Here is a 144,179-nt window from a genome sequence, read left to right as displayed (position 1 = left end):
TTGTGACATCCTCAAGGCCTAAACACTCATCCGAGCAAATATAAGGTAGATTTTGTTAACCTGCCCGGAGAAAAACATCAACGAAAATAATTTGTATTTGTTTTAACCAGTTGGTGGCGCTACCACTGCGATAAAAAATAAGTTGGCAGCCGTCTTCAGGGCCTGAATATCCTCAAATGTGAAAAATTTCGAGAAGATGGATCATCTGAATCATTTTGCAGGAACTTTTGTTGCCACGGAGAATAATCAGACTCTGCGGCACCGCAATAGCCACGCCCTTCGAAGGAAAGTCACAAAAATAGGGATAGAGTAAGATCAATGTCTTGAGTCTTTTCTAGCCAATTTTCAATCGGATTCGTTAAAAGGGCACCGTGCAGTACGTCAAAATGTAAAAAATGATATTGATTGGCGCAAGGTGTATAACAGAATATAAACATATAGATGTCTTCAGGTACCGACTCTTTATGTATATGTGAAGTTTTGGATTTTTAGCAGCATGTGCAGGAGAGTTATTAAGCATTTTGTCCATTGCGGCGAAGGAAATCTTAAGTGAAAACTTTGAAGCCCCGCCCCCGTCATATAGTATTTCGGAAACAAAAGATTTTAGCCCCAGTGTTTGTCCCAGGTCTTAAGATGCTACAGACAGAATTTTAAGGCAATCAGATGAAGCCTTTAGGATCAGGGTGCAAAAGAATGACCCCTGTAAACATGCAAAAAAGGGCAAAAGTCGGACTTTCAAAAATTCATAACTCACTTCCTGTTCATATTAGACGTTAAAATATCAAATTTCTCGCCATGCCCGATGAGACTGCCAAGTTTGGTGAGTTTTTGTGCATGTTTCGGGGGTCAAAAATGCGATCGTACAATCGGAAAAATAATAATAATAATAATTTCTACAAAAACAACAGGGACTTCGCAGCGGTCGCTGCTCAGGCCCTAATAATAATAATAATAATAATAATAAAAGTAATAATATTTTCTACAAAAACAATAGGGACCTCGCAGCCGTCGCAGCTCGGGCCCTAATAACAATTTCTAGAAAAACAATAGGGACCTCGCAGCGGTCACTGCTCGGGCCCTAATAATAATAATAATAATAATTTCCACAAAAACAATGGGGACCTCATAGCGGTCGCTGCTCGGGCCCTAATAATAATTTCTACATAAACAATAGGGACCTCGCCGCGGTCGCTGCTCGGGCCCCAATAATAATTTCTACACAAAGTCCATTGTGGTGACCCGCCCCTTTTAAGTAAATTCAAAATGGCCGACTTCCTGTAAAACCTGGCTCATTGCTCCAAGAGACTTTTTTGTAGGTCTTGGTCTTATACATACAGTGAACCCTCGCTACTTCGCGGTTCACCTTTCGCGGGTTCAGTGCTTCGCGGGTATAAAAAATATTCGGGGGCATTGTAGTTTCGCCGAGCGGCACGACGGGCGCTGGAGCGGTTAGACGGCCGGCGTGCGCCGAAGAAGAGCGTGGGCGAAGAGGAGAGTGGACGAAGAAGAGCACGTTCCCCCGGACACGATCGGTGGCGACGTTTCGCGCGGTTCGGACCGTACCAGGGCTCCGGCCGGCGTGCGTGGCAGTTAAGCCGTAGAGGAGCACCGTCCCCGGGCACGGGCGGTGCCAAGCGGCCCCTAAGTTTAACCGAATGGAAGCTCCGGAGGAGGAGGGCATGCTCGCGTCACAGTAAGCCGAAGAGGAGCACCTTCCCCAGGCACGGGCGGTTCCAAGCGGCCCCTAAGTTTAACCAAATGGAAGCTCCGGAGGAGGAGGGCATGCTCGCGTCACAGTAAGCCGAAGAGGAGCACCTTTGCCGGGCACGGGCGGTTCCAAGCGGCCCCTAAGTTTAACCGAATGGAAGCTCCGGAGGAGGCGGGCATGCTCGCGTCACAGTAAGCCGAAGAGGAGCACCTTCCCGGGGCACGGGCGGTGCCAAGCGGCCCCTAAGTTTAACCGAATGGAAGCTCCGGGGGAGGAGGGCGGGCGTGTGTCACAGTTAAGCCGAATTGGAACACCTCTTCCGCCCGGGCACGAACGGAGCGCGAAGCTGTCAGTTATGAATGAATAAATGAATAAATAAATAAATAATTAAAGAATGCCACCTTTCATTTCACAGGGAACACCGGACGGCGTACCAGCAGGTAAAAGTCGGAGTAATTAAATAAATACAAAAAGAATGGCTGGGGAATAAAAAAATAATACGTTTTAATAATAATTTGGTTTTTTTGTTATAACATGAATTTCACTCTCTCTCTCTCTCCCCGTATATATATATATATATATATATATATATATATATATATATATATATTTATTATATATATTGTATTTTCTTTTAAGCATTTTTGAAGGTGCGCCGCTACTTCGCGGATTTTCAGTTTCCGCGGGTGGTCTCGGTCCCCATTAACCGCGATAACCGAGGGTTCACTGTACTCCATAAAATTTACAAAAAGCGAGGTGAAACACTCAACCAGGGCTGCTTTTTTGAACATTTCTCGAGGGCCATGGCGAGCCATTTCAAAAAAGCTGCACAACTAACGTATAAAATATTGATAAATTTGCTCTGCCTGATGTGTGTGTCAAGTTTCACGAGTTGTCGTTCATATTTAGAACCTCATAATCAGCGTTGTTTTATTGCCAAACAGTGCAATGCCACTCCCACAACTTTTCACGAAAAAGGATGAATTTCGTATTGTGACATCCTCATGGCCGAAACAGTCCTCCGAGCATATATGAGGGCGACCTTGTTGAGTTGCACGGAGAAAAACATCCAAGAAAATAACTTGTATTAGCTTTTACCAGTTGGTGGCGCTACTACTACGATGAAAAATAAGTTGGTAGATGTCTTCAGGGCTGAAGTATCCTCAAATGTGTACAACTTCGAGAAGATAGGATCATCTGAGTCATGTTGCCGGAGCTTTTGTTGCCACAAAGTACAATCGGACTTTTCAGCACCGTAATAGCCACGCCTTTTGCCAAAACGTCACAAAATTCGGCAGAGAGTAAGATCATTGTCTTGAGTCTTTTCTGACTAATTTTCAGTCGGATTCGTCAAAAGGGCACCGTGCAGTACGTGAAAATTAAAATAAAAACACATTTTTGATTCCACTTGGCGGCGCTGTGTGTATAACAAAATAATAACATTAAGATGTCTTCAGGTCGGGACGTTTTATTTACAGGTGAAGGTTTGGATTTTTAGGAGCATGTGCAGGGGCGTTATTAAGCATTCATTTATTTGTATTAGGTTCATTTTGTCTTCTTATTATTGATATTTGACTGATTCATTAAAAGCAGACAATTATGTTTTAGGTTAATTTTTTACCTGACATGTTTCGGCGAGTCTTTCGCCTTCTTCAGAGTGTCGCATGATGGTGTCTTGAGACCCGTCTTTATCAGCTGATGTTCCATGTGGGTGTGACTTACCTGTCAAAAAAATGAAAAATCAGAGCAGTAAAAGAACAAGCACAACATGAACATTACAAATCAGCAATCACTGACCACTGCAAAAGGGAAAACCACATCATGGACCGGGAGAAGGGCAGGGTCATCCGCACAGAAGAGAACAAACAACAGCGCTGGATCAGAGAGGCCATTGAGATCTGCAAGCGAGGCATAAAAACCATGAACAGAGACAAGGGAGCCTTCATCCTCTCTACCACCTGGACCAGCATCTTGGCGGAGTTAACGGACAGCGGGGGGCGTGACTTGCCTTCATTCTTGTGACAGGTAAGTCACGCCCTCATGGAACATCAGCTGATAAAGACGGGCCACAAGACACCATCATGTGACACTCTGAAGAAGGCGAAAGACTTTCGTATTGTGACATCCTCAAGGCCTAAACACTCATCCGAGCAAATATAAGGTAGATTTTGTTAACCTGCCCGGAGAAAAACATCAACGAAAATAATTTGTATTTGTTTTAACCAGTTGGTGGCGCTACCACTGCGATCAAAAATAAGTTGGCAGCCGTCTTCAGGGCCTGAATATCCTCAAATGTGAAAAATTTCGAGAAGATGGATCATCTGAATCATTTTGCAGGAACTTTTGTTGCCACGGAGAATAATCAGACTCTGCGGCACCGTAATAGCCACGCCCTTCGAAGGAAAGTCACAAAAATAGGGATAGAGTAAGATCAATGTCTTGAGTCTTTTCTAGCCAATTTTCAATCGGATTCGTTAAAAGGGCACCGTGCAGTACGTCAAAATGTAAAAAATTATATTGATTGGCGCAAGGTGTATAACTGAATATAAACATATAGATGTCTTCAGGTACCGACTCTTTATGTACATGTGAAGTTTTGGATTTTTAGCAGCATGTGCAAGAGAGTTATTAAGCATTTTGTCCATTGCGGCGAAGGAAATCTTAAGTGAAAACTTCGAAGCCCCGCCCCCGTCATATAGTATTTCGGAAACAAAAAGTTTTAGCCCCAGTGTTTGTCCCAGGTCTTAAGATGCTACAGACAGAATTTTAAGGCAATCAGATGAAGCCTTTAGGATCAGGGTGCAAAAGAATGACCCCTGTAAACATGCAAAAAAGGGCAAAAGTCGGACTTTCAAAAATTCATAACTCACTTCCTGTTCATATTAGACGTTAAAATATCAAATTTTTCGCCATGCCCGATGAGACTGCCAAGTTTGGTGAATTTTTGTGCATGTTTCGGGGGTCAAAAATGCAATCGAACAATCGGAAAAATAATAATAATAATAATTTCTACAAAAACAATAGGGACTTCGCAGCGGTCGCTGCTCAGGCCCTAATATTAATAATAATAATAATAATAATAAAAGTAATAATATTTTCTACAAAAACAATAGGGACCTCGCAGCCGTCGCAGCTTGGGCCCTAATAACAATTTCTAGAAAAACAATAGGGACCTCGCAGCGGTCACTGCTCGGGCCCTAATAATAATAATAATAATAATTTCCACAAAAACAATGGGGACCTCGTAGCGGTCGCTGCTCGGGCCCTAATAATAATTTCTACATAAACAAAAGGGACCTCGCCGCGGTCGCTGCTTGGGCCCCAATAATAATTTCTACACAAAGTCCATTGTGGTGACCCGCCCCCTTTTAAGTAAATTCAAAATGGCCGACTTCCTGTAAAACCTAGCTTATTGCTCCAAGAGACTTTTTTGTAGGTCTTGGTCTTATACATACAGTGAACCCTCGCTACTTCGCGGTTCACCTTTCGCGGGTTCAGTGCTTCGCGGGTATAAAAAATATTCGGGGGCATTGTAGTTTCGCCGAGCGGCACGACGGGGCGCTGGAGCGGTTAGACGGCCGGCGTGCGCCGAAGAAGAGCGTGGGCCAAGAGGAGAGTGGACGAAGAAGAGCACGTTCCCCCGGACACGATCGGTGACGACGTTTCGCGCGGTTCGGACCGTACCAGAGCTCCGGCCGGCGTGTGTGGCAGTTAAGCCGTAGAGGAGCACCTTCCCCGGGCACGGGCGGTGCCAAGCGGCCCCTAAGTTTAACCGAATGGAAGCTCCGGAGGAGGAGGGCATGCTCGCGTCACAGTAAGCCGAAGAGGAGCACCTTCCCCGGGCACGGGCGGTTCCAAGCGGCCCCTAAGTTTAACCGAATGGAAGCTCCGGAGGAGGAGGGCATGCTCGCGACACAGTAAGCCGAAGAGGAGCACCTTCCCCGGGCACGGGCGGTGCCAAGCGGCCCCTAAGTTTAACCGAATGGAAGCTCCGGGGGAGGAGGGTGGGCGTGTGTCACAGTTAAGCCGAATTGGAGCACCTCTTCCGCCCGGGCACGAGCGGAGCGCGAAGCTGTCAGTTATGAATGAATAAATGAATAAATAAATAAAGAATGCCACATTTCATTTCACAGGGCACACCGGACGGCGTACCAGCAGGTAAAAGTCGGAGTAATTAAATAAATACAAAAAGAATGGCTGGGGAATAAAAAAATAATACGTTTTAATAATAATTTGTTTTTTTTGTTATAACATGAATTTCACTCTCTCTCTCCCCGTATATATATATATATATATATATATTGTATTTTTTTTTAAGCATTTTTGAAGGTGCGCCGCTACTTCGCAGATTTTCAGTTTTCGCGGGTGGTCTCGGTCCCCATTAACCGCGATAACCGAGGGTTCACTGTACTCCATAAAATTTACAAAAAGCGAGGTGAAACACTCAACCAGGGCTGCTCTGCATGTTGTGCTGGGCCACCTGGAACAACAGCGGAGCTATGCAAGGATGCTCTTTGTGGACTACAGCTCGGCATTCAACACGATCATCCCAGACATCCTCGTCGCCAAACTGGACACTCTCGGCCTCCCTGCCCTCACACACATCTGGATTAAGGACTTTCTGACCAACAGACCCCAGACTGTGTTGCTCGGCCCCTACACGTCCTCCACCCTCATGGTGAGCACCGGTTCCCCCCAAGGATGCGTGCTGAGCCCTCTCCTGTACGCCCTCTACACCTACGACTGCAGCCCGGCCCACGGCAACAACACCATCGTCAAGTTTGCTGACGACACGACAGTGGTCGGTCTGATCTCGGAAGGTGACGAGACAGCCTACAGAGAGGAGGTAGGGAGACTGACAACTTGGTGCAAGGACAACAGACTGCACCTTAACTCTGCTAAAACAAAGGAGATTGTCGTCGACTTCAGGAGGAACAAGACGCTGCCGCCCCCCCTCTGCATCGAAGGCGTGTGTGTGGAGAGGGTCCACACGTTCAAGTTCCTGGGAGTACAGATCTCCGATGACCTTTCTTGGAGTCACAACACCACAGCAGTGGTAAAGAAGGTCCGCCAACGTCTGCACTTCCTGAGAGTCCTCAGGAAATTCAACCTGGACAGGAAGCTGCTGCTGGCCTTCTACCACTCGTCCATCGAGAGCCTGCTGACGTACTGTGTCTCCACCTGGTACAGCGGCTGCACTGAGGCGGACAGAGTGAGGCTCCAGAGGACAGTCAAAACAGCGCAAAGGATTATTGGCTGCCCTCTCCCCTCGCTGTCGGACATCTACACCGCCCGGTGCCTCAGAAGGGCTCTCAACATCGTCAAAGACAATACCCACCCAAACTCACACCTGTTCGACCGGTTGCCCTCTGGCAGGCGCGACAGATGCATCAAATCAAGGACCAATAGACTGAGAAACAGTTTCTTTCCGAGAGCCATCTCCATACTGAACTCTCACACACACACGAGACCACCCTAACCTTGCAAAACAGCATTGTGATGTGTTTCTATATGCCCTATTCAGTACTGAATTCCATTGCACTGTCTTATTTATTTATCTAATTTATATATTGTCTGTATTATTGTTGTATTGCACTGGAGAGGGGAGCCCTCTAATCTCGTTGCACACTTGAGTACAATAACAATAAAGGGATTTCTATTTCTATTCTATTCTTTTTTTAACTTTTCTCGAGGGCCATGGCGAGCCATTTCAAAAAAGCTGCACAACTAACGTATAAAATATTGATAAATTTGCTCTGCCTGATGTGTGTGTCAAGTTTCACGAGTTGTCGTTCATATTTAGAACCTCATAATCAGCGTTGTTTTATTGCCAAACAGTGCAATGCCACTCCCACAACTTTTCACGAAAAAGGATGAATTTCGTATTGTGACATCCTCATGGCCGAAACAGTCCTCCGAGCATATATGAGGGCGACCTTGTTGAGTTGCACGGAGAAAAACATCCAAGAAAATAACTTGTATTAGCTTTTACCAGTTGGTGGCGCTACTACTACGATGAAAAATAAGTTGGTAGATGTCTTCAGGGCTGAAGTATCCTCAAATGTGTACAACTTCGAGAAGATAGGATCATCTGAGTCATGTTGCCGGAGCTTTTGTTGCCACAAAGTACAATCGGACTTTTCAGCACCGTAATAGCCACGCCTTTTGCCAAAACGTCACAAAACTCGGCAGAGAGTAAGATCATTGTCTTGAGTCTTTTCTGACTAATTTTCAGTCGGATTCGTCAAAAGGGCACGGTGCAGTACGTGAAAATTAAAATAAAAACAAATTTTTGATTCCACTTGGCGGCGCTGTGTGTATAACAAAATAATAACATTAAGATGTCTTCAGGTCGGGACATTTTATTTACAGGTGAAGGTTTGGATTTTTAGGAGCATGTGCAGGGGAGTTATTAAGCATTCATTTATTTGTATTAGGTTCATTTTGTCTTCTTATTATTGATATTTGACAGATTCATTAAAAGCAGACAATTATGTTTTCGGTAAATTTTTTACCTGACATGTTTCGGCGAGTCTTTCGCCTTCTTCAGAGTGTCGCATGATGGTGTCTTGAGACCCGTCTTTATCAGCTGATGTTCCATGAGGGTGTGACTTACCTGTCAAAAAAATGAAAAATCAGAGCAGTAAAAGAACAAGCACAACATGAACATTACAAATCAGCAATCACTGACCACTGCAAAAGGGAAAACCACATCATGGACCGGGAGAAGGGCAGGGTCATCCGCACAGAAGAGAACAAATAACAGCGCTGGATCAGAGAGGCCATTGAGATCTGCAAGCGAGGCATAAAAACCATGAACAGAGACAAGGGAGCCTTCATCCTCTCTACCACCTGGACCAGCATCTTGGCGGAGTTAACGGACAGCGGGGGGCGTGACTTGCCTTCATTCTTGTGACAGGTAAGTCACGCCCTCATGGAACATCAGCTGATAAAGACGGGCCACAAGACACCATCATGTGACACTCTGAAGAAGGCGAAAGACTTTCGTATTGTGACATCCTCAAGGCCTAAACACTCATCCGAGCAAATATAAGGTAGATTTTGTTAACCTGCCCGGAGAAAAACATCAACGAAAATAATTTGTATTTGTTTTAACCAGTTGGTGGCGCTACCACTGCGATCAAAAATAAGTTGGCAGCCGTCTTCAGGGCCTGAATATCCTCAAATGTGAAAAATTTCGAGAAGATGGATCATCTGAATCATTTTGCAGGAACTTTTGTTGCCACGGAGAATAATCAGACTCTGCGGCACCGTAATAGCCACGCCCTTCGAAGGAAAGTCACAAAAATAGGGATAGAGTAAGATCAATGTCTTGAGTCTTTTCTAGCCAATTTTCAATCGGATTCGTTAAAAGGGCACCGTGCAGTACGTCAAAATGTAAAAAATTATATTGATTGGCGCAAGGTGTATAACTGAATATAAACATATAGATGTCTTCAGGTACCGACTCTTTATGTACATGTGAAGTTTTGGATTTTTAGCAGCATGTGCAAGAGAGTTATTAAGCATTTTGTCCATTGCGGCGAAGGAAATCTTAAGTGAAAACTTCGAAGCCCCGCCCCCGTCATATAGTATTTCGGAAACAAAAAGTTTTAGCCCCAGTGTTTGTCCCAGGTCTTAAGATGCTACAGACAGAATTTTAAGGCAATCAGATGAAGCCTTTAGGATCAGGGTGCAAAAGAATGACCCCTGTAAACATGCAAAAAAGGGCAAAAGTCGGACTTTCAAAAATTCATAACTCACTTCCTGTTCATATTAGACGTTTAAAATATCAAATTTCTCGCCATGCCCGATGAGACTGCCAAGTTTGGTGAGTTTTTGTGCATGTTTCGGGGGTCAAAAATGCAATCGAACAATCGGAAAAATAATAATAATAATAATTTCTACAAAAACAACAGGGACTTCGCAGCGGTCGCTGCTCAGGCCCTAATAATAATAATAATAATAAAAGTAATAATATGTTCTACAAAAACAATAGGGACCTCGCAGCCGTCGCAGCTCGGGCCCGAATAACAATTTCTAGAAAAACAATAGGGACCTCGCAGCGGTCACTGCTCGGGCCCTAATAATAATAATAATAATAATTTCCACAAAAACAATGGGGACCTCGAAGCGGTCGCTGCTCGGGCCCTAATAATAATTTCTACAAAAACAATAGGGACCTCGCCGCGGTCGCTGCTCGGGCCCCAATAATAATTTCTACACAAAGTCCATTGTGGTGACCCGCCCCCTTTTAAGTAAATTCAAAATGGCCGACTTCCTGTAAAACCTAGCTCATTGCTCCAAGAGACTTTTTTGTAGGTCTTGGTCTTATACATACAGTGAACCCTCGCTACTTGGCGGTTCACCTTTCGCGGGTTCAGTGCTTCGCGGGTCTAAAAAATATTCGGGGGCATTGTAGTTTCGCCGAGCGGCACGACGGGGCGCTGGAGCGGTTAGACGGCCGGTGTGCGCCGAAGAAGAGCGTGGGCGAAGAGGAGAGTGGACGAAGAAGAGCACGTTCCCCCGGACACGATCGGTGGCGACGTTTCGCGCGGTTCGGACAGTACCAGAGCTCCGGCCGGCGTGCGTAGCAGTTAAGCCGTAGAGGAGAACCTTCCCCGGGCACGGGCGGTGCCAAGCGGCCCCTAAGTTTAATCGAATGGAAGCTCCGGAGGAGGAGGGCATGCTCGCGTCACAGTAAGCCGAAGAGGAGCACCTTCCCCGGGCACGGGCGATTCCAAGCGGCCCCTAAGTTTAACCGAATGGAAGCTCCGGAGGAGGAGGGCATGCTCGCGTCACAGTAAGCCGAAGAGGAGCACCTTCCCCGGGCACGGGCGGTGCCAAGCGGCCCCCAAGTTTAACCGAATGGAAGCTCCGGGGGAGGAGGGCGGGTGTGTGTCACAGTTAAGCCGAATTGGAGCACCTCTTCCGCCCGGGCACGAGCGGAGCGCGAAGCTGTCAGTTATGAATGTATAAAAGAATAAATAAATAAATGAATAAAGAATGCCACCTTTCATTTCACAGGGCACACCGGACGGCGTACCAGCAGGTAAAAGTCGGAGTAATTAAATAAATACAAAAAGAATGGCTGGGGAATAAAAAAATAATACGTTTTAATAATAATTTGGTTTTTTTGTTATAACATGAATTTCACTCTCTCTCTCCCCGTATATATATATATATATATATATATATATATATATATATATATATATATATATATATAAGCATTTTTGAAGGTTCGCCGCTACTTCGCGGATTTTCAGTTTTCGCGGGTGGTCTCTGTCCCCATTAACCGCGATTACCGAGGGTTCACTGTACTCCATAAAATTTACAAAAAGCGAGGTGAAACACTCAACCAGGGCTGCTTTTTTTAACATTTCTCGAGGGCCATGCCGAGCCATTTCAAAAAAGCTGCACAACTAACGTATAAAATATTGATAAATTTGCTCGGCCTGATGTGTGTGTAAAGTTTCACGAGTTGTCGTTCATATTTAGAACCTCATAATCAGCGTTGTTTTATTGCCGAACAGTGCAATGCCACTCCCACAACTTTTCACGAAAAAGGATGAATTTCGTATTGTGACATCCTCATGGCCGAAACAGTCCTCCGAGCATATATGAGGGCGAACTTGTTGAGTTGCACGGAGAAAAACATCCAAGAAAATAACTTGTATTAGCTTTTACCAGTTGGTGGCGCTACTACTACGATGAAAAATAAGTTGGTAGATGTCTTCAGGGCTGAAGTATCCTCAAATGTGTACAACTTCGAGAAGATAGGATCATCTGAGTCATGTTGCCGGAGCTTTTGTTGCCACAAAGTACAATCGGACTTTTCAGCACCGTAATAGCCACGCCTTTTGCCAAAACGTCACAAAACTCGGCAGAGAGTAAGATCATTGTCTTGAGTCTTTTCTGACTAATTTTCAGTCGGATTCGTCAAAAGGGCACGTTGCAGTACGTGAAAATTAAAATAAAAACAAATTTTTGATTCCACTTGGCGGCGCTGTGTGTATAACAAAATAATAACATTAAGATGTCTTCAGGTCGGGACATTTTATTTACAGGTGAAGGTTTGGATTTTTAGGAGCATGTGCAGGGGAGTTATTAAGCATTCATTTATTTGTATTAGGTTCATTTTGTCTTCTTATTATTGATATTTGACAGATTCATTAAAAGCAGACAATTATGTTTTCGGTAAATTTTTTACCTGACATGTTTCGGCGAGTCTTTCGCCTTCTTCAGAGTGTCGCATGATGGTGTCTTGAGACCCGTCTTTATCAGCTGATGTTCCATGAGGGTGTGACTTACCTGTCAAAAAAATGAAAAATCAGAGCAGTAAAAGAACAAGCACAACATGAACATTACAAATCAGCAATCACTGACCACTGCAAAAGGGAAAACCACATCATGGACCGGGAGAAGGGCAGGGTCATCCGCACCGAAGAGAACAAACAACAGCGCTGGATCAGAGAGGCCATTGAGATCTGCAAGCGAGGCATAAAAACCATGAACAGAGACAAGGTTGCCTTCATCCTCTCTACCACCTGGACCAGCATCTTGGCGGAGTTAACGGACAGCGGGGGGCGTGACTTGCCTTCATTCTTGTGACAGGTAAGTCACGCCCTCATGGAACATCAGCTGATAAAGACGGGCCACAAGACACCATCATGTGACACTCTGAAGAAGGCGAAAGACTTTCGTATTGTGACATCCTCAAGGCCTAAACACTCATCCGAGCAAATATAAGGTAGATTTTGTGAACCTGCCCGGAGAAAAACATCAACGAAAATAATTTGTATTTGTTTTAACCAGTTGGTGGCGCTACCACTGCGATCAAAAATAAGTTGGCAGCCGTCTTCAGGGCCTGAATATCCTCAAATGTGAAAAATTTCGAGAAGATGGATCATCTGAATCATTTTGCAGGAACTTTTGTTGCCACGGAGAATAATCAGACTCTGCGGCACCGCAATAGCCACGCCCTTCGAAGGAAAGTCACAAAAATAGGGATAGAGTAAGATCAATGTCTTGAGTCTTTTCTAGCCAATTTTCAATCGGATTCGTTAAAAGGCACCGTGCAGTACGTCAAAATGTAAAAAATGATATTGATTGGCGCAAGGTGTATAACAGAATATAAACATATAGATGTCTTCAGGTACCGACTCTTTATGTACATGTGAAGTTTTGGATTTTTAGCAGCATGTGCAGGAGAGTTATTAAGCATTTTGTCCATTGCGGCGAAGGAAATCTTAAGTGAAAACTTTGAAGCCCCGCCCCGTCATATAGTATTTCGGAAACAAAAGATTTTAGCCCCAGTGTTTGTCCCAGGTCTTAAGATGCTACAGACAGAATTTTAAGGCAATCAGATGAAGCCTTTAGGATCAGGGTGCAAAAGAATGACCCCTGTAAACATGCAAAAAAGGGCAAAAATCGGACTTTCAAAAATTCATAACTCACTTCCTGTTCATATTAGACGTTAAAATATCAAATTTCTCGCCATGCCCGATGAGACTGCCAAGTTTGGTGAGTTTTTGTGCATGTTTCGGGGTCAAAAATGCGATCGTACAATCGGAAAAATAATAATAATAATAATTTCTACAAAAACAACAGGGACTTCGCAGCGGTCGCTGCTCAGGCCCTAATAATAATAATAATAATAATAATAAAAGTAATAATATTTTCTACAAAAACAATAGGGACCTCGCAGCCGTCGCAGCTCGGGCCCTAATAACAATTTCTAGAAAAACAATAGGGACCTCGCAGCGGTCACTGCTCGGGCCCTAATAATAATAATAATAATAATTTCCACAAAAACAATGGGGACCTCGTAGCGGTCGCTGCTCGGGCCCTAATAATAATTTCTACATAAACAATAGGGACCTCGCCGCGGTCGCTGCTCGGGCCCCAATAATAATTTCTACACAAAGTCCATTGTGGTGACCCGCCCCTTTTAAGTAAATTCAAAATGGCCGACTTCCTGTAAAACCTAGCTCATTGCTCCAAGAGACTTTTTTGTAGGTCTTGGTCTTATACATACAGTGAACCCTCGCTACTTCGCGGTTCACCTTTCGCGGGTTCAGTGCTTCGCGGGTATAAAAAATATTCGGGGGCATTGTAGTTTCGCCGAGCGGCACGACGGGCGCTGGAGCGGTTAGACGGCCGGCGTGCGCCGAAGAAGAGCGTGGGCGAAGAGGAGAGTGGACGAAGAAGAGCACGTTCCCCCGGACACGATCGGTGGCGACGTTTCGCGCGGTTCGGAACGTACCAGGGCTCCGGCCGGCGTGCGTGGCAGTTAAGCCGTAGAGGAGCACCGTCCCCGGGCACGGGCGGTGCCAAGCGGCCCCTAAGTTTAACCGAATGGAAGCTCCGGAGGAGGAGGGCATGCTCGCGTCACAGTAAGCCGAAGAGGAGCACCTTCCCCAGGCACGGGCGGTTGCAAGCGGCCCCTAAGTTTAACCAAATGGAAGCTCCGGAGGATGAGGGCATGCTCGCGTCACAGTAAGCCGAAGAGGAGCACCTTTGCCGGGCACGGGCGGTTCCAAGCGGCCCCTAAGTTTAACCGAATGGAAGCTCCGGAGGAGGCGGGCATGCTCGCGTCACAGTAAGCCGAAGAGGAGCACCTTCCCCGGGCACGGGCGGTGCCAAGCGGCCCCTAAGTTTAACCGAATGGAAGCTCCGGGGGAGGAGGGCGGGCGTGTGTCACAGTTAAGCCGAATTGGAACACCTCTTCCGCCCGGACACGAACGGAGCGCGAAGCTGTCAGTTATGAATGAATAAATGAATAAATAAATAAATAATTAAAGAATGCCACCTTTCATTTCACAGGGAACACCGGACGGCGTACCAGCAGGTAAAAGTCGGAGTAATTAAATAAATACAAAAAGAATGGCTGGGGAATAAAAAAATAATAAGTTTTAATAATAATTTGGTTTTTTTGTTATAACATGAATTTCACTCTGTCTCTCTCTCTCTCTCTCTCTCTCTCTCTCCCCGTATATATATATATATATATATATATATATATTATATATATTGTATTTTCTTTTAAGCATTTTTGAAGGTGCGCCGCTACTTCGCGGATTTTCAGTTTCCGCGGGTGGTCTCGGTCCCCATTAACCGCGATAACCGAGGGTTCACTGTACTCCATAAAATTTACAAAAAGCGAGGTGAAACACTCAACCAGGGCTGCTTTTTTGAACATTTCTCGAGGGCCATGGCGAGCCATTTCAAAAAAGCTGCACAACTAACGTATAAAATATTGATAAATTTGCTCTGCCTGATGTGTGTGTCAAGTTTCACGAGTTGTCGTTCATATTTAGAACCTCATAATCAGCGTTGTTTTATTGCCAAACAGTGCAATGCCACTCCCACAACTTTTCACGAAAAAGGATGAATTTCGTATTGTGACATCCTCATGGCCGAAACAGTCCTCCGAGCATATATGAGGGTGACCTTGATGAGTTGCACGGAGAAAAACATCCAAGAAAATAACTTGTATTAGCTTTTACCAGTTGGTGGCGCTACTACTACGATGAAAAATAAGTTGGTAGATGTCTTCAGGGCTGAAGTATCCTCAAATGTGTACAACTTCGAGAAGATAGGATCATCTGAGTCATGTTGCCGGAGCTTTTGTTGCCACATGGTACAATCGGACTTTTCAGCACCGTAATAGCCACGCCTTTTGCCAAAACGTCACAAAACTCTGAAAAAGCTGAGTGAGCCTCAAACCAGACATACACATTCACTGACAAATATCCTGTGACACCAGATATATTAGAAGTCTTGTCTAATCAGCACACGTCTATCTAACTGCAATTTTAACATCTCGAGACACGACAGGATGAGTACACGATACGCATACCTCCATTTCTGAGTCTGTAAAGCCTGGAGGAGGCTGCTTCGATGTTTTAGTAGCATCATAAATTTATTGAATTAATTATACTTGAGGTTGGATTAGATTTTTACACATTTTAAGCCTTAGCCACCCAAAACAAAACATAAGCTCATGAATGAAATAAAACTAATTAATTTCGCCCATGCCAATTAATCTTCTGTAGACACGTGTTGTGACCAGTGTTGTTTTTGGCAGGCATTTTAGATTTTGTCCAAGTCATTTGGACAAAGTGCTGATTTGTTTACATCACATTTAGTCATCCCAATTCGTTATAGTTTTAGTCCAGTTTTAGTCAATGAAAACTAAAAAAAGGGTTTTAGTCCAGTTTTAATCGACGGAAACGCAAAAAAAGTTTTACCCTAGTTTTCGTCAATTTATTCACAAAGGTTTTAGTCCAAGCGGCACGGTGGCCCAACTGGTTAGCAGGATGGCCTCACAATATTGAGGTCGTAGGTACGATTCTGGCTCCGGCCTTCCTGCGTGGGTTTCCTCTGGGTAATTCGGTTTCCTCCCATATTCTTAAAACATGCATGGCAAGTTGCTTGGACACTCTAATTGCCCCTAGGCATGAGTGTGAGCGTGGATGGTTGTTCGTCTATGTATGCCCTGCGATTGGCTGGACACCAATTCAAGGGTGTACCTCGCCTACTGCCGAAGACAGCTGGGATCGGCTCCAACACCCCCCGCGACCCTAGTGAGGAGAAGCGGTACAGATAACGGATGGATGGATGGATGGGTTTAAGTCCATTTGAGTTAAAACAAGGCATTCAAGGTTTCCACCCAATAACAAAGACTTTTGGATGGACTACAAAGGATTCTTCATTACAAACAGAAAAAAGTGGCAACAGTGGAATCAATGCTCACTGCTCCAAAATAAGCAGAGAAGCAAAACATTTTGTTGGGCAACTGTTGTGGCTTTATTTCACTAAAAGCAACATAAAATAATTTATGAACCACATGCTAACAATTTTGTCTCGTCAACGAAAAAAATTCATGTACATCACGTCATGTTTTCGTCATAAAAGAACCTCGTTTAGCTTGTCATCGTCATTAAAAAAGGGGCGTTAACGAAGTATTTTCGTCATAGTCATCAGTGACGAAAACAACACTGGTTGTGACTGATATTTCAGTCCCAGGTTGTCTCCTGAACACCACCAATTGGGCAAGGGAGCGCAGGAAAGCCTGGGGTCTTCTATTTTTACAGTATAGAAAGGCTAAATATCAAATTGAAACAGTGTTTTATATCATGAATATACAGGGTTGGTGCTGGTTCTGGTAGGGAAACCACAACATAAAGATGTCCTTAATTAGTCCCACAATGGGGATATTTGCAATATGGCATATGATGGCCTAACAGGGCCACCGCCCAGAAAAGAGTAACGCAGAACTTTGTAATACTGTCACTCCCTGACCAGTTCGTTGTTCCTGAAGAGCCAAACTTTGACTCAGACCCACAAATTTGAATTACAGATAGTGGACAATGGAGAACTCCCCCAGTCAGTCAGCATGTTCAACTTCCATAGAAACCTCAACATACATTTATTAGATTGCCAAACTAATTGGAAACTACATCACCAGAACACCACAAGTGGGCTCTGTTATTGTACTTAAAGATGCATCTTACAAACCTGTGTTCTCCAAGGCCAGCTGGTCCATAGTCTTAAGTTATTTCTTCGCCAACATCAATGTCTCGGAGCGCAAACAGACAGAGGTGTGGTCTGTCCTCTGTTGTCTTCTTCTTCATTTTACAGTTGGGGTGCATGTGGTCATCATTAACCAGTCTTCCCAGACTGCCATCTTCTTGAGCGGCATCAACACTTAAAATAGATTTAAAAAAAAAAAAAAACAATTATTCAATCAATGTCAGAAATTAATCTTTGAGACAATCTTGTGTACACAAAACATAAAAATAGGAAATCCACAATTTTTAAATCTTCTAAATCAAATCATACAAGAAATTTCTATTGGAATCAGACCCTATTAACAGCTTGTCTTTGAGACTTCATGGTCTATATTTTCATTTGTACAGATTCAACGCATGAATAAAAGTAATCACCGTATTTTCGCAGTCATAAGCAAACAAAGCGCCCTGTCAGTCGATGCGTCCATTAAATGGACAAAGTACCACTCACGTCCATCAGCCCTTGTCATCAACGAGCTGTTGGAAGTGCATGTTAGCACACCCTGCTGGGCAAAGAGTGAGTTGTCCATGCTTACAATCGACCGTGACAAATACACCATCTGACTATAATGTTTGGGTGATGGTGTTGGAAAAAGCTGGACAAAGGGCAGCTGTCCACAATGTTTTAGTCTGTCTTATCATTTATGTTATTGCAAGCAAGAAACGTCCCAGGTTTAGACAACAGACAAAAAGTCCAAAGCATAACAGCACATCTCTTTAAACAGCCATGCAAATCTCTCTAAACAGCTATGGGATTGTGGGTCTCTGCTCCCAGAATGCATTGCTTGAATTAGCTAAGGCTGAGTGGCTTTTGTATTATTTTCATTTTTTTTGGGTATATTGATGGCATGAGAGATACATGTTTGTGTTAATCTTATTTCTATGTTTCATTGTTTGCTTGTATGATGAGTTTTTTATTTTTTGTGTGTGGTGAGCAGCCAAGTCCCTCCCCTGACGTTGCTTTGTAGGCTATTGCCAATGCACCTAATATTGGCCTGAGCCATTGTCAGCTATTGTCAATAGAGACTTGGCGTCTGCTGCAACAATGGGGTGATTGCTCATGTTATTGGGGCATAGTAGGCTGCTATCGGCTGTGTCAGTGTGGGCAGCTCTGCCAAGTTCATGCTATGCTAACAGCAGCTGTGCTATCATCTTGTCAGGCGGTGCGTCCAGTATATGTTACAAAGACAGAAATAGCGGCCTCAACAGGTGTTGCGCCCTTTGACACGGCGCGTCTTTTGGGTGCGAAAATACGGTATACATTTTTGCTGAGAGAATGATTTTTCCCCTAACACTTATGGGATGAGTATGTGTTTATTTTTTTAAATAAAAACAAAAATAAGATAACATCTCAATCTTTGCCTCACCTCCAAGTTTTTTCTTGCCGGCGGAAGTCAAACAAAAAGACAGTGCCTCTTCCATCCATCTTCCTGCGTTGAGATTTATCAGAATCTATCAATTTTCCTCTGTACTCCATAATAAAGAATAAAGTCGTCTTTCCTGAAAGGGGCCTTGGTAAATACTCCTCGACCTAGTTAACAGGGAAATCAAGATAGCTTCGTCATATTTTTAAGCACACAAATAAGGAGTCATCATATTCATTTGGGCCACTATACTAATGTAGGGTGGTTTGAAACATTGCTTCTTGTGAGGGATAGAGCAGAGCCCTTCTTTATGATTTTAAAGGAACAGACCAGCCAAAATTCATTTTCCAGCATTGCATTAGCCAGTATGTATTAGGACTGAAAGTACAAATGTCAATGGCACCTGGTTACGTAAAAAAAAAACTTTAAGATTATTTAGTTTCATAACAATGACATACACTGTATACACAGTCATATTGGATCGCGTCACGTGATCTCTGTGACGTATAACGTGCTTTACACTAGACTATCAATATCGGACTTGTTCACCGGTCTATTGTGGTATAAAAATGCCGGAGGGCGTCATCAAGTACAGCCTTAATTTAGATAGAACTCCTACCATCAGGTTTCACGCTCACTGAAATAACTTGAAACTGACAAAAGAAAAGGTCAAGACACTCTTAATGTAAAATAACCACTTAAAAAACGATGTCAGCTTGGTTATCAGAAAACAATAATATATCTTAGCAAAAGCGTTAACATCATACCTTTAAATGAGTTTATATACTTCGCTTCTAACTCTGCAGTCTTGTCCAGACCCTTGACTGCATGTTCAATAGTATCCTGCTTTGGGGACTTCCTGCATCTCAGGGAAGGCATTGTTTATTCTATAAAGAAAAAAGACAGTTTTGTGTTGAGAATTATTAATACTATAGGCTAAATGGAGTTTTAACAATATCAGTGTAAGAAAAATAAATTATAAATTAAAAAAATATCAATCCCTCCATCCCAATTAACGATTTCAACCATAATAGTTTATATTGAAGTTTATATCCAAGATGGCGGCGCGCATGGACGCAGCGGCTAACAGCTCCCCCTCTCTAATCTCGTTGCACACTTGAGTACAATGACAATAAAGGGATTTCTATTTCTATTTCTAAACAACAGACAGACAGATTTATGCAGTGTGACTACAAAAATCTTACCAAAATTGCATTCACAGTAACCTTTGCTTTAAGAATCATGTAATTAACCAGTGAACATCGTGTCTTACACAAAAATTAATGGCAGAAATTATCATGGTACTTGCATTCTGTTGTTCTATAACAAAAGTGCAAGCTGTTAGCTCCGCAAAGCTAACGCAACAAGCTAGCGTCCCTCGTGCTCACATTCAATGCAAACCTGACCACCGGATGAAAATACGCGTCGGTTTAGTTCTTTAAATGAGTAAAAGCACCATGACGTTTTATAATTATTCAATGCTTAACTGGAGCTCGTCAATTATGTCGATGTAGGAGCACATGTTTGCTAGGCCAGTGTTGTAGGCCCACATCCATGGTGCTACTTTGTATAGTGTTTTCCACACAACTATCTCTAACCATGAACAAATGCACTCGAGGCATGTTTTGAATAAAAACAAACGAAAAACACTTACCTCTCCGTTTCAACAGCAGTTCGAACTTCGAAGTGGTGATATTCTCCAGCGTTAAGCACCTGCTCGAACTGCGAATAGGTCAAATTCAACAGCGTCTTTTTTCTGTCTTAATAAGGACGCGATGAGAGGAGGAGCGCTTGCCTTTTCGTCAGCACGCCCCGCGCGGGTGGTGCTGCTTTATCACTCTCTATCTGTGCCCGCCCGCCGGCATGTCGATAGAAAAATAATATTCCTTCAAACATTACTTTCATCTTCTTAACGTTTTGTAGTGAATTTAACAGGTTCACCACTTTTTTCAAATACACCAATGGAAAACAGGTCTTAATTGAGGAAACATACAAAGAGCGTCTCACAAACACCTTATGATGAGCAATGTAATTTGATCACGTTTTTTGTCACTGCCTGGACGTCCTGGTGGCAGTGGCTTGTAGACACTGTCACTGAGTGGGAACGGATCTCAAGGTGGGTCAAACTAACCCAAGCAGTGGATCGGTCCGTTTTTTAAATTTATTAATTTTTTTATTTTATGTATTTATTTATTATTTAATACAAGGGCTTCGGCTCACTACCAGTGGGCGGGACCAAAGAATTTGGGTTTCCTTTGAGCTAGGAGGCAGTCAAAGGCAGTCCAATCCCCGGCAACATAAAGCGCCTAGCTCTGGGGACATGGAATGTCATTTCTCTGGTAGGGAATGAACCCGAGCTGGTGTGTGACTAGACCAGTGGTTCTCAATTATTTCCTGTCATGCCCCCCCTACCAAGAAGAAAACAATTCGCACCCCCCCCCACCACAATTTTTTTTTACATTTCGTACTAATGTACATGTTCTTTGCATATTAATGTTAGATTGTCAATAAAATATCTTACCTTAACAAAGCTAAATTGATAAAAAAATATATCATTTTGAGAACGACTATTGTGAGGATCTCGAAACTCAGTACTCTGTGGTGCTAATATTGATGAGATGATAAATATGTTGAAGCCACAGAACAAAAAGATTAGATATTGTTTGGAAATTAATGACGTACATAACAAAGGAATATCAGCCTTGATTGGAGTACATTACTGCATTTAAATTTTTAATAAAAATGAAACAATTGATGTTATGACCACTATGAAGAATTTAAAAAAACAATATATAGGGATAATTATAGTTTTCATTTTGTTATGTTTAGTCTGTTCATGTTGCATTATTTTTATGACAAAGATGATGGTTAATCGTAGGTTTGTTGCCCAAATGTACCGTTACAACCTGATTAATGTTGAGAATGACGAACTCAAACTGGACACTAAAACGTAAAAACACATGGACTTCTTGCCCCTGTCCACACACGTGCACACACACACACACACCATACACGAAGATCCGGGAGGTAAGGACGGCTGTCCTCTCCTACAACGAGGCAAGGGCCTCCACCAAGTCACCCCAGGGACAAGTTTTATTCCCTGATGGTCATCAAATTATGAGGATCTCATTCTACGCCGGAAGGGAGGAGGGGAATTTTTCCCTAATGTGAGGTTTTCGCTCCTCCACTGATGATCACACTGTTGTATGATTTCATTATGATGATCTGTCTTAAAGCCGTAAGGACATGATTTTTAAATCCACAACAGGGGGGAAATGTAAGATGGGCTGAGGATAGGTAATCAGTTTGTGTATTCATAATCATGTTTTTATACACTCATTAATGTTGAACACACACAGAGACACTTACTTGTTATTTTAACACACACACACACAGACACCGTATCCTGAAGATGTGTTTAGTTAAACTGACCTTGGGTTATGATTTTCTGCCTGCTGGAGTCCCTGGTGATTAGTTATTGATGCTTTAGTTAAACTGACCTTTATACCGTGAGTTATTGATGTTTTCTGTCTCTTGGTGATTAGTTGTTGATGCTTTTCTGTCTTCTGGTGATTAGTTATTGATGAGTTAGTTTCAATAAAAAGGCAGAACGGAGGGTGAGAGTCAGAGGGTGTGCGGGATTGAACTGGCAAGACGGCTGTTTCGCCTCCTGGCTCCCTCTCCCATTCTGAATGGCACAAAACGAAAACTTTAGTAAGTTATTTCAGTCTAAAAAAGGCGTCAGGGCATTTTTAAACCGGACAGTAAGTCGTCACTGTCTTGGTTCCTTTTTGTGCCTTGACCCATCCCGGAATTATTGAAAGGATGCAGTCCTATTTACAGGCCCCAGTGACACCCCAGGTTTCTGTTGTTTGTACGAGGGCGCTTAATAGGTACTGCTATTCACAATCGTCTTAGGCTGTTTCTTTGCAGAAGTTTATGGACAATGTGTAGTGCTGTAGGATGCAGTCTAGAGCATTCTTGACATTTAAGCTTTTGTTTCCAGCAACTGCTAATGCGACCGTGCATCAAACATGCAAAACACAGACCCTTGCTCCTCAAGAAGTCAATCTTATCCTTGTGATGCTTTCTCCTAAATTCCTTACAAATTGTGAGACTGTTGCTCTCCATTACAATTAGCACATGGTTTGGCAATAGCATCCACTGAAACAGGTTCTGCCTTTGGCGTGGTGGTTTTGTTGTTTTCCATCTTGGCGGGCACAATGACTGTTGTGAAGACTTTCTTTGATTTTGGTGTTTCTGTGATTTTGTTTTCTGTTTTATAGAATCTTTCGTGCTTGTCAACAAAGTCAACAAAATCCTTCAACTTCACTCTTCTATTTGTTCTTTCTTGGAGATTGCAGGCAAATTTTCTCCAAGATTCTATAAGTCTGTATGGAAGTTTGTTTGCCAATGCCTTTATATTAGCCATGTTGTCCGAGTCCTCCATGTAATTAACATCTGCCATTATGTTCAAACAGCCCATAAGGAATAATGTGAAAGACTGAAGTGCAACACCATCTTCAGACTTGATTGTTGGCCAATCCATGGCTTCCTTTAAATATGCTTCTGCTATCATGAAGTCATCACCATAAAACTCCTTCAAGATTTGTTTTGCTTTGGTATATCCTGTCAGAGGTTCCATATGGATGCAGCTCTTCACCAACTCATGTGGTTGTTCACTAGTATACTGCAGCTAAAATTGAAGATGATCACGGTTATCACTTGTACGGCCTTCAATCCCATGTTCAATGGCACCTATACAGGTTTTATAATGCAGAGGGTCGCCTTTAAACGTAGGAATGGAAAGTTCGGGAAGTAGCGATGCTTTTTGACTCTTTGCTAAGTATTCTGCGACACTGGCTTGCTGTGAGATTGCTTGGCAAAGGCCATCAAGCACATGTCCCTGTTGTTCTCTACTTTCTGTCTGATGTGGAAATCTAGCCATTGGAATAGTCGAAGTGGGAGCATTTCAGGTCAACACTGCTTGTTGCTCTAATAGGCTGTGATGGTAATTGAATGTTTTTCCTTGTTTAAATTGTAACACACTCATCAGGAATGTGGATACCATCCTCCTGGGTATTTTCATATCTTCTCAAGACATCCAATTTAGCATCAGACTCAGGGAGTGCCGTTTGCATTGCATGCATTTCCTTCTTTGCCTTAATTGCAGCTTCTTCTTGCTCAAGTGCCAACCTTTGTTGTAAATCAGCAGCCTTTGCCTTTAAACATGCTCGTTCCATTTGAGCCTTTAATTTAATTGAAGACGTTGACAGAAGTGAGCTTCTGTCTGTTAGATTCTTTACTTCTACTTCTATGGGTGTAGTTAGTTGATGCAGATCTACTATCATCAGGTGATATTTGTTTATTGCATCCTTCCTCTGCACGTTTCAAAACGTCCTTCTTCCATTGCTCACATTTCCATTAATTACATTTTTTGGATCAAACCAGTTATTTTGGTCATCGGCAAAATCCTCTTCAGTCTTTAAATTTTGCACACCGGAATTGAGGTCCACAAATTCTTGCTCCATGCCGCTAAAGCAAACACGAAGCTCAGTTTTTTACAGCGTCAACATTTGCATCATCCTCCATCAATTGTTCAATTTGACGTTGCATGGAGGTCAATTGAGCAAATTTGCACCTGCGTGCCTGCATCCGTTTAGGCTTGTGATCTTCTACAGCTTTTCTCCGTCATTTTTAATGTCCGCTTTCCACTGTCTTGTTCCTCCATGTCAATCCACAATCAAGCAAACAAAAACGTCAAACTGACTGTAGCGTCTCAATTTGTAGGTCAGCTGAATGACGATCAAAGTTTTAAGCAGTTTACTCACGCACCTGTTACGTGCACGTCCTTGTTAACTCGCGATGCTTGTCAAGTATGGACGCATGCTAACAGCTAGCAGCTCATTGTCCCGACTGGAAAGTTGCTCCTTAGCTGTGATGTGCCTAGGGTTACACTATCTATCATTAACAAACACAGCCAGCCCTCCTCTTTCCTCTTACCGCTTTCCAGTGTCCTGTCCGCAAGTAGTATTTGGAAGCCGTCAAATTCCACGACGGTGTCCGGCGTTAGGTCTGTTAGCCATGAATCCGTGAACATCAGCAAGCTAGCTCATTGGAAGTTCCTCTTGTGCCGCGTTAGCGCTGTTAGCTCGTCCATTTTCTTGGGAAGGTATCTAACATTTCCCATAAAAACGGACAGGAGGACGGGGTGGTCACGCCTCCTCTTTGCCTGGCGTTTCGCCCCCGCGCGACATCCCCCGTCTCTTCCTCCTCAACTCGTGGGGGATATCGGGTCTCGCTCCGGGAGTCGGCACGGGGTTAGCACGAAGTGCTAACAGCTGATCTCTTGTGTAAACGATTGATCCGTAGCTCCCAGTGACATCTCCGGACACGATCACGCAAAAAACAGCCCCCAGCAGCAATAAAACCACCGCAATTTGGATGTCCATTGCTGCGATGAGGTAAAATAAATAAAACTGGGTAAAGGGAAAAACACGCGAAAAAGGCTCAAATAGTGAGCCGTGCTGCTTTCGCAGGTAGCCACTCGCGTGGTGACGGAACCGTAAAAACAAATGTGGTCCCATCAAAATCTGATGGGATATTTAAAAATAAAAGCGTGAAAATTTGCTTATTTGTCTGTCGTCACCAATGATTAAAAAAATTAAAATCATTACAAAATCCTCAAGCTATCGTGATACCAGACAAGTTCTGCGGGACACCAGACCACCCCAGTTGTCCACAAAAAGTGGTCACTTCAAAATTTGATGTGGCATTTAAAAATAAAAAAATCACCTGAAATATGCACTGTGATCAACACTGATTTAAAAGAAAAATCTTTAAAAAATATCCTCAAACTATCGTGATACCAAACCAGGATTGGGGATACTAGACCACACCAGCTGTCCACCAAAAGTGGTCACATCAAAATGTGATGTGGCACTTCAAAATAAAAGTAGCCTGAAATTAGCTTATTTCACGGTCATCACCACTGAGTTAAAAAAAAAATAGCTCGAGCTATCGTGATACCAGACCAGTTTTGTGGGACACGAGACTACCCCAGCTGTCCATAAAAAGTGGTCCCATCGAAATCTAATTTGTAATTTCAAACTAAAAGTTGCCTGAAATCTGCACATTTCACTGTCATCATGCCTGACTTTAAAATTTCATTAAAAAATATCCTCTAGCTATGGTAATACCAAACCAGGTTTGGAGGACACAAGACAACACAGCTTTCCACCAAAAGTAGTCCCATCAAAATGTAAGGAGGCATTTTAAAATAAAAGAGCTGGAGCTGTCGTAATACCAGACTAGTTTTGTTGGACACTAGACGACCCCAGCTGTTCATCAAAAATGGTCCCATCAAAATCTGATGTGTAATTTCACAATAAAAAAAAACCCACCTGAAATATGCACATTTCATTGTCATCAACACTGATTTTAAAATAATCATTTCAAAATACCCTCGAGCTATCGTGATATCAGACCCATTTTGGGGGACACTAGACAACCCCAGTTGTCCATCAAATGCGGTCCCACCAAAATGTGATACGGCATTTCAAAATAAAAGTAGCCTTAAATCAGCATACATCACTGTTATCAGGCCTGACTAAAATATCATGACAAAATATCCTCCAGCTATCATGATACCAGACAAGACATATTTCACTGTCATCACCATTGATTTAAAAAAATTAATTAAAAACTAGAGCTGCGAGCAGCTATAAAGGGCCCTCGCCACCCGGACAACGTTGGGGTACTGGCACGTTGGAAATGTGAAATATTTCCGAGAAATAACGTGAGGAATCTTCAAGAGGAATTTGCTTGTAGTTAAAGTTAGAGCAGCTTTTGTTTTCAAAGCCTCGTCAATGTTTGAAGTAAATTTGTTGGCAGGCACTACAGGTGCATCAAATCAAAGACTAATAGACTGAAAAACATTTTCTTTCCGAGAGCCATCACCATTCTGAACTCTCACACACATGCACACACACACGACCACCCTTACCTTGCTGAACAGCGACGTATTGTGTTGTATTTCTCCAATTTCATACTATTTTCCATCACAATATTTATTCTCTTATTTATCTAATTTATATATTTGATTAAATTATTGTTGTATTGCACTGGAGAGGGGAGCTCCCTAATCTTGTTGCACACTGTACAATGACAATAAAAGGATTTCGGATTCTGATAAATTTAGAATGGCCGACTTCCTGTTCAATTTAGCATACGGCTCCATGAGACTTTTTATTAGGTCTTGGCTTTGTACACACTTCATCAAATTTTCAGTTTGGTGAAACAGAGATATGGGGCTGTTTTTTTTTGTTGTTTTTTTTTTCTAGGGGGCGATAGCGAGCCATTTTTAAACAACTGTACGACAAAATAATAAAATATTGTGAATATTGAATCAACTCCCGGTTGAGTGGACGCTGGCACGTTTGGCTGCCACTGCTCACCGGTAACTCTCAGAAATTTTTTGGATCCGCTTGTTGTACCTGCTTTAGCAGTTTACAATCCCTCCAGTTACAGTGATTTTATTTATTATTATCTGTATGTTGAGCGATCCCGATTCTCATGAATGCCACCCACCGATTGCATAGTCGCTGACGCGTCTACTGTGGCTAAAGTTTAGCTTACCTATCAAAGTTAGCACCTGTCTGCCATGTGGACCCGCAGGCCAGTCTGCTTCTCGCACTTCTGCCTGTTCCTGTCATGTCATCAACCTGTGTCAGGACAACTTCAATCCACTGCCGCTGAACTCCGCTGGATTTACCGACACATGCCCGAGGGAAACGCACCACCACCACTGCTCCTCCTCCCGAACATCGCTCGTCGACCCTTGAAGGATTGTATGGCAATTACCGGCATTTTAAACATTTATGGGACAGAATGTCAATTATTTAATTTAGCAGGTTTATATTTACTGAATATGCTATGATCGCAAAATTCCGGACGAACTGGCGAGGCTGCCCGGCTCACCGTGGCTTGTCATCGGGACCGGGAGGCAGCGCAGGCGACGCAGAGAGAGGAAGCAGAAGCGGGGCTGCAGGTCCGGTGTCTTGCAACGGCTGCGACGGCAGCCCCATAGGCAACCACTGCCGAGTCTGTACCTCACCAACGCCAGATCCGTGGTCCACAAAATCGACGACCTGGGATTACAAATCCTGGGAAACCGCTATGTGCGAGACAGCAGTGTGATCGTCGTCACGGAATCCTGGCTGCACGCAGACGTCCCCGATGCTAGCATCCAGCTGGCCGGGCGCTCGCTACATCGCGCGGATCGGACAAGGGACACCGGTAAGAGAAGGGGCGGGGTGGCTCTGTGTTTACGTGCATGAGAACTGGTGCGGCGATAGCACGATCGTCGAGAAGCACTCTTCCCCCGACATCGAGTTCATGTCTGTTAAATGCCGGCCTTATTTTCTCCCGAGGGAGCTAACGGTCGTGATTGTCACAGCTGTTTACATCCCTCCCGACGCTAGCACTAGCACGGCGCTCTCGCTACTCGCGTGCGTCATCAATAAACATCAGCGGGCCCACCCTGATGGCGTTCACGTAGTAGCGGGAGACTTTAATAAGGCCAATTTAAAGACTGTACTCCCAGAGTTTCACCAGCATGTCAAGTGCCCAACGAGGGGAGACAACACTCTCGACCATGTGTACTCGAACATCAAGCACGCATACAGGGCCCTCCCACTCGCCCCCCTCGGCCAGTCAGACCACCTGTCCTTGCAGCTCGCACCTGCATACACCCCTCTCAGGCGCAGATTCAGGCCCACCACAAAGACTGTGAAAACCTGGCGTGACGGCGCCATGAGTGAATTACAGGACTGCTTTCAAGACACAAACTGGGGCCTCTTTGATCATCAGGACCTTGATGTCTACACACATTGTGTAGTGGACTACATCAAGTTCTGCATGGAAACTGTGTCCCTACACAGGACTATACGGACCTTCCCAAATGCGAAGCCCTGGATGTCCAGCAGGGTTCGCTCTCTCCTCAAGGCCCGTGACGCTGCCTTCAGGTCAGGCGACAAAGCCCAGTACAGGGTGGCTCGTGCTGACCTGAGCAAAGGCATCAAGCTAGCCTAGGCAACCTACAAGGGGAGGCTGGAGGCCCACCTTGCCAGTAACAGACCACGGGAGGTGTGGCAGGGTCTACGGAGCATCACCAACTTCCGTGGCAGCAGCACGACCTCTGCAGACCCGAGTGCATCGCTGGCAGAGGAGCTTAACTGCTTCTTTGCTCGCTTTGACTCGCCCCAACCGTCACACCCCCGCACTTCATGCTCCAACTCCCCCCCACTCACCGTAGAGGAACACGATGTGAGGCGCGCGCTCCTGGCTGTTAACCCCAGGAAAGCTACTGGACCCGACGGAATACCAGGCAAGGTCCTCAAAACATGTGCCCACCAACTGTCACATGTATTCTGCAGGATCTTCAACCGCTCCCTGGCTCAAGCAGTCATCCCCTCCTGCTTGAAAACTTCCACCATTATTCCTGTCCCCAAAAAGTCACCAGCCGTCCACCTGAATGACTACCGTCCTGTTGCTCTCACACCAGTCATCATGAAGTGCTTCGAGAGGCTGGTTCTCCAGCACATCAGGGACTGCCTTCCTCCCACTCTGGACCCCTACCAGTTTGCATACTGGGCTAACAGATCCACTGAGGACGCCATCAACACTGCTCTGCATGTTGTGCTGGGCCACCTGGAACAACAGCAGAGCTATGCAAGGATGCTCTTTGTGGACTACAGCTTGGCATTCAACACAATCATCCCAGACATCCTCGTCGCCAAACTTGACATTCTCGGCCTCCCTGCCCTCACACGCATCTGGATTAAGGACTTTCTGACCAACAGACCCCAGACTGTGTTGCTCGGCCCCTACACGTCCTCCACCTGCATGCTGAGCACCGGTTCCCCTCAAGGATGCGTGCTGAGCCCTCTCCTATACGCCCTCTACACCTACGACTGCAGCCCGGCCCACGGCAACAACACCATCGTCAAGTTTGCTGACGACGCGACAGTGGTCGGTCTGATCTCGGAAGGTGACGAGACAGCCTACAGAGAGGAGGTAAAGAGACTGACAGCTTGGTGCAAGGACAACAGACTGCACCTTAACACTGCAAAAACAAAGGAGATTGTCGTCGACTTCAGGAGGAACAAGACGGTGCCGCCCCCCCTCTGCATCGAAGGCGTGTGTGTGGAGAGGGTCCACACGTTCAAGTTCCTGGGAGTACAGATCTCCGACGACCTTTCTTGGACTCACAACACCACAGCAGTGGTAAAGAAGGTCCACCAGCGTCTGCACTTCCTGAGAGTCCTCAGGAAATTCAACCTGGACAGGAAGCTGCTGCTAGCCTTCTACCACTCGTCCATTGAGAGCCTGTTGACGTACTGTGTCTCCACCTGGTACAGCGGCTGCACTGAGGCGGACAGAGTGAGGCTCCAGAGGACAGTCAAAACAGCTCAAAGGATTATTGGCTGCCCTCTCCCCTCACTGTCGGACATCTACACCGCCCGGTGCCTCAGAAGGGCTCTCAACATCGTCAAAGACAATACCCACCCAAACTCACACCTGTTCGACCTGTTGCCCTCTGGCAGGCGCTACAGATGCATCAAATCGAGGACCAATAGACTGAGAAACAGTTGCTTTCCGAGAGCCATCTCCATTCTGAACTCTCACACACACACGAGAACACCCTTACCTTGCAGAACAGCATCGTGATGTGTTTTTATATACCCTATTCTGTACTAAATTCCATTGCACTCTCTTATTTATTAATCTAATTTATATATTTGTCTGTCTTATTGTTGTATTGCACTGGAGAGGGGAGCCTTCTAATCTCGTTGCACACTTGAGTACAATGACAATAAAGGGATTTCTAATTCTAATTCTAATTCTACTACGCATAGGAATGACTGATTGTAGTCATGGTCTTTACTGATTTATGATATTATTTTCACATGCTAAAGTTATATTACTTAGTTTATAAATGTGTGAACATAGTATTTTCATGACCTACACTCACATTCACATCATACATATTCAGTCTGCACATTACAAACTGATGACAAGCCAGACAGCACTTCATGGACAAATATGACAAAGCACATTCTCCACATAGGACATAGAGATGCAAACATACCAAATTGGGCACTGGATTTAGTTTTAAAATCGCTGCATTGGCTCCCCGTGTGTTTCAGGATTGATTTTAAGGTTCTTCAATTAGTTTTTAAATGCCTTAACGGTCTTGGGCCATCCTCGCGGACCCTGAGGTCCTCTGGCACCGGCCTGTTAATTATTCCTCGGGTGAGGACTGGAACACATGGCGAGGCTGCATTCAGCCATTCTGGTCCTCGTCTATGGAATAGCCTGCCGGAGGACATCAGGTCCGCAGAGACTGTTGATATTTTTAAAAGGAGGCTCAAGACCAGACCTGGGCATTGCACGGCCCGCGGGCCACATCCGGCCCGCCGGGTGGCACTGACTGGCCCGTATGACAGACCTGGGCATTGTATGGCCCGGGCCACATACCTTTGGTTGACTCTGACCGCGAGTGTAAGGTTAATTGGAAATTTCAAAATAAACATACTTTTTAATTTCACCTCATTCATGGGCGAAAGCTGCACTGCTTTTATTCTGAAATTGTTTTTTTTTTTTATTCCCGCACAATGTGCGTCGCACATAATGACGTAATGCGTTTATCAAGACATGCGCGCGATTGAATCACAACAAGACAACGTTCGCCCTCAAAAATGTCCGCTCAGGCTACAAAAAGAAAGGTAGATGCCGAATGTAGAATTTTCAACAAAAATTGGACAGCGAAGTATTTATTTACTGAAGTTAGAGGTAAAGCTGTGTGTTTAGTTTGCGGGGAGCAGATCGCCGTGTTGAAGGACTACAATTTGAGTCGGCACTACCAGACGAAACATGCAGAGAAATATAAAAACGGCACCAGATAACAATGAACTGGGACACTTTTTCTCAAAATCACAGTTCAGTGACAGTCAATATGTTGTATCTTGCTTAATGTTTGGTGCAAAAAGACAATATTGTGATGTCTTTAAAATGCTCAGAACCTTTACACAACTATCCAACAGTATATGGAACTCAAAATGTGTTTTGAAGTGAATGTGACAGAATATGTTTACTAATATGAGTCACAAATAGTAAAAAATGTTAATATTTTGTCTACCATTGTGTTGAGAAATTTGAATGAATACATTTTTGTAAGGCAACCTCATTTTTTCAGTTTATTTGGTATTTAGTTTCATTGCTTAACTTTAATGCCAGCTTGTCAAAACAGTGCTATTTACTGCTTTTTAAAAAAGAAATACAATTAATATTATACAGAATTGAGTTCAGCCTTTTGGCCCGGCCCTCCACAATATTTTATGTTTCTTATGTGGCCCCATGGAAAAAATAATTGCCCACCCCTGCTCAAGACTCACCTTTTTTGTTTGGCTTTTAAATAATTTATCTTAGTCTTTTAATTCAGGATTGTCATTTTATATATTATCATTGTCTTTAATTTTTTTTAGCTTCTTTGTCTTTTAGTATCATCATTTTTCTTATATATTTTAGCTCCGTCGTTTTATATTATTGTCTTTTAATTTTTAGCTTCTTCTCTGTCTTTTAGTATCATAATTTTTCTTATATATTTTAGCTTCGTCTTTTTATATTATTGTCCTTTAATTTTTAGCTTCTTTTTTGTTTAGCATTATCATTTTCTTTTATATATTTTAGCTCCAGTGTTTCCTCAAGGGGGGCCTCCGCGCTGGGAGGTGTGGCTGGCCTTCTCACAGGGGGCTTCATCCCGGAGGCTCCTTAGGCCCGGCGGACCGGGGCCCTCTGCACTATGTGTAGGGTCTACCCCGGTCAGTCTGGGCTAGGGGTCTGTGTGTTGGCGCAGCTCCCTGTGGGCGTGAGCCGTCATCCCTCTCAGCGCGGATGACCTACCCTGGGTACATTTTCTCATATGGTTTCTCTGTGCCTTACCCTGTCTTTCTACTAAGATGGTTTATTAAGTTGTGTGAATGCGAGTGTTCTGTGTGTGTGCGAGTTCAGGCGTGTATGTGGATGTGTCTTGTGTTTATGTTGAGTGGGTGGAATGGGTTTTAGTTTTTCGTTGTAATTTGGATGTTTTTATTGTACAGCACTTTGAGCCGCATTTTATGTATGAAAAGTGCTCTTATAAATAAAATTTGATTGATTGATTGGAGGGTTCAAGGGGACGCCATTGCAAAAACACATTCTGAAAGACATAATTTGATTTTGGAGCACACATACATGCACACTGACAAGATTACAGGGGAATACCAGCAGGAGAGACGGAGAGACTGCCCGCCGGAGAAGGCCAGCCGTGGAATACCAGTCTTGGGGACCAGAATCAACCATCCAGACAATGATTAATCTGGAGAGGACCTTCCCTTGGACGTAGACCCGTGCCGGGGGAAGAATGTGAGGCTGGGCTGAGATAACGCACGACTCTTTTCGACTGTGCTTGCCCGAGTACATTTTCTCATGAGATTAAGAAAAAGCCGCTCAGTACTATTTCCTGAACCTCCGCCCTATTTCCTACCTACCATTCATTTCAAAAGTCCTAGATAATGTAGTCGCCACTCAACTCCACTCTCATCTCACCTGCAATAACCCTTTCAGTCCGGTTTCCGTGCACTTCACAGCACTGAATCAACTCTACTCAAGGTCACCTCTGCTCTCCTCATTGCAGCTGACTCAGATTCATTCTCCATTGTCATCCTTCTTAACCTGACTGCGGCCTTTGACACCATCTCACACACCATCCTTCTCAAAAGACTTTCTTCCATCGGCATCACCCACACCGCCCTCAACTGGTTCCATTCATACTTCAAAGACCGCACTCAGTTCATCCAGCTTAAATATTTCTCATCAAAGTCCCTCCCAGTCACCTCAGGTTTGCCCCAAGGCTCGGTCCTGGCCCCCCTATTATTTATCATATACCTCCTTCCCCTTGGCAGAATTTTCCGAAAATTCAATATCGCTTTCCATTGCTTCGCGGATGACACCCAGCTCTAGTTCTCCTGCAAACCCAGCATATCACTCCCTCCCACCTCCGTCACCTCCTGTCTATCTGAAATCAATGACTGGTTTTCTAATAATTTCATGAGGCTTAACAGCGACAAAACAGAAGTTATTCTTTTCAGTACAAAATCAATACAATCCAAAGTTGGCAGTTTTCCCATTCCTGTTGGCCCCTCCATTGTTTTCCCATCCCCTCAGGTCAAGAGTCTGGGTGTCATCCTTGACAGCACTCTATCTTTCCATAAGCATAATAACACAACCCGGTCAGCCTACTTCCATCTGCACAATATCAGTCAACACCGCCCCTCCCTTTTTCCCTCATCCACTTCTATTCTGGTCCAAGTCGAGTCAAGTCAATTTTATGTGTATAGCCCTTAATCACAGACAGTCTCAAAGGGCTTTACATAACCACAATCAACATCCACTGATCTTAACCCCCAGGAGGGCAAGGAAAAACTCAAAACCCCATTGGGGGAAAAGTGAGAAAACTTGAGAAGGGACCACAGATGGGGGGGAAACCCCCTTCCAGGATGACCAGGCTGCTTTGGATGCCAAGTGGGCAACATTTGACACATACAATGATGCTATACAATGTTAGATGAGATAATGTGAGAGTCAATTAAATGAAGTGCTGCAGGAAGATGACTTTAGTGGAGTGGGTCCTCATCCAGGACCGTAATCGCCATGGCAGCATATCCGAGGTTGAGCCTTTGATCTTGAAATAGTCAGTTTGGGGTAAATTCAGAACAGCCACTTCCAAGTGAATCACCATCACCTAATTCCCAAGCTGTGGAATTGGGAACAGAAAAAAAAGAACAGAAATAGTAAACAGGCCAACAAGTAGTTCAACGAAGTGCTGAAATATAGGGAAATCAGAAGAGGTGCTGCATGAAGACGACTTTGGCAGAGCAGGTCCCTCCCCGGTTGGTCAGTGCCGTAATCTTCATAGCAGGTCACCATCACCTAATTCCCAAGCAGGGGAAGAGGGGGCAGAAAAGAGGAGAAGCGGCAGTAAACAGGCCAACAAATAATTAAATTAGATGCTAAAGTATATAAATAAATGTCGCGCTGCAGGAAGACGACATCACTGGAACAGGTGCATGCCCAGTTTGTCAATGCCTTAAACTTCCTAGTGGGTCACCGTCACCTAATCCCCCAGCCGGGGAAAAGGGGGCAGAAAAGAGAAGATAAGAGAAAAAGCGGCAGTAAACAGGCCAACAAATAGTTCAACTAAATGCACAAGAGTATAAATGCGTCTTTAATAGTGTTTTGAACATTTCTACTGAGGTGGCGCCTCTAATACCTGAGGGTAGTACATTCCAAAGCATTGGTGCCCGAATAGAGAACGCTCTAGAACCTGTGGACTTCTTTTTGGCTCGCGGGATCACTAAAAGACCAGCATTTTGTGAGCGAAGGTTTCGGGACGGAACATATGGTACCACGAGGTCAACGAGATAGGAAGGTGCTAAGCCATGCAATATTTTATAGGCAAGTAGCAGAACTTTAAAATCACATCTCAAGTGGACCGGAAGCCAATTCAAATTGGCAAGTATCGGGGTAATATGATCAAACTTTCTCGTTCTAGTCAAGAGTCTAGCTGCTGCATTTTGAACTAACTTTTAATACTAGACATGGGGAGACCCGAGAGCAAAACGTTACAATAGTCGAGGCGAGACGTAACAAACGCATGGATTAAGATTTTTGCATCACAAGTTGATAGAATTGGGCGAATTTTAGCAATGTTACGCAGATGAACAAATGCAGTTCTAGTAATATTTTTAATGTGCATTTGAAACGACATAGTTGTGTCAAATATAAGACCGAGATTTTTTGTTGAATCCTTTTGGGCAATTTATCGATACTCATAGTGGTGTCTTTGAAAAAGGTACAGATGACGCGCTGGTCCAATGATCAGCATCTCGGTTTTATCTGAGTTAAGACGCAAAAAATTGAAAGACATTCATAGTTTAATTTCGGCAAGGCATGCCTCTAATTTATAGCAATCACACGGATTCGTTATATCCAACGGCATGTATAATTGCGTATCATCAGCATAACAATGAAAACTAATGTGATATTTCCGTATAATATCACCAAGCGGTAGCATCTAGTACCAATCCCTGCGGAACTCCGCGTGTGATCTTACAAAGATCAGAAGACGCATTGCCATGAATTACACGGTGCGTCGTCTCCGACAGATACGAATTAATCCAAGAAAGCGCTGAACCTGAAATGCCAACACAAGTTTCAAGGCGTTTTAATAATATGTTATGATCAAGTGTCAAAAGCGGCGCCAAGATCGAGTAAGAGTAATACAGTGAACCCTCGGTTATCGCGGTTAATGGCGACCTCGTAGCGGTCGCTGCTCGGGCCCTAGTAATAATTTCTACAAAAACAATAGGGACCTCGCCGCCGTCGCAGCTCGGGCCCTAATAACAATTTCTAGAAAAACAATAGGGACATCGCAGCGGCCACTGCTCGGGCCCTAATAATAATAATAAAAATAATAATGATTTCGACAAAAACAATGGGGACCTCGTAGCGGTCGCTGCTCGGGCCCTAATAATAATTTCTACAAAAACAATAGGGACCTTGCCGCGGTCGCTGCTCGGGCCCCAATAATAATTTCTACACAAAGTCCATTGTGGTGACCCGCCCCCTTTTAAGTAAATTCAAAGTGGCCGACTTCCTGTAAAACCTAGCTCATTGCTCCAAGAGACTTTTTTGTAGGTCTTGGTCTTATACATACAGTGAACCCTCGCTACTTCGCGGTTCACCTTTCGTGGGTTCAGTGCTTCGCGGGTCTAAAAAATATTCGGGGGCATTGTAGTTTCGCCGAGCGGCACGACAGGGCGCTGGAGCGGTTAATAATAATAATAATAATGCCTTTATTAGTCCCACAATGGGGAAATTCGAGATTCGAACCCAGGCCTCCTGGGGAGACTGGGTCCGGAACGCGGCGCCTTAGACCACTCGGCCATCCTGCGCCGAAGAAGAGCGTGGGCGAAGAGGAGAGTGGACGAAGAAGAGCACGTTCCCCCGGACACGATCGGTGGCGACGTTTCGCGCGGTTCGGACCGTACCAGAGCTCCGGCCGGCGTGCGTGGCAGTTAAGCCGTAGAGGAGCACCTTCCTGTTAAGGATGTTTCTATCAAAACAAGCCTGAACAAATGAATCAACCAGCCAAGATTGTCTGTCATTTACGCGCGGGGCAGCCCTCGAACTCCGAGGCGAAGCCAGCGTGTTCGACTGCACACATGGTTTTTATTTGCATCAGCATAAGCAATTTGAATATGCAATACATACAGAATGGAAAACTTGACATTTGACTCCATCCCACTTGCCCACCCTCTTCCTGCCTATTCTAACGGTTTCAGCTTACAAGACACCTTTTGTTCATACTTCTGCTTATTCTAACAGCAAAAGTTCACTCTGAACTTCATTTGACCTGTCTAGTGTATTTTCACAAGGCTTAACGTGTTGAACTTATTTTATGGCCATGACGATATTGTTGCTTTAGAAATACCAAGCCTTGTGTTGGACCTCCCTAAATGCAGAAGTTACAGCCTTAAGAGGCCTCGGGCCCCAACATTATCTACGAAGGGTTAAAGAGGTCATCAACACCCCAAGGGAGGTGTTTACAGAAAAGGGTTCTGGCGTTGGGGAGTCACATTCGCGAGGAGGCCGTACCTGGCACCCGTAGCTGTCGAAAGTTTAATTAGAGGCCAGAAAGATACGAATGCATGTGCAACAAAGGGGGCCTGTAAGATTAGTTATAGTTTGAAACTTGCTAAGATGACAAACTAAACAACAAAACTAACAGATGAACATACAAACTTAAATTTCTTTAACATATCCCTCCTGTTTATCAAGTTTCAAATCTCATCATCAAAGGCTGTCGCTTGAGGGGGGAGAAAAACTACCCAAAAACTCAAAAATTCTTGGAGAAAAGGGTAGAAACCCATGCCCCGAACGAGAAGCCCAAAAAAATAATAACAATTAAAAGATAATAAAGCAAAGCTAATGCAGTTTTTGGTCCAATACATGTATGTACAAAATAAACCCGGAACATCAAACATTCACAACTGCAACTCTTTTCTGTGATGCAAGTTACATGAATCAGTGACCTTGAGCGTTTTTTCAGAGGCTGCAGGTTTTATTTGATGTGCGTGTAGTCAGCAGTCTGCGCCTGTGCAACTCGTCTGCGTTTGACGTTGTCCTGGTCTCGAGGTTGTGCGCTGACCAGGCACAGCCCTGCAAGGAAGTAGATGATGCATCTGGTCGACAGGGCAGTGCCCAGTTGCTGTTCGGCGGCTTGCTCCATCCTTCCGAGAGGGGTGTGTTTGCCACGGAAAACCCTCTTTCCAACTGTGGTCTTTTGTTGGTACATTGGAGTGTACGTGGTGGAGATCCTCTCCAAGGGACTTGCGTCGCTCAGCCTTCAGCAGGGACCGGAGAAGCTTGCACTGCGACTGATGGTTCCAGCCGCCACGCCCCTCGACCTTTGCTGCCGTCGGGGTCACTGCAATCACCTGATGAGGGCCGTCCCAGCGTTCACTGTCCCAACGAGGTCGTTTCAGCACCTTGAGGAAGAGTTGGTCTCCCACATGGACGTGGTTTATCTGTGGATCAAAACACACTGGCCAGTAATTGTGGTCAAACATGTCTTTCATGTGGACTGGGACAGATGTGCCAGTCGCTAGTGGTTCTGATGAACCTGAGAGTCTATGTGTGAGGCCATATAGGATAAAAAGGGGATAGTGTCCTTCCTTCGGCTGGCACTATCCTCATTGCTGTGATTGAAACACAGTCTGGCCATTGTCTCTTTTTTTTTTCTTTGTCTTGATAAGTCAGTTCCATTCGTGCGTTCCACAAGTCCTGCAGACTGTATGCAAAATGACGCTTTGAGTCAATTTTGCAACAACTGTCCCACTTGTTACAAACATTATTCACAAAATGCATCATTTTCACTTTAAATCACTCTTGAAATTCCAAATGTCAGGATAATTCGATTACACAACACTTTTTCCAACTGTTTTAACATCATCATGTGTTGTTGGAAACAACGTAATCCATTTTGAAAACACATTAATTATAACCAAACAATATTGCAACCCAAACAACTAACACTTTGTCTAAAAAAAAGTTTTTTGTTGAAAAGTCTATATGTGGGAACAATTTCATATCATACTTCCCCCTGTTGACACACATGTGTCACTCATGTTACTCCTCTACTCCTCAGCAATGTTTGCACCTTTTTTCTCCCAATGTGTGCATTCAATTAGTGGTGTATTTTTCCCTGGCGTGAGATCAAATTGTCAAGTTGATTTGCTGCGTGTGTGTGTGTGTGTGTGCATTACCCCTTGCTGCATTGTCAGCGAGGCAGTATTCAATTGTAATCGTTTCATTTTCTGTTCAGAAAATTTTGCATTTACAAATACTTATTTAGACGTGCTTTATGCACAACTTTTCTTTCATCTTTTGTGATTTTTTAAAACGCCGTTTGCCCAATGTCGACAGAACACATAAACATATATCTTGGCAGTCAGTCCAAATTGTAAAATGTTTTTTAGAAAACATCTTACAATTCTGGATCAGCACAGAAGTTTCTGCTGCTTGTCCTGCACATACAGATTTTAATATCCCTTGAAACAAAATGCTTTGTTAAAAAAAAAATTCCCACCCCTTTGCGGCCGTCAAAAAACTGTCTCTCCAGTCGGGAGAAAGGTGTCCAAGAGGTCAGGTCGCTGTTTGGTGGTAATTTGGACTCGGCTTCCACAGTCGTGTGGTGTGCCTTCTACTGGTGCGGGAAAAAGTGACGCTGGGCTGAGCGCACCTTATCAGTGTAATGTGACAATTAGGTCGCCGTGCAATGTGAATGTGGTGGGTGAAGGCTGCTTGATCCAATTGTTGTGACTAATATGCAAGTGATTTCATGAGCCCTGCGCGTCTGCAGCCACACAAGGTCATGAAACCATTTTTTGCAGTCACTGTTTGCTCAAATGGCTCATAGTAATTTGGTAGTGCTAATACATCTTAATCAATGAGTTCACACTTGACAAGTTCAAAAGCTTGTCAACCTCAAGTGTTCAAACATTTTTTTTTTCCTCAAATGTCATTGGCTTGTCATAAATGATGTCCAGCAATAGTCGTGTGATTTCTAAGTACTTTGCAATCCATGCCTGGCAATAATTGCGTACACCTATAAGGGACATCATTTACTTCTTTGTTATTGGTTTTAGGGCTCGGGCAACGCCTTCTTTTTGCTTGTCACCAAAAATGCGCCCCTTTTCAGTCAAAATGCGGCCTAAATATGTGACTTCCTTTTTTAACAGCTGCATCTCATCGGTTCAGTTTGATGACGCATTAAGTAATTCTCGAGGTCAAACATATGTTTAATATCTTCCTCAATGTCCTCACTGTTGTCACTGTCAGAGGGGGAATCCAGAGGTTTGGACATCAACTCGCAGTCCGAAGCCCCACTGGGGTCCCGGCCTAGTCATTCATTTTCCCAATCGTACACTTCCTTAAAACAAGTTCTCAAACCCTTCATTCATTATGTAAATTACTCGTCTTCTCCTTGGCCGCCCTCGTGTGCAAGCCTATCCTAGACGCTCACAGCAGAAAAAGAAGGGAGGGGGGGGGCCTCACTGTTCATACGCCAATCACGCGGTCCCCAGGCAACCAAGCTGCCAGGGGTTACGCCCCCTACCAAAGGCTCCAGTTTACTGGCCACTCCTCCCTGCCAATTTACGAGCAATCTCAAGCCAATGGCAACAGCTCCTTCCCCCTAAACTTTCCGCTCGTTCCAATTCACTTACGCTTTCCTTCTGGCATCTGCCCAACCTACTTTACCTCTCAGTCATCTCCAACCCCCTCTTAACTTTCCGCTCATCCTATTTCACTTACGCTTTTCCTTCTCAACCTACCTTGCCTCTCAGTTAGAGAACCAAATTCTGCCCCCGCACCTCAGGTTTGACACCACTTAAAATTCAAAATCAGGAAACACCTATGCTTTTGCAAAGATTCCTCATGTTCACTTTCAAAACCTTCATTCCATCTTTCATAACACCTACTTCTCTCTTTCAATTCATGCAACCAACTCAGTGTCTTACATCCCTCAACCACATAGGTTCTAATTCTGTTACTCTATACAGTTTTCCACTTGCAAATCTGCCTATGACACCTTTCTCACTTGCCCTATCATTTGGACTTCATCAATCCTTTCTATGGAACATTAATTGTTCCTTTCCCTTTTCTACACATTCTTTTTCTTTCTTTACACATTCCTTTTCTTTTCTTATTAACTTCCAATCTCTACACTGCAAAGTTTCCCTGGACTTTACTATACTACCCAATACCCCAATTTTAGAAAATTGGACCAGTTTGTCAACACCTAGGGTGTTCTAAAAACTGGTTTCTCATCAGTAGGACAGCAACTCAATTTTCCTGTTGTGGCAATTCTCACTTCAACTTTTTCAGGTGGAGATTTCTTGTCTATTACATCCACAACAGTCTGCTGTTTATAATCCTACTGTATTACATGGGATAAAATACCAAGTGGTATTAGTAATCCCCAATCGCACACACTCCAGCTCACTGACTCAACCCCCACCCTTTCTCTTCTTTGTTCTCACACACACACATAGTCAGACTCAGACATATACACGGGCCCACAAAACAACACACACAGTTCTCAACATTGAACAGCTACAAACGAGAAGCTAATCAATATTTTTCAATTTCAACTAACCTACATTTTTCCTTTATTTCAAATTCGGAAAGTTAACAGTTAACTTCCTTCATCAATTCTGCCGCCATTTCTGACAGTCTTAATTGTTATGGTGTCTAGTTATGGTTCCTCAGTGTTGAGAAAAATTCAAATTGCCTGACTTTGGGTTGAATACCAAGCTTCTACTCCCAATTTGGAGCGGGTATTCCTGGGTGTTTTTACTCACAACCCTCGGTCAGTTTTAGATTTCTCAAACGTTGGACATTCATACAATACACATACACACTCACAGATTGATCAGTTCTGTGTCTGTGAAAATAGATAAACTATTTTCGTCTTCTATAAATAACAAACGTTGTACTATCACTTCCAAATATAGTAATAATTACATCTGTACTCTACCAGAAATAAGGACCCCTAAATCTGTCTTCCAGAAAAAACAACAGTTAATTCTGTACTATCCGAGCAGATATAATCAACTACACTTGTACTCTCTACCAGACAAGGAATGCCTTAATCTGCCTTCCAGAATAAACAACAGTTAATTCTGTACTGTCCGAGTCTTCCAACAAGTCTTCCAAAATAGCAAAGTTAAATCTGTATTTCTTCCAGAAAATAGCTAAGCTAAGATGTACTATCTCTTCGGGTAAAGGAACTCCCTGAAACCCTACTATCCTTCAAAAACCCCAAAAAGTTTTTTACTATCTGTTGTATACAACCACTGACCTGTGACAATCTCTCCGCTGGTCGAGACACTCGCGGTTCATGGATGAAGTCTGTGTTCTCTCCGGTGGAGGATGGCCGAGGACCGGCCTCCTGGAAGAGAGGACTTTTCACGATGGCGCCGTTTTCAGTCGTCGTCAATCGTCCACCGCAGATCACACGTTTTCATCCGGCATTCGAAGGACCAAGTAATGTTAAGGATGTTTCTATCAAAACAAGCCTGAACAAATGAATCAACCAGCCAAGATTGTCTGTCATTTCCGCGCTGGGCAGCCCTCGAACTCCGAGGCGAAGCCAGCGTGTTCGACTGCACACATGGTTTTTATTTGCATCAGCATAAGCAATTTGAATATGCAATACATACAGAATGGAAAACTTGACATTTGACTCCATCCCACTTGCCCACCCTCTTCCTGCCTATTCTAACGGTTTCAGCTTACAAGACACCTTTTGTTCATACTTCTGCTTATTCTAACAGCAAAAGGGAGCATGTTCACTCTGAACTTCATTTGACCTGTGTAGTGTATTTTCACAAGGCTTAACATGTTGAACTTATTTTATGGCCATGACGATATTGTTGCTTTAGAAATACCAAGCCTTGTGTTGGACCTCCCTAAATGCATAAGTTACAGCCTTAAGAGGCCTCGGGCCCCAACATTATCTACGAAGGGTTAAAGGGGTCATCAACACCCCAAGGGAGGTGTTTACAGAAAAGGGTTCTGGCGTTGGGGAGTCACATTCGCGATGAGGCCGTACCTGGCACCCGTAGCTGTCGAAAGTTTAATTAGAGGCCAGAAAGATACGAATGCATGTGCAACAAAGGGGGCCTGTAAGATTAGTTATAGTTTGAAACTTGCTAAGATGACAAACTAAACAACAAAACTAACAGATGAACATACAAACTTAAATTTCTTTAACACTTCCCCGTGCCCCTAAGTTTAACCAAATGGAAGCTCCGGAGGAGGAGGGCATGCTCGCGTCACAGTAAGCCGAAGAGGAGCACCTTCCCCGGGCACGGGCGGTTCCAAGCGGCCCCTAAGTTTAACCGAATGGAAGCTCCGGAGGAGGAGGGCATGCTCGCGTCACAGTAAACCGAAGAGGAGCACCTTCCCCGGGCACGGGCGGTTCCAAGCGGCCCCTACGTTTAACTGAATGGAAGCTCCGGAGGAGGAGGGCATGCTCGCGTCACAGTAAGCCGAAGAGGAGCACCTTCCCCGGGCACGGGCGGTGCCAAGCGGCCCCTAAGTTTAACCGAATGGAAGTTCCGGGGGAGGAGGTCGGGCGTGTGTCACAGTTAAGCCGAATTGGAGCACCTCTTCCGCCCGGGCACGAGCGGAGCGCGAGGCTGTCCGTTATGAAAGAATAAATAAATAAAGAATGCCACCTTTTTTTCACAGGGCACACCGGACGGCGTACCATCAGGTTAAAGTCGGAGTAATTAAATAAATACAAAAAGAATGGCTGGGGAATAAAAAAATAATACGTTTTAATAATAATTTGGTTTTTTTGTTATAACATGAATTTCACTCTCTCTCTCTCTCTCTCTCCCCGTATATATATATATATATATATAAATATAAATATTTATATATTTATTATATATATTGTATATTTTTTTAAGCATTTTTGAAGGTGCGCCGCTACTTCGCGGATTTTCAGTTTTCGCGGGTGGTCTCGGTCCCCATTAACCGCGATAACCGAGGGTTCACTGTACTCCATAAAATTTACAAAAAGCGAGGTGAAACACTCAACCAGGGCTGCTTTTTTGAACATTTCTCGAGGGCCATGGCGAGCCATTTCAAAAAAGCTGCACAACTAACGTATAAAATATTGATAAATTTGCTCTGCCTGATGTGTGTGTCAAGTTTCACGAGTTGTCGTTCATATTTAGAACCTCATAATCAGCGTTGTTTTATTGCCGAACCGTGCAATGCCACTCCCACAACTTTTCACGAAAAAGGATGAATTTCGTATTGTGACATCCTCATGGCCGAAACAGTCCTCCGAGCATATATGAGGGCGACCTTGTTGAGTTGCACGGAGAAAAACATCCAAGAAAATAACTTGTATTAGCTTTTACCAGTTGGTGGCGCTACTACTACGATGAAAAATAAGTTGGTAGATGTCTTCAGGGCTGAAGTATCCTCAAATGTGTACAACTTCGAGAAGATAGGATCATCTGAGTCATGTTGCCGGAGCTTTTGTTGCCACAAAGTACAATCGGACTTTTCAGCACCGTAATAGCCACGCCTTTTGCCAAAACGTCACAAACTCGGCAGAGAGTAAGATCATTGTCTTGAGTCTTTTCTGACTAATTTTCAGTCGGATTCGTCAAAAGGGCACCGTGCAGTTCGTGAAAATTAAAATAAAAACAAATTTTTGATTCCACTTGGCGGCGCTGTGTGTATAACAAAATAATAACATTAAGATGTCTTCAGGTCGGGACATTTTATTTACAGGTGAAGGTTTGGATTTTTAGGAGCATGTGCAGGGGAGTTATTAAGCATTCATTTATTTGTATTAGGTTCATTTTGTCTTCTTATTATTGATATTTGACTGATTCATTAAAAGCAGACAATTATGTTTTAGGTAAATTTTTTACCTGACATGTTTCGGCGAGTCTTTCGCCTTCTTCAGAGTGTCGCATGATGGTGTCTTGAGACCCGTCTTTATCAGCTGATGTTCCATGAGGGTGTGACTTACCTGTCAAAAAAATTAAAAATCAGAGCAGTAAAAGAATAAGCACAACATGAACATTACAAATCAGCAATCACTGACCACTGCAAAAGGGAAAACCACATCATGGACCGGGAGAAGGGCAGGGTCATCCGCACCGAAGAGAACAAACAACAGCGCTGGATCAGAGAGGCCATTGAGATCTGCAAGCGAGGCATAAAAACCATGAACAGAGACAAGGGAGCCTTTATCCTCTCGACCACCTGGAGCAGCATCTTGGCGGAGTGAACGGACAGCGGGGGGTGTGACTTGCCTTCATTCTTGTGACAGGTAAGTCACGCCCTCATTGAACATCAGCTGATAAAGACGGGTCACAATACACCATCATGTGACACTCTGAAGAAGGCGAAAGACTTTCGTATTGTGACATCCTCAAGGCCTAAACACTCATCCGAGCAAATATAAGGTAGATTTTGTGAACCTGCCCGGAGAAAAACATCAACGAAAATAATTTGTATTTGTTTTAACCAGTTGGTGGCGCTACCACTGCGATCAAAAATAAGTTGGCAGCCGTCTTCAGGGCCTGAATATCCTCAAATGTGAAAAATTTCGAGAAGATGGATCATCTGAATCATTTTGCAGGAACTTTTGTTGCCACGGAGAATAATCAGACTCTGCGGCACCGCAATAGCCACGCCCTTCGAAGGAAAGTCACAAAAATAGGGATAGCGTAAGATCAATGTCTTGAGTCTTTTCTAGCCAATTTTCAATCGGATTCGTTAAAAGGGCACCGTGCAGTACGTCAAAATGTAAAAAATGATATTGATTGGCGCAAGGTGTATAACAGAATATAAACATATAGATGTCTTCAGGTACCGACTCTTTATGTACATGTGAAGTTTTGGATTTTTAGCAGCATGTGCATGAGAGTTATTAAGCATTTTGTCCATTGCGGCGAAGGAAATCTTAAGTGAAAACTTTGAAGCCCCGCCCCCGTCATATAGTATTTCGGAAACAAAAGATTTTAGCCCCAGTGTTTGTCCCAGGTCTTAAGATGCTACAGACAGAATTTTAAGGCAATCAGATGAAGCCTTTAGGATCAGGGTGCAAAAGAATGACCCCTGTAAACATGCAAAAAAGGGCAAAAGTCGGACTTTCAAAAATTCATAACTCACTTCCTGTTCATATTAGACGTTAAAATATCAAATTTTTCGCCATGCCCGATGAGACTGCCAAGTTTGGTGAGTTTTTGTGCATGTTTCGGGGGTCAAAAATGCGATCGAACAATCGGAAAAATAATAATAATAATAATTTCAACAAAAACAATAGCGACTTCGCAGCGGTCGCTGCTCAGGCCCTAATAATAATAATAATAATAATAATAAAAGTAATAATATTTTCTACAAAAACATTAGGGACCTCGCAGCCGTCGCAGCTCGGGCCCTAATAACAATTTCTAGAAAAACGATAGGGACCTCGCAGCGGTCACTGCTCGGGCCCTAATAATAATAATAATAATAATTTCCACAAAAACAATGGGGACCTCGTAGCGGTTGCTGCTCGGGCCCTAATAATAATTTCTACATAAACAATAGGGACCTCGCCGCGGTCGCTGCTCGGGCCCCAATAATAATTTCTACACAAAGTCCATTGTGGTGACCCGCCCCTTTTAAGTAAATTCAAAATGGCCGACTTCCTGTAAAACCTAGCTCATTGCTCCAAGAGACTTTTTTGTAGGTCTTGGTCTTATACATACAGTGAACCCTCGCTACTTCGCGGTTCACCTTTCGCGGGTTCAGTGCTTCGCGGGTATAAAAAATATTCGGGGGCATTGTAGTTTCGCCGAGCGGCACGACGGGCGCTGGAGCGGTTAGACGGCCGGCGTGCGCCGAAGAAGAGCGTGGGCGAAGAGGAGAGTGGACGAAGAAGAGCACGTTCCCCCGGACACGATCGGTGGCGACGTTTCACGCGGTTCGGACCGTACCAGGGCTCCGGCCGGCGTGCGTGGCAGTTAAGCCGTAGAGGAGCACCGTCCCCGGGCACGGGCGGTGCCAAGCGGCCCCTAAGTTTAACCGAATGGAAGCTCTGGAGGAGGAGGGCATGCTCGCGTCACAGTAAGCCGAAGAGGAGCACCTTCCCCGGGCACGGGCGGTTCCAAGCGGCCCCTAAGTTTAACCAAATGGAAGCTCCGGAGGAGGAGGGCATGCTCGCGTCACAGTAAGCCGAAGAGGAGCACCTTCGCCGGGCACGGGCGGTTCCAAGCGGCCCCTAAGTTTAACCGAATGGAAGCTCCGGAGGAGGCGGGCATGCTCGCGTCACAGTAAGCCGAAGAGGAGCACCTTCCCCGGGCACGGGCGGTGCCAAGCGGCCCCTAAGTTTAACCGAATGGAAGCTCCGGGGGAGGAGGGCGGGCGTGTGTCACAGTTAAGCCGAATTGGAACACCTCTTCCGCCCGGGCACGAACGGAGCGCGAAGCTGTCAGTTATGAATGAATAAATGAATAAATAAATAAATAAATAAAGAATGCCACCTTTCATTTCACAGGGAACACCGGACGGCGTACCAGCAGGTAAAAGTCGGAGTAATTGTCACGATCGTGCCTTTGTGTTGCAGCCGAGTGGGCGTGGTCGACGGCGCGTTGCTCGGCAACGCGGCCACGAGCGGACGCGTTCGCGAGACGGCCCAGCTGCAACCCATCATGCCTTGATTACGGACTATTTAAGCCTCCGACACGCAAACCTGCGTGTCGGATTATTGACCTACTTGCTCTCGCCTTGTGCCTTGCTACAGTCTTTGCCAACTTTGCTCCGTGTATTTGTCGTGTATGTTGTTACCTTGTTTATTTCTACAGCTACGTTTCGGCTCGCTTTGTGTTTTTTCGATGATTGGATTTAACCTTACCCTTTGGAGGAAGGACATTCTTGTTTTCGGTTTTCTTGCATTGCAAGCTCCTTTTGTTACTCGTTTTGCTTTTCCTGGGGGAAGATTGTTCCCCCAGCGTTTCCCGTTCACGTCTCCCGACGTCTGTAAGTATAGACCCTCTATTATTATTGATAGCAACCCTCCTTGCCTATCGCCTGCCAATTGTTTTTTGCCGGCCACAATAAATATTGTTCCTACCAAATTTTCCCTTGTCTGCGCTTTAAGGATCCACCCACACCGCTTCCCAGCCCCGGCTGGGGAGCGATCCTCACAGAATAATCCGACCATGGATTCTGCAGACAAGGAGAAAATTTTTCATGCCTTGACCAGCCAAGGACGCCTAGTGGGCCAACAGGCGACCGAGCTCGCGACCCTGCGCGTCGCGGTCGGCCAACTGGTCCAGCAACTCATGAGCCTAGGGGCCCGACTGAGTACCCCAGTTCACCCTGCCTCGCCGGTTCCCAACCCGGTCGATCCCCCTTCCGGGGCTCCGCCCCCAGGTTACCCGGTTAAGGAGCCTAACCTGGCTCATCCCGACCGCTACGGCGGAGAGCCTGGCCTTTGCGGCCCATTTATTCATCATTGTAGGCTGATTTTTGACCAGCAGCCCCGAACCTATGCGCTAGACAGCTCAAAAGTAGCATTTATGATGAGCCTCCTGACTGGTCAAGCGAGTGCATGGGCCATGGCCGTGAGCAACACGCGTCCCGAGATCAGCTCCTCGTTCCCCGCCTTTCTGAACGAGTTCCAGCGAGTGTTCCACCACCCGATCCGCGGGAAGGAGGCCGGAGCGGAATTACTGGACTGTATCCAGGGGGCACGGTCAGTTGCCGAGTACTCGATCACCTTCCGCACCCGAGCAGCGGAGAGTGGATTCGACGACTGCGCCCTGAGGTCCGTTTTCCGGAGGGGTCTGAACCCGGCCCTCAAGGACGAGCTGGCAGCCCGCGACGACGCCGAGACGCTGGAGGAGCTGATCACCCTGGCGATTCGTCTGGACAACCGCCTTCGAGAGCGTCGTCGAGAGCGAGGGGTGGAGCAGCGCCACGCCGAGCCGCCACGATTCCGGTTACCCGAACCTGCGCCCGCCGACGAGCCCATGCAGATGGGGGCCAGCCGCCTGGCGTCGCGGGAGCACCCTCGAGAGCAGGCGAGGGAGCAGCGCCGCTCGACCCATCCTCACACTCGGTCTCCCGGGTGGCCGCCCGTCGACGAGCCCAGGGGGGCGCCTCCGCGCCGTCCGGACCTACGAGAGAGGCAGCGCCGGCGCAGCACAGGGGCGTGCTTCTACTGCGGTCAACAGGGACACAGAGTAGCAGAGTGCGCGGAGATGGCCGACCGCCTAGAGTCATCCCCTCGTCGCCCCGCTCACTGCGAGTCCGCGGGGCGCACCTCCGCGGCTCCAGGTCCCCGGCAAGAACAGCCCGCCAGCGCGGCGGAGGGACAGGACAGTGCCGGGACCACCCAGAGACTTGAGATGGACGGAGAAATCACAGGGCTTAACGGGAGTGTTAAAGTTTGCGCGCTGATTGACTCCGGGGCCGATGACTGCTTTATAGACGCGGGTTTAGTGGCCCAACTCGGTTGTGAGGTCACCGAGCTCCACAAATCGGAGAAACTTTATGACCTCGATGGTCGCGTGCTGGCCGACATCCGACGGCTAACCGAACCTCTTACGCTGAAGTTGTCAGGCAACCACATCGAAAGGCGTTCGTTTTTTGTCATGCCCGCCAGGTCCGCCCCAGTCGTATTGGGAATCCCATGGCTAACCGCACACAACCCGGTCATCGACTGGAGCCGGCTCTCCCTCCAGAATTGGAGCCCTTTTTGCTACGCGCACTGCCTACGGTCAGCCGGAGAGGGCGTGCGGCCCCGGGCGGCCCCCGAGGTAGAAATCGAGCTTGAAAACGTGCCTAGCGTTTACCACGACCTCCGCGCCGTTTTTAGCAAAGAAAAAGCCAAATCACTTCCGCCGCACCGCCCATACGACTGCGCGATCGACCTAGTGCCCGACCCCGTCCTGCCGTCGGTACGGTTGTACAAGGTCTCGCAACCCGAGCAGGCGGCGATGAAGGATTACATAACGGAATCCCTCGCGGCGGGATTGATACGACCATCCACGTCTCCGGTAGGAGCCGGGCTCTTCTTTGTAGAAAAGAAAGATAAATCCCTCCGCCCCTGCGTCGATTACAAGGAACTAAACGCGATCACTGTTAAAAATCGCTACCCACTGCCCCTCCTGGACTCGGCCTTCGCTCCTCTGCAATCCGCGACAGTCTTTTCAAAATTAGACCTCCGCAGCGCGTACCACCTGGTCCGCATTAGAGAAGGGGATGAGTGGAAGACCGCGTTTAAAACCCCACTGGGACATTTTGAGTACCTTTGTCATGCCCTTTGGGTTATCAAATGCACCCGCGGTGTTCCAAGCTCTCATTAATGACGTCCTCAGGGATATGCTCAATGTTTGTTGTTTTGTCTACCTGGACGATATCCTTATTTTCTCTCGGTCCCTAAAAGAACACCACCTCCACGTGCGATCCATTTTACAACGACTCCTAGAAAACAAATTATACGTTAAGGCAGAAAAATGTGAATTCCACAAAACCTCGGTTTCGTTCCTAGGATTCATAGTAGAAAACGGGCAATTAAAGGCCGACCCGGCCAAGACGCGCGCCGTCGTGGAGTGGCCGGTGCCCACTACACGCAAACAGCTGCAGAGATTCCTAGGGTTCGCGAATTTCTATCGCCGCTTCATCAAAGACTATAGCCGCCGGGCGCTGCCGCTCACTCGCCTCACCTCGACGAAGATTCGTTTCGCCTGGGACAGGGAAGCCGAGGGGGCGTTCGCGGATTTAAAAAAGGCATTCACAAACCCTCCCGTATTGCACCACCCTAACACCGATCTTCCTTTTGTTGTAGAGGTGGACGCCTCTGATTCGGGAGTGGGGGCCGTCCTGTCGCAGCGGTCCCCGGTCGACCAACGTCTGCACCCCTGCGCCTTTTTCTCTCGCCGCCTCTCCCCAGCGGAGGCCAACTACGATGTGGGCAACCGAGAACTCCTGGCCGTGATCCTGGCCCTGCAGGAATGGCGGCACTGGCTGGAGGGCACCCAGGAGCCATTCATCATTTTTACGGACCACAAGAACCTGTCATACATCCGCCACATGAAAAGACTGAACCCCCGGCTGGCGCGGTGGGCCTTGATCCTCAGCCGCTTCAATTATACCATGACTTACCGGCCGGGGGCACGCAACACCAAACCCGACGCACTGTCACGCATCCACGACGCCTGGGAAGACGAAGAGGGGCCGGCGAGCGTGGTGCCCAGTCATCGCTTGGTGGGGGGCCTGCAATGGGAGATCGAGCGGCGAATCCGAGAAGCCCAGGAGGAAAGTGGGGCGCCAACGGAGTGTCCTCCCGGGCGCCTGTTCGTGCCGACTCGAGACCGGGCGGAGGTAATCCAGTGGGGCCATGCCTCCAAGTTGGCCTGCCACCCGGGCATACGCCGCACCCTGGGCCTGATCGCCCAACGCTTTTGGTGGCCGTCGCTCAAAAGAGATGTGACGGCGTACATACAAGCCTGTCCACAATGCGCTGCCAGCAAGGCATCGCACCAGCCCCCGGCGGGCCTACTGCACCCGCTTCCCGTTCCGGCGCGCCCCTGGTCCAACATTTCACTGGACTTTGTCACTGGCCTGCCCGTTTCCCGCGGGCAAACGGTCGTCTTGACCATAGTGGACCGCTTCTCCAAGGCCGCCCATTTCGTTGCGCTACCCAAGCTCCCGACAGCCCTCGAAACAGCCAACCTGCTGGTCCAACACGTGGTTCGACTCCATGGCATCCCGGACGACTTGGTGTCCGACCGAGGCCCGCAGTTCGTCTCCCAGGTATGGAAGAAATTCTGCCAGTGCCTCGGGGCTACATCCAGTCTCTCCTCAGGCTACCACCCGCAGACCAACGGGCAATCGGAGCGCGCCAATCAGGACCTTGAGTCCGCGCTCCGCTGCGTCTGCATGGACCAGCCGGCCACCTGGGTCGATCATCTGCCATGGATCGAGTACGCTCACAATACTCTGATCTCCTCAGCCACAGGTCGATCACCATTCCAGACCGCCTACGGGTACCAACCTCCGCTGTTTCCGTCCCAACCCGGTTCTGAAGAGGTACCCTCGGTCCAGCAGCACCTAAAGCGAGCCCACCGGGCATGGAAAGAGGCTCGGGCCGCCCTGTCACGCACCACGCAGCGGAACCGGCGCATCGCTGACCGTCGCCGCCGTCCAGCCCCGGGCTACAAGATCGGCGACAAGGTATGGCTGTCCACACGAGACCTTAATCTGGCTGGATCATCCCGCAAGCTAGGGCCACGTTACGTGGGCCCGTTCGAAGTCGCAGCCATCATCAACCCGGTCTCGGTCCGCCTCAAATTACCCCCCACCGTGAAGATACACCCCGTGTTCCACGTGTCTTTCATCAAGCCGGCCCCTACCTGCCCGCTGGTGCCGCCCGCCGCCCCGCCACCGCCTCCTAGGATCATTGACGGCGACCCAGTCTACACGGTAAAGGAGATCTTGGACTCCAGGCGCAGGGGAAGGGGGACTCAGTACCTGGTCGACTGGGAGGGCTATGGCCCAGAAGAACGGCAATGGATCCCTCGCTCCTGGATCATGTGTCCATCTCTACTACGAGATTACCACAACGCCCACCCAACGAAACCAGGTAGTACGCCAAGGGGCGTCCGTTAAGGGGGGGGTACTGTCACGATCGTGCCTTTGTGTTGCAGCCGAGTGGGCGTGGTCGACGGCGCGTTGCTCGGCAACGCGGCCACGAGCGGACGCGTTCGCGAGACGGCCCAGCTGCAACCCATCATGCCTTGATTACGGACTATTTAAGCCTCCGACACGCAAACCTGCGTGTCGGATTATTGACCTACTTGCTCTCGCCTTGTGCCTTGCTACAGTCTTTGCCAACTTTGCTCCGTGTATTTGTCGTGTATGTTGTTACCTTGTTTATTTCTACAGCTACGTTTCGGCTCGCTTTGTGTTTTTTCGATGATTGGATTTAACCTTACCCTTTGGAGGAAGGACATTCTTGTTTTCGGTTTTCTTGCATTGCAAGCTCCTTTTGTTACTCGTTTTGCTTTTCCTGGGGGAAGATTGTTCCCCCAGCGTTTTCCGTTCACGTCTCCCGACGTCTGTAAGTATAGACCCTCTATTATTATTGATAGCAACCCTCCTTGCCTATCGCCTGCCAATTGTTTTTTGCCGGCCACAATAAATATTGTTCCTACCAAATTTTCCCTTGTCTGCGCTTTAAGGATCCACCCACACCGCTTCCCAGCCCCGGCTGGGGAGCGATCCTCACAGTAATTAAATAAATACAAAAAGAATGGCTGGGGAATAAAAAAATAATACGTTTTAATAATAATTTGGTTTTTTTGTTATAAAATGAATTTCACTCTCTCTCTCCCCGTATATATATATATATATATATATATATATATATATATATATATTTATTATATATATTGTATATTTTTTTTAAGCATTTTTGAAGGTGCGCCGCTACTTCGCGGATTTTCAGTTTTCGCGGGTGGTCTCGGTCCCCATTAACCGCGATAACCGAGGGTTCACTGTACTCCATAAAATTTACAAAAAGCGAGGTGAAACACTCAACCAGAGCTGCTTTTTTTTAACATTTCTCGAGGGCCATGGCGAGCCATTTCAAAAAAGCTGCACAACTAACGTATAAAATATTGATAAATTTGCTCGGCCTGATGTGTGTGTAAAGTTTCACGAGTTGTCGTTCATATTTAGAACCTCATAATCAGCGTTGTTTTATTGCCGAACAGTGCAATGCCACTCCCACAACTTTTCACGAAAAAGGATGAATTTCGTATTGTGACATCCTCATGGCCGAAACAGTCCTCCGAGCATATATGAGGGCGACCTTGTTGAGTTGCACGGAGAAAAACATCCAAGAAAATAACTTGTATTAGCTTTTACCAGTTGGTGGCGCTACTACTACGATGAAAAATAAGTTGGTAGATGTCTTCAGGGCTGAAGTATCCTCAAATGTGTACAACTTCGAGAAGATAGGATCATCTGAGTCATGTTGCCGGAGCTTTTGTTGCCACAGAGTACAATCTGACTTTTCAGCACCGTAATAGCCACGCCTTTTGCCAAAACGTCACAAAATTCGGCAGAGAGTAAGATCATTGTCTTGAGTCTTTTCTGACTAATTTTCAGTCGGATTCGTCAAAAGGGCACCGTGCAGTATGTGAAAATTAAAATAAAAACACATTTTTGATTCCACTTGGCGGCGCTGTGTGTATAACAAAATAATAACATTAAGATGTCTTCAGGTCGGGACGTTTTATTTACAGGTGAAGGTTTGGATTTTTAGGAGCATGTGCAGGGGAGTTATTAAGCATTCATTTATTTGTATTAGGTTCATTTTGTCTTCTTATTATTGATATTTGACTGATTCATTAAAAGCAGACAATTATGTTTTAGGTTAATTTTTTACCTGACATGTTTCGGCGAGTCTTTCGCCTTCTTCAGAGTGTCGCATGATGGTGTCTTGAGACCCGTCTTTATCAGCTGATGTTCCATGAGGGTGTGACTTACCTGTCAAAAAAATTAAAAATCAGAGCAGTAAAAGAACAAGCACAACATGAACATTACAAATCAGCAATCACTGACCACTGCAAAAGGGAAAACCACATCATGGACCGGGAGAAGGGCAGGGTCATCCGCACCGAAGAGAACAAACAACAGCGCTGGATCAGAGAGGCCATTGAGATCTGCAAGCGAGGCATAAAAACCATGAACAGAGACAAGGGAGCCTTCATCCTCTCTACCACCTGGAGCAGCATCTTGGCAGAGTGAACGGACAGCGGGGGGCGTGACTTGCCTTCATTCTTGTGACAGGTAAGTCACGCCCTCATGGAACATCAGCTGATAAAGACGGGTCACAAGACACCATCATGTGACACTCTGAAGAAGGCGAAAGACTTTCGTATTGTGACATCCTCAAGGCCTAAACACTCATCCGAGCAAATATAAGGTAGATTTTGTTAACCTGCCCGGAGAAAAACATAAACGAAAATAATTTGTATTTGTTTTAACCAGTTGGTGGCGCTACCACTGCGATCAAAAATAAGTTGGCAGCCGTCTTCAGGGCCTGAATATCCTCAAATGTGAAAAATTTCGAGAAGATGGATCATCTGAATCATTTTGCAGGAACTTTTGTTGCCACGGAGATTAATCAGACTCTGCGGCACCGTAATAGCCACGCCCTTCGAAGGAAAGTCACAAAAATAGGGATAGAGTAAGATCAATGTCTTGAGTCTTTTCTAGCCAATTTTCAATCGGATTCGTTAAAAGGGCACCGTGCAGTACGTCAAAATGTAAAAAATGATATTGATTGGCGCAAGGTGTATAACTGAATATAAACATATAGATGTCTTCAGGTACCGACTCTTTATGTACATGTGAAGTTTTGGATTTTTAGCTGCATGTGCAGGAGAGTTATTAAGCATTTTGTCCATTGCGGCGAAGGAAATCTTAAGTGAAAACTTCGAAGCCCCGCCCCCGTTCATATAGTATTTCGGAAACAAAAAATTTTAGCCCCAGTGTTTGTCCCAGGTCTTAAGATGCTACAGACAGAATTTTAAGGCAATCAGATGAAGCCTTTAGGATCAGGGTGCAAAAGAATGACCCCTGTAAACATGCAAAAAAGGGCAAAAGTCGGACTTTCAAAAATTCATAACTCACTTCCTGTTCATATTAGACGTTAAAATATCAAATTTTTCGCCATGCCCGATGAGACTGCCAAGTTTGGTGAATTTTTGTGCATGTTTCGGGGGTCAAAAATGCGATCGAACAATCGGAAAAATAATAATAAGAATAATTTCTACAAAAACAATAGGGACTTCGCAGCGGTCGCTGCTCAGGCCCTAATAATAATAATAATAATAATAATAAAAGTAATAATATTTTCTACAAAAACAATAGGGACCTCGCAGCCGTCGCAGCTCGGGCCCTAATAACAATAGGGACCTCGCAGCGGTCACTGCTCGGGCCCTAATAATAATTATAATAATAATTTCCACAAAAACAATGGGGACCTCGTAGCGGTCGCTGCTCGGGCCCTAATAATAATTTCTACATAAACAATAGGGACCTCGCCGCGGTCGCTGCTCGGGCCCCAATAATAATTTCTACACAAAGTCCATTGTGGTGACCCACCCCTTTTTAAGTAAATTCAAAATGGCCGACTTCCTGTAAAACCTATCTCATTGCTCCAAGAGACTTTTTTGTAGGTCTTGGTCTTATACATACAGTGAACCCTCGCTACTTCGCGGTTCACCTTTCGCGGGTTCAGTGCTTCGCGGGTATAAAAAATATTCGGGGGCATTGTAGTTTCGCCGAGCGGCACGACGGGGCGCTGGAGCGGTTAGACGGCCGGCGTGCGCCGAAGAAGAGCGTGGGCGAAGAGGAGAGTGGACGAAGAAGAGCACGTTCCCCCGGACACGATCGGTGGCGACGTTTCGCGCGGTTCGGACCGTACCAGAGCTCCGGCCGGCGTGCGTGGCAGTTAAGCCGTAGAGGAGCACCTTCCCCGGGCACGGGCGGTTCCAAGCGGCCCCTAAGTTTAACCGAATGGAAGCTCCGGAGGAGGAGGGCATGCTCGCGTCACAGTAAGCCGAAGAGGAGCACCTTCCCCGGGCACGGGCGGTGCCAAGCGGCCCCTAAGTTTAACCGAATGGAAGCTCCGGGGGAGGAGGGCGGGTGTGTGTCACAGTTAAGCCGAATTGGAGCACCTCTTCCGCCCGGGCACGAGCGGAGCGCGAAGCTGTCAGTTATGAATGTATAAAAGAATAAATGAATAAATAAATAAAGAATGCCACCTTTCATTTCACAGGGCACACCGGACGGCGTACCAGCAGGTAAAAGTCGGAGTAATTAAATAAATACAAAAAGAATGGCTGGGGAATAAAAAAATAATACGTTTTAATAATAATTTGTTTTTTTTGTTGTAACATGAATTTCACTCTCTCTCTCCCCGTATATATATATATATATATATATATATATATATATATATTTATTATATATATTGTATATTTTTTTAAGCATTTTTGAAGGTGCGCCGCTACTTCGCGGATTTTCAGTTTTCGCGGGTGGTCTCTGTCCGCCATTAACCGCGATAACCGAGGATTCACTGTACTCCATAAAATTTACAAAAAGCGAGGTGAAACACTCAACCAGGGCTGCTTTTTTTAACATTTCTCGAGGGCCATGGCGAGCCATTTCAAAAAAGCTGCACAACTAACGTATAAAATATTGATAAATTTGCTCTGCCTGATGTGTGTGTAAAGTTTCACGAGTTGTCGTTCATATTTAGAACCTCATAATCAGCGTTGTTTTATTGCCGAACAGTGCAATGCCACTCCCACAACTTTACACGAAAAAGGACGAATTTCGTATTGTGACATCCTCATGGCCGAAACAGTCATCCGAGCATATATGAGGGCGACCTTGTTGAGTTGCACGGAGAAAAACATCCAAGAAAATAACTTGTATTAGCTTTTACCAGTTGGTGGCGCTACTACTACGATGAAAAATAAGTTGGTAGATGTCTTCAGGGCTGAAGTATCCTCAAATGTGTACAACTTCGAGAAGATAGGATCATCTGAGTCATGTTGTCGGAGCTTTTGTTGCCACAGAGTACAATCTGACTTTTCAGCACCGTAATAGCCACGCCTTTTGCCAAAACGTCACAAAATTCGGCAGAGAGTAAGATCATTGTCTTGAGTCTTTTCTGACTAATTTTCAGTCGGATTCGTCAAAAGGGCACCGTGCAGTATGTGAAAATTAAAATAAAAACACATTTTTGATTCCACTTGGCGGCGCTGTGTGTATAACAAAATAATAACATTAAGATGTCTTCAGGTCGGGACGTTTTATTTACAGGTGAAGGTTTGGATTTTTAGGAGCATGTGCAGGGGAGTTATTAAGCATTCGTTTATTTGTATTAGGTTCATTTTGTCTTCTTATTATTGATATTTGACTGATTCATTAAAAGCAGACAATTATGTTTTAGGTTAATTTTTTACCTGACATGTTTCGGCGAGTCTTTCGCCTTCTTCAGAGTGTCGCATGATGGTGTCTTGAGACCCGTCTTTACCAGCTGATGTTCCATGAGGGTGTGACTTACCTGTCAAAAAAATTAAAAATCAGAGCAGTAAAAGAACAAGCACAACATGAACATTACAAATCAGCAATCACTGACCACTGCAAAAGGGAAAACCACATCATGGACTGGGAGAAGGGCAGGGTCATCCGCACCGAAGAGAACAAACAACAGCGCTGGATCAGAGAGGCCATTGAGATCTGCAAGCGAGGCATAAAAACCATGAACAGAGACAAGGGAGCCTTCATCCTCTCTACCACCTGGAGCAGCATCTTGGCAGAGTGAACGGACAGCGGGGGGCGTGACTTGCCTTCATTCTTGTGACAGGTAAGTCACGCCCTCATGGAACATCAGCTGATAAAGACGGGTCACAAGACACCATCATGTGACACTCTGAAGAAGGCGAAAGACTTTCGTATTGTGACATCCTCAAGGCCTAAACACTCATCCGAGCAAATAAAAGGTAGATTTTGTTAACCTGCCCGGAGAAAAACATCAACGAAAATAATTTGTATTTGTTTTAACCAGTTGGTGGCGCTACCACTGCGATCAAAAATAAGTTGGCAGCCGTCTTCAGGGCCTGAATATCCTCAAATGTGAAAAATTTCGAGAAGATGGATCATCTGAATCATTTTGCAGGAACTTTTGTTGCCACGGAGATTAATCAGACTCTGCGGCACCGTAATAGCCACGCCCTTCGAAGGAATGTCACAAAAATAGGGATAGAGTAAGATCAATGTCTTGAGTCTTTTCTAGCCAATTTTCAATCGGATTCGTTAAAAGGGCACCGTGCAGTACGTCAAAATGTAAAAAATGATATTGATTGGCGCAAGGTGTATAACTGAATATAAACATATAGATGTCTTCAGGTACCGACTCTTTATGTACATGTGAAGTTTTGGATTTTTAGCTGCATGTGCAGGAGAGTTATTAAGCATTTTGTCCATTGCGGCGAAGGAAATCTTAAGTGAAAACTTCGAAGCCCCGCCCCCGTTCATATAGTATTTCGGAAACAAAAAATTTTAGCCCCAGTGTTTGTCCCAGGTCTTAAGATGCTAGAGACAGAATTTTAAGGCAATCAGATGAAGCCTTTAGGATCAGGGTGCAAAAGAATGACCCCTGTAAACATGCAAAAAAGGGCAAAAGTCGGACTTTCAAAAATTCATAACTCACTTCCTGTTCATATTAGACGTTAAAATATCAAATTTTTCGCCATGCCCGATGAGACTGCCAAGTTTGGTGAATTTTTGTGCATGTTTCGGGGGTCAAAAATGCGATCGAACAATCGGAAAAATAATAATAAGAATATTTTCTACAAAAACAATAGGGACCTCGCAGCCGTCGCAGCTCGGGCCCTAATAACAATTTCTAGAAAAACAATAGGGACCTCGCAGCGGTCACTGCTCGGGCCCTAATAATAATAATAATAATAATTTCCACAAAAACAATGGGGACCTCGTAGCGGTCGCTGCTCGGGCCCTAATAATAATTTCTACATAAACAATAGGGACCTCGCCGCGGTCGCTGCTCGGGCCCCAATAATAATTTCTACACAAAGTCCATTGTGGTGACCCGCCCCCTTTTAATAAATTCAAAATGACCGACTTCCTGTAAAACCTAGCTCATTGCTCCAAGAGACTTTTTTGTAGGTCTTGGTCTTATACATACAGTGAACCCTCGCTACTTCGCGGTTCACCTTTCGCGGGTTCAGTGCTTCGCGGGTATAAAAAATATTCGGGGGCATTGTAGTTTCGCCGAGCGGCACGACGGGGCGCTGGAGCGGTTAGACGGCCGGCGTGCGCCGAAGAAGAGCGTGGGCGAAGAGGAGAGTGGACGAAGAAGAGCACGTTCCCCCGGACACGATCGGTGGCGACGTTTCGCGCGGTTCGGACCGTACCAGAGCTCCGGCCGGCGTGCGTGGCAGTTAAGCCGTAGAGGAGCACCTTCCCCGGGCACGGGCGGTGCCAAGCGGCCCCTAAGTTTAACCGAATGGAAGCTCCGGAGGAGGAGGGCATGCTCGCGTCACAGTAAGCCGAAGAGGAGCACCTTCCCCGGGCACGGGCGGTGCCAAGCGGCCCCTAAGTTTAACCGAATGGAAGCTCCGGGGGAGGAGGGTGGGCGTGTTTCACAGTTAAGCCGAATTGGAGCACCTCTTCCGCCCGGGCACGAGCGGAGCGCGAAGCTGTCAGTTATGAATGAATAAATGAATAAATAAATAAATAAATAAAGAATGGCACCTTTCATTTCACAGGGCACACCAGACGGCGTACCAGCAGGTAAAAGTCTGAGTAATTAAATAAATACAAAAAGAATGGCTGGGGAATAAAAAAATAATACGTTTTAATAATAATTTGTTTTTTTTGTTATAACATGAATTTCACTCTCTCTCTCCCCGTATATATATATATATATATATATATATATATATATATTGTATTTTTTTTTAAAGCATTTTTGAAGGTGCGCCGCTACTTCGCGGATTTTCAGTTTTCGCGGGTGGTCTCGGTCCCCATTAACCGCGATAACCGAGGGTTCACTGTACTCCATAAAATTTACAAAAAGCGAGGTGAAACACTCAACCAGGGCTGCTCTGCATGTTGTGCTGGGCCACCTGGAACAACAGCGGAGCTATGCAAGGATGCTCTTTGTGGACTACAGCTCGGCATTCAACACGATCATCCCAGACATCCTCGTCGCCAAACTGGACACTCTCGGCCTCCCTGCCCTCACACGCATCTGGATTAAGGACTTTCTGACCAACAGACCCCAGACTGTGTTGCTCGGCCCCTACACGTCCTCCACCCTCATGCTGAGCACCGGTTCCCCCCAAGGATGCGTGCTGAGCCCTCTCCTGTACGCCCTCTACACCTACGACTGCAGCCCGGCCCACGGCAACAACACCATCGTCAAGTTTGCTGACGACACGACAGTGGTCGGTCTGATCTCGGAAGGTGACGAGTCAGCCTACAGAGAGGAGGTAGGGAGACTGACAACTTGGTGCAAGGACAACAGACTGCACCTTAACTCTGCTAAAACAAAGGAGATTGTCGTCGACTTCAGGAGGAACAAGACGCTGCCGCCCCCCCTCTGCATCGAAGGCGTGTGTGTGGAGAGGGTCCACACGTTCAAGTTCCTGGGAGTACAGATCTCCGATGACCTTTCTTGGAGTCACAACACCACAGCAGTGGTAAAGAAGGTCCGCCAACGTCTGCACTTCCTGAGAGTCCTCAGGAAATTCAACCTGGACAGGAAGCTGCTGCTGGCCTTCTACCACTCGTCCATCGAGAGCCTGCTGACGTACTGTGTCTCCACCTGGTACAGCGGCTGCACTGAGGCGGACAGAGTGAGGCTCCAGAGGACAGTCAAAACAGCGCAAAGGATTATTGGCTGCCCTCTCCCCTCGCTGTCGGACATCTACACCGCCCGGTGCCTCAGAAGGGCTCTCAACATCGTCAAAGACAATACCCACCCAAACTCACACCTGTTCGACCTGTTGCCCTCTGGCAGGCGCTACAGATGCATCAAATCAAGGACCAATAGACTGAGAAACAGTTTCTTTCCGAGAGCCATCTCCATACTGAACTCTCACACACACACACGAGACCACCCTAACCTTGCAAAACAGCATTGTGATGTGTTTCTATATGCCCTATTCAGTACTGAATTCCATTGCACTGTCTTATTTATTTATCTAATTTATATATTGTCTGTATTATTGTTGTATTGCACTGGAGAGGGGAGCCCTCTAATCTCGTTGCACACTTGAGTACAATGACAATAAAGGGATTTCTATTTCTATTCTATTCTTTTTTTAACTTTTCTCGAGGGCCATGGCGAGCCATTTCAAAAAAGCTGCACAACTAACGTATAAAATATTGATAAATTTGCTCTGCCTGATGTGTGTGTAAAGTTTCACGAGTTGTCGTTCATATTTAGAACCTCATAATCAGCGTTGTTTTATTGCCGAACAGTGCAATGCCACTCCCACAACTTTTCACGAAAAAGGATGAATTTCGTATTGTGACATCCTCATGGCCGAAACAGTCATCCGAGCATATATGAGGGCGACCTTGTTGAGTTGCACGGAGAAAAACATCCAAGAAAATAACTTGTATTAGCTTTTACCAGTTGGTGGCGCTACTACTACGATGAAAAATAAGTTGGTAGATGTCTTCAGGGCTGAAGTATCCTCAAATGTGTACAACTTCGAGAAGATAGGATCATCTGAGTCATGTTGCCGGAGCTTTTGTTGCCACAAAGTACAATCGGATTTTTCAGCACCGTAATAGCCACGCCTTTTGCCAAAACGTCACAAAATTCGGCAGAGAGTAAGATCATTGTCTTGAGTCTTTTCTGACTAATTTTCAGTCGGATTCGTCAAAAGGGCACCGTGCAGTACGTGAAAATTAAAATAAAAACAAATTTTTGATTCCACTTGGCGGCACTGTGTGTATAACAAAATAATAACATTAAGATGTCTTCAGGTCGGGACGTTTTATTTACAGGTGAAGGTTTGGATTTTTAGGAGCATGTGCAGGGGCGTTATTAAGCATTCATTTATTTGTATTAGGTTCATTTTGTCTTCTTATTATTGATATTTGACTGATTCATTAAAAGCAGACAATTATGTTTTAGGTTAATTTTTTACCTGACATGTTTCGGCGAGTCTTTCGCCTTCTTCAGAGTGCCGCATGATGGTGTCTTGAGACCCGTCTTTATCAGCTGATGTTCCATGAGGGTGTGACTTACCTGTCAAAAAAATGAAAAATCAGAGCAGTAAAAGAACAAGCACAACATGAACATTACAAATCAGCAATCACTGACCACTGCAAAAGGGAAAACCACATCATGGACCGGGAGAAGGGCAGGGTCATCCGCACCGAAGAGAACAAACAACAGCGCTGGATCAGAGAGGCCATTGAGATCTGCAAGCGAGGCATAAAAACCATGAACAGAGACAAGGGAGCCTTCATCCTCTCTACCACCTGGAGCAGCATCTTGGCGGAGTGAACGGACAGCGGTGGGCGTGACTTGCCTTCATTTTTGTGACAGGTAAGTCACGCCCTCATGGAACATCAGCTGATAAAGACGGGCCACAAGACACCATCATGTGACACTCTGAAGAAGGCGAAAGACTTTCGTAATGTGACATCCTCAAGGCCTAAACACTCATCCGATCAAAAATAAGTTGGCAGCCGTCTTCAGGGCCTGAATATCCTCAAATGTGAAAAATTTCGAGAAGATGGATCATCTGAATCATTTTGCAGGAACTTTTGTTGCCACGGAGATTAATCAGACTCTGCGGCACCGTAATAGCCACGCCCTTCGAAGGAAAGTCACAAAAATAGGGATAGAGTAAGATCAATGTCTTGAGTCTTTTCTAGCCAATTTTCAATCGGATTCGTGAAAAGGGCACCGTGCAGTACGTCAAAATGTAAAAAATGATATTGATTGGCGCAAGGTGTATAACTGAATATAAACATATAGATGTCTTCAGGTACCGACTCTTTATGTACATGTGAAGTTTTGGATTTTTAGCAGCATGTGCAGGAGAGTTATTAAGCATTTTGTCCATTGCGGCGAAGGAAATCTTAAGTGAAAACTTCGAAGCCCCGCCCCCGTTCATATAGTATTTCGGAAACAAAAAATTTTAGCCCCAGTGTTTGTCCCAGGTCTTAAGATGCTACAGACAGAATTTTAAGGCAATCAGATGAAGCCTTTAGGATCAGGGTGCAAAAGAATGACCCCTGTAAACATGCAAAAAAGGGCAAAAGTCGGACTTTCAAAAATTCATAACTCACTTCCTGTTCATATTAGACGTTAAAATATCAAATTTTTCGCCATGCCCGATGAGACTGCCAAGTTTGGTGAATTTTTGTGCATGTTTCGGGGGTCAAAAATGCGATCGAACAATCGGAAAAATAATGATAATAATAATTTCTACAAAAACAATAGGGACTTCGCAGCGGTCGCTGCTCAGGCCCTAATAATAATAATAATAATAAAAGTAATAATATTTTCTACAAAAACAATAGGGACCTCGCAGCCGTCGCAGCTCGGGCCCTAATAACAATTTCTAGAAAAACAATAGGGACCTCGCAGCGGTCACTGCTCGGGCCCTAATAATAATAATAATAATAATTTCCACAAAAACAATGGGGACCTCGTAGCGGTCGCTGCTCGGGCCCTAATAATAATTTCTACAAAAACAATAGGGACCTCGCCGCGGTCGCTGCTCGGGCCCCAATAATAATTTCTACACAAAGTCCATTGTGGTGACCCGCCCCCTTTTAAGTAAATTCAAAATGGCCGACTTCCTGTAAAACCTAGCTCATTGCTCCAAGAGACTTTTTTGTAGGTCTTGGTCTTATACATACAGTGAACCCTCGCTACTTGGCGGTTCACCTTTCGCGGGTTCAGTGCTTCGCGGGTCTAAAAAATATTCGGGGGCATTGTAGTTTCGCCGAGCGGCACGACGGGGCGCTGGAGCGGTTAGACGGCCGGTGTGCGCCGAAGAAGAGCGTGGGCGAAGAGGAGAGTGGACGAAGAAGAGCACGTTCCCCCGGACACGATCGGTGGCGACGTTTCGCGCGGTTCGGACAGTACCAGAGCTCCGGCCGGCGTGCGTGGCAGTTAAGCCGTAGAGGAGAACCTTCCCCGGGCACGGGCGGTGCCAAGCGGCCCCTAAGTTTAACCGAATGGAAGCTCCGGGGGAGGAGGGCGGGTGTGTGTCACAGTTAAGCCGAATTGGAGCACCTCTTCCGCCCGGGCACGAGCGGAGCGCGAAGCTGTCAGTTATGAATGTATAAAAGAATAAATAAATAAATAAATAAAGAATGCCACCTTTCATTTCACAGGGCACACCGGACGGCGTACCAGCAGGTAAAAGTCGGAGTAATTAAATAAATACAAAAAGAATGGCTGGGGAATAAAAAAATAATACGTTTTAATAATAATTTGTTTTTTTTGTTATAACATGAATTTCACTCTCTCTCTCCCCGTATATATGTATATATATATATATATATATATATATATACATATATTTCTATATTTATTATATATATTGTATATTTTTTTAAGGATTTTTGAAGGTGCGCCGCTACTTCGCGGATTTTCAGTTTCCGCGGGTGGTCTCTGTCCCCATTAACCGCGATAACCGAGGATTCACTGTACTCCATAAAATTTACAAAAAGCGAGGTGAAACACTCAACCAGGGCTGCTTTTTTTAACATTTCTCGAGGGCCATGGCGAGCCATTTCAAAAAAGCTGCACAACTAACGTATAAAATATTGATAAATTTGCTCGGCCTGATGTGTGTGTAAAGTTTCACGAGTTGTCGTTCATATTTAGAACCTCATAATCAGCGTTGTTTTATTGCCGAACAGTGCAATGCCACTCCCACAACTTTACACGAAAAAGGACGAATTTCGTATTGTGACATCCTCATGGCCGAAACAGTCATCCGAGCATATATGAGGGCGACCTTGTTGAGTTGCACGGAGAAAAACATCCAAGAAAATAACTTGTATTAGCTTTTACCAGTTGGTGGCGGTACTACTACGATGAAAAATAAGTTGGTAGATGTCTTCAGGGCTGAAGTATCCTCAAATGTGTACGACTTCGAGAAGATAGGATCATCTGAGTCATGTTGCCGGAGCTTTTGTTGCCACAGAGTACAATCTGACTTTTCAGCACCGTAATAGCCACGCCTTTTGCCAAAACGTCACAAAATTCGGCAGAGAGTAAGATCATTGTCTTGAGTCTTTTCTGACTAATTTTCAGTCGGATTTGTCAAAAGGGCACCGTGCAGGATGTGAAAATTAAAATAAAAACACATTTTTGATTCCACTTGGCGGCGGTGTGTGTATAACAAAATAATAAAATTAAGATGTCTTCAGGTCGGGACGTTTTATTTACAGGTGAAGGTTTGGATTTTTAGGAGCATGTGCAGGGGAGTTATTAAGCATTCATTTATTTGTATTAGGTTCATTTTGTCTTCTTATTATTGATATTTGACTGATTCATTAAAAGCAGACAATTATGTTTTAGGTAAATTTTTTACCTGACATGTTTCGGCGAGTCTTTCGCCTTCTTCAGAGTGTCGCATGATGGTGTCTTGAGACCCGTCTTTATCAGCTGATGTTCCATGAGGGTGTGACTTACCTGTCAAAAAAATGAAAAATCAGAGCAGTAAAAGAACAAGCACAACATGAACATTACAAATCAGCAATCACTGACCACTGCAAAAGGGAAAACCACATCATGGACCGGGAGAAGGGCAGGGTCATCCGCACCGAAGAGAACAAACAACAGCGCTGGATCAGAGAGGCCATTGAGATCTGCAAGCGAGGCATAAAAACCATGAACAGAGACAAGGGAGCCTTCATCCTCTCTACCACCTAGAGCAGCATCTTGGCGGAGTGAACGGACAGCGGGGGGTGTGACTTGCCTTCATTCTTGTGACAGGTAAGTCACGCCCTCATGGAACATCAGCTGATAAAGACGGGTCACAAGACACCATCATGTGACACTCTGAAGAAGGCGAAAGACTTTCGTATTGTGACATCCTCAAGGCCTAAACACTCATCCGAGCAAATATAAGGTAGATTTTGTTAACCTGCCCGGAGAAAAACATCAACGAAAATAATTTGTATTTGTTTTAACCAGTTGGTGGCGCTACCACTGCGATCAAAAATAAGTTGGCAGCCGTCTTCAGGGCCTGAATATCCTCAAATGTGAAAAATTTCGAGAAGATGGATCATCTGAATCATTTTGCAGGAACTTTTGTTGCCACGGAGAATAATCAGACTCTGCGGCACCGCAATAGCCACGCCCTTCGAAGGAAAGTCACAAAAATAGGGATAGAGTAAGATCAACGTCTTGAGTCTTTTCTAGCCAATTTTCAATCGGATTCGTTAAAAGGGCACCGTGCAGTACGTCAAAATGTAAAAAATGATATTGATTGGCGCAAGGTGTATAACAGAATATAAACATATGGATGTCTTCAGGTACCGACTCTTTATGTATATGTGAAGTTTTGGATTTTTAGCAGCATGTGCAGGAGAGTTATTAAGCATTTTGTCCATTGCGGCGAAGGAAATCTTAAGTGAAAACTTCGAAGCCCCGCCCCCGTTCATATAGTATTTCGGAAACAAAAAATTTTAGCCCCAGTGTTTGTCCCAGGTCTTAAGATGCTACAGACAGAATTTTAAGGCAATCAGATGAAGCCTTTAGGATCAGGGTGCAAAAGAATGACCCCTGTAAACATGCAAAAAAGGGCAAAAGTCGGACTTTCAAAAATTCATAACTCACTTCCTGTTCATATTAGACGTTAAAATATCACATTTTTCGCCATGCCCGATGAGACTGCCAAGTTTGGTGAATTTTTGTGCATGTTTCGGGGGTCAAAAATGCGATCGAACAATCGGAAAAATAATGATAATAATAATTTCTACAAAAACAATAGGGACTTAGCAGCGGTCGCTGCTCAGGCCCTAATAATAATAATAATAATAAAAGTAATAATATTTTCTACAAAAACAATAGGGACCTCGCAGCCGTCGCAGCTCGGGCCCTAATAACAATTTCTAGAAAAACAATAGGGACCTCGCAGCGGTCACTGCTCGGGCCCTAATAATAATAATAATAATAATTTCCACAAAAACAATGGGGACCTCGTAGCGGTCGCTGCTCGGGCCCTAATAATAATTTCTACAAAAACAATAGGGACCTCGCCGCGGTCGCTGCTCGGGCCCCAATAATAATTTCTACACAAAGTCCATTGTGGTGACCCGCCCCCTTTTAAGTAAATTCAAAATGGCCGACTTCCTGTAAAACCTAGCTCATTGCTCCAAGAGACTTTTTTGTAGGTCTTGGTCTTATACATACAGTGAACCCTCGCTACTTGGCGGTTCACCTTTCGCGGGTTCAGTGCTTCGCGGGTCTAAAAAATATTCGGGGGCATTGTAGTTTCGCCGAGCGGCACGACGGGGCGCTGGAGCGGTTAGACGGCCGGTGTGCGCCGAAGAAGAGCGTGGGCGAAGAGGAGAGTGGACGAAGAAGAGCACGTTCCCCCGGACACGATCGGTGGCGACGTTTCGCGCGGTTCGGACAGTACCAGAGCTCCGGCCGGCGTGCGTGGCAGTTAAGCCGTAGAGGAGAACCTTCCCCGGGCACGGGCGGTGCCAAGCGGCCCCTAAGTTTAACCGAATGGAAGCTCCGGGGGAGGAGGGCGGGTGTGTGTCACAGTTAAGCCGAATTGGAGCACCTCTTCCGCCCGGGCACGAGCGGAGCGCGAAGCTGTCAGTTATGAATGTATAAAAGAATAAATAAATAAATAAATAAAGAATGCCACCTTTCATTTCACAGGGCACACCGGACGGCGTACCAGCAGGTAAAAGTCGGAGTAATTAAATAAATACAAAAAGAATGGCTGGGGAATAAAAAAATAATACGTTTTAATAATAATTTGGTTTTTTTGTTATAACATGAATTTCACTCTCTCTCTCCCCGTATATATGTATATATATATATATATATATATATATATATACATATATTTCTATATTTATTATATATATTGTATATTTTTTTAAGCATTTTTGAAGGTGCGCCGCTACTTCGCGGATTTTCAGTTTCCGCGGGTGGTCTCTGTCCCCATTAACCGCGATAACCGAGGATTCACTGTACTCCATAAAATTTACAAAAAGCGAGGTGAAACACTCAACCAGGGCTGCTTTTTTTAACATTTCTCGAGGGCCATGGCGAGCCATTTCAAAAAAGCTGCACAACTAACGTATAAAATATTGATAAATTTGCTCGGCCTGATGTGTGTGTAAAGTTTCACGAGTTGTCGTTCATATTTAGAACCTCATAATCAGCGTTGTTTTATTGCCGAACAGTGCAATGCCACTCCCACAACTTTACACGAAAAAGGACGAATTTCGTATTGTGACATCCTCATGGCCGAAACAGTCATCCGAGCATATATGAGGGCGACCTTGTTGAGTTGCACGGAGAAAAACATCCAAGAAAATAACTTGTATTAGCTTTTACCAGTTGGTGGCGGTACTACTACGATGAAAAATAAGTTGGTAGATGTCTTCAGGGCTGAAGTATCCTCAAATGTGTACGACTTCGAGAAGATAGGATCATCTGAGTCATGTTGCCGGAGCTTTTGTTGCCACAGAGTACAATCTGACTTTTCAGCACCGTAATAGCCACGCCTTTTGCCAAAACGTCACAAAATTCGGCAGAGAGTAAGATCATTGTCTTGAGTCTTTTCTGACTAATTTTCAGTCGGATTTGTCAAAAGGGCACCGTGCAGGATGTGAAAATTAAAATAAAAACACATTTTTGATTCCACTTGGCGGCGGTGTGTGTATAACAAAATAATAAAATTAAGATGTCTTCAGGTCGGGACGTTTTATTTACAGGTGAAGGTTTGGATTTTTAGGAGCATGTGCAGGGGAGTTATTAAGCATTCATTTATTTGTATTAGGTTCATTTTGTCTTCTTATTATTGATATTTGACTGATTCATTAAAAGCAGACAATTATGTTTTAGGTAAATTTTTTACCTGACATGTTTCGGCGAGTCTTTCGCCTTCTTCAGAGTGTCGCATGATGGTGTCTTGAGACCCGTCTTTATCAGCTGATGTTCCATGAGGGTGTGACTTACCTGTCAAAAAAATGAAAAATCAGAGCAGTAAAAGAACAAGCACAACATGAACATTACAAATCAGCAATCACTGACCACTGCAAAAGGGAAAACCACATCATGGACCGGGAGAAGGGCAGGGTCATCCGCACCGAAGAGAACAAACAACAGCGCTGGATCAGAGAGGCCATTGAGATCTGCAAGCGAGGCATAAAAACCATGAACAGAGACAAGGGAGCCTTCATCCTCTCTACCACCTAGAGCAGCATCTTGGCGGAGTGAACGGACAGCGGGGGGTGTGACTTGCCTTCATTCTTGTGACAGGTAAGTCACGCCCTCATGGAACATCAGCTGATAAAGACGGGTCACAAGACACCATCATGTGACACTCTGAAGAAGGCGAAAGACTTTCGTATTGTGACATCCTCAAGGCCTAAACACTCATCCGAGCAAATATAAGGTAGATTTTGTTAACCTGCCCGGAGAAAAACATCAACGAAAATAATTTGTATTTGTTTTAACCAGTTGGTGGCGCTACCACTGCGATCAAAAATAAGTTGGCAGCCGTCTTCAGGGCCTGAATATCCTCAAATGTGAAAAATTTCGAGAAGATGGATCATCTGAATCATTTTGCAGGAACTTTTGTTGCCACGGAGAATAATCAGACTCTGCGGCACCGCAATAGCCACGCCCTTCGAAGGAAAGTCACAAAAATAGGGATAGAGTAAGATCAACGTCTTGAGTCTTTTCTAGCCAATTTTCAATCGGATTCGTTAAAAGGGCACCGTGCAGTACGTCAAAATGTAAAAAATTATATTGATTGGCGCAAGGTGTATAACAGAATATAAACATATAGATGTCTTCAGGTACCGACTCTTTATGTACATGTGAAGTTTTGGATTTTTAGCAGCATGTGCAGGAGAGTTATTAAGCATTTTGTCCACTGCGGCGAAGGAAATCTTAAGTGAAAACTTTGAAGCCCCGCCCCCGTCATATAGTATTTCGGAAACAAAAGATTTTAGCCCCAGTGTTTGTCCCAGGTCTTAAGATGCTACAGACAGAATTTTAAGGCAATCAGATGAAGCCTTTAGGATCAGGGTGCAAAAGAATGACCCCTGTAAACATGCAAAAAAGGGCAAAAGTCGGACTTTCAAAAATTCATAACTCACTTCCTGTTCATATTAGACGTTTAAAATATCAAATTTCTCGCTATGCCCGATGAGACTGCCAAGTTTGGTGAGTTTTTGTGCATGTTTCGGGGGTCAAAAATGCGATCGTACAATCAGAAAAATAATAATAATAATAATTTCTACAAAAACAACAGGGACTTCGCAGCGGTCGCTGCTCAGGCCCTAATAATAATAATAATAATAATAATAAAAGTAATAATATTTTCTACAAAAACAATAGGGACCTCGCAGCCGTCGCAGCTCGGGCCCTAATAACAATTTCTAGAAAAACAATAGGGACCTCGCAGCGGTCACTGCTCGGGCCCTAATAATAATAATAATAATAATTTCCACAAAAACAATGGGGACCTCGTAGCGGTCGCTTCTCGGGCCCTAATAATAATTTCTACATAAACAATAGGAACCTCGCCGCGGTCGCTGCTCGGGCCCCAATAATAATTTCTACACAAAGTCCATTGTGGTGACCCGCCCCTTTTAAGTAAATTCAAAATGGCCGACTTCCTGTAAAACCTAGCTCATTGCTCCAAGAGACTTTTTTGTAGGTCTTGGTCTTATACATACAGTGAACCCTCGCTACTTCGCGGTTCACCTTTCGCGGGTTCAGTGCTTCGCGGGTATAAAAAATATTCGGGGGCATTGTAGTTTCGCCGAGCGGCACAACGGGGCGCTGGAGCGGTTAGACGGCCGGCGTGCGCCGAAGAAGAGCGTGGGCGAAGAGGAGAGTGGACGAAGAAGAGCACGTTCCCCCGGACACGATCGGTGGCGACGTTTCGCGCGGTTCGGACCGTACCAGGGCTCCGGCCGGCGTGCGTGGCAGTTAAGCCGTAGAGGAGCACCGTCCCCGGGCACGGGCGGTGCCAAGCGGCCCCTAAGTTTAACCGAATGGAAGCTCCGGAGGAGGAGGGCATGCTCGCGTCACAGTAAGCCGAAGAGGAGCACCTTCCCCGGGCACGGGCGGTTCCAAGCGGCCCCTAAGTTTAACCAAATGGAAGCTCCGGAGGAGGAGGGCATGCTCGCGTCACAGTAAGCCGAAGAGGAGCACCTTTGCCGGGCACGGGCGGTTCCAAGCGGCCCCTAAGTTTAACCGAATGGAAGCTCCGGAGGAGGCGGGCATGCTCGCGTCACAGTAAGCCGAAGAGGAGCACCTTCCCCGGGCACGGGCGGTGCCAAGCGGCCCCTAAGTTTAACCGAATGGAAGCTCCGGGGGAGGAGGGCGGGCGTGTGTCACAGTTAAGCCGAATTGGAACACCTCTTCCGCCCGGGCACGAACGGAGCGCAAAGCTGTCAGTTATGAATGAATAAATGAATAAATAAATAAATAATTAAAGAATGCCACCTTTCATTTCACAGGGAACACCGGACGGCGTACCAGCAGGTAAAAGTCGGAGTAATTAAATAAATACAAAAAGAATGGCTGGGGAATAAAAAAATAATACGTTTTAATAATAATTTGTTTTTTTTGTTATAACATGAATTTCACTCTCTCTCTCTCTCTCTCCCCGTATATAAATATATATATATATATATATATATATATATATATATATTTATTATATATATTGTATTTTCTTTTAAGCATTTTTGAAGGTGCGCCGCTACTTCGCGGATTTTCAGTTTCCGCGGATGGTCTCGGTCCCCATTAACCGCGATAACCGAGGGTTCACTGTACTCCATAAAATTTACAAAAAGCGAGGTGAAACACTCAACCAGGGCTGCTTTTTTGAACATTTCTCGAGGGCCATGGCGAGCCATTTCAAAAAAGCTGCACAACTAACGTATAAAATATTGATAAATTTGCTCGGCCTGATGTGTGTGTAAAGTTTCACGAGTTGTCGTTCATATTTAGAACCTCATAATCAGCGTTGTTTTATTGCCGAACAGTGCAATGCCACTCCCACAACTTTACACGAAAAAGGACGAATTTCGTATTGTGACATCCTCATGGCCGAAACAGTCATCCGAGCATATATGAGGGCGACCTTGTTGAGTTGCACGGAGAAAAACATCCAAGAAAATAACTTGTATTAGCTTTTACCAGTTGGTGGCGGTACTACTACGATGAAAAATAAGTTGGTAGATGTCTTCAGGGCTGAAGTATCCTCAAATGTGTACGACTTCGAGAAGATAGGATCATCTGAGTCATGTTGCCGGAGCTTTTGTTGCCACAGAGTACAATCTGACTTTTCAGCACCGTAATAGCCACGCCTTTTGCCAAAACGTCACAAAATTCGGCAGAGAGTAAGATCATTGTCTTGAGTCTTTTCTGACTAATTTTCAGTCGGATTTGTCAAAAGGGCACCGTGCAGGATGTGAAAATTAAAATAAAAACACATTTTTGATTCCACTTGGCGGCGGTGTGTGTATAACAAAATAATAAAATTAAGATGTCTTCAGGTCGGGACGTTTTATTTACAGGTGAAGGTTTGGATTTTTAGGAGCATGTGCAGGGGAGTTATTAAGCATTCATTTATTTGTATTAGGTTCATTTTGTCTTCTTATTATTGATATTTGACTGATTCATTAAAAGCAGACAATTATGTTTTAGGTAAATTTTTTACCTGACATGTTTCGGCGAGTCTTTCGCCTTCTTCAGAGTGTCGCATGATGGTGTCTTGAGACCCGTCTTTATCAGCTGATGTTCCATGAGGGTGTGACTTACCTGTCAAAAAAATGAAAAATCAGAGCAGTAAAAGAACAAGCACAACATGAACATTACAAATCAGCAATCACTGACCACTGCAAAAGGGAAAACCACATCATGGACCGGGAGAAGGGCAGGGTCATCCGCACCGAAGAGAACAAACAACAGCGCTGGATCAGAGAGGCCATTGAGATCTGCAAGCGAGGCATAAAAACCATGAACAGAGACAAGGGAGCCTTCATCCTCTCTACCACCTAGAGCAGCATCTTGGCGGAGTGAACGGACAGCGGGGGGTGTGACTTGCCTTCATTCTTGTGACAGGTAAGTCACGCCCTCATGGAACATCAGCTGATAAAGACGGGTCACAAGACACCATCATGTGACACTCTGAAGAAGGCGAAAGACTTTCGTATTGTGACATCCTCAAGGCCTAAACACTCATCCGAGCAAATATAAGGTAGATTTTGTTAACCTGCCCGGAGAAAAACATCAACGAAAATAATTTGTATTTGTTTTAACCAGTTGGTGGCGCTACCACTGCGATCAAAAATAAGTTGGCAGCCGTCTTCAGGGCCTGAATATCCTCAAATGTGAAAAATTTCGAGAAGATGGATCATCTGAATCATTTTGCAGGAACTTTTGTTGCCACGGAGAATAATCAGACTCTGCGGCACCGCAATAGCCACGCCCTTCGAAGGAAAGTCACAAAAATAGGGATAGAGTAAGATCAACGTCTTGAGTCTTTTCTAGCCAATTTTCAATCGGATTCGTTAAAAGGGCACCGTGCAGTACGTCAAAATGTAAAAAATTATATTGATTGGCGCAAGGTGTATAACAGAATATAAACATATAGATGTCTTCAGGTACCGACTCTTTATGTACATGTGAAGTTTTGGATTTTTAGCAGCATGTGCAGGAGAGTTATTAAGCATTTTGTCCACTGCGGCGAAGGAAATCTTAAGTGAAAACTTTGAAGCCCCGCCCCCGTCATATAGTATTTCGGAAACAAAAGATTTTAGCCCCAGTGTTTGTCCCAGGTCTTAAGATGCTACAGACAGAATTTTAAGGCAATCAGATGAAGCCTTTAGGATCAGGGTGCAAAAGAATGACCCCTGTAAACATGCAAAAAAGGGCAAAAGTCGGACTTTCAAAAATTCATAACTCACTTCCTGTTCATATTAGACGTTTAAAATATCAAATTTCTCGCTATGCCCGATGAGACTGCCAAGTTTGGTGAGTTTTTGTGCATGTTTCGGGGGTCAAAAATGCGATCGTACAATCAGAAAAATAATAATAATAATAATTTCTACAAAAACAACAGGGACTTCGCAGCGGTCGCTGCTCAGGCCCTAATAATAATAATAATAATAATAATAAAAGTAATAATATTTTCTACAAAAACAATAGGGACCTCGCAGCCGTCGCAGCTCGGGCCCTAATAACAATTTCTAGAAAAACAATAGGGACCTCGCAGCGGTCACTGCTCGGGCCCTAATAATAATAATAATAATAATTTCCACAAAAACAATGGGGACCTCGTAGCGGTCGCTTCTCGGGCCCTAATAATAATTTCTACATAAACAATAGGAACCTCGCCGCGGTCGCTGCTCGGGCCCCAATAATAATTTCTACACAAAGTCCATTGTGGTGACCCGCCCCTTTTAAGTAAATTCAAAATGGCCGACTTCCTGTAAAACCTAGCTCATTGCTCCAAGAGACTTTTTTGTAGGTCTTGGTCTTATACATACAGTGAACCCTCGCTACTTCGCGGTTCACCTTTCGCGGGTTCAGTGCTTCGCGGGTATAAAAAATATTCGGGGGCATTGTAGTTTCGCCGAGCGGCACAACGGGGCGCTGGAGCGGTTAGACGGCCGGCGTGCGCCGAAGAAGAGCGTGGGCGAAGAGGAGAGTGGACGAAGAAGAGCACGTTCCCCCGGACACGATCGGTGGCGACGTTTCGCGCGGTTCGGACCGTACCAGGGCTCCGGCCGGCGTGCGTGGCAGTTAAGCCGTAGAGGAGCACCGTCCCCGGGCACGGGCGGTGCCAAGCGGCCCCTAAGTTTAACCGAATGGAAGCTCCGGAGGAGGAGGGCATGCTCGCGTCACAGTAAGCCGAAGAGGAGCACCTTCCCCGGGCACGGGCGGTTCCAAGCGGCCCCTAAGTTTAACCAAATGGAAGCTCCGGAGGAGGAGGGCATGCTCGCGTCACAGTAAGCCGAAGAGGAGCACCTTTGCCGGGCACGGGCGGTTCCAAGCGGCCCCTAAGTTTAACCGAATGGAAGCTCCGGAGGAGGCGGGCATGCTCGCGTCACAGTAAGCCGAAGAGGAGCACCTTCCCCGGGCACGGGCGGTGCCAAGCGGCCCCTAAGTTTAACCGAATGGAAGCTCCGGGGGAGGAGGGCGGGCGTGTGTCACAGTTAAGCCGAATTGGAACACCTCTTCCGCCCGGGCACGAACGGAGCGCAAAGCTGTCAGTTATGAATGAATAAATGAATAAATAAATAAATAATTAAAGAATGCCACCTTTCATTTCACAGGGAACACCGGACGGCGTACCAGCAGGTAAAAGTCGGAGTAATTAAATAAATACAAAAAGAATGGCTGGGGAATAAAAAAATAATACGTTTTAATAATAATTTGTTTTTTTTGTTATAACATGAATTTCACTCTCTCTCTCTCTCTCTCCCCGTATATAAATATATATATATATATATATATATATATATATTTATTATATATATTGTATTTTCTTTTAAGCATTTTTGAAGGTGCGCCGCTACTTCGCGGATTTTCAGTTTCCGCGGATGGTCTCGGTCCCCATTAACCGCGATAACCGAGGGTTCACTGTACTCCATAAAATTTACAAAAAGCGAGGTGAAACACTCAACCAGGGCTGCTTTTTTGAACATTTCTCGAGGGCCATGGCGAGCCATTTCAAAAAAGCTGCACAACTAACGTATAAAATATTGATAAATTTGCTCTGCCTGATGTGTGTGTCAAGTTTCACGAGTTGTCGTTCATATTTAGAACCTCATAATCAGCGTTGTTTTATTGCCAAACAGTGCAATGCCACTCCCACAACTTTTCACGAAAAAGGATGAATTTCGTATTGTGACATCCTCATGGCCGAAACAGTCCTCCGAGCATATATGAGGGCGACCTTGTTGAGTTGCACGGAGAAAAACATCCAAGAAAATAACTTGTATTAGCTTTTACCAGTTGGTGGCGCTACTACTACGATGAAAAATAAGTTGGTAGATGTCTTCAGGGCTGAAGTATCCTCAAATGTGTACAACTTCGAGAAGATAGGATCATCTGAGTCATGTTGGCGGAGCTTTTGTTGCCACAAAGTACAATCGGACTTTTCAGCACCGTAATAGCCACGCCTTTTGCCAAAACGTCACAAAACTCGGCAGAGAGTAAGATCATTGTCTTGAGTCTTTTCTGACTAATTTTCAGTCGGATTCGTCAAAAGGGCACGGTGCAGTACGTGAAAATTAAAATAAAAACAAATTTTTGATTCCACTTGGCGGCGCTGTGTGTATAACAAAATAATAACATTAAGATGTCTTCAGGTCGGGACATTTTATTTACAGGTGAAGGTTTGGATTTTTAGGAGCATGTGCAGGGGAGTTATTAAGCATTCATTTATTTGTATTAGGTTCATTTTGTCTTCTTATTATTGATATTTGACAGATTCATTAAAAGCAGACAATTATGTTTTCGGTAAATTTTTTACCTGACATGTTTCGGCGAGTCTTTCGCCTTCTTCAGAGTGTCGCATGATGGTGTCTTGAGACCCGTCTTTATCAGCTGATGTTCCATGAGGGTGTGACTTACCTGTCAAAAAAATGAAAAATCAGAGCAGTAAAAGAACAAGCACAACATGAACATTACAAATCAGCAATCACTGACCACTGCAAAAGGGAAAACCACATCATGGACCGGGAGAAGGGCAGGGTCATCCGCACCGAAGAGAACAAACAACAGCGCTGGATCAGAGAGGCCATTGAGATCTGCAAGCGAGGCATAAAAACCATGAACAGAGACAAGGGAGCCTTCATCCTCTCTACCACCTAGAGCAGCATCTTGGCGGAGTGAACGGACAGCGGGGGGTGTGACTTGCCTTCATTCTTGTGACAGGTAAGTCACGCCCTCATGGAACATCAGCTGATAAAGACGGGTCACAAGACACCATCATGTGACACTCTGAAGAAGGCGAAAGACTTTCGTATTGTGACATCCTCAAGGCCTAAACACTCATCCGAGCAAATATAAGGTAGATTTTGTGAACCTGCCCGGAGAAAAACATCAACGAAAATAATTTGTATTTGTTTTAACCAGTTGGTGGCGCTACCACTGCGATCAAAAATATGTTGGCAGCCGTCTTCAGGGCCTGAATATCCTCAAATGTGAAAAATTTCGAGAAGATGGATCATCTGAATCATTTTGCAGGAACTTTTGTTGCCACGGAGAATAATCAGACTCTGCGGCACCGTAATAGCCACGCCCTTCGAAGGAAAGTCACAAAAATAGGGATAGAGTAAGATCAATGTCTTGAGTCTTTTCTAGCCAATTTTCAATCGGATTCGTTAAAAGGGCACCGTGCAGGACGTCAAAATGTAAAAAAATATATTGATTGGCGCAAGGTGTATAACAGAATATAAACATATAGATGTCTTCAGGTACCGAGTCTTGATGTACATGTGAAGTTTTGGATTTTTAGCAGCATGTGCAAGAGAGTTATTAAGCATTTTGTCCATTGCGGCGAAGGAAATCTTAAGTGAAAACTTCGAAGCCCCGCCCCCGTCATATAGTATTTCGGAAACAAAAAATTTTAGCCCCAGTGTTTGTCCCAGGTCTTAAGATGCTACAGACAGAATTTTAAGGCAATCAGATGAAGCCTTTAGGATCAGGGTGCAAAAGAATGACCCCTGTAAACATGCAAAAAAGGGCAAAAGTCGGACTTTCAAAAATTCATAACTCACTTCCTGTTCATATTAGACGTTAAAATATCAAATTTTTCGCCATGCCCGATGAGACTGCCAAGTTTGGTGAATTTTTGTGCATGTTTCGGGGGTCAAAAATGCAATCGAACAATCGGAAAAATAATAATAATAATAATTTCTACAAAAACAACAGGGACTTCGCAGCGGTCGCTGCTCAGGCCCTAATAATAATAATAATAATAATAATAAAAGTATTAATATTTTCTACAAAAACAATAGGGACCTCGCAGCCGTCGCAGCTCGGGCCCTAATAACAATTTCTAGAAAAACAATAGGGACCTCGCAGCGGTCACTGCTCGGGCCCTAATAATAATAATAATAATAATTTCCACAAAAACAATGGGGACCTCGTAGCGGTCGCTGCTCGGGCCCTAATAATAATTTCTACATAAACAATAGGGACCTCGCCGCGGTCGCTGCTCGGGCCCCAATAATAATTTCTACACAAAGTCCATTGTGGTGACCCGCCCCTTTTAAGTAAATTCAAAATGGCCGACTTCCTGTAAAACCTAGCTCATTGCTCCAAGAGACTTTTTTGTAGGTCTTGGTCTTATACATACAGTGAACCCTCGCTACTTCGCGGTTCACCTTTCGCGGGTTCAGTGCTTCGCGGGTATAAAAAATATTCGGGGGCATTGTAGTTTCGCCGAGCGGCACGACGGGCGCTGGAGCGGTTAGACGGCCGGCGTGCGCCGAAGAAGAGCGTGGGCGAAGAGGAGAGTGGACGAAGAAGAGCACGTTCCCCCGGACACGATCGGTGGCGACGTTTCGCGCGGTTCGGACCGTACCAGAGCTCCGGCCGGCGTGCGTGGCAGTTAAGCCGTAGAGGAGCACCTTCCCCGGGCACGGGCGGTGCCAAGCGGCCCCGAAGTTTAACCGAATGGAAGCTCCGGAGGAGGAGGGCATGCTCGCGTCACAGTAAGCCGAAGAGGAGCACCTTCCCCGGGCACGGGCGGTTCCAAGCGGCCCCTAAGTTTAACCAAATGGAAGCTCCGGAGGAGGAGGGCATGCTCGCGTCACAGTAAGCCGAAGAGGAGCACCTTCGCCGGGCACGGGCGGTTCCAAGCGGCCCCTAAGTTTAACCGAATGGAAGCTCCGGAGGAGGCGGGCATGCTCGCGTCACAGTAAGCCGAAGAGGAACACCTTCCCCGGGCACGGGCGGTGCCAAGCGGCCCCTAAGTTTAACCGAATGGAAGCTCCGGGGGAGGAGGGCGGGCGTGTGTCACAGTTAAGCCGAATTGGAACACCTCTTCCGCCCGGGCACGAACGGAGCGCGAAGCTGTCAGTTATGAATGAATAAATGAATAAATAAATAAATAAATAAAGAATGCCACCTTTCATTTCACAGGGCACACCGGACGGCGTACCAGCAGGTAATAGTCGGAGTAATTAAATAAATACAAAAAGAATGGCTGGGGAATAAAAAAATAATACGTTTTAATAATAATTTGGTTTTTTTGTTATAACATGAATTTCACTCTCTCTCTCTCTCTGTATATATATATATATATATCTATATATATATATATAGATATATATATTTATTATATATATTGTATTTTTTTTTAAGCATTTTTGAAGGTGCGCCGCTACTTCGCGGATTTTCAGTTTCCGCGGGTGGTCTCGGTCCCCATTAACCGCGACAACCGAGGGTTCACTGTACTCCATAAAATTTACAAAAAGCGAGGTGAAACACTCAACCAGGGCTGCTTTTTTGAACATTTCTCGAGGGCCATGGCGAGCCATTTAAAAAAAGCTGCACAACTAACGTATAAAATATTGATAAATTTGCTCTGCCTGATGTGTGTGTCAAGTTTCACGAGTTGTCGTTCATATTTAGAACCTCATAATCAGCGTTGTTTTATTGCCGAACAGTGCAATGCCACTCCCACAACTTTTCACGAAAAAGGATGAATTTCGTATTGTGACATCCTCATGGACGAAACAGTCCTCCGAGCATATATGAGGGCGACCTTGTTGAGTTGCACGGAGAAAAACATCCAAGAAAATAACTTGTATTAGCTTTTACCAGTTGGTGGCGCTACTACTACGATGAAAAATAAGTTGGTAGATGTCTTCAGGGCTGAAGTATCCTCAAATGTGTCCAACTTCAAGAAGATAGGATCATCTGAGTCATGTTGCCGGAGCTTTTGTTGCCACAGAGTACAATCTGACTTTTCAGCACCGTAATAGCCACGCCTTTTGCCAAAACGTCACAAAATTCGGCAGAGAGTAAGATCATTGTCTTGAGTCTTTTCTGACTAATTTTCAGTCGGATTTGTCAAAAGGGCACCGTGCAGGATGTGAAAATTAAAATAAAAACACATTTTTGATTCCACTTGGCGGCGCTGTGTGTATAACAAAATAATAACATTAAGATGTCTTCAGGTCGGGACGTTTTATTTACAGGTGAAGGTTTGGATTTTCAGGAGCATGTGCAGGGGAGTTATTAAGCATTCATTTATTTGTATTAGGTTCATTTTGTCTTCTTATTATTGATATTTGACTGATTCATTAAAAGCAGACAATTATGTTTTAGGTTAATTTTTTACCTGACATGTTTCGGCGAGTCTTTCGCCTTCTTCAGAGTGTCGCATGATGGTGTCTTGAGACCCGTCTTTATCAGCTGATGTTCCATGAGGGTGTGACTTACCTGTCAAAAAAAATGAAAAATCAGAGCAGTAAAAGAACAAGCACAACATGAACATTACAAATCAGCAATCACTGACCACTGCAAAAGGGAAAACCACATCATGGACCGGGAGAAGGGCAGGGTCATCCGCACCGAAGAGAACAAACAACAGCGCTGGATCAGAGAGGCCATTGAGATCTGCAAGCGAGGCATAAAAACCATGAACAGAGACAAGGGAGCCTTCATCCTCTCTACCACCTAGAGCAGCATCTTGGCGGAGTGAACGGACAGCGGGGGGTGTGACTTGCCTTCATTCTTGTGACAGGTAAGTCACGCCCTCATGGAACATCAGCTGATAAAGACGGGTCACAAGACACCATCATGTGACACTCTGAAGAAGGCGAAAGACTTTCGTATTGTGACATCCTCAAGGCCTAAACACTCATCCGAGCAAATATAAGGTAGATTTTGTGAACCTGCCCGGAGAAAAACATCAACGAAAATAATTTGTCTTTGTTTTAACCAGTTGGTGGCGCTACCACTGCGATCAAAAATAAGTTGGCAGCCGTCTTCAGGGCCTGAATATCCTCAAATGTGAAAAATTTCGAGAAGATGGATCATCTGAATCATTTTGCAGGAACTTTTGTTGCCACGGAGAATAATCAGACTCTGCGGCACCGCAATAGCCACGCCCTTCGAAGGAAAGTCACAAAAATAGGGATAGAGTAAGATCAATGTCTTGAGTCTTTTCTAGCCAATTTTCAATCGGATTCGTTAAAAGGGCACCGTGCAGTACGTCAAAATGTAAAAAATGATATTGATTGGCGCAAGGTGTATAACAGAATATAAACATATGGATGTCTTCAGGTACCGACTCTTTATGTATATGTGAAGTTTTGGATTTTTAGCAGCATGTGCAGGAGAGTTATTAAGCATTTTGTCCATTGCGGCGAAGGAAATCTTAAGTGAAAACTTTGAAGCCCCGCCCCCGTCATATAGTATTTCGGAAACAAAAGATTTTAGCCCCAGTGTTTGTCCCAGGTCTTAAGATGCTACAGACAGAATTTTAAGGCAATCAGATGAAGCCTTTAGGATCAGGGTGCAAAAGAATGACCCCTGTAAACATGCAAAAAAGGGCAAAAGTCGGACTTTCAAAAATTCATAACTCACTTCCTGTTCATATTAGACGTTAAAATATCAAATTTCTCGCCATGCCCGATGAGACTGCCAAGTTTGGTGAGTTTTTGTGCATGTTTCGGGGTCAAAAATGCGATCGTACAATCGGAAAAATAATAATAAAAATAATTTCTACAAAAACAACAGGGACTTCGCAGCGGTCGCTGCTCAGGCCCTAATAATAATAATAATAATAATAATAAAAGTAATAATATTTTCTACAAAAACAATAGGGACCTCGCAGCGGTCACTGCTCGGGCCCTAATAATAATAATAATAATAATTTCCACAAAAACAATGGGGACCTCGTAGCGGTTGCTGCTCGGGCCCTAATAATAATTTCTACATAAACAATAGGGACCTCGCCGCGGTCGCTGCTCGGGCCCCAATAATAATTTCTACACAAAGTCCATTGTGGTAACCCGCCCCTTTTAAGTAAATTCAAAATGGCCGACTTCCTGTAAAACCTAGCTCATTGCTCCAAGAGACTTTTTTGTAGGTCTTGGTCTTATACATACAGTGAACCCTTGCTACTTCGCGGTTCACCTTTCGCGGGTTCAGTGCTTCGCGGGTATAAAAAATATTCGGGGGCATTGTAGTTTCGCCGAGCGGCACGACGGGCGCTGGAGCGGTTAGACGGCCGGCGTGCGCCGAAGAAGAGCGTGGGCGAAGAGGAGAGTGGACGAAGAAGAGCACGTTCCCCCGGACACGATCGGTGGCGACGTTTCGCGCGGTTCGGACCGTACCAGGGCTCCGGCCGGCGTGCGTGGCAGTTAAGCCGTAGAGGAGCACCGTCCCCGGGCACGGGCGGTGCCAAGCGGCCCCTAAGTTTAACCGAATGGAAGCTCCGGAGGAGGAGGGCATGCTCGCGTCACAGTAAGCCGAAGAGGAGCACCTTCCCCAGGCACGGGCGGTTCCAAGCGGCCCCTAAGTTTAACCAAATGGAAGCTCCGGAGGAGGAGGGCATGCTCGCGTCACAGTAAGCCGAAGAGGAGCACCTTTGCCGGGCACGGGCGGTTCCAAGCGGCCCCTAAGTTTAACCGAATGGAAGCTCCGGAGGAGGCGGGCATGCTCGCGTCACAGTAAGCCGAAGAGGAGCACCTTCCCCGGGCACGGGCGGTGCCAAGCGGCCCCTAAGTTTAATGGAATGGAAGCTCCGGAGGAGGAGGGCATGCTCGCGTCACAGTAAGCCGAAGAGGAGCACCTTCCCCGGGCACGGGCGGTTCCAAGCGGCCCCTAAGTTTAACCGAATGGAAGCTCCGGAGGAGGAGGGCATGCTCGCGACACAGTAAGCCGAAGAGGAGCACCTTCCCCGGGCACGGGCGGTGCCAAGCGGCCCCTAAGTTTAACCGAATGGAAGCTCCGGGGGAGGAGGGCGGGCGTGTGTCACAGTTAAGCCGAATTGGAGCACCTCTTCCGCCCGGGCACGAGCGGAGCGCGAAGCTGTCAGTTATGAATGAATAAATGAATAAATAAATAAATAAATAAAGAATGGCACCTTTCATTGCAGAGGGCACACCGGACGGCGTACCAGCAGGTAAAAGTCGGAGTAATTAAATAAATACAAAAAGAATGGCTGGGGAATAAAAAAATAATACGTTTTAATAATAATTTGTTTTTTTTGTTATAACATGAATTTCACTCTCTCTCTCCCCGTATATATATATATATATATATATATATATAGTATTTTTTTTTTAAGCATTTTTGAAGGTGCGCCGCTACTTCGCGGATTTTCAGTTTTCGCGGGTGGTCTCGGTCCCCATTAACCGCGATAACCGAGGGTTCACTGTACTCCATAAAATTTACAAAAAGCGAGGTGAAACACTCAACCAGGGCTGCTCTGCATGTTGTGCTGGGCCACCTGGAACAACAGCGGAGCTATGCAAGGATGCTCTTTGTGGACTACAGCTCGGCATTCAACACGATCATCCCAGACATCCTCGTCGCCAAACTGGACACTCTCGGCCTCCCTGCCCTCACACACATCTGGATTAAGGACTTTCTGACCAACAGACCCCAGACTGTGTTGCTCGGCCCCTACACGTCCTCCACCCTCATGGTGAGCACCGGTTCCCCCCAAGGATGCGTGCTGAGCCCTCTCCTGTACGCCCTCTACACCTACGACTGCAGCCCGGCCCACGGCAACAACACCATCGTCAAGTTTGCTGACGACACGACAGTGGTCGGTCTGATCTCGGAAGGTGACGAGACAGCCTACAGAGAGGAGGTAGGGAGACTGACAACTTGGTGCAAGGACAACAGACTGCACCTTAACTCTGCTAAAACAAAGGAGATTGTCGTCGACTTCAGGAGGAACAAGACGCTGCCGCCCCCCCTCTGCATCGAAGGCGTGTGTGTGGAGAGGGTCCACACGTTCAAGTTCCTGGGAGTACAGATCTCCGATGACCTTTCTTGGAGTCACAACACCACAGCAGTGGTAAAGAAGGTCCGCCAACGTCTGCACTTCCTGAGAGTCCTCAGGAAATTCAACCTGGACAGGAAGCTGCTGCTGGCCTTCTACCACTCGTCCATCGAGAGCCTGCTGACGTACTGTGTCTCCACCTGGTACAGCGGCTGCACTGAGGCGGACAGAGTGAGGCTCCAGAGGACAGTCAAAACAGCGCAAAGGATTATTGGCTGCCCTCTCCCCTCGCTGTCGGACATCTACACCGCCCGGTGCCTCAGAAGGGCTCTCAACATCGTCAAAGACAATACCCACCCAAACTCACACCTGTTCGACCGGTTGCCCTCTGGCAGGCGCTACAGATGCATCAAATCAAGGACCAATCGACTGAGAAACAGTTTCTTTCCGAGAGCCATCTCCATACTGAACTCTCACACACACACGAGACCACCCTAACCTTGCAAAACAGCATTGTGATGTGTTTCTATATGCCCTATTCAGTACTGAATTCCATTGCACTGTCTTATTTTTTTATCTAATTTATATATTGTCTGTATTATTGTTGTATTGCACTGGAGAGGGGAGCCCTCTAATCTCGTTGCACACTTGAGTACAATGACAATAAAGGGATTTCTATTTCTATTCTATTCTTTTTTTAACTTTTCTCGAGGGCCATGGCGAGCCATTTCAAAAAAGCTGCACAACTAACGTATAAAATATTGATAAATTTGCTCTGCCTGATGTGTGTGTAAAGTTTCACGAGTTGTCGTTCATATTTAGAACCTCATAATCAGCGTTGTTTTATTGCCGAACAGTGCAATGCCACTCCCACAACTTTACACGAAAAAGGACGAATTTCGTATTGTGACATCCTCATGGCCGAAACAGTCATCCGAGCATATATGAGGGCGGCCTTGTTGAGTTGCACGGAGAAAAACATCCAAGAAAATAACTTGTATTAGCTTTTACCAGTTGGTGGCGCTACTACTACGATGAAAAATAAGTTGGTAGATGTCTTCAGGGCTGAAGTATCCTCAAATGTGTACAACTTCGAGAAGATAGGATCATCTGAGTCATGTTGCCGGAGCTTTTGTTGCCACAAAGTACAATCGGACTTTTCAGCACCGTAATAGCCACGCCTTTTGCCAAAACGTCACAAAATTCGGCAGAGAGTAAGATCATTGTCTTGAGTCTTTTCTGACTAATTTTCAGTCGGATTCGTCAAAAGGGCACCGTGCAGTACGTGAAAATTAAAATAAAAACACATTTTTGATTCCACTTGGCGGCGCTGTGTGTATAACAAAATAATAACATTAAGATGTCTTCAGGTCGGGACGTTTTATTTACAGGTGAAGGTTTGGATTTTCAGGAGCATGTGCAGGGGAGTTATTAAGCATTCATTTATTTGTATTAGGTTCATTTTGTCTTCTTATTATAGATATTTGACTGATTCATTAAAAGCAGACAATTATGTTTTAGGTTAATTTTTTACCTGACATGTTTCGGCGAGTCTTTCGCCTTCTTCAGAGTGTCGCATGATGGTGTCTTGAGACCCGTCTTTATCAGCTGATGTTCCATGAGGGTGTGACTTACCTGTCAAAAAAAATGAAAAATCAGAGCAGTAAAAGAACAAGCACAACATGAACATTACAAATCAGCAATCACTGACCACTGCAAAAGGGAAAACCACATCATGGACCGGGAGAAGGGCAGGGTCATCCGCACCGAAGAGAACAAACAACAGCGCTGGATCAGAGAGGCCATTGAGATCTGCAAGCGAGGCATAAAAACCATGAACAGAGACAAGGGAGCCTTCATCCTCTCTACCACCTAGAGCAGCATCTTGGCGGAGTGAACGGACAGCGGGGGGTGTGACTTGCCTTCATTCTTGTGACAGGTAAGTCACGCCCTCATGGAACATCAGCTGATAAAGACGGGTCACAAGACACCATCATGTGACACTCTGAAGAAGGCGAAAGACTTTCGTATTGTGACATCCTCAAGGCCTAAACACTCATCCGAGCAAATATAAGGTAGATTTTGTGAACCTGCCCGGAGAAAAACATCAACGAAAATAATTTGTATTTGTTTTAACCAGTTGGTGGCGCTACCACTGCGATCAAAAATAAGTTGGCAGCCGTCTTCAGGGCCTGAATATCCTCAAATGTGAAAAATTTCGAGAAGATGGATCATCTGAATCATTTTGCAGGAACTTTTGTTGCCACGGAGAATAATCAGACTCTGCGGCACCGCAATAGCCACGCCCTTCGAAGGAAAGTCACAAAAATAGGGATAGAGTAAGATCAATGTCTTGAGTCTTTTCTAGCCAATTTTCAATCGGATTCGTTAAAAGGGCACCGTGCAGTACGTCAAAATGTAAAAAATGATATTGATTGGCGCAAGGTGTATAACAGAATATAAACATATGGATGTCTTCAGGTACCGACTCTTTATGTATATGTGAAGTTTTGGATTTTTAGCAGCATGTGCAGGAGAGTTATTAAGCATTTTGTCCATTGCGGCGAAGGAAATCTTAAGTGAAAACTTTGAAGCCCCGCCCCCGTCATATAGTATTTCGGAAACAAAAGATTTTAGCCCCAGTGTTTGTCCCAGGTCTTAAGATGCTACAGACAGAATTTTAAGGCAATCAGATGAAGCCTTTAGGATCAGGGTGCAAAAGAATGACCCCTGTAAACATGCAAAAAAGGGCAAAAGTCGGACTTTCAAAAATTCATAACTCACTTCCTGTTCATATTAGACGTTAAAATATCAAATTTCTCGCCATGCCCGATGAGACTGCCAAGTTTGGTGAGTTTTTGTGCATGTTTCGGGGTCAAAAATGCGATCGTACAATCGGAAAAATAATAATAATAATAATTTCTACAAAAACAACAGGGACTTCGCAGCGGTCGCTGCTCAGGCCCTAATAATAATAATAATAATAATAATAAAAGTAATAATATTTTCTACAAAAACAATAGGGACCTCGCAGCCGTCGCAGCTCGGGCCCTAATAACAATTTCTAGAAAAACAATAGGGACCTCGCAGCGGTCACTGCTCGGGCCCTAATAATAATAATAATAATAATTTCCACAAAAACAATGGGGACCTCGTAGCGGTTGCTGCTCGGGCCCTAATAATAATTTCTACATAAACAATAGGGACCTCGCCGCGGTCGCTGCTCGGGCCCCAATAATAATTTCTACACAAAGTCCATTGTGGTAACCCGCCCCTTTTAAGTAAATTCAAAATGGCCGACTTCCTGTAAAACCTAGCTCATTGCTCCAAGAGACTTTTTTGTAGGTCTTGGTCTTATACATACAGTGAACCCTTGCTACTTCGCGGTTCACCTTTCGCGGGTTCAGTGCTTCGCGGGTATAAAAAATATTCGGGGGCATTGTAGTTTCGCCGAGCGGCACGACGGGCGCTGGAGCGGTTAGACGGCCGGCGTGCGCCGAAGAAGAGCGTGGGCGAAGAGGAGAGTGGACGAAGAAGAGCACGTTCCCCCGGACACGATCGGTGGCGACGTTTCGCGCGGTTCGGACCGTACCAGGGCTCCGGCCGGCGTGCGTGGCAGTTAAGCCGTAGAGGAGCACCGTCCCCGGGCACGGGCGGTGCCAAGCGGCCCCTAAGTTTAACCGAATGGAAGCTCCGGAGGAGGAGGGCATGCTCGCGTCACAGTAAGCCGAAGAGGAGCACCTTCCCCAGGCACGGGCGGTTCCAAGCGGCCCCTAAGTTTAACCAAATGGAAGCTCCGGAGGAGGAGGGCATGCTCGCGTCACAGTAAGCCGAAGAGGAGCACCTTTGCCGGGCACGGGCGGTTCCAAGCGGCCCCTAAGTTTAACCGAATGGAAGCTCCGGAGGAGGCGGGCATGCTCGCGTCACAGTAAGCCGAAGAGGAGCACCTTCCCCGGGCACGGGCGGTGCCAAGCGGCCCCTAAGTTTAATGGAATGGAAGCTCCGGAGGAGGAGGGCATGCTCGCGTCACAGTAAGCCGAAGAGGAGCACCTTCCCCGGGCACGGGCGGTTCCAAGCGGCCCCTAAGTTTAACCGAATGGAAGCTCCGGAGGAGGAGGGCATGCTCGCGACACAGTAAGCCGAAGAGGAGCACCTTCCCCGGGCACGGGCGGTGCCAAGCGGCCCCTAAGTTTAACCGAATGGAAGCTCCGGGGGAGGAGGGTGGGCGTGTGTCACAGTTAAGCCGAATTGGAGCACCTCTTCCGCCCGGGCACGAGCGGAGCGCGAAGCTGTCAGTTATGAATGAATAAATGAATAAATAAATAAATAAATAAAGAATGGCACCTTTCATTGCAGAGGGCACACCGGACGGCGTACCAGCAGGTAAAAGTCGGAGTAATTAAATAAATACAAAAAGAATGGCTGGGGAATAAAAAAATAATACGTTTTAATAATAATTTGTTTTTTTTGTTATAACATGAATTTCACTCTCTCTCTCCCCGTATATATATATATATATATATATATATATAGTATTTTTTTTTTAAGCATTTTTGAAGGTGCGCCGCTACTTCGCGGATTTTCAGTTTTCGCGGGTGGTCTCGGTCCCCATTAACCGCGATAACCGAGGGTTCACTGTACTCCATAAAATTTACAAAAAGCGAGGTGAAACACTCAACCAGGGCTGCTCTGCATGTTGTGCTGGGCCACCTGGAACAACAGCGGAGCTATGCAAGGATGCTCTTTGTGGACTACAGCTCGGCATTCAACACGATCATCCCAGACATCCTCGTCGCCAAACTGGACACTCTCGGCCTCCCTGCCCTCACACACATCTGGATTAAGGACTTTCTGACCAACAGACCCCAGACTGTGTTGCTCGGCCCCTACACGTCCTCCACCCTCATGGTGAGCACCGGTTCCCCCCAAGGATGCGTGCTGAGCCCTCTCCTGTACGCCCTCTACACCTACGACTGCAGCCCGGCCCACGGCAACAACACCATCGTCAAGTTTGCTGACGACACGACAGTGGTCGGTCTGATCTCGGAAGGTGACGAGACAGCCTACAGAGAGGAGGTAGGGAGACTGACAACTTGGTGCAAGGACAACAGACTGCACCTTAACTCTGCTAAAACAAAGGAGATTGTCGTCGACTTCAGGAGGAACAAGACGCTGCCGCCCCCCCTCTGCATCGAAGGCGTGTGTGTGGAGAGGGTCCACACGTTCAAGTTCCTGGGAGTACAGATCTCCGATGACCTTTCTTGGAGTCACAACACCACAGCAGTGGTAAAGAAGGTCCGCCAACGTCTGCACTTCCTGAGAGTCCTCAGGAAATTCAACCTGGACAGGAAGCTGCTGCTGGCCTTCTACCACTCGTCCATCGAGAGCCTGCTGACGTACTGTGTCTCCACCTGGTACAGCGGCTGCACTGAGGCGGACAGAGTGAGGCTCCAGAGGACAGTCAAAACAGCGCAAAGGATTATTGGCTGCCCTCTCCCCTCGCTGTCGGACATCTACACCGCCCGGTGCCTCAGAAGGGCTCTCAACATCGTCAAAGACAATACCCACCCAAACTCACACCTGTTCGACCGGTTGCCCTCTGGCAGGCGCTACAGATGCATCAAATCAAGGACCAATCGACTGAGAAACAGTTTCTTTCCGAGAGCCATCTCCATACTGAACTCTCACACACACACGAGACCACCCTAACCTTGCAAAACAGCATTGTGATGTGTTTCTATATGCCCTATTCAGTACTGAATTCCATTGCACTGTCTTATTTTTTTATCTAATTTATATATTGTCTGTATTATTGTTGTATTGCACTGGAGAGGGGAGCCCTCTAATCTCGTTGCACACTTGAGTACAATGACAATAAAGGGATTTCTATTTCTATTCTATTCTTTTTTTAACTTTTCTCGAGGGCCATGGCGAGCCATTTCAAAAAAGCTGCACAACTAACGTATAAAATATTGATAAATTTGCTCTGCCTGATGTGTGTGTAAAGTTTCACGAGTTGTCGTTCATATTTAGAACCTCATAATCAGCGTTGTTTTATTGCCGAACAGTGCAATGCCACTCCCACAACTTTACACGAAAAAGGACGAATTTCGTATTGTGACATCCTCATGGCCGAAACAGTCATCCGAGCATATATGAGGGCGGCCTTGTTGAGTTGCACGGAGAAAAACATCCAAGAAAATAACTTGTATTAGCTTTTACCAGTTGGTGGCGCTACTACTACGATGAAAAATAAGTTGGTAGATGTCTTCAGGGCTGAAGTATCCTCAAATGTGTACAACTTCGAGAAGATAGGATCATCTGAGTCATGTTGCCGGAGCTTTTGTTGCCACAAAGTACAATCGGACTTTTCAGCACCGTAATAGCCACGCCTTTTGCCAAAACGTCACAAAATTCGGCAGAGAGTAAGATCATTGTCTTGAGTCTTTTCTGACTAATTTTCAGTCGGATTCGTCAAAAGGGCACCGTGCAGTACGTGAAAATTAAAATAAAAACACATTTTTGATTCCACTTGGCGGCGCTGTGTGTATAACAAAATAATAACATTAAGATGTCTTCAGGTCGGGACGTTTTATTTACAGGTGAAGGTTTGGATTTTCAGGAGCATGTGCAGGGGAGTTATTAAGCATTCATTTATTTGTATTAGGTTCATTTTGTCTTCTTATTATAGATATTTGACTGATTCATTAAAAGCAGACAATTATGTTTTAGGTTAATTTTTTACCTGACATGTTTCGGCGAGTCTTTCGCCTTCTTCAGAGTGTCGCATGATGGTGTCTTGAGACCCGTCTTTATCAGCTGATGTTCCATGAGGGTGTGACTTACCTGTCAAAAAAAATGAAAAATCAGAGCAGTAAAAGAACAAGCACAACATGAACATTACAAATCAGCAATCACTGACCACTGCAAAAGGGAAAACCACATCATGGACCGGGAGAAGGGCAGGGTCATCCGCACCGAAGAGAACAAACAACAGCGCTGGATCAGAGAGGCCATTGAGATCTGCAAGCGAGGCATAAAAACCATGAACAGAGACAAGGGAGCCTTCATCCTCTCTACCACCTAGAGCAGCATCTTGGCGGAGTGAACGGACAGCGGGGGGTGTGACTTGCCTTCATTCTTGTGACAGGTAAGTCACGCCCTCATGGAACATCAGCTGATAAAGACGGGTCACAAGACACCATCATGTGACACTCTGAAGAAGGCGAAAGACTTTCGTATTGTGACATCCTCAAGGCCTAAACACTCATCCGAGCAAATATAAGGTAGATTTTGTGAACCTGCCCGGAGAAAAACATCAACGAAAATAATTTGTATTTGTTTTAACCAGTTGGTGGCGCTACCACTGCGATCAAAAATAAGTTGGCAGCCGTCTTCAGGGCCTGAATATCCTCAAATGTGAAAAATTTCGAGAAGATGGATCATCTGAATCATTTTGCAGGAACTTTTGTTGCCACGGAGAATAATCAGACTCTGCGGCACCGCAATAGCCACGCCCTTCGAAGGAAAGTCACAAAAATAGGGATAGAGTAAGATCAATGTCTTGAGTCTTTTCTAGCCAATTTTCAATCGGATTCGTTAAAAGGGCACCGTGCAGTACGTCAAAATGTAAAAAATGATATTGATTGGCGCAAGGTGTATAACAGAATATAAACATATGGATGTCTTCAGGTACCGACTCTTTATGTATATGTGAAGTTTTGGATTTTTAGCAGCATGTGCAGGAGAGTTATTAAGCATTTTGTCCATTGCGGCGAAGGAAATCTTAAGTGAAAACTTCGAAGCCCCGCCCCCGTTCATATAGTATTTCGGAAACAAAAAATTTTAGCCCCAGTGTTTGTCCCAGGTCTTAAGATGCTACAGACAGAATTTTAAGGCAATCAGATGAAGCCTTTAGGATCAGGGTGCAAAAGAATGACCCCTGTAAACATGCAAAAAAGGGCAAAAGTCGGACTTTCAAAAATTCATAACTCACTTCCTGTTCATATTAGACGTTAAAATATCAAATTTTTCGCCATGCCCGATGAGACTGCCAAGTTTGGTGAATTTTTGTGCATGTTTCGGGGGTCAAAAATGCGATCGAACAATCGGAAAAATAATGATAATAATAATTTCTACAAAAACAATAGGGACTTCGCAGCGGTCGCTGCTCAGGCCCTAATAATAATAATAATAATAAAAGTAATAATATTTTCTACAAAAACAATAGGGACCTCGCAGCCGTCGCAGCTCGGGCCCTAATAACAATTTCTAGAAAAACAATAGGGACCTCGCAGCGGTCACTGCTCGGGCCCTAATAATAATAATAATAATAATTTCCACAAAAACAATGGGGACCTCGTAGCGGTCGCTGCTCGGGCCCTAATAATAATTTCTACAAAAACAATAGGGACCTCGCCGCGGTCGCTGCTCGGGCCCCAATTATAATTTCTACACAAAGTCCATTGTGGTGACCCGCCCCCTTTTAAGTAAATTCAAAATGGCCGACTTCCTGTAAAACCTAGCTCATTGCTCCAAGAGACTTTTTTGTAGGTCTTGGTCTTATACATACAGTGAACCCTCGCTACTTGGCGGTTCACCTTTCGCGGGTTCAGTGCTTCGCGGGTCTAAAAAATATTCGGGGGCATTGTAGTTTCGCCGAGCGGCACGACGGGGCGCTGGAGCGGTTAGACGGCCGGTGTGCGCCGAAGAAGAGTGTGGCCGAAGAGGAGAGTAGACGAAGAAGAGCACGTTCCCCCGGACACGATCGGTGGCGACGTTTCGCGCGGTTCGGACAGTACCAGAGCTCCGGCCGGCGTGCGTGGCAGTTAAGCCGTAGAGGAGAACCTTCCCCGGGCACGGGCGGTGCCAAGCGGCCCCTAAGTTTAACCGAATGGAAGCTCCGGAGGAGGAGGGCATGCTCGCGTCACAGTAAGCCGAAGAGGAGCACCTTCCCCGGGCACGGGCGATTCCAAGCGGCCCCTAAGTTTAACCGAATGGAAGCTCCGGAGGAGGAGGGCATGCTCGCGTCACAGTAAGCCGAAGAGGAGCACCTTCCCCGGGCACGGGCGGTGCCAAGCGGCCCCTAAGTTTAACCGAATGGAAGCTCCGGGGGAGGAGGGCGGGTGTGTGTCACAGTTAAGCCGAATTGGAGCACCTCTTCCGCCCGGGCACGAGCGGAGCGCGAAGCTGTCAGTTATGAATGTATAAAAGAATAAATAAATAAATGAATAAAGAATGCCACCTTTCATTTCACAGGGCACACCGGACGGCGTACCAGCAGATAAAAGTCGGAGTAATTAAATAAATACAAAAAGAATGGCTGGGGAATAAAAAAATAATACGTTTTAATAATAATTTGGTTTTTTTGTTATAACATGAATTTCACTCTCTCTCTCCCCGTATATATATATATATATATATATATATATATATATATATATATATATATATTTATATATTTATTATATATATTGTATATTTTTTTAAGCATTTTTGAAGGTGCGCCGCTACTTCGCGGATTTTCCGTTTTCGCGGGTGGTCTCTGTCCCCATTAACCGCGATTACCGAGGGTTCACTGTACTCCATAAAATTTACAAAAAGCGAGGTGAAACACTCAACCAGGGCTGCTTTTTTTAACATTTCTCGAGGGCCATGGCGAGCCATTTCAAAAAAGCTGCACAACTAACGTATAAAATATTGATAAATTTGCTCGGCCTGATGTGTGTGTAAAGTTTCACGAGTTGTCGTTCATATTTAGAACCTCATAATCAGCGTTGTTTTATTGCCGAACAGTGCAATGCCACTCCCACAACTTTACACGAAAAAGGACGAATTTCGTATTGTGACATCCTCATGGCCGAAACAGTCATCCGAGCATATATGAGGGCGGCCTTGTTGAGTTGCACGGAGAAAAACATCCAAGAAAATAACTTGTATTAGCTTTTACCAGTTGGTGGCGCTACTACTACGATGAAAAATAAGTTGGTAGATGTCTTCAGGGCTGAAGTATCCTCAAATGTGTACAACTTCGAGAAGATAGGATCATCTGAGTCATGTTGCCGGAGCTTTTGTTGCCACAGAGTACAATCTGACTTTTCAGCACCGTAATAGCCACGCCTTTTGCCAAAACGTCACAAAATTCGGCAGAGAGAAAGATCATTGTCTTGAGTCTTTTCTGACTAATTTTCAGTCGGATTTGTCAAAAGGGCACCGTGCAGGATGTGAAAATTAAAATAAAAACACATTTTTGATTCCACTTGGCGGCGCTGTGTGTATAACAAAATAATAACATTAAGATGTCTTCAGGTCGGGACGTTTTATTTACAGGTGAAGGTTTGGATTTTCAGGAGCATGTGCAGGGGAGTTATTAAGCATTCATTTATTTGTATTAGGTTCATTTTGTCTTCTTATTATTGATATTTGACTGATTCATTAAAAGCAGACAATTATGTTTTAGGTTAATTTTTTACCTGACATGTTTCGGCGAGTCTTTCGCCTTCTTCAGAGTGTCGCATGATGGTGTCTTGAGACCCGTCTTTATCAGCTGATGTTCCATGAGGGTGTGACTTACCTGTCAAAAAAATGAAAAATCAGAGCAGTAAAAGAACAAGCACAACATGAACATTACAAATCAGCAATCACTGACCACTGCAAAAGGGAAAACCACATCATGGACCGGGAGAAGGGCAGGGTCATCCGCACCGAAGAGAACAAACAACAGCGCTGGATCAGAGAGGCCATTGAGATCTGCAAGCGAGGCATAAAAACCATGAACAGAGACAAGGGAGCCTTCATCCTCTCTACCACCTAGAGCAGCATCTTGGCGGAGTGAACGGACAGCGGGGGGTGTGACTTGCCTTCATTCTTGTGACAGGTAAGTCACGCCCTCATGGAACATCAGCTGATAAAGACGGGTCACAAGACACCATCATGTGACACTCTGAAGAAGGCGAAAGACTTTCGTATTGTGACATCCTCAAGGCCTAAACACTCATCCGAGCAAATATAAGGTAGATTTTGTGAACCTGCCCGGAGAAAAACATCAACGAAAATAATTTGTATTTGTTTTAACCAGTTGGTGGCGCTACCACTGCGATCAAAAATAAGTTGGCAGCCGTCTTCAGGGCCTGAATATCCTCAAATGTGAAAAATTTCGAGAAGATGGATCATCTGAATCATTTTGCAGGAACTTTTGTTGCCACGGAGAATAATCAGACTCTGCGGCACCGCAATAGCCACGCCCTTCGAAGGAAAGTCACAAAAATAGGGATAGAGTAAGATCAATGTCTTGAGTCTTTTCTAGCCAATTTTCAATCGGATTCGTTAAAAGGGCACCGTGCAGTACGTCAAAATGTAAAAAATGTTATTGATTGGCGCAAGGTGTATAACAGAATATAAACATATAGATGTCTTCAGGTACCGACTCTTTATGTACATGTGAAGTTTTGGATTTTTAGCAGCATGTGCAGGAGAGTTATTAAGCATTTTGTCCATTGCGGCGAAGGAAATCTTAAGTGAAAACTTTGAAGCCCCGCCCCCGTCATATAGTATTTCGGAAACAAAAGATTTTAGCCCCAGTGTTTGTCCCAGGTCTTAAGATGCTACAGACAGAATTTTAAGGCAATCAGATGAAGCCTTTAGGATCAGGGTGCAAAAGAATGACCCCTGTAAACATGCAAAAAAGGGCAAAAGTCGGACTTTCAAAAATTCATAACTCACTTCCTGTTCATATTAGACGTTAAAATATCAAATTTCTCGCCATGCCCGATGAGACTGCCAAGTTTGGTGAGTTTTTGTGCATGTTTCGGGGTCAAAAATGCGATCGTACAATCGGAAAAATAATAATAATAATAATTTCTACAAAAACAACAGGGACTTCGCAGCGGTCGCTGCTCAGGCCCTAATAATAATAATAATAAAAGTAATAATATTTTCTACAAAAACAATAGGGACCTCGCAGCCGTCGCAGCTCGGGCCCTAATAACAATTTCTAGAAAAACAATAGGGACCTCGCAGCGGTCACTGCTCGGGCCCTAATAATAATAATAATAATAATTTCCACAAAAACAATGGGGACCTCGTAGCGGTCGCTGCTCGGGCCCTAATAATAATTTCTACATAAACAATAGGGACCTCGCCGCGGTCGCTGCTCGGGCCCGAATAATAATTTCTACACAAAGTCCATTGTGGTGACCCGCCCCTTTTAAGTAAATTCAAAATGGCCGACTTCCTGTAAAACCTAGCTCATTGCTCCAAGAGACTTTTTTGTAGGTCTTGGTCTTATACATACAGTGAACCCTCGCTACTTCGCGGTTCACCTTTCGCGGGTTCAGTGCTTCGCGGGTATAAAAAATATTCGGGGGCATTGTAGTTTCGCCGAGCGGCACGACGGGCGCTGGAGCGGTTAGACGGCCGGCGTGCGCCGAAGAAGAGCGTGGGCGAAGAGGAGAGTGGACGAAGAAGAGCACGTTCCCCCGGACACGATCGGTGGCGACGTTTCCCGCGGTTCGGACCGTACCAAGGCTCCGGCCGGCGTGCGTGGCACTTAAGCCGTAGAGGAGCACCGTCCCCGGGCACGGGCGGTGCCAAGCGGCCCCTAAGTTTAACCGAATGGAAGCTCCGGAGGAGGAGGGCATGCTCGCGTCACAGTAAGCCGAAGAGGAGCACCTTCCCCAGGCACGGGCGGTTCCAAGCGGCCCCTAAGTTTAACCAAATGGAAGCTCCGGAGGAGGAGGGCATGCTCGCGTCACAGTAAGCCGAAGAGGAGCACCTTTGCCGGGCACGGGCGGTTCCAAGCGGCCCCTAAGTTTAACCGAATGGAAGCTCCGGAGGAGGCGGGCATGCTCGCGTCACAGTAAGCCGAAGAGGAGCACCTTCCCCGGGCACGGGCGGTGCCAAGCGGCCCCTAAGTTTAACCGAATGGAAGCTCCGGGGGAGGAGGGCGGGCGTGTGTCACAGTTAAGCCGAATTGGAACACCTCTTCCGCCCGGACACGAACGGAGCGCGAAGCTGTCAGTTATGAATGAATAAATGAATAAATAAATAAATAATTAAAGAATGCCACCTTTCATTTCACAGGGAACACCGGACGGCGTACCAGCAGGTAAAAGTCGGAGTAATTAAATAAATACAAAAAGAATGGCTGGGGAATAAAAAAATAATACGTTTTAATAATAATTTGGTTTTTTTGTTATAACATGAATTTCACTCTCTCTCTCTCTCTCTCCCCGTATATATATATATATATATATATATATATATATATATATATATATATATATATATATTTATTATATATATTGTATTTTCTTTTAAGCATTTTTGAAGGTGCGCCGCTACTTCGCGGATTTTCAGTTTCCGCGGGTGGTCTCGGTCCCCATTAACCGCGATAACCGAGGGTTCACTGTACTCCATAAAATTTACAAAAAGCGAGGTGAAACACTCAACCAGGGCTGCTTTTTTGAACATTTCTCGAGGGCCATGGCGAGCCATTTCAAAAAAGCTGCACAACTAACGTATAAAATATTGATAAATTTGCTCTGCCTGATGTGTGTGTCAAGTTTCACGAGTTGTCGTTCATATTTAGAACCTCATAATCAGCGTTGTTTTATTGCCAAACAGTGCAATGCCACTCCCACAACTTTTCACGAAAAAGGATGAATTTCGTATTGTGACATCCTCATGGCCGAAACAGTCCTCCGAGCATATATGAGGGCGACCTTGTTGAGTTGCACGGAGAAAAACATCCAAGAAAATAACTTGTATTAGCTTTTACCAGTTGGTGGCGCTACTACTACGATGAAAAATAAGTTGGTAGATGTCTTCAGGGCTGAAGTATCCTCAAATGTGTACAACTTCGAGAAGATAGGATCATCTGAGTCATGTTGCCGGAGCTTTTGTTGCCACAAAGTACAATCGGACTTTTCAGCACCGTAATAGCCACGCCTTTTGCCAAAACGTCACAAAACTCGGCAGAGAGTAAGATCATTGTCTTGAGTCTTTTCTGACTAATTTTCAGTCGGATTCGTCAAAAGGGCACGGTGCAGTACGTGAAAATTAAAATAAAAACAAATTTTTGATTCCACTTGGCGGCGCTGTGTGTATAACAAAATAATAACATTAAGATGTCTTCAGGTCGGGACATTTTATTTACAGGTGAAGGTTTGGATTTTTAGGAGCATGTGCAGGGGAGTTATTAAGCATTCATTTATTTGTATTAGGTTCATTTTGTCTTCTTATTATTGATATTTGACAGATTCATTAAAAGCAGACAATTATGTTTTCGGTAAATTTTTTACCTGACATGTTTCGGCGAGTCTTTCGCCTTCTTCAGAGTGTCGCATGATGGTGTCTTGAGACCCGTCTTTATCAGCTGATGTTCCATGAGGGTGTGACTTACCTGTCAAAAAAATGAAAAATCAGAGCAGTAAAAGAACAAGCACAACATGAACATTACAAATCAGCAATCACTGACCACTGCAAAAGGGAAAACCACATCATGGACCGGGAGAAGGGCAGGGTCATCCGCACAGAAGAGAACAAACAACAGCGCTGGATCAGAGAGGCCATTGAGATCTGCAAGCAAGGCATAAAAACCATGAACAGAGACAAGGGAGCCTTCATCCTCTCTACCACCTGGACCAGCATCTTGGCGGAGTTAACGGACAGCGGGGGGCGTGACTTGCCTTCATTCTTGTGACAGGTAAGTCATGCCCTCATGGAACATCAGCTGATAAAGACGGGCCACAAGACACCATCATGTGACACTCTGAAGAAGGCGAAAGACTTTCGTATTGTGACATCCTCAAGGCCTAAACACTCATCCGAGCAAATATAAGGTAGATTTTGTTAACCTGCCCGGAGAAAAACATCAACGAAAATAATTTGTATTTGTTTTAACCAGTTGGTGGCGCTACCACTGCGATCAAAAATAAGTTGGCAGCCGTCTTCAGGGCCTGAATATCCTCAAATGTGAAAAATTTCGAGAAGATGGATCATCTGAATCATTTTGCAGGAACTTTTGTTGCCACGGAGAATAATCAGACTCTGCGGCACCGTAATAGCCACGCCCTTCGAAGGAAAGTCACAAAAATAGGGATAGAGTAAGATCAATGTCTTGAGTCTTTTCTAGCCAATTTTCAATCGGATTCGTTAAAAGGGCACCGTGCAGTACGTCAAAATGTAAAAAATGATATTGATTGGCGCAAGGTGTATAACTGAATATAAACATATAGATGTCTTCAGGTACCGACTCTTTATGTACATGTGAAGTTTTGGATTTTTAGCAGCATGTGCAAGAGAGTTATTAAGCATTTTGTCCATTGCGGCGAAGGAAATCTTAAGTGAAAACTTTGAAGCCCCGCCCCCGTCATATAGTATTTCGGAAACAAAAAGTTTTAGCCCCAGTGTTTGTCCCAGGTCTTAAGATGCTACAGACAGAATTTTAAGGCAATCAGATGAAGCCTTTAGGATCAGGGTGCAAAAGAATGACCCCTGTAAACATGCAAAAAAGGGCAAAAGTCGGACTTTCAAAAATTCATAACTCACTTCCTGTTCATATTAGACGTTAAAATATCAAATCTTTCGCCATGCCCGATGAGACTGCCAAGTTTGGTGAATTTTTGTGCATGTTTCGGGGGTCAAAAATGCAATCGAACAATCGGAAAAATAATAATAATAATAATTTCTACAAAAACAATAGGGACTTCGCAGCGGTCGCTGCTCAGGCCCTTATAATAATAATAATAATAATAATAATAAAAGTAATAATATTTTCTACAAAAACAATAGGGACCTCGCAGCCGTCGCAGCTCGGGCCCTAATAACAATTTCTAGAAAAACAATAGGGACCTCGCAGCGGTCACTGCTCGGGCCCTAATAATAATAATAATAATAATTTCCACAAAAACAATGGGGACCTCGTAGCGGTCGCTGCTCGGGCCCTAATAATAATTTCTACATAAACAATAGGGACCTCGCCGCGGTCGCTGCTCGGGCCCCAATAATAATTTCTACACAAAGTCCATTGTGGTGACCCGCCCCTTTTAAGTAAATTCAAAATGGCCGACTTCCTGTAAAACCTAGCTCATTGCTCCAAGAGACTTTTTTGTAGGTCTTGGTCTTATACATACAGTGAACCCTCGCTACTTCGCGGTTCACCTTTCGCGGGTTCAGTGCTTCGCGGGTATAAAAAATATTCGGGGGCATTGTAGTTTCGCCAAGCGGCACGACGGGGCGCTGGAGCGGTTAGACGGCCGGCGTGCGCCGAAGAAGAGCGTGGGCGAAGAGGAGAGTGGACGAAGAAGAGCACGTTCCCCCGGACACGATCGGTGACGACGTTTCGCGCGGTTCGGACCGTACCAGAGCTCCGGCCGGCGTGCGTGGCAGTTAAGCCGTAGAGGAGCACCTTCCCCGGGCACGGGCGGTGCCAAGCGGCCCCTAAGTTTAACCGAATGGAAGCTCCGGAGGAGGAGGGCATGCTCGCGACACAGTAAGCCGAAGAAGAGCACCTTCCCCGGGCACGGGCGGTGCCAAGCGGCCCCTAAGTTTAACCGAATGGAAGCTCCGGGGGAGGAGGGTGGGCGTGTGTCACAGTTAAGCCGAATTGGAGCACCTCTTCCGCCCGGGCACGAGCGGAGCGCGAAGCTGTCAGTTATGAATGAATAAATGAATAAATAAATAAATAAATAAAGAATGCCACCTTTCATTTCACAGGGCACACCGGACGGCGTACCAGCAGGTAAAAGTCGGAGTAATTAAATAAATACAAAAAGAATGGCTGGGGAATAAAAAAATAATACGTTTTAATAATAATTTGTTTTTTTTGTTATAACATGAATTTCACTCTCTCTCTCCCCGTATATATATATATATATATATATATATATATATATATATATATATATGTATATTTATATATATATGTATATATATATATATATATATATATATATATATATATTGTATTTTTTTTTTAAGCATTTTTGAAGGTGCGCCGCAACTTCGCGGATTTTCAGTTTTCGCGGGTGGTCTCTGTCCCCATTAACCGCGATTACCGAGGGTTCACTGTACTCCATAAAATTTACAAAAAGCGAGGTGAAACACTCAACCAGGGCTGCTTTTTTGAACATTTCTCGAGGGCCATGGCGAGCCATTTCAAAAAAGCTGCACAACTAACGTATAAAATATTGATAAATTTGCTCGGCCTGATGTGTGTGTAAAGTTTCACGAGTTGTCGTTCATATTTAGAACCTCATAATCAGCGTTGTTTTATTGCCGAACAGTGCAATGCCACTCCCACAACTTTACACGAAAAAGGACGAATTTCGTATTGTGACATCCTCATGGCCGAAACAGTCATCCGAGCATATATGAGGGCGGCCTTGTTGAGTTGCACGGAGAAAAACATCCAAGAAAATAACTTGTATTAGCTTTTACCAGTTGGTGGCGCTACTACTACGATGAAAAATAAGTTGGTAGATGTCTTCAGGGCTGAAGTATCCTCAAATGTGTACAACTTCGAGAAGATAGGATCATCTGAGTCATGTTGCCGGAGCTTTTGTTGCCACAGAGTACAATCTGACTTTTCAGCACCGTAATAGCCACGCCTTTTGCCAAAACGTCACAAAATTCGGCAGAGAGAAAGATCATTGTCTTGAGTCTTTTCTGACTAATTTTCAGTCGGATTTGTCAAAAGGGCACCGTGCAGGATGTGAAAATTAAAATAAAAACACATTTTTGATTCCACTTGGCGGCGCTGTGTGTATAACAAAATAATAACATTAAGATGTCTTCAGGTCGGGACGTTTTATTTACAGGTGAAGGTTTGGATTTTCAGGAGCATGTGCAGGGGAGTTATTAAGCATTCATTTATTTGTATTAGGTTCATTTTGTCTTCTTATTATTGATATTTGACTGATTCATTAAAAGCAGACAATTATGTTTTAGGTTAATTTTTTACCTGACATGTTTCGGCGAGTCTTTCGCCTTCTTCAGAGTGTCGCATGATGGTGTCTTGAGACCCGTCTTTATCAGCTGATGTTCCATGAGGGTGTGACTTACCTGTCAAAAAAATGAAAAATCAGAGCAGTAAAAGAACAAGCACAACATGAACATTACAAATCAGCAATCACTGACCACTGCAAAAGGGAAAACCACATCATGGACCGGGAGAAGGGCAGGGTCATCCGCACCGAAGAGAACAAACAACAGCGCTGGATCAGAGAGGCCATTGAGATCTGCAAGCGAGGCATAAAAACCATGAACAGAGACAAGGGAGCCTTCATCCTCTCTACCACCTAGAGCAGCATCTTGGCGGAGTGAACGGACAGCGGGGGGTGTGACTTGCCTTCATTCTTGTGACAGGTAAGTCACGCCCTCATGGAACATCAGCTGATAAAGACGGGTCACAAGACACCATCATGTGACACTCTGAAGAAGGCGAAAGACTTTCGTATTGTGACATCCTCAAGGCCTAAACACTCATCCGAGCAAATATAAGGTAGATTTTGTGAACCTGCCCGGAGAAAAACATCAACGAAAATAATTTGTATTTGTTTTAACCAGTTGGTGGCGCTACCACTGCGATCAAAAATAAGTTGGCAGCCGTCTTCAGGGCCTGAATATCCTCAAATGTGAAAAATTTCGAGAAGATGGATCATCTGAATCATTTTGCAGGAACTTTTGTTGCCACGGAGAATAATCAGACTCTGCGGCACCGCAATAGCCACGCCCTTCGAAGGAAAGTCACAAAAATAGGGATAGAGTAAGATCAATGTCTTGAGTCTTTTCTAGCCAATTTTCAATCGGATTCGTTAAAAGGGCACTGTGCAGTACGTCAAAATGTAAAAAATGTTATTGATTGGCGCAAGGTGTATAACAGAATATAAACAAATAGATGTATTCAGGTACCGACTCTTTATGTACATGTGAAGTTTTGGATTTTTAGCAGCATGTGCAGGAGAGTTATTAAGCATTTTGTCCATTGCGGCGAAGGAAATCTTAAGTGAAAACTTTGAAGCCCCGCCCCCGTCATATAGTATTTCGGAAACAAAAGATTTTAGCCCCAGTGTTTGTCCCAGGTCTTAAGATGCTACAGACAGAATTTTAAGGCAATCAGATGAAGCCTTTAGGATCAGGGTGCAAAAGAATGACCCCTGTAAACATGCAAAAAAGGGCAAAAGTCGGACTTTCAAAAATTCATAACTCACTTCCTGTTCATATTAGACGTTAAAATATCAAATTTCTCGCCATGCCCGATGAGACTGCCAAGTTTGGTGAGTTTTTGTGCATGTTTCGGGGTCAAAAATGCGATCGTACAATCGGAAAAATAATAATAATAATAATTTCTACAAAAACAACAGGGACTTCGCAGCGGTCGCTGCTCAGGCCCTAATAATAATAATAATAATAATAATAAAAGTAATAATATTTTCTACAAAAACAATAGGGACCTCGCAGCCGTCGCAGCTCGGGCCCTAATAACAATTTCTAGAAAAACAATAGGGACCTCGCAGCGGTCACTGCTCGGGCCCTAATAATAATAATAATAATAATTTCCACAAAAACAATGGGGACCTCGTAGCGGTCGCTGCTCGGGCCCTAATAATAATTTCTACATAAACAATAGGGACCTCGCCGCGGTCGCTGCTCGGGCCCCAATAATAATTTCTACACAAAGTCCATTGTGGTGACCCGCCCCTTTTAAGTAAATTCAAAATGGCCGACTTCCTGTAAAACCTAGCTCATTGCTCCAAGAGACTTTTTTGTAGGTCTTGGTCTTATACATACAGTGAACCCTCGCTACTTCGCGGTTCACCTTTCGCGGGTTCAGTGCTTCGCGGGTATAAAAAATATTCGGGGGCATTGTAGTTTCGCCGAGCGGCACGACGGGCGCTGGAGCGGTTAGACGGCCGGCGTGCGCCGAAGAAGAGCGTGGGCGAAGAGGAGAGTGGACGAAGAAGAGCACGTTCCCCCGGACACGATCGGTGGCGACGTTTCGCGCGGTTCGGACCGTACCAAGGCTCCGGCCGGCGTGCGTGGCAGTTAAGCCGTAGAGGAGCACCGTCCCCGGGCACGGGCGGTGCCAAGCGGCCCCTAAGTTTAACCGAATGGAAGCTCCGGAGGAGGAGGGCATGCTCGCGTCACAGTAAGCCGAAGAGGAGCACCTTCCCCAGGCACGGGCGGTTCCAAGCGGCCCCTAAGTTTAACCAAATGGAAGCTCCGGAGGAGGAGGGCATGCTCGCGTCACAGTAAGCCGAAGAGGAGCACCTTTGCCGGGCACGGGCGGTTCCAAGCGGCCCCTAAGTTTAACCGAATGGAAGCTCCGGAGGAGGCGGGCATGCTCGCGTCACAGTAAGCCGAAGAGGAGCACCTTCCCCGGGCACGGGCGGTGCCAAGCGGCCCCTAAGTTTAACCGAATGGAAGCTCCGGGGGAGGAGGGCGGGCGTGTGTCACAGTTAAGCCGAATTGGAACACCTCTTCCGCCCGGACACGAACGGAGCGCGAAGCTGTCAGTTATGAATGAATAAATGAATAAATAAATAAATAATTAAAGAATGCCACCTTTCATTTCACAGGGAACACCGGACGGCGTACCAGCAGGTAAAAGTCGGAGTAATTAAATGAATACAAAAAGAATGGCTGGGGAATAAAAAAATAATACGTTTTAATAATAATTTGGTTTTTTTGTTATAACATGAATTTCACTCTCTCTCTCCCCGTATATATATATATATATATATATATATATATATATATATATATATTTATTATATATATTGTATTTTCTTTTAAGCATTTTTGAAGGTGCGCCGCTACTTCGCGGATTTTCAGTTTCCGCGGGTGGTCTCGGTCCCCATTAACCGCGATAACCGAGGGTTCACTGTACTCCATAAAATTTACAAAAAGCGAGGTGAAACACTCAACCAGGGCTGCTTTTTTGAACATTTCTCGAGGGCCATGGCGAGCCATTTAAAAAAAGCTGCACAACTAACGTATAAAATATTGATAAATTTGCTCTGCCTGATGTGTGTGTCAAGTTTCACGAGTTGTCGTTCATATTTAGAACCTCATAATCAGCGTTGTTTTATTGCCGAACAGTGCAATGCCACTCCCACAACTTTTCACGAAAAAGGATGAATTTCGTATTGTGACATCCTCATGGACGAAACAGTCCTCCGAGCATATATGAGGGCGACCTTGTTGAGTTGCACGGAGAAAAACATCCAAGAAAATAACTTGTATTAGCTTTTACCAGTTGGTGGCGCTACTACTACGATGAAAAATAAGTTGGTAGATGTCTTCAGGGCTGAAGTATCCTCAAATGTGTCCAACTTCAAGAAGATAGGATCATCTGAGTCATGTTGCCGGAGCTTTTGTTGCCACAGAGTACAATCTGACTTTTCAGCACCGTAATAGCCACGCCTTTTGCCAAAACGTCACAAAATTCGGCAGAGAGTAAGATCATTGTCTTGAGTCTTTTCTGACTAATTTTCAGTCGGATTTGTCAAAAGGGCACCGTGCAGGATGTGAAAATTAAAATAAAAACACATTTTTGATTCCACTTGGCGGCGCTGTGTGTATAACAAAATAATAACATTAAGATGTCTTCAGGTCGGGACGTTTTATTTACAGGTGAAGGTTTGGATTTTCAGGAGCATGTGCAGGGGAGTTATTAAGCATTCATTTATTTGTATTAGGTTCATTTTGTCTTCTTATTATTGATATTTGACTGATTCATTAAAAGCAGACAATTATGTTTTAGGTTAATTTTTTACCTGACATGTTTCGGCGAGTCTTTCGCCTTCTTCAGAGTGTCGCATGATGGTGTCTTGAGACCCGTCTTTATCAGCTGATGTTCCATGAGGGTGTGACTTACCTGTCAAAAAAAATGAAAAATCAGAGCAGTAAAAGAACAAGCACAACATGAACATTACAAATCAGCAATCACTGACCACTGCAAAAGGGAAAACCACATCATGGACCGGGAGAAGGGCAGGGTCATCCGCACCGAAGAGAACAAACAACAGCGCTGGATCAGAGAGGCCATTGAGATCTGCAAGCGAGGCATAAAAACCATGAACAGAGACAAGGGAGCCTTCATCCTCTCTACCACCTAGAGCAGCATCTTGGCGGAGTGAACGGACAGCGGGGGGTGTGACTTGCCTTCATTCTTGTGACAGGTAAGTCACGCCCTCATGGAACATCAGCTGATAAAGACGGGTCACAAGACACCATCATGTGACACTCTGAAGAAGGCGAAAGACTTTCGTATTGTGACATCCTCAAGGCCTAAACACTCATCCGAGCAAATATAAGGTAGATTTTGTGAACCTGCCCGGAGAAAAACATCAACGAAAATAATTTGTATTTGTTTTAACCAGTTGGTGGCGCTACCACTGCGATCAAAAATAAGTTGGCAGCCGTCTTCAGGGCCTGAATATCCTCAAATGTGAAAAATTTCGAGAAGATGGATCATCTGAATCATTTTGCAGGAACTTTTGTTGCCACGGAGAATAATCAGACTCTGCGGCACCGCAATAGCCACGCCCTTCGAAGGAAAGTCACAAAAATAGGGATAGAGTAAGATCAATGTCTTGAGTCTTTTCTAGCCAATTTTCAATCGGATTCGTTAAAAGGGCACCGTGCAGTACGTCAAAATGTAAAAAATGATATTGATTGGCGCAAGGTGTATAACAGAATATAAACATATGGATGTCTTCAGGTACCGACTCTTTATGTATATGTGAAGTTTTGGATTTTTAGCAGCATGTGCAGGAGAGTTATTAAGCATTTTGTCCATTGCGGCGAAGGAAATCTTAAGTGAAAACTTCGAAGCCCCGCCCCCGTTCATATAGTATTTCGGAAACAAAAAATTTTAGCCCCAGTGTTTGTCCCAGGTCTTAAGATGCTACAGACAGAATTTTAAGGCAATCAGATGAAGCCTTTAGGATCAGGGTGCAAAAGAATGACCCCTGTAAACATGCAAAAAAGGGCAAAAGTCGGACTTTAAAAAATTCATAACTCACTTCCTGTTCATATTAGACGTTAAAATATCAAATTTTTCGCCATGCCCGATGAGACTGCCAAGTTTGGTGAATTTTTGTGCATGTTTCGGGGGTCAAAAATGCGATCGAACAATCGGAAAAATAATGATAATAATAATTTCTACAAAAACAATAGGGACTTCGCAGCGGTCGCTGCTCAGGCCCTAATAATAATAATAATAATAAAAGTAATAATATTTTCTACAAAAACAATAGGGACCTCGCAGCCGTCGCAGCTCGGGCCCTAATAACAATTTCTAGAAAAACAATAGGGACCTCGCAGCGGTCACTGCTCGGGCCCTAATAATAATAATAATAATAATTTCCACAAAAACAATGGGGACCTCGTAGCGGTCGCTGCTCGGGCCCTAATAATAATTTCTACAAAAACAATAGGGACCTCGCCGCGGTCGCTGCTCGGGCCCCAATAATAATTTCTACACAAAGTCCATTGTGGTGACCCGCCCCCTTTTAAGTAAATTCAAAATGGCCGACTTCCTGTAAAACCTAGCTCATTGCTCCAAGAGACTTTTTTGTAGGTCTTGGTCTTATACATACAGTGAACCCTCGCTACTTGGCGGTTCACCTTTCGCGGGTTCAGTGCTTCGCGGGTCTAAAAAATATTCGGGGGCATTGTAGTTTCGCCGAGCGGCACGACGGGGCGCTGGAGCGGTTAGACGGCCGGTGTGCGCCGAAGAAGAGCGTGGGCGAAGAGGAGAGTGGACGAAGAAGAGCACGTTCCCCCGGACACGATCGGTGGCGACGTTTCGCGCGGTTCGGACAGTACCAGAGCTCCGGCCGGCGTGCGTGGCAGTTAAGCCGTAGAGGAGAACCTTCCCCGGGCACGGGCGGTGCCAAGCGGCCCCTAAGTTTAACCGAATGGAAGCTCCGGGGGAGGAGGGCGGGTGTGTGTCACAGTTAAGCCGAATTGGAGCACCTCTTCCGCCCGGGCACGAGCGGAGCGCGAAGCTGTCAGTTATGAATGTATAAAAGAATAAATAAATAAATAAATAAAGAATGCCACCTTTCATTTCACAGGGCACACCGGACGGCGTACCAGCAGGTAAAAGTCGGAGTAATTAAATAAATACAAAAAGAATGGCTGGGGAATAAAAAAATAATACGTTTTAATAATAATTTGGTTTTTTTGTTATAACATGAATTTCACTCTCTCTCTCCCCGTATATATGTATATATATATATATATATATATATATATACATATATTTCTATATTTATTATATATATTGTATATTTTTTTAAGCATTTTTGAAGGTGCGCCGCTACTTCGCGGATTTTCAGTTTCCGCGGGTGGTCTCTGTCCCCATTAACCGCGATAACCGAGGATTCACTGTACTCCATAAAATTTACAAAAAGCGAGGTGAAACACTCAACCAGGGCTGCTTTTTTTAACATTTCTCGAGGGCCATGGCGAGCCATTTCAAAAAAGCTGCACAACTAACGTATAAAATATTGATAAATTTGCTCGGCCTGATGTGTGTGTAAAGTTTCACGAGTTGTCGTTCATATTTAGAACCTCATAATCAGCGTTGTTTTATTGCCGAACAGTGCAATGCCACTCCCACAACTTTACACGAAAAAGGACGAATTTCGTATTGTGACATCCTCATGGCCGAAACAGTCATCCGAGCATATATGAGGGCGACCTTGTTGAGTTGCACGGAGAAAAACATCCAAGAAAATAACTTGTATTAGCTTTTACCAGTTGGTGGCGGTACTACTACGATGAAAAATAAGTTGGTAGATGTCTTCAGGGCTGAAGTATCCTCAAATGTGTACGACTTCGAGAAGATAGGATCATCTGAGTCATGTTGCCGGAGCTTTTGTTGCCACAGAGTACAATCTGACTTTTCAGCACCGTAATAGCCACGCCTTTTGCCAAAACGTCACAAAATTCGGCAGAGAGTAAGATCATTGTCTTGAGTCTTTTCTGACTAATTTTCAGTCGGATTTGTCAAAAGGGCACCGTGCAGGATGTGAAAATTAAAATAAAAACACATTTTTGATTCCACTTGGCGGCGGTGTGTGTATAACAAAATAATAAAATTAAGATGTCTTCAGGTCGGGACGTTTTATTTACAGGTGAAGGTTTGGATTTTTAGGAGCATGTGCAGGGGAGTTATTAAGCATTCATTTATTTGTATTAGGTTCATTTTGTCTTCTTATTATTGATATTTGACTGATTCATTAAAAGCAGACAATTATGTTTTAGGTAAATTTTTTACCTGACATGTTTCGGCGAGTCTTTCGCCTTCTTCAGAGTGTCGCATGATGGTGTCTTGAGACCCGTCTTTATCAGCTGATGTTCCATGAGGGTGTGACTTACCTGTCAAAAAAATGAAAAATCAGAGCAGTAAAAGAACAAGCACAACATGAACATTACAAATCAGCAATCACTGACCACTGCAAAAGGGAAAACCACATCATGGACCGGGAGAAGGGCAGGGTCATCCGCACCGAAGAGAACAAACAACAGCGCTGGATCAGAGAGGCCATTGAGATCTGCAAGCGAGGCATAAAAACCATGAACAGAGACAAGGGAGCCTTCATCCTCTCTACCACCTAGAGCAGCATCTTGGCGGAGTGAACGGACAGCGGGGGGTGTGACTTGCCTTCATTCTTGTGACAGGTAAGTCACGCCCTCATGGAACATCAGCTGATAAAGACGGGTCACAAGACACCATCATGTGACACTCTGAAGAAGGCGAAAGACTTTCGTATTGTGACATCCTCAAGGCCTAAACACTCATCCGAGCAAATATAAGGTAGATTTTGTTAACCTGCCCGGAGAAAAACATCAACGAAAATAATTTGTATTTGTTTTAACCAGTTGGTGGCGCTACCACTGCGATCAAAAATAAGTTGGCAGCCGTCTTCAGGGCCTGAATATCCTCAAATGTGAAAAATTTCGAGAAGATGGATCATCTGAATCATTTTGCAGGAACTTTTGTTGCCACGGAGAATAATCAGACTCTGCGGCACCGCAATAGCCACGCCCTTCGAAGGAAAGTCACAAAAATAGGGATAGAGTAAGATCAACGTCTTGAGTCTTTTCTAGCCAATTTTCAATCGGATTCGTTAAAAGGGCACCGTGCAGTACGTCAAAATGTAAAAAATTATATTGATTGGCGCAAGGTGTATAACAGAATATAAACATATAGATGTCTTCAGGTACCGACTCTTTATGTACATGTGAAGTTTTGGATTTTTAGCAGCATGTGCAGGAGAGTTATTAAGCATTTTGTCCACTGCGGCGAAGGAAATCTTAAGTGAAAACTTTGAAGCCCCGCCCCCGTCATATAGTATTTCGGAAACAAAAGATTTTAGCCCCAGTGTTTGTCCCAGGTCTTAAGATGCTACAGACAGAATTTTAAGGCAATCAGATGAAGCCTTTAGGATCAGGGTGCAAAAGAATGACCCCTGTAAACATGCAAAAAAGGGCAAAAGTCGGACTTTCAAAAATTCATAACTCACTTCCTGTTCATATTAGACGTTTAAAATATCAAATTTCTCGCTATGCCCGATGAGACTGCCAAGTTTGGTGAGTTTTTGTGCATGTTTCGGGGGTTAAAAATGCGATCGTACAATCAGAAAAATAATAATAATAATAATTTCTACAAAAACAACAGGGACTTCGCAGCGGTCGCTGCTCAGGCCCTAATAATAATAATAATAATAATAATAAAAGTAATAATATTTTCTACAAAAACAATAGGGACCTCGCAGCCGTCGCAGCTCGGGCCCTAATAACAATTTCTAGAAAAACAATAGGGACCTCGCAGCGGTCACTGCTCGGGCCCTAATAATAATAATAATAATAATTTCCACAAAAACAATGGGGACCTCGTAGCGGTCGCTGCTCGGGCCCTAATAATAATTTCTACATAAACAATAGGAACCTCGCCGCGGTCGCTGCTCGGGCCCCAATAATAATTTCTACACAAAGTCCATTGTGGTGACCCGCCCCTTTTAAGTAAATTCAAAATGGCCGACTTCCTGTAAAACCTAGCTCATTGCTCCAAGAGACTTTTTTGTAGGTCTTGGTCTTATACATACAGTGAACCCTCGCTACTTCGCGGTTCACCTTTCGCGGGTTCAGTGCTTCGCGGGTATAAAAAATATTCGGGGGCATTGTAGTTTCGCCGAGCGGCACGACGGGGCGCTGGAGCGGTTAGACGGCCGGCGTGCGCCGAAGAAGAGCGTGGGCGAAGAGGAGAGTGGACGAAGAAGAGCACGTTCCCCCGGACACGATCGGTGGCGACGTTTCGCGCGGTTCGGACCGTACCAGGGCTCCGGCCGGCGTGCGTGGCAGTTAAGCCGTAGAGGAGCACCGTCCCCGGGCACGGGCGGTGCCAAGCGGCCCCTAAGTTTAACCGAATGGAAGCTCCGGAGGAGGAGGGCATGCTCGCGTCACAGTAAGCCGAAGAGGAGCACCTTCCCCGGGCACGGGCGGTTCCAAGCGGCCCCTAAGTTTAACCAAATGGAAGCTCCGGAGGAGGAGGGCATGCTCGCGTCACAGTAAGCCGAAGAGGAGCACCTTTGCCGGGCACGGGCGGTTCCAAGCGGCCCCTAAGTTTAACCGAATGGAAGCTCCGGAGGAGGCGGGCATGCTCGCGTCACAGTAAGCCGAAGAGGAGCACCTTCCCCGGGCACGGGCGGTGCCAAGCGGCCCCTAAGTTTAACCGAATGGAAGCTCCGGGGGAGGAGGGCGGGCGTGTGTCACAGTTAAGCCGAATTGGAACACCTCTTCCGCCCGGGCACGAACGGAGCGCAAAGCTGTCAGTTATGAATGAATAAATGAATAAATAAATAAATAATTAAAGAATGCCACCTTTCATTTCACAGGGAACACCGGACGGCGTACCAGCAGGTAAAAGTCGGAGTAATTAAATAAATACAAAAAGAATGGCTGGGGAATAAAAAAATAATACGTTTTAATAATAATTTGTTTTTTTTGTTATAACATGAATTTCACTCTCTCTCTCTCTCTCTCCCCGTATATATATATAGATATATATATATATATATATATATATATATTTATTATATATATTGTATTTTCTTTTAAGCATTTTTGAAGGTGCGCCGCTACTTCGCGGATTTTCAGTTTCCGCGGGTGGTCTCGGTCCCCATTAACCGCGATAACCGAGGGTTCACTGTACTCCATAAAATTTACAAAAAGCGAGGTGAAACACTCAACCAGGGCTGCTTTTTTGAACATTTCTCGAGGGCCATGGCGAGCCATTTCAAAAAAGCTGCACAACTAACGTATAAAATATTGATAAATTTGCTCTGCCTGATGTGTGTGTCAAGTTTCACGAGTTGTCGTTCATATTTAGAACCTCATAATCAGCGTTGTTTTATTGCCAAACAGTGCAATGCCACTCCCACAACTTTTCACGAAAAAGGACGAATTTCGTATTGTGACATCCTCATGGCCGAAACAGTCCTCCGAGCATATATGAGGGCGACCTTGTTGAGTTGCACGGAGAAAAACATCCAAGAAAATAACTTGTATTAGCTTTTACCAGTTGGTGGCGCTACTACTACGATGAAAAATAAGTTGGTAGATGTCTTCAGGGCTGAAGTATCCTCAAATGTGTACAACTTCGAGAAGATAGGATCATCTGAGTCATGTTGGCGGAGCTTTTGTTGCCACAAAGTACAATCGGACTTTTCAGCACCGTAATAGCCACGCCTTTTGCCAAAACGTCACAAAACTCGGCAGAGAGTAAGATCATTGTCTTGAGTCTTTTCTGACTAATTTTCAGTCGGATTCGTCAAAAGGGCACGGTGCAGTACGTGAAAATTAAAATAAAAACAAATTTTTGATTCCACTTGGCGGCGCTGTGTGTATAACAAAATAATAACATTAAGATGTCTTCAGGTCGGGACATTTTATTTACAGGTGAAGGTTTGGATTTTTAGGAGCATGTGCAGGGGAGTTATTAAGCATTCATTTATTTGTATTAGGTTCATTTTGTCTTCTTATTATTGATATTTGACAGATTCATTAAAAGCAGACAATTATGTTTTCGGTAAATTTTTTACCTGACATGTTTCGGCGAGTCTTTCGCCTTCTTCAGAGTGTCGCATGATGGTGTCTTGAGACCCGTCTTTATCAGCTGATGTTCCATGAGGGTGTGACTTACCTGTCAAAAAAATGAAAAATCAGAGCAGTAAAAGAACAAGCACAACATGAACATTACAAATCAGCAATCACTGACCACTGCAAAAGGGAAAACCACATCATGGACCGGGAGAAGGGCAGGGTCATCCGCACCGAAGAGAACAAACAACAGCGCTGGATCAGAGAGGCCATTGAGATCTGCAAGCGAGGCATAAAAACCATGAACAGAGACAAGGGAGCCTTCATCCTCTCTACCACCTAGAGCAGCATCTTGGCGGAGTGAACGGACAGCGGGGGGTGTGACTTGCCTTCATTCTTGTGACAGGTAAGTCACGCCCTCATGGAACATCAGCTGATAAAGACGGGTCACAAGACACCATCATGTGACACTCTGAAGAAGGCGAAAGACTTTCGTATTGTGACATCCTCAAGGCCTAAACACTCATCCGAGCAAATATAAGGTAGATTTTGTGAACCTGCCCGGAGAAAAACATCAACGAAAATAATTTGTATTTGTTTTAACCAGTTGGTGGCGCTACCACTGCGATCAAAAATAAGTTGGCAGCCGTCTTCAGGGCCTGAATATCCTCAAATGTGAAAAATTTCGAGAAGATGGATCATCTGAATCATTTTGCAGGAACTTTTGTTGCCACGGAGAATAATCAGACTCTGCGGCACCGCAATAGCCACGCCCTTCGAAGGAAAGTCACAAAAATAGGGATAGAGTAAGATCAATGTCTTGAGTCTTTTCTAGCCAATTTTCAATCGGATTCGTTAAAAGGGCACCGTGCAGTACGTCAAAATGTAAAAAATGTTATTGATTGGCGCAAGGTGTATAACAGAATATAAACATATAGATGTCTTCAGGTACCGACTCTTTATGTACATGTGAAGTTTTGGATTTTTAGCAGCATGTGCAGGAGAGTTATTAAGCATTTTGTCCATTGCGGCGAAGGAAATCTTAAGTGAAAACTTTGAAGCCCCGCCCCCGTCATATAGTATTTCGGAAACAAAAGATTTTAGCCCCAGTGTTTGTCCCAGGTCTTAAGATGCTACAGACAGAATTTTAAGGCAATCAGATGAAGCCTTTAGGATCAGGGTGCAAAAGAATGACCCCTGTAAACATGCAAAAAAGGGCAAAAGTCGGACTTTCAAAAATTCATAACTCACTTCCTGTTCATATTAGACGTTAAAATATCAAATTTCTCGCCATGCCCGATGAGACTGCCAAGTTTGGTGAGTTTTTGTGCATGTTTCGGGGTCAAAAATGCGATCGTACAATCGGAAAAATAATAATAATAATAATTTCTACAAAAACAACAGGGACTTCGCAGCGGTCGCTGCTCAGGCCCTAATAATAATAATAATAAAAGTAATAATATTTTCTACAAAAACAATAGGGACCTCGCAGCCGTCGCAGCTCGGGCCCTAATAACAATTTCTAGAAAAACAATAGGGACCTCGCAGCGGTCACTGCTCGGGCCCTAATAATAATAATAATAATAATTTCCACAAAAACAATGGGGACCTCGTAGCGGTCGCTGCTCGGGCCCTAATAATAATTTCTACATAAACAATAGGGACCTCGCCGCGGTCGCTGCTCGGGCCCGAATAATAATTTCTACACAAAGTCCATTGTGGTGACCCGCCCCTTTTAAGTAAATTCAAAATGGCCGACTTCCTGTAAAACCTAGCTCATTGCTCCAAGAGACTTTTTTGTAGGTCTTGGTCTTATACATACAGTGAACCCTCGCTACTTCGCGGTTCACCTTTCGCGGGTTCAGTGCTTCGCGGGTATAAAAAATATTCGGGGGCATTGTAGTTTCGCCGAGCGGCACGACGGGCGCTGGAGCGGTTAGACGGCCGGCGTGCGCCGAAGAAGAGCGTGGGCGAAGAGGAGAGTGGACGAAGAAGAGCACGTTCCCCCGGACACGATCGGTGGCGACGTTTCCCGCGGTTCGGACCGTACCAAGGCTCCGGCCGGCGTGCGTGGCACTTAAGCCGTAGAGGAGCACCGTCCCCGGGCACGGGCGGTGCCAAGCGGCCCCTAAGTTTAACCGAATGGAAGCTCCGGAGGAGGAGGGCATGCTCGCGTCACAGTAAGCCGAAGAGGAGCACCTTCCCCAGGCACGGGCGGTTCCAAGCGGCCCCTAAGTTTAACCAAATGGAAGCTCCGGAGGAGGAGGGCATGCTCGCGTCACAGTAAGCCGAAGAGGAGCACCTTTGCCGGGCACGGGCGGTTCCAAGCGGCCCCTAAGTTTAACCGAATGGAAGCTCCGGAGGAGGCGGGCATGCTCGCGTCACAGTAAGCCGAAGAGGAGCACCTTCCCCGGGCACGGGCGGTGCCAAGCGGCCCCTAAGTTTAACCGAATGGAAGCTCCGGGGGAGGAGGGCGGGCGTGTGTCACAGTTAAGCCGAATTGGAACACCTCTTCCGCCCGGACACGAACGGAGCGCGAAGCTGTCAGTTATGAATGAATAAATGAATAAATAAATAAATAATTAAAGAATGCCACCTTTCATTTCACAGGGAACACCGGACGGCGTACCAGCAGGTAAAAGTCGGAGTAATTAAATAAATACAAAAAGAATGGCTGGGGAAAAAAAAAATAATACGTTTTAATAATAATTTGGTTTTTTTGTTATAACATGAATTTCACTCTCTCTCTCTCTCTCTCCCCGTATATATATATATATATATATATATATATATATATATATATATATATTTATTATATATATTGTATTTTCTTTTAAGCATTTTTGAAGGTGCGCCGCTACTTCGCGGATTTTCAGTTTCCGCGGGTGGTCTCGGTCCCCATTAACCGCGATAACCGAGGGTTCACTGTACTCCATAAAATTTACAAAAAGCGAGGTGAAACACTCAACCAGGGCTGCTTTTTTGAACATTTCTCGAGGGCCATGGCGAGCCATTTCAAAAAAGCTGCACAACTAACGTATAAAATATTGATAAATTTGCTCTGCCTGATGTGTGTGTCAAGTTTCACGAGTTGTCGTTCATATTTAGAACCTCATAATCAGCGTTGTTTTATTGCCAAACAGTGCAATGCCACTCCCACAACTTTTCACGAAAAAGGATGAATTTCGTATTGTGACATCCTCATGGCCGAAACAGTCCTCCGAGCATATATGAGGGCGACCTTGTTGAGTTGCACGGAGAAAAACATCCAAGAAAATAACTTGTATTAGCTTTTACCAGTTGGTGGCGCTACTACTACGATGAAAAATAAGTTGGTAGATGTCTTCAGGGCTGAAGTATCCTCAAATGTGTACAACTTCGAGAAGATAGGATCATCTGAGTCATGTTGCCGGAGCTTTTGTTGCCACAAAGTACAATCGGACTTTTCAGCACCGTAATAGCCACGCCTTTTGCCAAAACGTCACAAAACTCGGCAGAGAGTAAGATCATTGTCTTGAGTCTTTTCTGACTAATTTTCAGTCGGATTCGTCAAAAGGGCACGGTGCAGTACGTGAAAATTAAAATAAAAACAAATTTTTGATTCCACTTGGCGGCGCTGTGTGTATAACAAAATAATAACATTAAGATGTCTTCAGGTCGGGACATTTTATTTACAGGTGAAGGTTTGGATTTTTAGGAGCATGTGCAGGGGAGTTATTAAGCATTCATTTATTTGTATTAGGTTCATTTTGTCTTCTTATTATTGATATTTGACAGATTCATTAAAAGCAGACAATTATGTTTTCGGTAAATTTTTTACCTGACATGTTTCGGCGAGTCTTTCGCCTTCTTCAGAGTGTCGCATGATGGTGTCTTGAGACCCATCTTTATCAGCTGATGTTCCATGAGGGTGTGACTTACCTGTCAAAAAAATGAAAAATCAGAGCAGTAAAAGAACAAGCACAACATGAACATTACAAATCAGCAATCACTGACCACTGCAAAAGGGAAAACCACATCATGGACCGGGAGAAGGGCAGGGTCATCCGCACAGAAGAGAACAAACAACAGCGCTGGATCAGAGAGGCCATTGAGATCTGCAAGCAAGGCATAAAAACCATGAACAGAGACAAGGGAGCCTTCATCCTCTCTACCACCTGGACCAGCATCTTGGCGGAGTTAACGGACAGCGGGGGGCGTGACTTGCCTTCATTCTTGTGACAGGTAAGTCATGCCCTCATGGAACATCAGCTGATAAAGACGGGCCACAAGACACCATCATGTGACACTCTGAAGAAGGCGAAAGACTTTCGTATTGTGACATCCTCAAGGCCTAAACACTCATCCGAGCAAATATAAGGTAGATTTTGTTAACCTGCCCGGAGAAAAACATCAACGAAAATAATTTGTATTTGTTTTAACCAGTTGGTGGCGCTACCACTGCGATCAAAAATAAGTTGGCAGCCGTCTTCAGGGCCTGAATATCCTCAAATGTGAAAAATTTCGAGAAGATGGATCATCTGAATCATTTTGCAGGAACTTTTGTTGCCACGGAGAATAATCAGACTCTGCGGCACCGTAATAGCCACGCCCTTCGAAGGAAAGTCACAAAAATAGGGATAGAGTAAGATCAATGTCTTGAGTCTTTTCTAGCCAATTTTCAATCGGATTCGTTAAAAGGGCACCGTGCAGTACGTCAAAATGTAAAAAATTATATTGATTGGCGCAAGGTGTATAACAGAGTATAAACATATAGATGTCTTCAGGTACCGACTCTTTATGTACATGTGAAGTTTTGGATTTTTAGCAGCATGTGCAGGAGAGTTATTAAGCATTTTGTCCATTGCGGCGAAGGAAATCTTAAGTGAAAACTTTGAAGCCCCGCCCCCGTCATATAGTATTTCGGAAACAAAAGATTTTAGCCCCAATTTTAGCCCCAGTGTTTGTCCCAGGTCTTAAGATGCTACAGACAGAATTTTAAGGCAATCAGATGAAGCCTTTAGGATCAGGGTGCAAAAGAATGACCCCTGTAAACATGCAAAAAAGGGCAAAAGTCGGACTTTCAAAAATTCATAACTCACTTCCTGTTCATATTAGACGTTAAAATATCTAATTTCTCGCCATGCCCGATGAGACTGCCAAGTTTGGTGAGTTTTTGTGCATGTTTCGGGGGTCAAAAATGCAATCGGAAAAATAATAATAATAATAATTTCTACAAAAACAACAGGGACTTCGCAGCGGTCGCTGCTCAGGCCCTAATAATAATAATAATAATAATAATAATAAAAGTAATAATATTTTCTACAAAAACAATAGGGACCTCGCAGCCGTCGCAGCTCGGGCCCTAATAACAATTTCTAGAAAAACAATAGGGACCTCGCAGCGGTCACTGCTCGGGCCCTAATAATAATAATAATAATAATTTCCACAAAAACAATGGGGACCTCGTAGCGGTCGCTGCTCGGGCCCTAATAATAATTTCTACAAAAACAATAGGGACCTCGCCGCGGTCGCTGCTCGGGCCCCAATTATAATTTCTACACAAAGTCCATTGTGGTGACCCGCCCCCTTTTAAGTAAATTCAAAATGGCCGACTTCCTGTAAAACCTAGCTCATTGCTCCAAGAGACTTTTTTGTAGGTCTTGGTCTTATACATACAGTGAACCCTCGCTACTTGGCGGTTCACCTTTCGCGGGTTCAGTGCTTCGCGGGTCTAAAAAATATTCGGGGGCATTGTAGTTTCGCCGAGCGGCACGACGGGGCGCTGGAGCGGTTAGACGGCCGGCGTGCGCCAAAGAAGAGCGTGGGCGAAGAGGAGAGTGGACGAAGAAGAGCACGTTCCCCCGGACACGATCGGTGGCGACGTTTCGCGCGGTTCGGACAGTACCAGAGCTCCGGCCGGCGTGCGTTGCAGTTAAGCCGTAGAGGAGCACCTTCCCCGGGCACGGGCGGTGCCAAGCGGCCCCTAAGTTTAACCGAATGGAAGCTCCGGAGGAGGAGGGCATGCTCGCGTCACAGTAAGCCGAAGAGGAGCACCTTCCCCGGGCACGGGCGGTTCCAAGCGGCCCCTAAGTTTAACCGAATGGAAGCTCCGGAGGAGGAGGGCATGCTCGCGTCACAGTAAGCCGAAGAGGAGCACCTTCCCCGGCCACGGGCGGTTCCAAGCGGCCCCTAAGTTTAACCGAATGGAAGCTCCGGAGGAGGAGGGCATGCTCGCGTCACAGTAAGCCGAAGAGGAGCACCTTCCCCGGGCACGGGCGGTGCCAAGCGGCCCCTAAGTTTAACCGAATGGAAGCTCCGGGGGAGGAGGGTGGGCGTGTGTCACAGTTAAGCCGAATTGGAGCACCTCTTCCGCCCGGGCACGAGCGGAGCGCGAAGCTGTCAGTTATGAATGAATAAATGAATAAATAAATAAATAAATAAAGAATGGCACCTTTCATTTCACAGGGCACACAGGGCGTACCAGCAGGTAAAAGTCTGAGTAATTAAATAAATACAAAAAGAATGGCTGGGGAATAAAAAAATAATACGTTTTAATAATAATTTGGTTTTTTTGTTATAACATGAATTTCACTCTCTCTCTCTCTCCCCGTATATATATATATATATATATATATATATATATATATATATATATATATATATTTATTTATATATTTATTATATATATTGTATATTTTTTTAAGCATTTTTGAAGGTGCGCCGCTACTTCGCGGATTTTCAGTTTTCGCGGGTGGTCTCGGTCCCCATTAACCGCGATAACCGAGGGTTCACTGTACTCCATAAAATTTACAAAAAGCGAGGTGAAACACTCAACCAGGGCTGCTTTTTTTAACATTTCTCGAGGGCCATGGCGAGCCATTTCAAAATAGCTGCACAACTAACGTATAAAATATTGATAAATTTGCTCTGCCTGATGTGTGTGTAAAGTTTCACGAGTTGTCGTTCATATTTAGAACCTCATAATCAGCGTTGTTTTATTGCCCACAACTTTTCACGAAAAAGGATGAATTTCGTATTGTGACATCCTCATGGCCGAAACACTCATCCGAGCAAATATAAGGTAGATTTTGTTTACCTGCCCGGAGAAAAACATCAACGAAAATAATTTGTATTTGTTTTAACCAGTTGGTGGCGCTACCACTGCGATCAAAAAGAAGTTGGCAGCCGTCTTCAGGGCCTGAATATCCTCAAATGTGAAAAATTTCGAGAAGATGGATCATCTGAATCATTTTGCAGGAACTTTTGTTGCCACGGAGAATAATCAGACTCTGCGGCACCGTAATAGCCACGCCCTTCGAAGGAAAGTCACAAAAATAGGGATAGAGTAAGATCAATGTCTTGAGTCTTTTCTAGCCAATTTTCAATCGGATTCGTTAAAAGGGCACCGTGCAGTACGTCAAAATGTAAAAAATGATATTGATTGGCGCAAGGTGTATAACAGAATATAAACATATAGATGTCTTCAGGTACCGACTCTTTATGTACATGTGAAGTTTTGGATTTTTAGCAGCATGTGCAGGAGAGTTATTAAGCATTTTGTCCATTGCGGCGAAGGAAATCTTAAGTGAAAACTTTGAAGCCCCGCCCCCGTCATATAGTATTTCGGAAACAAAAGATTTTAGCCCCAGTGTTTGTCCCAGGTCTTAAGATGCTACAGACAGAATTTTAAGGCAATCAGATGAAGCCTTTAGGATCAGGGTGCAAAAGAATGACCCCTGTAAACATGCAAAAAAGGGCAAAAGTCGGACTTTCAAAAATTCATAACTCACTTCCTGTTCATATTAGACGTTAAAATATCAAATTTCTCGCCATGCCCGATGAGACTGCCAAGTTTGGTGAGTTTTTGTGCATGTTTCGGGGGTCAAAAATGCGATCGAACAATCGGAAAAATAATAATAATAATAATTTCTACAAAAACAACAGGGACTTCGCAGCGGTCGCTGCTCAGGCCCTAATAATAATAATAATAATAAAAGTAATAATATTTTCTACAAAAACAATAGGGACCTCGCAGCCGTCGCAGCTCGGGCCCTAATAACAATTTCTAGAAAAACAATAGGGACCTCGCAGCGGTCACTGCTCGGGCCCTAATAATAATAATAATAATAATTTCCACAAAAACAATGGGGACCTCGTAGCGGTCGCTGCTCGGGCCCTAATAATAATTTCTCCATAAACAATAGGGACCTCGCCGCGGTCGCTGCTCGGGCCCCAATAATAATTTCTACACAAAGTCCATTGTGGTGACCCGCCCCTTTTAAGTAAATTCAAAATGGCCGACTTCCTGTAAAACCTAGCTCATTGCTCCAAGAGACTTTTTTGTAGGTCTTGGTCTTATACATACAGTGAACCCTCGCTACTTTGCAGTTCACCTTTCGCGGGTTCAGTGCTTCGCGGGTATAAAAAATATTCGGGGGCATTGTAGTTTCGCCGAGCGGCACGACGGGCGCTGGAGCGGTTAGACGGCCGGCGTGCGCCGAAGAAGAGCGTGGGCGAAGAGGAGAGTGGACGAAGAAGAGCACGTTCCCCCGGACACGATCGGTGGCGACGTTTCGCGCGGTTCGGACCGTACCAGAGCTCCGGCCGGCGTGCGTGGCAGTTAAGCCGTAGAGGAGCACCTTCCCCGGGCACGGGCGGTGCCAAGCGGCCCCAAAGTTTAACCAAATGGAAGCTCCGGAGGAGGAGGGCATGCTCGCGTCACAGTAAGCCGAAGAGGAGCACCTTCCCCAGGCACGGGCGGTTCCAAGCGGCCCCTAAGTTTAACCAAATGGAAGCTCCGGAGGAGGAGGGCATGCTCGCGTCACAGTAAGCCGAAGAGGAGCACCTTCGCCGGGCACGGGCGGTTCCAAGCGGCCCCTAAGTTTAATCGAATGGAAGCTCCGGAGGAGGCGGGCATGCTCGTGTCACAGTAAGCCGAAGAGGAGCACCTTCCCCGGGCACGGGCGGTGCCAAGCGGCCCCTAAGTTTAACCGAATGGAAGCTCCGGGGGAGGAGGGCGGGCGTGTGTCACAGTTAAGCCGAATTGGAACACCTCTTCCGCCCGGGCACGAACGGAGCGCGAAGCTGTCAGTTATGAATGAATAAATGAATAAATAAATAAATAAATAAAGAATGCCACCTTTCATTTCACAGGGCACACCGGACGGCGTACCAGCAGGTAAAAGTCGGAGTAATTAAATAAATACAAAAAGAATGGCTGGGGAATAAAAAAATAATACGTTTTAATAATAATTTGGTTTTTTTGTTATAACATGAATTTCACTCTCTCTCTCTCACTCTCTCTCCCCGTATATATATATATATATATATATATATATATTTATTATATATATTGTATTTTTTTTTAAGCATTTTTGAAGGTGCGCCGCTACTTTGCGGATTTTCAGTTTCCGCGGGTGGTCTCGGTCCCCATTAACCGCGATAACCGAGGGTTCACTGTACTCCATAAAATTTACAAAAAGCGAGGTGAAACACTCAACCAGGGCTGCTTTTTTGAACATTTCTCGAGGGCCATGGCGAGCCATTTCAAAAAAGCTGCACAACTAACGTATAAAATATTGATAAATTTGCTCTGCCTGATGTGTGTGTCAAGTTTCACGAGTTGTCGTTCATATTTAGAACCTCATAATCAGCGTTGTTTTATTGCCGAACAGTGCAATGCCACTCCCACAACTTTTCACGAAAAAGGATGAATTTCGTATTGTGACATCCTCATGGACGAAACAGTCCTCCGAGCATATATGAGGGCGACCTTGTTGAGTTGCACGGAGAAAAACATCCAAGAAAATAACTTGTATTAGCTTTTACCAGTTGGTGGCGCTACTACTACGATGAAAAATAAGTTGGTAGATGTCTTCAGGGTTGAAGTATCCTCAAATGTGTACAACTTCGAGAAGATAGGATCATCTCAGTCATGTTGCCGGAGCTTTTGTTGCCACAAAGTACAATCGGACTTTTCAGCACCGTAATAGCCACGCCTTTTGCCAAAACGTCACAAAACTCGGCAGAGAGTAAGATCATTGTCTTGAGTCTTTTCTGACTAATTTTCAGTCGGATTCGTCAAAAGGGCACGGTGCAGTACGTGAAAATTAAAATAAAAACAAATTTTTGATTCCACTTGGCGGCGCTGTGTGTATAACAAAATAATAACATTAAGATGTCTTCAGGTCGGGACATTTTATTTACAGGTGAAGGTTTGGATTTTTAGGAGCATGTGCAGGGGAGTTATTAAGCATTCATTTATTTGTATTAGGTTCATTTTGTCTTCTTATTATTGATATTTGACTGATTCATTAAAAGCAGACAATTATGTTTTAGGTTAATTTTTTACCTGACATGTTTCGGCGAGTCTTTCGCCTTCTTCAGAGTGTCGCATGATGGTGTCTTGAGACCCGTCTTTATCAGCTGATGTTCCATGAGGGTGTGACTTACCTGTCAAAAAAATGAAAAATCAGAGCAGTAAAAGAACAAGCACAACATGAAAATTACAAATCAGCAATCACTGACCACTGCAAAAGGGAAAACCACATCATGGACCGGGAGAAGGGCAGGGTCATCCGCACCGAAGAGAACAAACAACAGCGCTGGATCAGAGAGGCCATTGAGATCTGCAAGCGAGGCATAAAAACCATGAACAGAGACAAGGGAGCCTTCATCCTCTCTACCACCTGGAGCAGCATTTTGGCGGAGTGAACGGACAGCGGGGGGCGTGACTTGCCTTCATTCTTGTGACAGGTAAGTCACGCCCTCATGGAACATCAGCTGATAAAGACGGGCCACAAGACACCATCATGTGACACTCTGAAGAAGGCGAAAGACTTTCGTATTGTGACATCCTCAAGGCCTAAACACTCATCCGAGCAAATGTAAGGTAGATTTTGTTAACCTGCCCGGAGAAAAAAATCAACGAAAATAATTTGTATTTGTTTTAACCAGTTGGTGGCGCTAACACTGCGATCAAAAAGAAGTTGGCAGCCGTCTTCAGGGCCTGAATATCCTCAAATGTGAAAAATTTCGAGAAGATGGATCATCTGAATCATTTTGCAGGAACTTTTGTTGCCACGGAGAATAATCAGACTCTGCGGCACCGTAATAGCCACGCCCTTCGAAGGAAAGTCACAAAAATAGGGATAGAGTAAGATCAATGTCTTGAGTCTTTTCTAGCCAATTTTCAATCGGATTCGTTAAAAGGGCACCGTGCAGTACGTCAAAATGTAAAAAATGATATTGATTGGCGCAAGGTGTATAACAGAATATAAACATATAGATGTCTTCAGGTACCGACTCTTTATGTACATGTGAAGTTTTGGATTTTTAGCAGCATGTGCAGGAGAGTTATTAAGCATTTTGTCCATTGCGGCGAAGGAAATCTTAAGTGAAAACTTTGAAGCCCCGCCCCCGTCATATAGTATTTCGGAAACAAAAGATTTTAGCCCCAATTTTAGCCCCAGTGTTTGTCCCAGGTCTTAAGATGCTACAGACAGAATTTTAAGGCAATCAGATGAAGCCTTTAGGATCAGGGTGCAAAAGAATGACCCCTGTAAACATGCAAAAAAGGGCAAAAGTCGGACTTTCAAAAATTCATAACTCACTTCCTGTTCATATTAGACGTTAAAATATAAAATTTTTCGCCATGCCCGATGAGACTGCCAAGTTTGGTGAATTTTTGTGCATGTTTCGGGGGTCAAAAATGCAATCGAACAATCGGAAAAATAATAATAATAATAATTTCTCCAAAAACAATAGGGACTTCGCAGCGGTCGCTGCTCAGGCCCTAATAATAATAATAATAATAATAAAAGTAATAATATTTTCTACAAAAACAATAGGGACCTCGCAGCGGTCACTTGCTCGGGCCCTAATAATAATAATAATAATAATAATTTCCACAAAAACAATGGGGACCTCGTAGCGGTCGCTGCTCGGGCCCTAATAATAATTTCTACATAAACAATAGGGACCTCGCCGCGGTCGCTGCTTGGGCCCCAATAATAATTTCTACACAAAGTCCATTGTGGTGACCCGCCCCCTTTTAAGTAAATTCAAAATGGCCGACTTCCTGTAAAACCTAGCTTATTGCTCGAAGAGACTTTTTTGTAGGTCTTGGTCTTATACATACAGTGAACCCTCGCTACCTCGCGGTTCACCTTTCGCGGGTTCAGTGCTTCGCGGGTATAAAAAATATTCGGGGGCATTGTAGTTTCGCTGAGCGGCACGACGGGGCGCTGGAGCGGTTAGACGGCCGGCGTGCGCCGAAGAAGAGCGTGGGCGAAGAGGAGAGTGGACGAAGAAGAGCACGTTCCCCCGGACACGATCGGTGGCGACGTTTCGCGCGGTTCGGACAGTACCAGAGCTCCGGCCGGCGTGCGTGGCAGTTAAGCCGTAGAGGAGCACCTTCCCCGGGCACGGGCGGTGCCAAGCGGCCCCTAAGTTTAACCGAATGGAAGCTCCGGAGGAGGAGGGCATGCTCGCGTCACAGTAAGCCGAAGAGGAGCACCTTCCCCGGGCACGGGCGGTTCCAAGCGGCCCCTAAGTTTAACCGAATGGAAGCTCCGGAGGAGGAGGGCATGCTCGCGTCACAGTAAGCCGAAGAGGAGCACCTTCCCCGGCCACGGGCGGTTCCAAGCGGCCCCTAAGTTTAACCGAATGGAAGCTCCGGGGGAGGAGGGCATGCTCGCGTCACAGTAAGCCGAAGAGGAGCACCTTCCCCGGGCACGGGCGGTACCAAGCGGCCCCTAAGTTTAACCGAATGGAAGCTCCGGGGGAGGAGGGTGGGCGTGTGTCACAGTTAAGCCGAATTGGAGCACCTCTTCCGCCCGGGCACGAGCGGAGCGCGAAGCTGTCAGTTATGAATGAATAAATGAATAAATAAATAAATAAATAAAGAATGGCACCTTTCATTTCACAGGGCACACCAGACGGCGTACCAGCAGGTAAAAGTCTGAGTAATTAAATAAATACAAAAAGAATGGCTTGGGAATAAAAAAATAATACGTTTTAATAATAATTTGTTTTTTTTGTTATAACATGAATTTCACTCTCTCTCTCTCTCCCCGTATATATATATATATATGTATTTATTATATATATTGTATTTTTTTTTAAGCATTTTTGAAGGTGCGCCGCTACTTCGCGGATTTTCAGTTTTCGCGGGTGGTCTCGGTCCCCATTAACCGCGATAACCGAGGGTTCACTGTACTCCATAAAATTTACAAAAAGCGAGGTGAAACACTCAACCAGGGCTGCTTTTTTTAACATTTCTCGAGGGCCATGGCGAGCCATTTCAAAATAGCTGCACAACTAACGTATAAAATATTGATAAATTTGCTCTGCCTGATGTGTGTGTAAAGTTTCACGAGTTGTCGTTCATATTTAGAACCTCATAATCAGCGTTGTTTTATTGCCCACAACTTTTCACGAAAAAGGATGAATTTCGTATTGTGACATCCTCATGGCCGAAACACTCATCCGAGCAAATATAAGGTAGATTTTGTTTACCTGCCCGGAGAAAAACATCAACGAAAATAATTTGTATTTGTTTTAACCAGTTGGTGGCGCTACCACTGCGATCAAAAAGAAGTTGGCAGCCGTCTTCAGGGCCTGAATATCCTCAAATGTGAAAAATTTCGAGAAGATGGATCATCTGAATCATTTTGCAGGAACTTTTGTTGCCACGGAGAATAATCAGACTCTGCGGCACCGTAATAGCCACGCCCTTCGAAGGAAAGTCACAAAAATAGGGATAGAGTAAGATCAATGTCTTGAGTCTTTTCTAGCCAATTTTCAATCGGATTCGTTAAAAGGGCACCGTGCAGTACGTCAAAATGTAAAAAATGATATTGATTGGCGCAAGGTGTATAACAGAATATAAACATATAGATGTCTTCAGGTACCGACTCTTTATGTACATGTGAAGTTTTGGATTTTTAGCAGCATGTGCAGGAGAGTTATTAAGCATTTTGTCCATTGCGGCGAAGGAAATCTTAAGTGAAAACTTTGAAGCCCCGCCCCCGTCATATAGTATTTCGGAAACAAAAGATTTTAGCCCCAGTGTTTGTCCCAGGTCTTAAGATGCTACAGACAGAATTTTAAGGCAATCAGATGAAGCCTTTAGGATCAGGGTGCAAAAGAATGACCCCTGTAAACATGCAAAAAAGGGCAAAAGTCGGACTTTCAAAAATTCATAACTCACTTCCTGTTCATATTAGACGTTAAAATATCAAATTTCTCGCCATGCCCGATGAGACTGCCAAGTTTGGTGAGTTTTTGTGCATGTTTCGGGGGTCAAAAATGCGATCGAACAATCGGAAAAATAATAATAATAATAATTTCTACAAAAACAACAGGGACTTCGCAGCGGTCGCTGCTCAGGCCCTAATAATAATAATAATAATAATAATAAAAGTAATAATATTTTCTACAAAAACAATAGGGACCTCGCAGCCGTCGCAGCTCGGGCCCTAATAACAATTTCTAGAAAAACAATAGGGACCTCGCAGCGGTCACTGCTCGGGCCCTAATAATAATAATAATAATAATTTCCACAAAAACAATGGGGACCTCGTAGCGGTCGCTGCTCGGGCCCTAATAATAATTTCTCCATAAACAATAGGGACCTCGCCGCGGTCGCTGCTCGGGCCCCAATAATAATTTCTACACAAAGTCCATTGTGGTGACCCGCCCCTTTTAAGTAAATTCAAAATGGCCGACTTCCTGTAAAACCTAGCTCATTGCTCCAAGAGACTTTTTTGTAGGTCTTGGTCTTATACATACAGTGAACCCTCGCTACTTCGCAGTTCACCTTTCGCGGGTTCAGTGCTTCGCGGGTATAAAAAATATTCGGGGGCATTGTAGTTTCGCCGAACGGCACGACGGGCGCTGGAGCGGTTAGACGGCCGGCGTGCGCCGAAGAAGAGCGTGGGCGAAGAGGAGAGTGGACGAAGAAGAGCACGTTCCCCCGGACACGATCGGTGGCGACGTTTCGCGCGGTTCGGACCGTACCAGAGCTCCGGCCGGCGTGCGTGGCAGTTAAGCCGTAGAGGAGCACCTTCCCCGGGCACGGGCGGTGCCAAGCGGCCCCAAAGTTTAACCAAATGGAAGCTCCGGAGGAGGAGGGCATGCTCGCGTCACAGTAAGCCGAAGAGGAGCACCTTCCCCAGGCACGGGCGGTTCCAAGCGGCCCCTAAGTTTAACCAAATGGAAGCTCCGGAGGAGGAGGGCATGCTCGCGTCACAGTAAGCCGAAGAGGAGCACCTTCGCCGGGCACGGGCGGTTCCAAGCGGCCCCTAAGTTTAATCGAATGGAAGCTCCGGAGGAGGCGGGCATGCTCGTGTCACAGTAAGCCGAAGAGGAGCACCTTCCCCGGGCACGGGCGGTGCCAAGCGGCCCCTAAGTTTAACCGAATGGAAGCTCCGGGGGAGGAGGGCGGGCGTGTGTCACAGTTAAGCCGAATTGGAACACCTCTTCCGCCCGGGCACGAACGGAGCGCGAAGCTGTCAGTTATGAATGAATAAATGAATAAATAAATAAATAAATAAAGAATGCCACCTTTCATTTCACAGGGCACACCGGACGGCGTACCAGCAGGTAAAAGTCGGAGTAATTAAATAAATACAAAAAGAATGGCTAGGGAATAAAAAAATAATACGTTTTAATAATAATTTGGTTTTTTTGTTATAACATGAATTTCACTCTCTCTCTCTCACTCTCTCTCCCCGTATATATATATATATATATATATATATATATATATTTATTATATATATTGTATTTTTTTTTAAGCATTTTTGAAGGTGCGCCGCTACTTTGCGGATTTTCAGTTTCCGCGGGTGGTCTCGGTCCCCATTAACCGCGATAACCGAGGGTTCACTGTACTCCATAAAATTTACAAAAAGCGAGGTGAAACACTCAACCAGGGCTGCTTTTTTGAACATTTCTCGAGGGCCATGGCGAGCCATTTCAAAAAAGCTGCACAACTAACGTATAAAATATTGATAAATTTGCTCTGCCTGATGTGTGTGTCAAGTTTCACGAGTTGTCGTTCATATTTAGAACCTCATAATCAGCGTTGTTTTATTGCCGAACAGTGCAATGCCACTCCCACAACTTTTCACGAAAAAGGATGAATTTCGTATTGTGACATCCTCATGGACGAAACAGTCCTCCGAGCATATATGAGGGCGACCTTGTTGAGTTGCACGGAGAAAAACATCCAAGAAAATAACTTGTATTAGCTTTTACCAGTTGGTGGCGCTACTACTACGATGAAAAATAAGTTGGTAGATGTCTTCAGGGTTGAAGTATCCTCAAATGTGTACAACTTCGAGAAGATAGGATCATCTCAGTCATGTTGCCGGAGCTTTTGTTGCCACAAAGTACAATCGGACTTTTCAGCACCGTAATAGCCACGCCTTTTGCCAAAACGTCACAAAACTCGGCAGAGAGTAAGATCATTGTCTTGAGTCTTTTCTGACTAATTTTCAGTCGGATTCGTCAAAAGGGCACGGTGCAGTACGTGAAAATTAAAATAAAAACAAATTTTTGATTCCACTTGGCGGCGCTGTGTGTATAACAAAATAATAACATTAAGATGTCTTCAGGTCGGGACATTTTATTTACAGGTGAAGGTTTGGATTTTTAGGAGCATGTGCAGGGGAGTTATTAAGCATTCATTTATTTGTATTAGGTTCATTTTGTCTTCTTATTATTGATATTTGACAGATTCATTAAAAGCAGACAATTATGTTTTAGGTTAATTTTTTACCTGACATGTTTCGGCGAGTCTTTCGCCTTCTTCAGAGTGTCGCATGATGGTGTCTTGAGACCCGTCTTTATCAGCTGATGTTCCATGAGGGTGTGACTTACCTGTCAAAAAAATGAAAAATCAGAGCAGTAAAAGAACAAGCACAACATGAAAATTACAAATCAGCAATCACTGACCACTGCAAAAGGGAAAACCACATCATGGACCGGGAGAAGGGCAGGGTCATCCGCACCGAAGAGAACAAACAACAGCGCTGGATCAGAGAGGCCATTGAGATCTGCAAGCGAGGCATAAAAACCATGAACAGAGACAAGGGAGCCTTCATCCTCTCTACCACCTGGAGCAGCATTTTGGCGGAGTGAACGGACAGCGGGGGGCGTGACTTGCCTTCATTCTTGTGACAGGTAAGTCACGCCCTCATGGAACATCAGCTGATAAAGACGGGCCACAAGACACCATCATGTGACACTCTGAAGAAGGCGAAAGACTTTCGTATTGTGACATCCTCAAGGCCTAAACACTCATCCGAGCAAATGTAAGGTAGATTTTGTTAACCTGCCCAGAGAAAAACATCAACGAAAATAATTTGTATTTGTTTTAACCAGTTGGTGGCGCTAACACTGCGATCAAAAAGAAGTTGGCAGCCGTCTTCAGGGCCTGAATATCCTCAAATGTGAAAAATTTCGAGAAGATGGATCATCTGAATCATTTTGCAGGAACTTTTGTTGCCACGGAGAATAATCAGACTCTGCGGCACCGTAATAGCCACGCCCTTCGAAGGAAAGTCACAAAAATAGGGATAGAGTAAGATCAATGTCTTGAGTCTTTTCTAGCCAATTTTCAATCGGATTCGTTAAAAGGGCACCGTGCAGTACGTCAAAATGTAAAAAATGATATTGATTGGCGCAAGGTGTATAACAGAATATAAACATATAGATGTCTTCAGGTACCGACTCTTTATGTACATGTGAAGTTTTGGATTTTTAGCAGCATGTGCAGGAGAGTTATTAAGCATTTTGTCCATTGCGGCGAAGGAAATCTTAAGTGAAAACTTTGAAGCCCCGCCCCCGTCATATAGTATTTCGGAAACAAAAGATTTTAGCCCCAATTTTAGCCCCAGTGTTTGTCCCAGGTCTTAAGATGCTACAGACAGAATTTTAAGGCAATCAGATGAAGCCTTTAGGATCAGGGTGCAAAAGAATGACCCCTGTAAACATGCAAAAAAGGGCAAAAGTCGGACTTTCAAAAATTAATAACTCACTTCCTGTTCATATTAGACGTTAAAATATCAAATTTTTCGCCATGCCCGATGAGACTGCCAAGTTTGGTGAATTTTTGTGCATGTTTCGGGGGTCAAAAATGCAATCGAACAATCGGAAAAATAATAATAATTTCTCCAAAAACAATAGGGACTTCGCAGCGGTCGCTGCTCAGGCCCTAATAATAATAATAATAATATTATTAATAATAAAAGTAATAATATTTTCTACAAAAACAATAGGGACCTCGCAGCCGTCGCAGCTCGGGCCCTAATAACAATTTCTAGAAAAACAATAGGGACCTCGCAGCGGTCACTGCTCGGGCCCTAATAATAATAATAATAATAATTTCCACAAAAACAATGGGGACCTCGTAGCGGTCGCTGCTCGGGCCCTAATAATAATTTCTACAAAAAAAATAGGGACCTCGCCGCGGTCGCTGCTCGGGCCCCAATAATAATTTCTACACAAAGTCCATTGTGGTGACCCGCCCCCTTTTAAGTAAATTCAAAATGGCCGACTTCCTGTAAAACCTAGCTCATTGCTCCAAGAGACTTTTTTGTAGGTCTTGGTCTTATACATACAGTGAACCCTCGCTACTTGGCGGTTCACCTTTCGCGGGTTCAGTGCTTCGCGGGTCTAAAAAATATTCGGGGGCATTGTAGTTTCGCCGAGCGGCACGACGGGGCGCTGGAGCGGTTAGACGGCCGGCGTGCGCCAAAGAAGAGCGTGGGCGAAGAGGAGAGTGGACGAAGAAGAGCACGTTCCCCCGGACACGATCGGTGGCGACGTTTCGCGCGGTTCGGACAGTACCAGAGCTCCGGCCGGCGTGCGTGGCAGTTAAGCCGTAGAGGAGCACCTTCCCCGGGCACGGGCGGTGCCAAGCGGCCCCTAAGTTTAACCGAATGGAAGCTCCGGAGGAGGAGGGCATGCTCGCGTCACAGTAAGCCGAAGAGGAGCACCTTCCCCGGGCACGGGCGGTTCCAAGCGGCCCCTAAGTTTAACCGAATGGAAGCTCCGGAGGAGGAGGGCATGCTCGCGTCACAGTAAGCCGAAGAGGAGCACCTTCCCCGGCCACGGGCGGTTCCAAGCGGCCCCTAAGTTTAACCGAATGGAAGCTCCGGAGGAGGAGGGCATGCTCGCGTCACAGTAAGCCGAAGAGGAGCACCTTCCCCGGGCACGGGCGGTGCCAAGCGGCCCCTAAGTTTAACCGAATGGAAGCTCCGGGGGAGGAGGGTGGGCGTGTGTCACAGTTAAGCCGAATTGGAGCACCTCTTCCGCCCGGGCACGAGCGGAGCGCGAAGCTGTCAGTTATGAATGAATAAATGAATAAATAAATAAATAAATAAAGAATGCCACCTTTCATTTCACAGGGCACACCGGACGGCGTACCAGCAGGTAAAAGTCGGAGTAATTAAATAAATACAAAAAGAATGGCTAGGGAATAAAAAAATAATACGTTTTAATAATAATTTGGTTTTTTTGTTATAACATGAATTTCACTCTCTCTCTCTCACTCTCTCTCCCCGTATATATATATATATATATATATATATATATATATTTATTATATATATTGTATTTTTTTTTAAGCATTTTTGAAGGTGCGCCGCTACTTCGCGGATTTTCAGTTTTCGCGGGTGGTCTCGGTCCCCATTAACCGCGATAACCGAGGGTTCACTGTACTCCATAAAATTTACAAAAAGCGAGGTGAAACACTCAACCAGGGCTGCTTTTTTGAACATTTTTCGAGGGCCATGGCGAGCCATTTCAAAAAAGCTGCACAACTAACGTATAAAATATTGATAAATTTGCTCGGCCTGATGTGTGTGTAAAGTTTCACGAGTTGTCGTTCATATTTAGAACCTCATAATCAGCTTTGTTTTATTGCCGAACAGTGCAATGCCACTCCCACAACTTTTCATGAAAAAGGACGAATTTCGTATTGTGACATCCTCATGGCCGAAACAGTCATCCGAGCATATATGAGGGCGACCTTGTTGAGTTGCAGGGAGAAAAACATCCAAGAAAATAACTTGTATTAGCTTTTACCAGTTGGGGGCGCTACTACTACGATGAAAAATAAGTTGGTAGATGTCTTCAGGGCTTAAGTATCCTCAAATGTGTGCAACTTCGAGAAGATAGGATCATCTGAGTCATGTTGCTGGAGCTTTTGTTGCCACAGAGTACAATCGGACTTTTCAGCACCGTAATAGCCACGCCTTTTGCCAAAACGTCACAAAATTCGGCAGAGAGTAAGATCATTGTCTTGAGTCTTTTCTGACTAATTTTCAGTCGGATTCGTCAGAAGGGCACCGTGCAGTACGTGAAAATTAAAATAAAAACAAATTTTTGATTCCACTTGGCGGCGCTGTGTGTAAAACAAAATAATAACATTAAGATGTCTTCAGGTCGGGACGTTTTATTTACAGGTGAAGGTTTGGATTTTTAGGAGCATGTGCAGGGGAGTTATTAAGCATTCATTTATTTGTATTAGGTTCATTTTGTCTTCTTATTATTGATATTTGACTGATTCATTAAAAGCAGACATTTATGTTTTAGGTTAATTTTTTACCTGACATGTTTCGGCGAGTCTTTCGCCTTCTTCAGAGTGTCGCATGATGGTGTCTTGAGACCAGTCTTTATCAGCTGATGTTCCATGAGGGTGTGACTTACCTGTCAAAAAAATTAAAAAATCAGAGCAGTAAAAGAACAAGCACAACATGAACATTACAAATCAGCAATCACTGACCACTGCAAAAGGGAAAACCAAATCATGGACCGGGAGAAGGGCAGGGTCATCCGCACAGAAGAGAACAAACTACAGCGCTGGATCAGAGAGGCCATTGAGATCTGCAAGCGAGGCATAAAAACCATGAACAGAGACAAGGGAGCCTTCATCCTCTCTACCACCTGGAGCAGCGTCTTGGCGGAGTGAATGGACAGCGGGGGGCGTGACTTGCCTTCATTCTTGTGACAGGTAAGGCACGCCTTCATGGAACATCAGCTGATAAAGACAGGTCACAAGACACCATCACAGGGTTCGAAGTTAACTTTAAAAACTGCTTGCCCATAGGGCAAGTGCCACTAAAATTTGCCTTGCCCGAGTGGCCAAATTACTTGCCCAACTTGGGCAAGTGACAATTTTTTTTCTCTTGCCCTGAGTGACTTTTTGTATGACAAAGTGTCTAATTACAAATTGCATGAATTTTTTGTTCGGACAGTTCCCGCCTAGAAAGAATTAAAAATACGTTACAATCATAAGGGTTGCTTATAGAAAAATGTATCATGTATTAACACATTAATTAGGTGTCTGCTGACCCAGGATTATGTTATTGTTATGTTATGTTATATATGAAAGAGAATGTGGAATGACACTGAACGATGGAAGGTGGAAGGATGTGGAAAGATTGTGAATGACATTGAATGATTTGGAATGACACTGAAAGATTTTGAATAATACTGAATGACACTGAATGAAGTAAAACTTTCTGGGAACGGGCCAATTCAAGATAGCTGCCGCACTGTGGGGGAGGCTTTGGTACCAAATTTGGAAAGAGACCCAAACGGTTGGGTCCATTTTATATCAGTGTGGGGGTGAAACGTTGGTCTCGGCGGAGCTGTCTGAATATTGGAGAAGTTAGAAGACAAAGTAAAACAGAACAATTAAAATCACTCTTCAAATACATATTGTTTGGTGGGCAGAGCATGATTTACAGCTCACCATTTTATTGCATGCACCAAGCATGTTATACATTTTTCTGTCCATGGGATGGCGTAGTCAAGAAAAATGAAGCATCTCGAAGCCCATTCGTGTGTGAAGTATTTCCCTGCAGGGCTTGGCTGCTTTATGGGGCTTCATTTTGCCATCACTAGTTTTAGATAGTTTTAATTTTTGAAAGAGCATTTTCATTTTACAGTGAACCCTCGCTACTTCGCGGTTCACCTTTCGCGGGTTCAGTGCTTCGCGGGTCTAAAAAATATTCGGGGGCATTGTAGTTTCGCCGAGCGGCACGACGGGGCGCTGGAGCTGTTAGACGGCCGGCATGCGCCGAAGAAGAGCGTGGGCGAAGAGGAGAGTGGACGAAGAAGAGCACGTTCCCCCGGGCACGATTTGGGGCGACGTTTCGCGCGGTTCGGACCGTACCAGAGCTCCGGCCAGCGTGCGTGGCAGTTAAGCCGAAGAGGAACAACTTCCGCCCGGGCACTAGCGGGGCGACATTTCGCTCTGTTCGGGAGCGTACGAGAGCTCCGGAGGAGGCCGGCCGGCGTGCGTGGCAGTTAAGCCGAAGAGGAGCACCTTCCCGGGCACGGGCGGTGTCAAGCGGCCCCTAAGTTTAACCGAATGGAAGCTCCGGAGGAGGAGGGCATGCTCGCGTCACAGTTAAGCCGAAGAGAAGCACCTTCCCCGGGCACGGGCGGTGCCAAGCGGCCCTTAAGTTTAACCGAATGGAAGCTCCGGGTGAGGAGGGCGGGCGTGTGTCACAGTTAAGCCGAATAGGAGCACCTTCCCCGGGCACGGGCGGGGCGAAATGAAACCGAGTTCAATCGAACGGAGACACGCTTCGGGGGAGCAGGTCCGGCGTGCATGACAATTAAGCCGAAGAGGAGCACCTCTTCCGCCCGAGCACGAGCGGAGCGCGAGGCTGTCAGTTATGAATGAATAAATGAATAAAAAAAATAAATGAAGAATGCCACCTTTCATTTCACAGGGCACACCGGACGGCGTACCAGCAGGTAAAGGTCGAAGCAATTAAAAAAATACAAAAAGAAGTAATTGAATAAATACAAAAATAATGGCTGGGGAATAAAAAAATAATAAGTTTTAATAATAATTTTTTTTTTTTTGTTATAGCATGAATTTCACTCTCTCTCTCTCTACCCGTGTATATATATATATATATATATATATATTAATTTTTTTTTTTTAAACATTTTTGAAGGTGCACCACTACTTCGCACTTTTTTTTTTAAGCATTTTTGAAGGTGCGCCGCTACTTCGCGGATTTTCAGTTTTCGCGGGTGGTCTCGGTCCCCATTAACCGCGATAACCGAGGGTTCACTGTATTTTTTTCATTATCGAATTTTATTTTTTTCTATTCAAGTTTTGAGTTCATTTTCGTTTACTAAAATAACCTTGGGCTGCAACTACTATCACAGCAACGGCTCATTATATTTTGGCTGCTAAATATGCCAATTTGTCAGAGAGAAGACCGTGACAAAGAATGGCCCAATCGCAATAAACACTCTACACCATACGTTCCTCGTTGACGTGTACATGGGGTGTTGCAGAGCACAGGTTCCAAGCGTACCGATATTGCAAAATTGGGACAATGCGTGTGACGACACCAACTTCCGCCTCCTATGTCATCGAGCTTGGCGGCACGTTATCATTTTGTATTTATTTGTAACAATTTTGACGTTGAGAGTGATATTAAAACTTAAGTAATGTGGTAGTTAGGAAAAAACCCTGGCTTGGGACCCACCGGAACAAGCTATAGCTTCATTTGTACTATTTGAGGCGCTCTCACAATCTGCGGCGCATGCACACAAGGTCGCTAAGTACGCTAGCTGCACTCGGACAAAACACGTAGGTGACTTTAAAAGAGTGACCGAAATTGCACACATGCAACTGTTTATCATAATGTCATAATTCGATATGTACATTTGAAGAGAATTTTTTTCAGCATGGGCACAAGAATTCCACCGAACATCGCCAGTTCAATGGGATTTTGGTTAAGTCCGCAAATAATTGTGGACAATATACTTTGGCTGCGCGCTCGAATAATTTTACTCGTATATACTTCAATGAGGGTGTAGTGTGGGCATCGGGATCTTTAACACGCCCTAACACGAAGCTGACTCTCCAACCGCCACAGCCTTTTAATGACGAAATTATAAAATAAACAAAAACACTGTTCAACAACATAAAATAAAATAAAAAATCACATCATACTTACATTTATAAACTTTAATCCTCAAGAACATTATTCTCAGGTTGACCGAAAGACGAGGACACGGGAGCGCCTCGGGCATGTTCTTCTTCCTTGTGTAGGCGAATGACGTTTTAAGGTGCTTGTCCGCCACCTGCTGTGCTGAACTATGTATTAAATAAGAAAAGCAAATTGTTGAATGTTTTTTCCCCAATGAAGACTGAATTGTAAAATACCCGGAAATGGCTTTTCTGTTTTATTGTGCATTTAAAAAAAATTCAGATTGTCCTTTTTTGTTGAGATAATTGTTGAATATTGAAATTGCACATGTAACTGGTAATTTAGTTTTAGATATTATTTGAACCAGTGGAGGGCCATGCATTTCACACCTGGGCCTTCAATGAAGTCCTACTTCGTCCTACTTGAATAAATCCCCCTCATAATACCATAATTTATGACACCACGGGTGGACAAACAATATACAGAAAAGCACTTAGACAGCACTGACCGAGTGTTGGACGATATAGCTTCTCTTGAAAGGTCCGTGTTGAAAATGGCCTCGCAAGTGAATCTTCAATTTCTAAAGATAAAGATGTCTTTTAATTGTCCCATAACGGGGACATTTGCAGTGTTACAGCAGCAAAGATATACATCACACAGTGGCACCGACGTAATGTAGCCGTTAATGTATAACATTGGCAGCAGGCATTCATAAAAAGCATGCAAATATACACAGTATATACGTATATACACAGATCCCCATGTATATACACACTTACAGCCCACAACATATACAAGTGTAAGGAAACACTCCTAATGCCTGTCTATGGTTCAGAGGGGAAATAAATAAAAACGCTGCAATGATAAAAAAAAATACTGAATGATTGAAAATACTGCAATGATAAAAATACTGCAAGAATAAAAGTACTGTACCCAGCCAACATGTCCAACTGGGCCCCAAATGGGGTAAATGCCGGATTCCTGGGTACCAAGTGGGAATGGGCTAGAAGTGGGCAATGGTACAGGGTTCCATGTGGGCGCCATCTGGGATTGGTGGGCATGGGCTTAAACTGGGCAAATGTTGTGGGTGCAATACGGGTTGTGTATGGGCTAAGTGGGCATGGGTTAGAACTGGTAAAGATAAAGATAAAGATGTCCTTTATTAGTCCCACAATGGGGAAATTTGAGGTGTTACAGCAGCAAAGATATAGCTCACACAGAGTCGGCGGCGTAATGTAGCCGTTAATGTATAACATTAGCAGCAGACATTCATAAAAAGCATGCAAATATACACAGTATAAACGTATCTAAGTGTAAGGAAACACTCCTAATGTCTGTCCATTATACAGAGGGGAAAATGCTGTAATGATAAAAACTACTGAATCTACTACTGAAACCATTTATAGGTCCTATTTGGGTTATGTGTGGGCTAAGTGGGCATGGGTTAGAACTGGTCAACCATGTGAGGGTCTCATATGGGCTGTATATGGGCCAAGTGGGCATGGGTTAGAGCTGGTCAACCATGTCTGGGTCCTATTTGGGTTATGTGTGGGCTAAGTGGGCATGGGTTAGAAGTGGTCACCATTTATCGGTCCTGTTTGGGTTATGTGTGGGATAAGTGGGCATAGGTTAGAGCTGGTCAACCATGTCTGGGTCCTGTATGGGTTATAGATGAGCTAAGCGGGCATGGGTTTGAAAATTTGTTCTGGAGCCTTTTTGATATTTAATGCATGCTATGCTAATAGTAACCACCCGAAGACTATTCTCAGTAGAACTATTCAATGGATGCCAAAACGATAGAGACATGGCCATGGAGCCTATGCTGCGAGATTGTGAAAGGACTAAAATAAGTGTAGGATTTTTGAGGACCAAAAGTCAGCTTTTATTAGGTTTGACATTGATTTAACTTATGGAACAATGCAAATTATGGTCGGGTTGTTGTTGGACTTTTTCCGCTTTTGACTAAGGGACGGGTGTTTTTATTTTCTGGGACTCTTTAGAACAAGCGGCACGGTGGCGGACTGGTTAGCAAGTCCGCATCACAGTACAGAAGTGCAAGGTTCTCCCTGTGCCTGCTAGGGTTTTCGCCGGTTTCCTCCCACTTTCCAAAAACATTCATGATAGGTTGATTGGTCACTGGTCCAAGGTCTGAGTGTGAGAGCGGATGGTTGCTTGTCTCTGTGTGCCCTGCGATTGACTGGCAACCAGTTCAGGGTGTACCCTGTCGACTGCCCGAAGACAGCTGGGATAGGCTCCAGCACTCCCGGGGACCCTTGTGAGGACAAGAAGCAGTACAGAGGATTGATTGATTTATTAAAATTAAAATTAAATTCATGTATTTATCTATGCTAAATTTAACAAGGCTGGACGTTATATTTTGTGAATTTACATGTACCCCCAACTGTGACTTATACCCTTAAGGGACAAGATAACATTTTATAATATTCCAGACAGCTAAGATTGTCATCTATGAACTATTTGACAAGGCAGGTCCAGCATTGTCAGCCACATCCAACAGTCAACACAGTTACTTTTTTTTTAATAAACAAAATCAACATTATTAATTAATGTTATTTTATTAATTCTGTATGCTGTGAAAGATCTTTATTCAAAGTATATTTGAAGTTATTTCTACCTTATTGCTTGATTTTTGTAGATTCAAGTTGGAGTTGTCAAAATTACAGATTCTTTTGAAGGCAGCATATTCAAACTGTGAGAAAAGGAGCGAATGCAAGCTACGCGGTCTTTGAGGTGCGGCAGAAGAGCTGAAAGCACGGTGAGTCCCGAACGATAATTGAATTAATTAATTAATCTTGGGTAAATGTCTGGCTCTCATTTTTTAGACTTACTTTACAATGTGTTTTGTAATTTTTCAAGGTTGCCTGTGTTGGAAAACTGCTTGGTGCGTTAGCTAAAACACAGTATGCTAAAATGATAAGTGACGAGAACACAGAGGGTATATCAACAACGTACGTACTCGAATTATTTTGGGGAAAACTTAAGTACATTATAATCACCCTTTTAATAATACTGATAAGCGTTGTGTGTTTTATTTATTTTTATGAGGACCTTTACAACGAGCTACATATTGTTAGCATTGGGCCTACGACGCTAAACACAGTGTCCCTCGATCTCTCTCCAAAATTCTCCAAAAGACTTAAGCTTTCACTCAAATTAATACAATCTACTCCACTAGCTCATTTAAGGCTTTTTTGTGATGTGTTTGATTTGGGTAAGTAAAGCAAAACATATTAACTGTTGAATGTTGCCTGTTATTTAAATAATAGAAATTCAAGATGAAAGTTGAACAGATATTGAAATGCTAGATTGGCTCATTCAGAATCATGCCACAATGTGCTTTGTATGTTTTGTGTGTGGGTTTATCAAGCTCTAATTCAATGCAGTGTCCAAAACGAGCGCGCATAATTGTTGGATGAATGTTGGTTAATAGAGTCAGATAATAGTTAAAATTCCAACAGTTGAACAGATGTTGAAATGCTAGATTGGCTCATTCAGAATCATGCCACAATGTGCTTTGTATGTTTTGTGTGTAGGCTTATCAAGCTCTAATTCAATGCAGTGTTGAGCTGCATTTGAGAGGAACTACGTAAGTAACTAATGTGGAAAAATTGTGACTTCTTTGTGTACTTTTATTTTGAATATTCAAATTTTTTTCATGTTGTGCTTGTTCTTTTACTGCTCTGATTTTTTTATTTTTTTGACAGGTAAGTCACACCCTCATGGAACATCAGCTGATAAAGACTGGTCTCAAGACACCATCATGCGACACTCTGAAGAAGGCGAAAGACTCGCCGAAACATGTCAGGTAAAAAATTAACCTAAAACATAAATGTCTGCTTTTAATGAATCAGTCAAATATCAATAATAAGAAGACAAAATGAACCTAATACAAATAAATGAATGCTTAATAACTCCCCTGCACATGCTCCTAAAAATCCAAACCTTCACCTGTAAATAAAACGTCCCGACCTGAAGACATCTTAATGTTATTATTTTGTTTTACACACAGCGCCGCCAAGTGGAATCAAAAATTTGTTTTTATTTTAATTTTCACGTACTGCACGGTGCCCTTCTGACGAATCCGACTGAAAATTAGTCAGAAAAGACTCAAGACAATGATCTTACTCTCTGCCGAATTTTGTGACGTTTTGGCAAAAGGCGTGGCTATTACGGTGCTGAAAAGTCCGATTGTACTTTGTGACAACAAAAGCTCCGGCAACATGACTCAGATGATCCTATCTTCTCGAAGTTGTACACATTTGAGGATACTTCAGCCCTGAAGACTTCTACCAACTTATTTTTCATCGTAGTAGTAGCGCCACCAACTGGTAAAAGCTAATACAAGTTATTTTCTTGGATGTTTTTCTCCGTGCAACTCAACAAGGTCGCCCTCATATATGCTCGGATTACTGTTTCGGCCATGAGGATGTCACAATACGAAATTCGTCCTTTTTCGTGAAAGGTTGTGGGAGTGGCATTGCACTGTTCGGCAATAAAACAACGCTGATTATGAGGTTGTAAATATGAACGACAACTCGTGAAACTTTACACACACATGAGGCCGAGCAAATTTATCAATATTTTATACATTAGTTGTGCAGCTTTTTTGAAATGGCCCGCCATGGCCCTCAAGAAATGTTCAAAAAAGCAGCCCTGGTTGAGTGTTTCACCTCGCCTTTTGTAAATTTTATGGAGTACAGTGAACCCTCGGTTATCGCGGTTAATGGGGACCGAGACCACCCGCGAAAACTGAAAATCCGCGAAGTAGCGGCACACCTTCAAAAATGCTTAAAAAAAATACAATATATATAATAAATATATAAATATATATATATATATATATATATATATATATATATATATATACGGGGAGAGAGAGAGTGAAATTCATGTTATAACAAAAAAAACAAATTATTATTAAAACATATTATTTTTTAATTCCCCAGCCATTCTTTTTGTATTTATTTAATTACTCCGACTTTTACCTGCTGGTACGCCGTCCGGTGTGCCCTGTGAAATGAAAGGTGGCATTCTTTATTTATTTATTCATTTATTCATTCATAACTGACAGCCTCGCGCTCCGCTCGTGCCCGGGCGGAAGAGGTGCTCCAATTCGGCTTAACTGTGACACACGCCCGCCCTCCTCCCCCGGAACTTCCATTCGGTTAAACTTAGGGGCCGCTTGGCACTGCCCGTGCCCGGGGAAGGTGCTCCTCTTCGGTTTACTGTGACGCGAGCATGCCCTCCTCCTCCGGAGCTTCCATTCAGTTAAACTTAGGGGCCGCTTGAAACCGCCCGTGCCCGGGAAAGGTGCTCCTCTTCGGCTTACTGTGAGGCGAGCATCCCCTCCTCCTCCGGAGCTTCCATTCGGTTAAACTTAGGGGCCGCTTGGAACCGCCCGTGCCCGTGGAAGGTGCTCCTCTTCGGCTTACTGTGACGCGAGCATGCCCTCCTCCTCCGGAGCTTCCATTCGGTTAAACTTAGGGGCCGCTTGGCACCGCCCGTGCCCTGGGAAGGTTCTCCTCTACGGCTTAACTGCCACGCACGCCGGCCGGAGCTCTGGTACAGTCCGAACCGCGCGAAACGTCGCCACCGATCGTGTCCGGGGGAACGTGCTCTTCTTCGTCCACTCTCCTCTTCGCCCACGCTCTTCTTCGGCGCACGCCGGCCGTCTAACCGCTCCAGCGCCCCGTCGTGCCGCTCGGCGAAACTACAATGCCCCCGAATATTTTTTAGACCCGCGAAGCACTGAACCCGCGAAAGGTGAACCTCGAAGTAGCGAGGGTTCACTGTATGTATAAGACCAAGACCTACAAAAAAGTCTCTTGGAGCAATGAGCTAGGTTTTACAGGAAGTCGGCCATTTTGAATTTACTTAAAAGGGGGCGGGTCACCACAATGGACTATGTGTAGAAATTATTATTGGGGCCCGAGCAGCGACGGCGGCGAGGTCCCTATTGTTTTTGTAGAAATTATTATTTGGGCCCGAGCAGCGACCGCTACGAGGTCCCCATTGTTTTTGTGGAAATTATTATTATTTTTATTATTATTATTAGGGCCCGAGCAGTGACCGCTGCGAGGTCCCTATTGTTTTTCTAGAAATTGTTATTCGGGCCCGAGCTGCGACGGCTGCGAGGTCCCTATTGTTTTTGTAGAAAATATTATTACTTTTATTATTAATAATATTATTATTATTATTATTAGGGCCTGAGCAGCGACCGCTGCGAAGTCCCTATTGTTTTTGTAGAAATTATTATTATTATTATTTTTCCGATTGTTCGATCGCATTTTTGATCCCCGAAACATGCACAAAAACTCACCAAACTTGGCAGTCTCATCGGGCATGGCGAAAAATTTGATATTTTAACGTCTAATATGAACAGGAAGTGAGTTATGAATTTTTGAAAGTCCGACTTTTGCCCTTTTTTGCATGTTTACAGG

The 144,179-nt window shown here is 44.8% G+C and overlaps 1 long non-coding RNA gene across 1 annotated transcript; it reads right to left on the bottom strand.

Annotated features, from left to right (window-relative positions):
• Window positions 1-18,659: 18,659 nt before the first annotated feature.
• On the bottom strand, window positions 18,660-20,446 carry LOC148344825 (uncharacterized). The gene is made up of 3 exons (XR_015844701.1): window positions 20,305-20,446; window positions 19,418-19,537; window positions 18,660-18,817 (listed from the first exon to the last, which is right to left on the bottom strand). It is a non-coding gene; the product is annotated as an uncharacterized LOC148344825 (long non-coding RNA).
• Between the last annotated feature and the right edge of the window lie 123,733 nt (window positions 20,447-144,179).

This window comes from Idiotropiscis lumnitzeri, chromosome 1 (genome assembly GCF_059441095.1).
Source record: "Idiotropiscis lumnitzeri isolate Australia: NSW breed Sydney's pygmy pipehorse chromosome 1, RoL_Ilum_1.0, whole genome shotgun sequence".
Taxonomy (NCBI): Eukaryota; Metazoa; Chordata; class Actinopteri; order Syngnathiformes; family Syngnathidae; genus Idiotropiscis; species Idiotropiscis lumnitzeri.
This window is presented reverse-complemented; position numbering and strand designations above follow the sequence as displayed.